The 116937-nt window shown below is 43.0% G+C and overlaps 3 protein-coding genes across 8 annotated transcripts; all 3 read right to left on the bottom strand.

Annotated features, from left to right (window-relative positions):
- Positions 1 to 277: 277 nt before the first annotated feature.
- On the bottom strand, positions 278 to 31121 carry rfwd3 (ring finger and WD repeat domain 3). Of its 3 annotated transcripts, none has more exons than XM_078544048.1 (13): positions 31046 to 31121; positions 30158 to 30509; positions 25368 to 25576; positions 22906 to 22991; positions 18967 to 19191; positions 17676 to 17767; positions 15483 to 15597; positions 11748 to 11976; positions 10978 to 11128; positions 9176 to 9352; positions 8348 to 8562; positions 7402 to 7619; positions 278 to 1596 (listed from the first exon to the last, which is right to left on the bottom strand). In XM_078544048.1, the coding sequence occupies exons 2-13, from the start codon at positions 30505 to 30507 to the stop codon at positions 1453 to 1455; spliced, it is 2211 nt and encodes a 736-aa protein (XP_078400174.1). In that variant the 5' UTR covers positions 30508 to 30509; positions 31046 to 31121; the 3' UTR covers positions 278 to 1452. The 3 variants fall into 3 exon arrangements, with proteins under 3 accessions (XP_078400174.1, XP_078400175.1, XP_078400176.1); XM_078544049.1 differs by having other exon boundaries at positions 31066 to 31116; XM_078544050.1 differs by lacking the exon at positions 31046 to 31121 and adding an exon at positions 30912 to 31008.
- A 5877-nt stretch (positions 31122 to 36998) lies between these two features.
- LOC144681422 (mixed lineage kinase domain-like protein) lies at positions 36999 to 55836 on the bottom strand. Its single transcript, XM_078543014.1, has 11 exons — positions 55386 to 55836; positions 54511 to 54612; positions 52171 to 52345; positions 49707 to 49818; positions 48291 to 48405; positions 48036 to 48171; positions 45702 to 45786; positions 40049 to 40197; positions 39462 to 39511; positions 37686 to 37826; positions 36999 to 37048 (listed from the first exon to the last, which is right to left on the bottom strand). The coding sequence occupies exons 1-11, from the start codon at positions 55780 to 55782 to the stop codon at positions 36999 to 37001; spliced, it is 1512 nt and encodes a 503-aa protein (XP_078399140.1). The 5' UTR covers positions 55783 to 55836.
- Positions 55837 to 68278: 12442 nt separating this feature from the next.
- On the bottom strand, positions 68279 to 114446 carry LOC144681919 (mixed lineage kinase domain-like protein). Of its 4 annotated transcripts, none has more exons than XM_078544080.1 (11): positions 114309 to 114446; positions 102563 to 103024; positions 98691 to 98798; positions 97553 to 97730; positions 94843 to 94940; positions 85618 to 85753; positions 80075 to 80159; positions 77993 to 78138; positions 77521 to 77570; positions 71101 to 71241; positions 68279 to 68549 (listed from the first exon to the last, which is right to left on the bottom strand). In XM_078544080.1, the coding sequence occupies exons 2-11, from the start codon at positions 103014 to 103016 to the stop codon at positions 68482 to 68484; spliced, it is 1464 nt and encodes a 487-aa protein (XP_078400206.1). In that variant the 5' UTR covers positions 103017 to 103024; positions 114309 to 114446; the 3' UTR covers positions 68279 to 68481. The 4 variants fall into 4 exon arrangements, with proteins under 4 accessions (XP_078400206.1, XP_078400207.1, XP_078400205.1 ...); XM_078544081.1 differs by having other exon boundaries at positions 114255 to 114437; XM_078544079.1 differs by lacking the exon at positions 114309 to 114446 and adding an exon at positions 112061 to 112181.
- Positions 114447 to 116937: the final 2491 nt, after the last annotated feature.

The raw sequence follows: 116937 nt of genomic DNA, 5'->3' as shown, positions 1-116937 counted from the left end.
GAGCTCTTCCCTCAATGAACACAAAAATTCACACAAAAAGTAGTCAAGCAAGTTTTGAATATTGGAAATACAGCAAGATATTTGGCTGCCATACATGATTGCAAAACTACAACCCCAGTACACTAAGGTTTAGTTGGCACTAAGTGGAAAGTGACAAAAGCCCAGAGACAACTCAGGCACATCATGGACCTTGCTCACATTAGTAGCACTTCTGTATCAGAGCCTGTATTGTTCAGTTATCACTTAATAAGCAGCTGGTGTGTAGAAGGAAAAAAAATAAGATTTCACTTTTTATTTCAAAGTAATAATAAAATGACAATTATGTACATTAAGAAAGTTTGAATTGCACACAGGTAGCAGATACACACTTTCCATTCAGATACACAATCAGTACAGCTCCAGGCAATGTCTTTCAAAGTCCTCACCAGCGACCTATTGGGCAATGCTTTCTGCACTGAATTAGACTAGCAGGTTTCAGCCTTCGAGTCACATAACCTTTTTGGATGTATACACTCAGTCATGGACCCTTTCCCTCAACCACAGAATTATTCAATGCCATATCTGAACCTTCATTGCAAAACTAAATAAGCATTTGTCTGTGAATCTCTATTCCCCAATCAAATCGACACAACAAAAAAAAATCAAGTCATCCAATATAAATAGAAAGAGTTTAAGGCATTACACAGTATACTCTGTGACCTCAATATTCCTCTGCAAATTTGCTATGGTTCCCTGACTGGAACCCTCTCTATTCCATTACCAAACAGGTGTATACAGGGGGATTTAAAACAAAAGGTGGCTTCAAATGGTAATGCAGTGGACCAGCCTGCAGCAGTAATAAGATAATGTCCCACTGAATCATCACTGGTGCTTTCAGTTCTTTTGTCAGCTTATTGCAAGATTCAGTAAAGGGGAGGTCAGAAGGTCCCTATCCCCAAACAGAAATAGGGGAAATATATACACTCGGGTGAAGGAGTCACTTCAAACCACTTAGAGGTTTCCTGGAATTGGTAACAGATAGGCATTACACGAAGCAAAGAACACTGGGAATGCTAGATGAGAATCCACAAAAGGAAAAATAGCGAACAAAATGACAGGAATAAGCTTTTATTCACAGACAAACTCCCTGGAAATGTCACAAATATGAAAACAACAAATAAGCATTCATCAGAAACTAGCAAACCTTTGGAAATGTGAGACTACTAATCATTACATTTAAGTAAAGGCCACGGTTTACAACAAAAGGGGAAGTTAGTGGATTACCAGGTAGGGCAGTTACATAAATCAAGCCCTACCTGTGAGGACAGGTGGGCTTGTTGAAAAATGCAAGGTGCTTTGTTTCCGAGGCAGGTGCAGTGCAGCAATTCATTTACGACATCAGCACCCAAGTTGGGCCATAGATTTCCTGTCCGAGTGAGTCTGTGATGGCAAGCACTTAAACACAGAGTCCCATCAGGCCCACTTGTAGATCTTGACCATTTTTTCTGTCAGAGTTCCCAAGAAATTGGTGTGATTCACCTCAAAGGGGCAGATATCCAGTACAGGCTGGTCAGCTTGAAGCTTCTGGATGAGGGAGCCACTCCCTGCATTCCACACCTGCCACAGCAAGAAAGTAAAAAGGGTTATATGGTCAGACATCTTCAGATGGAAGCTGAACAGAGGCAGCCTGTAGAATTCTACGGTGAAACAATCAGGATGTCTGCTACTTCATCCACAAATAATCCCCTACACCATCCCAACAGTCCAACCCTGATATTTCCTAAGTTATAGTTCATTGCAGGGAGAAAGGACAGAAAAATGACAAAAAACACAAATACCAAAAACTAAAGTAAAAACCAATGCTGGAAACACAACAGTGGGTTCACAGTTAGATGATCCAACAAGGTTGCGTAGTCCATACATAAATGCAGCTTTTCCTTTCACAGATGTCAAGAAACTTGCTGTGCATAGCCAGCATTTTAAGTCAGAAAGGTTGTCTACTTTTATAAGAGACACCGCTAGACTGTGCCCAGTTATACGACATTTACATAATCTCCTCCCACCCACACACTTACAAAGCAGCCTTGTCTAACCATCATTGCTCTCATTCTCACCATGCGAGCACACAGTGGTCCTCAGCATGACCCCCTTCACATTTGCCCAACACTCTTGTTTATAGATTGCTTTTCACAAAGGTCATCTTTAGCTCACCTCAGAAAAAAAGGTCAAACCAGCTGCTAAGTTACATAATGTGGCAAATGGAATGGAAAGAAAATTGAATCACTTTTCTTTGACACGAAATCTTCAACAAGTTCAAAAATCAAGTGAAACAATTAGCGTTCACGAATTTGTTTTAAATTGGGTTCAATTCTGGGAGTCTGAAATCTCACTTATAATTGGAGGATGAGGGTACCCCACACCCTGGATGCTCTCAACAGTGCTGCCCATGACCAAGGTGTTCATTCCATAGCGGCATTGTTAATTGAACACAACAAAAACTTCAATAAGTATGAGGATACCTGCTGCCACCATGTGGCTTAATTTAGCATCACACCCACAGGCATGAAACCCAAAACCACAAAAATGAGCAAAATCAAATACACGAATGAAACACAACTAGCCACCCAGAATCAAGTATGAGCACTGCACTTGCAGCTGTACTGCAGAATCTGTATTCTTATGTCATTATCTGTAGTACACCTGAAGACACTTCACTGAGTCTTACTACAGCTGTACCATGCCAGTGAAATCACAGCTGCTGACAATCAAGCACCACACACTGTCGCTGGGGAGGGTTCGATTGAAGGGAAATTTTAAAAATCAAAAAGAAACGGGAGAGCAGAGGTGCAGGGTAGTGAAGAGGCGAAAGATTATCAAAGTGTGACAGGAAAGGGCAGAAAATACAAGCAGAAAAGTGCAGAAATCAGAAGCAGAATGAGTAATAATGGTAAGACGTCAAAGCTTAAGGTTCTTTATCTGAATGCACACAGCATTTGTAACAAGATAGATGAGTTGACAGCACAAATAGAAATAAATGGATATGACTTGATAGCTATTACAGAGGCTTGGTTGCAGGGTGACCAAGACTGGGAACTCAATATTCAAGGGTATTCGACATTCTGGAAAAACAGGCAAAAAGGAAAAGGATAAAAACAAAGAACTACTGCGGATGCTGGAAATCCAAAACAAAAACAGAATTACCTGGAAAAACTCAGCAGGTCTGGCAGCATCGGTGGAGAAGAGTCAACGTTTCGGGTCCACACGACCCTTCAACAGAACTGAAGTATAGTTAGGAGAGGGGTGAAATATAAAGATATATTTCACCCCTCTCCTAACTATACTTCAGTTCTGTTGAAGGGTCGTGTGGACCCGAAATGTTGACTCTTTTCTTCTCCACCGATGCTGCCAGACCTGCTGAGTTTTTCCAGGTAATTCTGTTTTTAAAAAGGAAAAGGAGATGGGGTAACTTTGTTAATAAGGAGTGCAGTGGTGAGTAGTGATATGGTGCAATAGATCGTGACGTGGAATCAGTTTGGGTGAAAATAAGGAATAGCAAGGGGAAGAAATCTATATGCCCCTGAAGAGTTGCCTCACTCCAGGACAAAGTATAAATCAGGAAATATTGGAGGTGTGTAAGAAGGGCACTACAATAGTCATGGGTGATTTTAATCTGCATATTGACTGGACAAATCAGGTTGGCAGGGGTAACATGGAAAACAAATTTGTTGAGTGGATCAGGGATTGTTTCTTAGAGCAATATGTTGCAGAAGCTACCTGGGAACAGGCTATTTTAGACCTAGTAATTTGTAATGAGGTCGAATTAATAAGAGATCTTGTAGTTAAGGGTACTCTCATGGGTAGCGATCACAATATGGTAGGATTTCAAATTCAGTTTGAAAGCGAGCAACTCGGGTCTCAAACCAGTGTCCTCAACTTAAATAAGGGCAATTACAGAGGTATGAAGAAAGAGTTGTCTGAAGTGGGCTGGGAAAATAGATTAAGGAGAAGGTCAGTGGATGAGCAATGGTAGACATTTAAGCAGATATTTCATAACGTTCAGCAAAAATTTATCCTGGTCAAAAAGAAGGACTTGATGAGAAGGGTGAACCGCCCGTGGTTAAAGGTGGTCAAGGAGAGTATCCAATCAAAAATTAAGGCATACAAAGCAGTGAAAACTAGTGGTAGGGCAGAGGATTGGGAATCTTTTTTAGGAACCAGCAGAGGATGACTGAGAAGCTAATAAAGAGGGAGAAAATTGATTATGAAAGTAAATTGGCAAGAAATATAGAAACAAACAGCAAGAGCTTCTATGGGTATATAAAAAGAAACATGGGACCCTTGGAGGATGCGATTGGAGAATTGATAACATCTTCACAATGGAGGACACTATAAACATCCCAACAATATCAGATAAGCAAAAAGCTAATGGGTGGAAAGATCTTGTAACAGTCTCTATCAAAGGGACAAAGTTTTTGACAAACTAATGGGACTAAAGGCAGACAAGTCGCCAGGACCTGATGGCCTGCATCAAAGGGTTTTAAAGGAAGTGGCTGCAGAGATAGTGGAGGCATTGGTTGAAATATTCCAGAACTCACTGGATTCCGGGAGGGTCCCAGCGGATTGGAAAACCGCTAATGTGACGCCACTGTTCAAGAAGGGAGGGAGACAAAAAGCAGGAAACCATAGGCCAGTCAGCCTAACATCTGTCGTTGGGAAAATGCTAGAGTCCATTATTAAGGAAGAAATAGCAGGATATTTAGAAAAGCTTAATGCCATCAAACAAAGTCAACATGGTTTTGTGAAATCATGTTTGACAAATTTGCTAGAGTTCTTTGAGGATATAACAAGCAGAGTTGATAAAGGGGGACCAGTAGATGTAGCGTATTTCGATTTCCAGGTGGCATTTGATAAGATAAGGCCACATAAAAGGTTATTGCACAAGATAGGAGCCTACAGTATTGGGGGTAATGTATTAGCATGGATTGATGATTGGTTAACACACAGAAGACAGAGTCGGGGTTAATGGGTCTTTTTCAGGTTGGAAAAATGTAACTAGTAGAGTGCCACAAGGATCAGTCCAAGGGCCTCTACTATTCACCATCTATATTAATGACTTGGAAGGGGCAGAGTGTAATATATCCAAATTTGGTGACGGTACAAAAATAGGTGGAGGGCATGTTGTGATGAGGACATAAGGAACCTGCAAGAGGATATAGATAGATTGAGTGAGTGGGTGAAAACTTGGCAGATGGAGTTTAATTTGGAAAGTGAGAGGTCATGCACTTTGGCAGGAAGAATCAAAAGGCAGACTATTATTTAAATGGAAAGAGACTCCAAAAAAGTGCAGCACAGAGGGATCGGAGTGTTCTTGTGCATGAAACATTAAGTTAGTTTGCAGGTGCAGCAAGTAATTAAGGTGGCAAATTTTGGTCTGTATTGCTAGGGGGTTGGAGTTTAAAAATAGGGAAGGTTTATTACAACTATACAGGGTGTTGGTGAGACTGCACCTGAAGTACTGTGTACAATTTTGGTTCCTGATTTAAGAAAGGATATACTGGCATTGGAGGCTGTTCAAAAGAGATTCACTAGGCTGATTCCTGGGATGAAGGGGCTGACTTATCAAGAACGGCTAAACAGGTTAGGCCTTTATTCATTAGAGTTTAGAAGAACGAATTGAAGCGTATAAGATTCCGAGGGGGCTTGACAGGGTAGATGTTGAGAAGATGTTACCAATAGTGGGGAAATATTGAACTAGGGTACATAGTTACAGAATAAGGAGGTACTCATTTAAAACTGAGATGCGAAGATATTTTTCTCTGAGGGTAACGAACGTCTGGAATTCTCTAGCCGAGAATTGTGGAGGCTAGATCATTGAAAGTATTTAAAGAGGTGGATAGATTGTTGAAATATCGGGGAGTTGAGGGCTATGAGGAGCTGGCACAAAAGAGGAGTTGAGGCCTGGGGCAGATCATCCATGATCTTGTTGAATGATAGGGTGGGCTTGAGGGGCTGAATGGCTTACTGCTCCTATTTCTTATGAGAGTTAGCCTATAGTGCATCACAGCAGGACACGGGTTCATTGTCCTGAAACTTGTACAGCAGTGATTGTCAATTAGCTAGAGGTCCACTTTAGTGCATCCCATGGCTGGGTTACAGATTCTAACACAGGGATTCTCATTCTGTGGATTGCAACCCCCGACAGGGTTGCAGAAGTCACATTTGGGGTCACGAGCTGCCCCTCCTCCAAGCAACAACGATGACTGCGGAGAGGAGATGACCTAATCCAGAGGATCTAGTGGGACAGCCCTGGAACCCACTGGATCTTTTCTGCGAAACAGCACAAGGCAGACAAACAGTGAGCCCAAAGTGCTCATGGACTTCAGACTTTCAGTGGCAAGTGCCAAGCAAGCCCGGAATGTTCTTGTGCCGACTTGACACTGCTGGAGGCTGGCAAGTGTAACTCCGTACTGACCGAGTGCAGGAAAAACCAGAAAGTCCTGTGGCTAAGCCAGGAAGGTGAGTGTCGGGTTTGCTGTATTTTCTGGTCCTGTCTTCATGCTGTACAGGCTCCTTACACCAGGAGAGCGCCCTTTCACAGATACTGGCAACAAAGTAGGGCAGGGAAGAGGGGCTGCTGAGTGAGTGGAAAGTGCGGGGTTTTGGTAGAGGGGTTGTTGAGTGAGCGAGTGGGATGAGGGAGGCTCGGAAGCTGCTGAGTGAGTGGGGCAGATGAGGGTTGGGGAGAGGGGCTGATTATGTATGTGGGGGGATTGGGGCCTCACAGTCTTCTGTCATTAGGGAATATGGAGAGCTTGACTGAAGTCTACGAGTTCATTAAATCATAATATTTTCACAAAATGCTCTAAAAACAGATTTTTATATTTATGATGTATTATTCCATGTTGATCTACAACACAAACTGTAATAATTATATACTAAATGTTACTATGCTGCTTTATTGCCATTTTGTTTTTGCCGATGTCACATTTACTTTCAGGTGTTAAAATGGGATTACATTGGAAATTAGTTTGGGAAGCATTAACATAACAGATCACATCACCCTTGGATATTACACAAAATATTGCGGATGCTGGAAATCTGAAATAAAAACGAAGTTGGAAATACTCAGCAGATCTGGCAACATCTGTGGAGAGAGAAAGAGTTAACATTTCCGGTTAGTGACCTGTTAACAATACTGCACTGTGGAATATTCTCTCCTCAGCTTCGTTCCTCATAACCATTATATTTTTCAATCATTATTTGACCCTGATTTTATGCTGAATACAACAGAACATACTACTTTTGACCCATTAACCTAACCAGCTGCTATGCTACAGTCCCGAGCACAGAACATCAAGGAAGGTGGTTTGAAAGTCGATATCCAAGATGCAACTGATGACAAAAAGGACTGCCATCACTTACCATAGCACTGTTGGTTGCCTCATCCCCAGCACACACCAAGGCACTGCCATCATTCTCCGGACTTGTGAAAATGGCATTTTTGGTTAGCAGTTTACATGTAGGGCCCGCTTTGAATGTCTGCACTGGATAACATGTGCAGACCAGGTTCTCGAGCGACTCTGGGGAGGGACTGCTCGACATTTCCATCATCACACACCGTAAAGAACCATGGGTTTTACCTGTTTTTAAAAAAACACATTAATACTGCATTCAAGACTGGCAACAGTTTTCAATTTTGATTGTATAAAATTTTCCCTTTCTCAAGGTGAGGGCATTTGCCAAGATCTACTCTGACCACTGCCAGCAGCCCTGCAAGGCCAGGGAAGTGACTAATGTTCATGCCCACAGCAAGACACACGATCATGGGTCCTTCGCAGCTGGTCACTATTTAAAAATAAGGGGCTAATCATTTAAAACAGATGGGGAGAGACTTTTCCTCTCATAGGGTCGTGAGTCTTTGGCACTCCCTTCCTCAAATGGCAGTGGAAACAGAGTCTTTGACTATTTTTAAGGCAGATGTAGATAGATTCTTGATAAGCAAGGGGGTGAAAGGTTATTGGGGACAGGTGGGAATGTGGATTAGAGGTTACAATCAGATCAGCCATGATCTTATTGAATGGTGGAGCAGGCCCGAGGGGCCGAGTGGCCTACTCCTGCTCCTAATTCGTATTTTTATACAGAGCCTGATGCTGTCTTCACCCAGAAGGCTGGCTGGGCAGTTACCAGCAGTACACAATCCTTACTGGTTCGACCTTCCCTCACCTAAGGGCACTGAAGCCAATGTCACTCTGCTTTGTCAACCAAGCCAGATTTCCTAAAAGGTACAGTGCCCATACTGCTCCATTGGGCATGCCATAGCACCACTCACCCCCCACCCCCCTCACCTCCCAAATCTTGCTCCACATACTTGGCCTGTAAGTAACGAGACAGTGTCGCATCGTGGGTTCGATCTGTATATCTGTGCAGCTTCCAACTTCCAGGGGCAGCAAGTGCGCCTTGTATGTGTTTGTAGATTTCTGCTCCCAGAAGCACCCCCCCTCCAGAGTGCCAGCCACCAGACCACCACATGGAAACGCTGCAGAAGCCATACGTGGGAGGTAAGACAGTGAAGTCACAGGACACCTACACATTGAAATGTACAACAGGGAGAAAGTTATAATATGCAATCACACGATAGATCCCTCTCATCTTTTATATAAAACTGCATTAGGAGATGAAGAAAGCAAATTAGTGAATCACAACTATTAATGCAATCACTAGTAGTTATACATAATCAAAAAACTCAAACTTGGAATAACTGGAGCAGATCCTGAGAAAAATAGAACCGGTATGATAGACAATTTTTTTAATGATACAATGTGGGTCAGTCATGTGACTTCTGCCTGAAAAGTTACTCAAAGGAAAAGGTGCCCTGGTCTCTTTTCCACCTCCCAATCCCTGGTCCCATCAATCACTGTGCTTCTGGAATGCACCATATATATTTTTTTTAGTCAAGGCTTCTTATGCACTTAATTAAGCATGTAACTTTGATTTATAATCTGAATGTATTGCAAGTGAGACTTCCCATTGGTCCATTGCGACAAGCGCCACAACATCAGCTCCTCGGAGATCCAGACTGCTGTGCATCTGCCGTTACGCAGGCAGTACGGCAAGCATGCCAGGTCAGAAAGGACAAAGGCAGTATCCAAGTACACCAGCAAAAAGTAAAACTCCACAATGTACTGAGAAGACGCACCTGGAACCCTGTGATGGCAGCTCCTGGACATGTGTCGTGGTGTCCCTCATGTCATAAATCAAGATGGAACCATTTATCAACCCAGCATAGATGTAGTTTGTGTCATCTGAGCACCAGCAGCAGCTCCACACAGGGCGACCGGTGTTGTACGTCTGAACCACAGTGTTGGCAATCAGGCTACAGAGACAGTAATTAACAGGATTATTGCAGGCAATTAGACCAAGCACAGGGTGATGGAATGACACAGCCAACATCTTGGACACTTCGCCACAGGAAAGAAAACAATTCATACAAAACGTGGCTGTAATCTTAGATTGTTCCCATCAGTGAGTAGCAGGATTATGAAGACTGCAAAGGTCTTGGCATTGTGTCATGGCCAGTTTAAACTTGGGGCAGCATTAGGGTCAGCCTGAGCTGCCCTCAGCTGCTCTTTCTTTTTGGGATGCAAGAAATGCCAACAATCCCTTCACCAGATGAGAAGATGGTGGTGGACCTTCTTCCAATGATTTTTTTTCTACAATTTCTTGCTAGGCTACTTCAGAGGACACTATCAATCATTTAGAAGTCATTTTTGTGACGGCCACACATCACCAGATTTATTGAATACAGTTTCACATCTTGCCCATAGTGTGATTTGAGTTCTTAACTTCTGGAATGCAAGTCCAGCACCATTACCACTTTCCTGCATACTGTGGTGGAACATAGAGATGGAGCGCTCCTGGAAGATGTGCGGCAATTTTTTTTTGGTGAAAACCTGAAGTCCAAAGCAACTGATTTAGCCAAATTGCAAGTGTGCAAAGAATTCCATGTTTTCACCATCCCCAAGGCAGCCAGGAGACAGGCAGAAAAACAAGAAGATAAAAGCAAAATACTGCGGATGCTGGAAATCTGAAACAAGAACAAAAATTGCTGGAAAAACTCAGCAGGTCTGACAGCATCTGTGGGGAGAAAGACAGAGTTAACGCTTCAAGTCCGTATGACTCTTCTTCAGAATTAAAGAAGTAAAAATATGGTGAAATATATACTGTTTAAGGGAGGGTGGGACAGGTGAAGCTGGTGGTAGGTGGAGGCAAAGGAGAGATTGCAAAAGATGTCATAAACAAAAGGTTGAAGGGGTGTTGATAGTGGTGATACTGGCTAAAGGAGGTGCTAATGGTGACATTAAGAGTAGAAAGCAGAATGAGCAAGTGACAGGTGGCCCTAGTGGGAGTGGAGTGGGGGGGGGAGGGGACAGCGTGGGAAAAAAGATCGGAATGGGCTAATAGGTGGGGATAAAACAATGAATGGAAATAAATTTTTTAAATAATGATAATAGAGATAGGTGGGGAAAAAACAAATATAAACATTTAAAAATAAATATTGGAAAAGGGAGATCAAAAAGGGGTGAGTATGGAGGAGAGAGTTCATGATCTGAAGTTATTGAACTCAACGTTAAGTCCGGAAGGCTGCAAAGTGCCTAATCAGAAGATGAGGTGCTGTTCCAACAGTTTGCGTTGAGCTTCACTGGAGCTTTGCAGCAGGCCAAGGACGGACATGTGGGCATGAAAGCAGGATGGTGTGTTAAAATGACAAGTGACAGGAAGGTCTGGGTCATGCTTGCAGGAAAACAAGAACCTCAGGCCAGCATACCTGAAGAAGAAATGTGCACCTGTTTCTCAACCTCTAACAACAGGAGTTAACAGGCACTGCCCAAGATAGAATCTTATTCATTTCTCTGGATGGTGCCAATGAAAACTACCGTTCTATCATTGCTTTGATTTCTTCTCCTCCCAGAATGGCCTCTACAATTCGATGCCCATTACCTTGTTAATTTGATAGTGTTGTCCAGGGATGCAGAAAGTAGGACACTCTCAGGGCGGTCACTGAACGCCAGACCTCGGATCTGTTTGGAATGGATCGGGACATATTGGGTGCTGCGGAAGTTCATCCCACTTATCTTCTTCACGCCACATCCTGTGCAGCAAACAAACGAGGTAAGCCCAGGCAGCAAAAACTGAACTAATGGAGCTACCTTAATTGCAACGCAACAGCAAATATGATTACCCCTCCAACACACCCACTCCCCAAAAAAAGCAAAGCTGCTGGCTAAAATAGTTTGACTTCAGAAATCAGCTGTGTGCAGAAAGGACTCAAAAATTGTGAATGTTCTGAATAAATGTTATTAAATAACAAGTAGTTATTAAATGAGCAAAATAACTTAGCGGGACAATAGCTACATTGGTGCGGCAGCACACTAGGCTAGTTATGGTCTTTGTGTGCCACTCTTTTCTACGCCAAGTAGTCTGAGCGACCCTTGCCCCACCTAACCTGAGCCTAAGAGTCAGCCTTACTTATTATTTCATTTTTTTCCTCAAATGTTATTTCTTCGCTATGTATTCTTTTTTCAAACTTTAACAAAAGGAAACTTATTCCCTTGATTTCATGTGTCTATTAACTGAATTAAGGTTCAGATTTTTTTCTCCAAAAGCTGGCAAGATCCGAAATCTGGCACAGACCTGGCCCTGAGGTTACCGGTTTTGAGACACTAATTAGTAGAAAGAAGTAGCAGTTGTAGAAGCCCCTGTGAACTCACCAGGTAGGAGAGCTGTTTGAGGAGAAGGTTGGGACACAACAAGACAGCTCATCAAAGCGGAGTACGCCATGACTCGACAGTTCCCATTCTGCGAAACCATGATGCCTTTCTCAAACTGGTACTTGCACTGACTTTGACTGGAACTGGTGTGACCAGTTAGGGAATTACAGGAACTAGAGGGGCCTTGAGAAGCACTTGGACTGTGCTTGGCAACCAGACATCTGAGTTCCTATAGCAGAGATACAGAAAATTCAATGCCATGCTCACAAAAGAATCAAATATACAGTTACATAGGCACATACACAGCCCAATATAATCTCTCAGTCAGAGGGAACCCAGCCGAGAGCTATGTTCAAAAGATAGTCAGTATATGGTTATTAATGTATTCAGGGAATTCAGTACAGTAAAGATTTAATAGACAGCTACAAATATACCTACACAGAGGGAATCCAATATATAGCTTCATAAACAGGGAATTTCATATACAAAAAGTTCAACACAGCTACATGTGGAGGAACCTCATTACACACCCTGTTGCTACCTTCTACTCTGTGCTCAGTTTAGTCTGAAATGTTGTTGTGTCTCCGCCCTACAGCCCATTCATTGTTTAACTGATTCTCAATTGTTGCCTCAATATTACTTGCAAGTTTTGTCTCTACCCAGTTTAGCTGCTGTCCTTCAAATATGCCAAATGGAAAATACAACTACAAATGCCAGGCCTTAATAGAGATCTACACACACATGGAATTTAATGTAGAACTACACACATCAGGCATAATGCAAAGCTGACCACACACATGGCATTTAATCTCCTTATCCCTTCTTTGACCTCTTTTTTCTGCTCTCAGCTGCATGGTCATGAGTAGAACTCCAGAAAGCTCAGGGTTTGGGACCACACCTGTATTGAGTTTCAATAATGTTCGGTTGGAGGCATCAACAAAATCATTTATCAACTTGCCGATTACAGAAAATATTAGGGTTAAAAATTTGGACCAAATCAATAGAAGTCAGATCCCTAAATAAGCGAACTCAAATGTCCTTCAATGCACCTTTTGGGATTCGGAGAATGCAGACATATTTTCACCATGAAGAAATACCAGTTGAAACAAGAAATCAAACAAGTGGCAAGGAGTTATTGCTGACAATTTATTAAGGCAATGTGATGTGACCACAAGAAAATGGTTTTAGGTTGAATTCATAGAAACAAGCATACAAAGAACATTTACTGAGGCTATGTAAGGATTTGATAAGTGCCTAACTTTCATCCCCAAACATGGCAAAGGATATGAAGGATCTGGAGAAGGTGCTGAGTAGGGCAACTTGAATGATACCCAGCCTAGCTGTTTAGTTATTTGAAGAAGCTCCTAGTGTTAGGGCATTTACTTAACAGAATCACAGATTGAAGAGATGGAGGTTTGTTTTAAATAAAGGGATTGAATTGGTTTGGATACAGTCTGGTTGAATAAGTGAGGTGGACAGGGATGGCAAAACTAGAGAACAACATTAAAGTAGTTAGGTAGAGCTAGGCTGAAGTGTTGGAAAGTTTATCTGTCCATAAATAGACATCACACTGTTGAACAGACCAGCAAAACAAGTGGGTATGGATTAAGTGCATCGGAACAAAAGTACTCTGAACAGAACCCGGCGAAGAGGATAACATTTCTATTCTAGAGTGTAAACTGCCAGTTAGCTGTGATTAGAGCCCAGAATTTCTGGTAGTACTAACGGTGAGGCTGTCAGCAGAAACTGAGTGACTACTAGCGTCTGCACATACACAGTTAAATGCAGAAATCTGGATGCTGATATCAGTGAAATTCTGGTCCTCTATCAGGTACACCAATGCAACCTTTGCAGATGGAATCATAAGAAATCACTGATTTGTTGTGAACTTGAACTATTTACGCACTATTGCCACTTTTAAAATAGCAATGGAAATATTAAGCCTTATTCAAACAGGACTGAGTTTTTTAAAAATTGCAGATTTTTAAGAAAATAAAACTTCTAAAAAGTTTTGTTCTCATTTATGTTTCTCCCTTAACCCCAATGTTCCAATATTTATTTTGCTTTCTGTATAATGATTTAAATGGTGATTAATATTGCCCGTCTGAGGATTCTTCAATCTGATTGGCTGATCAGCCTACCACTGCATGTCCTGTTACTGGATTCCAGAGATCCTCTGTCAAACTTACATTGGAAAATGAGGAAATCTAGGCTCTTGAGCCTGCTAAATCTTTGTGGGAGCTGAGTTTTTGCAACTGACTGCAAACCTTGGCCCATTGACTAATAGGCCACCACAATCTACAGACTGCTCCATTCCCTTCATGGTATAGAGGAATTTCCCCAGAGTGTTTTATGAATTGACCACCGGTTCTCTTCTCATCTCCCAAAGAAAATTGCAGAGTCAAGGAAAAAGTAGTTACAGATGTCAGTACTGAATATGGACTGGGTGCCAATGAAGGCTTTTTCTTCTCTCTTGTTCACATGTGTACACATGTCCAGTTAATCCATTACCAGGGTTTACACCACAGAGTACCAGGGCCATGGGCCCAATCAATATAAAGTTAGATACATGCATGCAACACACACAGCTAAGAATCCAAAGCATAGTAGAATTCTTTTATGAAGAAATTTTGGTCAATTCAGCATTTAATCATTATTTCTGACTAATTGATATGTTTGAGTCTACAAATGTGAGTACTGACATACAATCGTTGATGAGGGGCAAGAATTAATGCAACACTATCTAGTTTTTCACATTCTATACATTTTCTAGAGAAAACTTAACCAGACAACAAAAATCCTGACCAAACTACTTGCATTGGTGGAAAGGGACAAAAATTGAGGTTCAAGCAGACAGAGAGGGAGTGGGGATTATGGCAGCAAATCCAAAAGGTACTTTCATATGACAAGAGTGAGTGAACCAGAGTTGTATTGTTTTTTTCCTCTAATTGCATTAAGTATGCAGTGCTGAGCTTGCAATGAACCATCACAGCACAGACTTTTGGTTCCCTGTGAATCTGTTGCTTGGTTAAAACAAATGCTTCTAAAGTGAACACAGGAGTCAATCTCACATTTGGACTTAACCTATATTAAACAGCAGGATTATCAGGCGATCACCACTCAGCAGAACCACACAAGATGATTAGAGAACACCTGGCAAACAGAATAGCCTTAAGCATCAGACAATGCCAGTTTCTGCTTTATACATACTAGCAGATTATAAGGAAATTGTCTCTAATCATAGCTTACTGTCCAACACAAGCTGTGAACTAAGTGTGAAGGTTTCTTACGCAATTAGAGTGAGATTAGAAATATTATATACTGAACCCTGCAGATTAGAAACACACATTTCCCAGATTACATATGTTTGTGTCATCAATTATGGACTTACCACTACAATCAAGTGAGCACTGTACAACTATAGAAGCACGAGCAGAGGAAAATCAAACATGTGAACATATGCACAGGTACAGACAATGTAGAATCACACTACTGGAGAAATAGAAAATGTTAGTCATTAGACATAAGATAGCTCCAACCTCAGAAATGAAAAGACGACAAACACCAACACCCACCCACACCTCACACCTACTGACAGAGTTCCAGGCCTGCATATTAGCTAGAACTGCAACAGCATGGTCAATTGCAGGAATTTGTCAAGACCTGGTAAAGCCAATTGTAAGGAGCCCATTTTCTGCACTTATTTATGAGGATTTACAGCAGACTAATCCTTACCTGCAACTGTTTACGTAACTTGCTGCATTCATCTGTCAAGAACTGCAATTGGAGACGACACTGCGCTGATTCCAGCTCTGCTTTTCGACGCATCATCTGCTCCTTCTCCAGATCACTGTCCAGGAGAAAGGCAAAAGGGACAAAACTCAAGGATTTCCCAAAGGAAAATGAAAACACGTCACAGGGACTGCAAGGGAATTTCAGACTTCACAATATAATAATGCACATACAATATTTAATTCTTGGTAAGAAAGAACAAACTCTAATTTCCATTGTCCTACTATGGTCTCAGTATCTCAAAGTGCTTTATAGTTATCAAAGTACTTTTTGAAATGCTATCATAAATGTAGGGAAAATGGCAACCAATCTGCACAAAGCAAGCTCCCACAAACAGGAATGTGATAATCACCAGATCATCGGTTTTCGTGATGGTAGTTGAGGGATAAATATTCACCAGGTCATGGGCAGCAAGAAGGAAGAGGGGAAGAATGCCCCAACTCCTCTTAGTGTCATGAGATCTTTTAAGCCCACCTATGAGGGCAGATGCGGCCTTGGTTTATGTCTGATCAAAAGAGTGTATCGTGCAGCACTCCCTCAGTACTTCACTGGACTGTCAGCCTGGATGACTTGCTCAAGGTCCTGGAGTGGGGCTCAAGTCTGAAATCTTATTATTCAGGTGAGATTTGGTACCTGATCTAGTCATGCTCTGAGAGGAAAGTGGCAAATGGAGGGCAGACTCTTTCTCCGGGCAAGGGAACAGAGAGAAAAGAGGGAATTTACATCTGTAATACCCACAGGAGTCAGATTCACAGCAACAGTGTTAAAGAATTAGGATCAGGTTATCTAGCTACATTCTCAGGCCAGTATTTTGCAGGATTTGGAGAGAAGAGTGCCGCAATATTTGACAGCAGCATTACTACCAATTAGAATTAATAAGCATTCATTGATGTTTCCTGTTTTGAGTATTTTACCTCCTTTTCTTTTCAAGATCTTGGGAGGGCATAAAACAAACAGTTTTAGAAACATTTGCAAGAAGGACACAGTACAAAACAAAAACAGAAAGTGATGAGAGCTTTCTGAATGTTGCCTTTTGTTTTTGTGGGACAGTAGCTAGAAGTGACTCTCTTCCGAGCTTTCTCATCATTCCTGTTAAAACACGCTTGGGTTTCTGTTGTGGCTTCTCGACAATACATCTGAGATATAAGCATAACTAAATTTGTTACAGCTGGTGTTTTAGGTTACTTCCTCTGTCAAGCAGCTCGTGGCTCTACTACTATTATGCTGGCAGCTAGGATGTACTTGCACAACCTGGAGGTGCCTGCCTCTCAATGGGTTTGCAGTTGACCTCTGCTTTAAGCAATCGAGGGAATCTGGCCTCAAGAAGCCAGGGAGGGTGGGTGTGGAGTGGAGGTGCAGGGCAGAGCTGTCTCATACATAAGGCAGCATTCACAGCTTCAGAGTACTGCCTAATACATTCAGGGATTTACTTTATTTGAGCCATTTCAAATTTTGCCTATTTTGAGGTGCCTCCTTAACCATTTCCCTAGTTTTTTTTTTAATTCATTCTCAGGATGTGAGCATCTCCGGCAAGATCAGTATTGATTGCCTTCATTCCTATAAAACTACAGTAACACAAACATAATATACCATGAATCTGACATACAGCAAGTGGCAGACAGATCCTGAAAAGGTAGTGCTAGCAGAGATTTGCTAAGTCACTTCAGAGAGCAGTTAATCTCAGAATCAAACCAATTTGGGGCAGGAGTGAAGTCACATGTAGGCAGAATGGCAGCCTTCCTTTGCTGACAGTTTAGGTTTTTTAAACAACTTTAAGGTCACTTAATCAATACCAGATTTTTTACTTCCTGATTTTTCAAACTGAAAAATATTCCAGTTACATAACCATTACATTACTGTATCCATATCTAGGCTGTAGATTCTGAACTTTAATAACCTTTCCCCACTGATCATGCACTATCTTGGAATCATTCGCATTCAGCTTCCCTGCACTCTCTCCAATGTCTGCACATTCCCTTTTCAGTTTTGTGACCTAACCAGTACAAAGGACTCCAAGTAAGACAGACGTCCTTTCTCATGGTTCTTCCGCTGAAGTTAGGCAGTCTTTTGCTATTTTAAAAGTGTGAAACATCAAAAAATGTTAGTCACAAGTATCTTCACGTCGTGAGTGTGTACCTCTTTAATCGTTCCTGCTCACTGGTGTCCACAACTTTCAATGATGGGGCATACACCAACACCACATCTGACCGTTTAGCTTTCTTATTACACTGTAAAAACCAAACAAACATGATTCTAGTTCAGTTATAAAGCAGTCTCAATTTTCTATTAGAGAAGAAAAAAAATTAATCGTACAACTTTACTAGGAAACATTCACAAACTCTTGCTCCCAAAGCCTTCTCCCCATTTCTTTCTCACTATTCGACATGTATCTAAAAGAGATAGAAACACTGGAGACAGCGAAAAAACCATTTACTAGGATGATGCCAGCAATGGTGGGGGTATACCTACCAGGAGAGGGTGAACAGGCAGTTCACCACCACCACCACCTTCTCAAGGGAAATTAGGGATAGGCAATAAATGCTGGCCTGGCCAGCAACACCCACATCCCATGAATGAATTTAAAAAAAGGCTGTGCCATCTTTTTCCGATTGGAGATCTTGAAAATTATGCAAGTTTTTAAACAGAGTAGACACAGAGATGATGTTTTCGCTTGTAAGGAACAGCAAAACTAGAGGCAATGGAAGGTAGCCACCAACAAATCAATTTGCGAATTCTGAAGAAACTTCTTTACCAAAAAGTGGGGTAAATCTGGAACTCAATACCACAGTCATTGAAGCGAGTCATGTAGATGTGTTTAAGGAGAGGTTAGACAAGTACACAAGGGAAAAAAAAAAGGATTATACTGACAGACTTAGATGAGTGAAGACAGGAAGAGGCTCAAGTACAGCACTAATACTGACATTGACTGATTGAACCGAAATGGCTGGTTTCTGTGCTGTAATTTCATGCAATGCCGAATATTGACATTGTGGCACTGGCATCTTCGCCATTGTTGTTTCTAGATTCAAGGGTGAACTTTGCTTCCTCGGTCAGGGAACAAAGGCCACCCACACCATAAAACAAAGCAAAACTCTTTGCATCTCTTTTTGAAAAAGAAAACTTAAATTCCAACATCCCAGAGTTTTGGTATGCTCTAAATTAAGTTGAGAGGCAGATCTATTTAGGCTTTAGATGAGCATGAGGTAGACTATAAGTGACCTTCAGACCTCATTTCAAATATTATTAACTGCTCCATACATTCACCCCTCCTGCTGAAATGTAGCAAAACCTATCAGAACAAAAGGTTCTAACCAACACCAACTTCACTCCGGTGGTTCAATTCACTCGGGCAGTTCTCGTTATAGCGAAACTCTAATCAAAATATTAATTGTTGTTTCTCCTCCCCAAAACCATGCAGCTAAATTACCTGTGGACATTTTCCTACTTGTCCCTTCAGCCACCGGTAGATGCAGGTAGAACCAAAGAGATGGCCACACTGCAGAGTAGCAAGATGGTGCTCTCCATTAGTGCACGGTTCAAAGCAGATTGGGCACGAATAAGCTTCATCATCAGAGGCTGTATCGATGGCTTTGGTGCTTCCTGCATCTTCTTTCACATTTAAAGTGTCTTCCGAGTGCGAGGTCAGGCTTTCCTAAAGGGAAAATATTCAGTTAGAGTTTAATCTTTAAAATCTCGAAAGGTGGTAGTCAACTCGTTACTTCTGACTTCAGTGCACAAACTTTCTCATAATAAATACAAATAACGAAATCATTGTGATAGTGTGGCCAAGTTTCCCTTTGGGATTTGGTCAGCCTGGCAAATACTACCTGCCATATCAGAACAATTGGATCAGCCTCTTAACTTTTGATATGTACTTAGTAAGGGAATTTAAGGAAATGTAAGGGAAGGCATTAAGCAGGAAATTAGAGACACATGCAATAAGGATACAACTGTAATCATGGGTGACTTTAATCTACATATAGATTGGACAAACCAAACTAGCAATAATACTGTGGTGGAGGATTTCCTGGAGTGTGTACGTGACGGTTTTTTAGACCAATACATTAAGGAACCAACTAGAGAGCAGGCTATCCTAGACTGGGTACTGTGCAATGAGAAAGAATTAATTAACAATCTTGTTGTGCGGGGTCCCTTGGGGAAGAGCGATCATAAAATGCTACACTTGTCAATTAGATGGAGAGTGAAGAAGTTGAATCCGAAACTAGGGTCCTGAATCTAAATAAAGGGAACTACAAGGGTATGATGGATTGGGGAACTTTACTAAAAAGGGTTGACAGTGGATAGGCAATGGCTAATATTTAAGGAACAATTGCATGAATTATAACAATTATTCATTCCTGTCTGGCGCAAAAATAAAACAAGAAAGGTGGCTCAACCATGGCTCACAAAAGAAATTAGGGATAGTATTAGATCCAAAGAGAAGACATATAAAATTGCCAGAAAAAGCTGCAAGCCTGAGGATTGGGAGCAGTTTAGAATTCAGCAAAAGTGGACAAAAAGATTAATAAAGAAGGGGAAAATGGAGTATGAGAGTAAACTTGCAAGGAACATAAAAACTGACTGCAAAAGCTTCTATAAACATGTAAAGAGAAAAAGATTAGCGAAGACAAACGTAGGTCCCTTACAGTCAGAAACAGGGGAAATTATAATGGGGAACAAAGAAATGGCAGGAAAATTGAACACGTATTTTGGTTCTGTCTTCACAAAAGAGGACACAAATAATTTCCCAGAAATGTTAGGGAATTGAGGGCCTAGTGAGAGGGAGGAATTGAAGAAAATCAGTATTAGTGAAAAAATGGTGCTAGAGATATTAATGGGGTTAAAGGCTGAAAAATCCCCAGGGCCTGATAATCTACATCTCAGAGTACTAAAGCAAATGGCCCTGGAAATATTGGATGCATGGCGGTCATCTTCCAAAATTCTATAGACTCTGGAGCAGTTACTACAAATTGGAGGGTGGAAAATGTAACCACACTATTTAAAAAAGGAGGGAGAGAAAAAAAGAGAATTACAGACCAGTTAGCCTAACATCAGTAGTGGGGAAAATGCTAGAGTCGATTATAAAAGATGTGGTAACAGAAAACTTGGAAAGCATTAACAGGATTAGACAAAGTCAGCATAAGTTTATGAAAGGGAAATCATGCTTAACTAATCTACTGGAGTTTTTTGAGGATGTAACTAGTAGAATAGATAAGGGAGAACCAATGGATGTGTATTTGGATTTCAAGATGGCTTTTGATAAGGTCCCACATAAGAGGCTAGTGGGCAAAATTATAGCACATGGGATTGAGAATTGGTTGACAGACCAGAAACAGAGTGGGAATAAATGGGTCTTTTTCCGGGTGGCAGGCAATGACTAGTGGTATACCACAGGGGTCAGAAAGTTGTGTGTGTGGGCAAACACATGGCAGATGCAGTACAACATGGATAAATGTAAATTTATACGCTTTGGTGTGAAGAACAGAAAGGCAGAGTATTATTTAAATGGTGATATATTGGGAAATGTGGATGTACAAAGGGATCTGGTGTCCTTGTATACCAGTCAATGAAAGTAAATAGACAGGCGCAGCAAGCAATTAGGAAGGAAAATGGTATGTTGGCCTTCATTGCAAGAGGATTTGAGTTCAGAAGTCAGGATGTCTTACTGCAGTTAGACAGGGCCTTGGTGAGACCACACCTAGAGTATTGCATGTAGTTTTGGTCTCCCTACTTAAGAAAGGATATACTTGCCATAGAGGGACTGCAGCAAAGGTTCACTAGGCCGATATCGGGGAGGGCAGGACTGTTATACGTGGAGAGGTTGGATTGACTCGGCCTGTATTCACTAGAGTTTAGAAGAATGAGAGGGGGTCTGATTGAAACGTATAAAATCCTAACATGGCTAGACAGACTGGATGCAGGGAGGATGATTCCCCTGGTTGGGGAGTCTAGAACCAGGGGCCAATGTCTCAGGATACAGGGCAGGCCATTTAGGACTGAGGTAAGGAAACATTTCTTCACTCAGAGGGTGGTCAACCTGTGGAATTCCCAACTACAGAAGGCTGTGGAGGCCAGGTCACTGAGTATATTCAAGAAAGAAATTGATAAATTTTTGGATATTAGGGGCATCAAGGGGTCTGGAGAGAAAGCGGGAATTTGGCATTGAGATAGAGGATCAGCCATGATCATATTGAATGGCGGAGCAGGCTCGAAGGGCCGAATGGCCTACTCCTATTCCTAGTTTCTTTAGGAAGCATAGGTAACCGATGCATTACAGCAGTAACCTTATCCTAATGTTTAATTCTCAGTAGTGTTCATTACAACCGTAAACCTATGACAACAGTTGATTAGCCAAAAGCTTAAAGTAATCCATGCATTTTCCACCACTGTTTCCTTTATTAATGTCTCCAATATTAAATACAAATAATTTTGAAGCATGGTGCCAAATGCAACAAAAACCAAACTGAACAGCAGTTAAGCACAAAAGCCCAGCAAGAGACATGTCCACCTACCCTTGAAACTAGATTTTGTACTCAAGTCTCTCAATTTGGACTTGAAACTATAACTTTGTGCATCAGAGGCAAGAATAAGCCACAGCTGACGCCTTAAGGCTCAAGTTCCAAGCTCCATGAGTTGTGTTTCACTGCAGTACGCCCCCACCCTAAAATTAACTTATCTCTATCTCCCCACTCCTCCTTTCAGCTCACTTGCGCACTCTCAAAGAATATGCAGACCTCACAAGCCACTCCTTAAAGAGCTGCCCATTCAACTTAACATTTATTTTTCTCAATCTGCTAAATATTGGTGGTAAAATTGAGAACACAAGTCCATGTCTTAGCATCTCATGACCAATGTTCCCTCTATTTTCTTTGCATGCGTGGGAAATTTCTTTAAGTGTGCAGCCACATTCGGGTTGCTGTACAACTACACAGCTTAGAAGGAACATTGACATTCTAGTAACCTATGTAACAATGTGCTATATTATTAAGCCACCATATATTTTACACATACTTGTAAATAACATATCATCATCAATATGTCAACAAGCGAGAGCACATAACATCAGAACCAAATCTCATACAACACAAGCAGCCCTATCGTGGTTGAATTAAATCTTAACTTAATTTGCCCACCTTGGTTCCATATTTCTTCATACCTTTACTGAACAGAAGTATCTGTCAATCTCTCCCTTTTTAGACCTCAAGAATGCTCATTTCCTATTAGTTATTCCCAGTTAATTGCCACGGAACCCTCACAATCTAGGATAAGGCAAACTTTCCAACCAGATCTAATTGAGTTAGCATGCTCAGTGGAGATTTGAAGTTGTTCATGAGATAAGACATTTATAATTTTTGAATTGCCCTACCTGCTCTTGCCGTGCAGACCGTGAATCTCCAGCCTCGATACCTTGAGCTGGCGAGGGGTTGACCAGAATGGGGGCACTAGCAGGAGCTGCAAAAGCATAGGGCAGACAGATACTTATGACAAACTTTTGTGTGTACAAGGAAGTGGTAGTGTCAACAGTTCAGGCCACGAATGGGCACAAAAATAAACACTTGCCAGCACTCATTAATCCCTCACCACTAAAACATACTGCAAAAGCACTTCAGCATCTTTGCTGTTAAACATCCAAATAAACTCCACTTGTTTTTGTGAAAACTGAACTGAGTGTGGCATAACTCAGAATTCACTTCAATAAAACAAAAAAAATTACCACCTGCCAAGGTTTTAACATAAAAATTTTATAAAAATTCATTGTCAGGATATATCACATCAAGGCCGGCATTTATTGCCTACCCTATTTGCTCCAATATAGCTAAGTGATTTGTTCAGCCACTTCAAAAGGATATTAAGAATCAACCAAGTTGATATGGGGCTGGAGTCACATATAAATCAGATTGGGTAAGGACTCCAGGTTGTCTTCCCCAAAGGGCATTTGTGAACCATTTGGGTCTTTACGACAGTCTGATGGCTGCATAGTCATTAAATGATTTAATGATGCAAGTTCAAATTCAAAAGCAATCCTCTAAATAGACTTAGGTTAAACAAAGTTTAAAAAAAACATCCAGTACAACTGAACTTACATTTTCAAACAATGATGTTTCAGAGTTTTGCTCACCTTTAAAAAGTATATGTCTCCTATCGGTTATACATGAAAATGGATCAAGTGAAAGCAATATAAGGCAAAATGACACCAGCACTCATGAAGGGTAAATACATTTGAAGCTGATGAGTCATCTTCTGAAGTGAAGGGAACATGTACAGAACAAGACACTGGAGGTGAGGACTTTCAGACTGATAGGTGGAGCTGAGTGAAGCCCTACATGGACAAGTGTTTCTTAGCTACATCAATGGCCAAGATACAGAAAGTTTGTTACATTTACCAACTCTACTTCTCTCCAGGTTTTAGAGGATGCAGTTTATTATTTCAAGAATTCAAATCAGTTACAAATGGATAAATAGCAAATAAAATTTAACAGCAAAAATGTAAAGCATCAGCTTGCAAAAGGCACTAAATTTTATGTATAACAGTACCTTTAACATCCTCAGGCTGTCCTAACGCAGTTCATAGACAAATTATTTTTTCTCTTAATGTAGGTAAATTGGAAGGAATAGAAGGAACACAGACATGAAGGGGACAGGATTAGCAAAGAGAGGTAGAATAACTGTTACTCCCAGCTCTTTGTCGATTCACCACTTTCAATGTAAAGGCCAAAAAAACAATGTGGAATACAAGTCTACAGAGGCTCCAATGGAGTTGTCAAATCTCACTCGTCTCAGTAATGGTGAACATGAAACCATTGTCAATTGTCATTAAAAAAAACCATCTGGCTCACTAATGTCCTTTAGGGAAAGAAATCTGACATCCTTAACTGGTCTGGCCCACATGCGATTCCAGACCCACAGCAATGTGGTTGACTGGTAACTGCCCTCTGAAATGGCCTTGGCAAGCCACTCAGTTCTAGGGCTATTAGGGATGGGAAACAAATGCTGACCTTGCCATCGGCACCCACCTCCCAGGAAATAAATAAAAAGAACACTTGGGAATACTGTATTATAATATTTCAAAAGATATATGCAGACATTGAAATGAGCTCAGAGACTAGCATCATCCCTAATAGAAGCCAGCTACGAGATAGATATGGCAAAAGATAGTCTAAAAAGGTGGCTAAAGGGCATAAATACTGAAAAACAAATTTGACAGATAACTTTAATAATCTTCATTTAAAAGATGCCAAAAGTATGAAACAATCCACTAAATTAGATGTTGAAAGCATGGCTCTGGAGCAATCAAACTGCGGTTGGTGCTAGGTTAGGTGCATTTGGTTTTGATCAATCAAATGGCCTTTTAGTGCGTTTGAACTTTTTTTCACATTCTTATATTGCGACAAGTCACCCACCAAGCACTTCCAGTAAAGCGAATGACACTTTAAAATGTAAATTTAATACCCATTCATTCTCAGTTGGGAAGCAATAATACCCAATGTAGCAGGCATGTCAGTAAGCCTGTTGCTACACTTGCAAGGTGGCATGTTACGGAAACACTCAGTCCAACCGCAGCACCTGATTCTCACCTCTTTGACCCAGATATCCTCAAGCTGTTGGGTATCAGAAGTAAAAGTTCTACACAGCCAACTCTGCCATTTCCTGATCTTGGACTCAAAGCAGGAACCAGCATATCAGAGAACAGAAACACGGAAGAAAGTTAGAGGGATTTGAAACCCCCACAAAGATAAGTAGAATTCATCCATTTGGCTTTATCCTGCTTCAATAAGGAAATGAAATTAACAAGTCTCAATGACATTTCAGTAAAGCTCTCTTACTCACCTGATGAAGCTGCTGCAGACTCATTGCCCTCATACTCATCTTCTATCTCTGTGGTGCTGCCACTCTCCTCAGACTCACTGATGTCAGTGCTCAGATCAGTGCTGGAATCTTCACTGCTCATCTCATCTTCTCCAAATTCAGCTGATAACCTGACTGATTCCGCGTGCTGCTGCCTATTAACCCGGAAGTAGTTGCCCAGAGATCCAGACCTGGAATTAGGAGGGCTGCATGTAAATTACATTCAATGTTCACCAGATGACAGCAGGGATAAAAGTGTTACCAGCCCTTTCAGTCAAAGCACATCTGTCTAACCTGCAGCTTCTGCTCCCAAAAGTGCTCCTCCTTCAGTTGGAGCATACAATATTGTTGATTCCCTAGTCAGAAGCTGACTAAAGCACAGCTGTGCTGCTGGAAGAGAACACCAAGTGTCAGTGAATTGCACTCCTGCTTAGAGAGTTGGTGGCACTGTCTATGCATGTGGGGGCCTAAATCTAACTCTTATTAAACCAGTGCAGCTTCATTTTTTGATCCTTCCCACAACGGAAAAGGCTTAGCTGCCAGTTGGGATCTTAAAAAGCCATTTGCTCTATACGCAGAATCACACAGCACTGACATGCAGCACACTCTCACGCATCATCAATGCTCTTCCACCATGCACCAGTTGTTTCTAACCTGCCCAAACAGCAGGGTCCCACTGCTGTTGCTTTTTTTTCAAAAATTCATTCATGGGAGAGGTAGCATAATGGTAACTTTACTAGACTAGTAATCTAGGTGCCTGGGTGAATGGTCTAGAGACATGAGTTCAATCCCAACAAAGCAGCTGGGAGAATTAAATGAATTAATAAATAATCAAAATTCACTTAATTAAAATCAGGAATAAAATGCTAGTCTCAATAAGAATCATGAAACTACTGAATTGTCATAAAAACCTCAACTTGTTCACTAATGTTCTTCAGGGGAGTAAATCTGCCATCCTTACCCAGTCTGGTCTACAGATGTCTCCAGATCCACAATGTGGCTCACTCTTAAATGCCCTCTGAAATGTCCTAGCAAGCCACCCAGATGTATCAAATTGTTATAAAAAAAGCACCGAGTCTACCTACACTACATGACCTGCAGCAGCTCATCACCACCTTCAAGGGCAATTGAGGATAGGCAATAAATACTGACCTTACCAGCAACATTCACGTCCCAAGAATTAATTTTTAAAAAGCGTGTCACAATAAACGTTGGCCTTTCCAGCAACACTTGTATTCTTTTTTCCCCCTTCTTGGGATGACAGCATTGTTGGCTAGGCCAGCATTTAGTGCCCATCCCTATTTGCCCTCGAGAAGTTGGTGGTGAACCAGCTTCTTGAACCACTGCAGTCCATGTGGTGTAGGTACATTCACAGTGCTGTAGAGAGGGAGTTCCAGAATTTTGATCAACAGTGAAGGAACGTCGAAAAAGCTCCAAATCAAGATGATCTGTCAATTGCAAGGGAACTTGCAGGTGGTGGTGTTCCCATGCAGCTGCTGCCCTTATTCTTCCAGCTAGTACAGATTGCAAACTTGGAAGGTACTGTCGAAGGAGCCTTTGCAAGTTCTGTATTGCATCTTGTAGATGGTACACACTGGTGTCACAGTGTTTCGGGAGTTGGAGGGGGTGAACGTTTAAGGTGGTGGATGAGGTGTCAAGTGGGCTTGGATGGTTCGAGCTTCTTGAATGATAAGAGTTACATTCATTCGAGTCAAGTGGAGAGTGTCACACTCCTGACTTGTGCCTTGTAGATAGTGGACAGGCTTTGCAGTTAGGTGGTGAATTACTCACCACAATTTGCCACCTCTGACCTGCTCTTGCCCCCACCCCACCCACCCGATGTTGATGATGGGAGATTCAGCAATGATAATAACATTGAATGTCAAGGGGGGGGAGATGGTTACATTCTCTCTTGTTGGAGATGGTCATTGCCTGACACTTATGTGGTACGAACGTTATTTAGCACCTAGCAGCCCAAGCCTCAATGTGCACGGACTGCCACAGAATCTGAGGAGTTGCAAATGGTACTGAACACTGTGCACTCATGATCGAACATCCCCACTTCTGACCTTATGTTGCGGGAAAGGTCATAAATGAAGTAGCTGAAGCTGAGTGGGCCTAGGAGACAACCGTGAGAAACTCCTGCAGTGATGTCCTGGGGTTGAGAATTTTGGCCTCCAACAACCACAACCATTATCCTTTGTGCTGAGTATGACTCTAACCAGTGAAAAGTTTCCCCCTACCCTGATTCCCACTGACTTCAATTTTTCTAGGTTTCGTTGGTGCCTCTGTCAGTCAAATAGTGCCTTGATGTAAAGGTACTCATTCTCACCTCACAAGTTCAGCTCTTTAGTCCACGTTCGGGCCAAGGCCATAATGAGGTCTGGAGCTAACTGGCCCTTATGGAACCCAAACTGATCATTGGTGAGCAGGTTGTTGCTGAGTAACTGCCGCTTGACAGCGCTGTCGACGGCACCTTCCACCATTAATAACTGAGAGTGAACTAATAGGGTGGTAATTGGCCAGATTGGATTGTCCTGCTTTTTGTGGACAGGATATATCAGGGTAACTTGTCACATTGTTAGGTAGATGCTAGTGTTGTAGCTGTGACAGGTAGATTGGCGAGGACAAAGTCAAGTAGGTATTTCCCTCTCTTGGCTCTCAACTAGAATGGCAGATATGTCCTGCAAGATTCTGCCAGCTCAGTTAGTAGCGGTGCTGCCGAGCCATCCTCGGTGATGGACATTGAAGTCACCCCACCCAAACTACATTTGGTGCTCTTGCTACCCTCAGTGCTTCTTCCAAGTGGCGTTCAAAATCAAGGGGATGAATCATCAGCTGAGGGAGAGCAGTTGATGGTAATAAGCAGGTGCCTTTTTGATGCCATGAGACTTCATGGGGTCCAGAGTCCACATTGAGGACTTCCAGGACCTCTCCCTCCAGATTGTAAACCACTGCCCCAGTGGTCGGTCCTGTTTTATTATTCTTCAACTTTTCAGAAGCAGTGTGATACACCTGAGGCTTGCGAGGCCATTTCAGTAGGCAGCAAAGAGTCAACGACATTGCTGTGGATCTTGAATCACATGTACACCAGACCAGGTCAGGAAAGCAGATTTCCTCCCCTGAAGGACATTAGTGAACCAGGCAGACTTCTACAACAATCCTGTCGTTTCATAATAATCATTAACAAGACTAGCTTTTAATTCCAGATTTATTTGTTGATTGAATTTAAATTCACCCAGTTGTCACAGCAGGATTTGAACATACATCTCTAAAACATGAGGCTACCTGAATCACTATTCCAGTAACATTCCCACTATGCTACCAACCCCTGCTGGAATGACCACAATTTCCCCCAAATTGACACTAGCAAATAGTACCAAAAGCAATTTCTAGCCACCACCCTAAACTCAGTTCTCATCATTTGTTCAGTCTAATCAGACCAAGGACAGCCCTGGTTCCCTGTTTCACTGCAAGGTGTATTTCAACTCCACAATCTATACACCTGCAAAGCACCCACACAGCAAAATCACCACTCTTAGTCCTACTACCCCAAAACTCTTTCTACAAACTGATATTACCTCAAGACTCAATTTCTCTTCAAAGTCTTCCTTGTCAGCCTCTCATTCTCCACAAACTTCAACTTGTTCAAACCTCAGAATGCCTGTCATCATATCTTCATTGTGCTACACTGATACCCTGTTCCCGCAATGCACAGGGCATTTTCATTTTCTAATCCCTTCACAGCCTTGGCCCAACACAAGCATTGAATAATAATTGTATTATAGTTGTATTGAAGCACCTCAGAGTGCAACATGATGTATGTTGATAGTGCAATGGTATTGGAGTTGTCTGACTGTAATGACCATATTGAAACGATTGTAATATTCATTGATTGTATTGAAGCACCTCGTGATCCATGTGTAAAAGTTGAAACTGATTGCACTTTTTGTGATGGGGATTTAGAAATGTTTTGTAATGCTCTTTCAGATATTTTATGAATAAAGTATATTTTTCAAAAAAAGATCTCTACAACTTTCCTCAGCCTTGCATTCCTGACTTGTGAAATTTCCCACCTTCATTCCACCACTGCTGACAGATCCTATACTGCTGCAATGGCCCAATACATTTGGAACTTCCGTGAGGATGGAAATAGGATTTTAGTTTGCAGGTTTCTAATGCTACAGCTGATATACACAGAGGGTGACAAGCAGCAGTTCAGAGATGCATTACTTGATTCCCTATTTAGCCTGCTGGCTGAACATAGATAGTTTCCAATCTAAACACAACCCATCCTGGGACAAAAGAATCACAGTGAACTCAAGCATTAAGAGTATGTTATTCAGAGTGACGAATTCCTCCTTTAGTATCCCTTGCCTCAAATGTTGGTACCAGATGTTGCTGGGTTTAAGCTGTGACAGGGCAGAGCGATGACGTTTCTGAGCAGCATAAAAAAAAATACAAGGTGGCCCCCAGATCTCGTCAAATGAAAATACATGAAACTTGAGGCAAATTTATTAGGATTCCAAAATCCAAGAACCAGAAGTATTTACAGTGCAGTTGGCCATTCACCTGGATTATGGATCAAGTCTGCATTGCTACCAAGTGGAAAGGCGGATCGAGAAAACCAGAGCATCAGCGTATTGACCAAGTTAAAGGGTCACTGAAGTAAAGGCAATTGACATGAACCTCGTGCTCCTTAGCACTAGGAAATCTAGATGCTATGACGTGAAACGTCAAATTGTCACTGCCAATACAATTTCAGAGGTTACCTGGATGGTGCAGATCTCTGGGAAGCACTTGCACCCGGCTGACGGCGGCCATTCCTCCTCATCTGCCTACGCTGGTGTCCAGGTCTCTGCCCAAGTGAAAAGTGCTGCGCCACAGTTCTCAGTGCTCCTTGCAGTCTTTGAAGTTCCTCAGTTAGCAATGCTGCTTCCAGTCCACCACTGTGAGCAGCTGGAGGGGCCTCGGTTACAGGCAGGCCCCCTGACTCTTCGCTAATGTGTGCAGTACCTGAACTAGCTCCTGTCGGCCTCGAAACTGGTTCATGGAGACTCAGCTGTGTCGAAATAGCTTCCTCCTCTGGCTGCATATCCACATCAATTACTTCTTGAGCCATTCCTAGGACAGAGAGCAGAGGTCAGCCAGTGGAAGGAACTGCTCTCTTTAAAACACATAACATCCCTTTTATCATCATAAATAAGAAAACCATAATTCAGGACTTCAGGAAGGTGAAAGAGGAGGGAATATGAAGCAAACCAATAAACAATGATCTATTAAGGTTCTGAGGAGAAGCAAAGGCAGCAGTGGGGGGAGTCAGAGAAAGAGGGATGAAAGAAGAGAGTGAAAGAGCAGAAGAAAGATGGGGGGGGGGGGGGGGAGAGATGTGATGAAATTTTTGGGTGGCGACTGTAGCCTCCGCACTGGGAAGCTGTTACTCTTCCCTCAGCCTGTTAAGGCTCCGGCTGGGCCGTCCCCTGCCACGAAATCCAAACCGGTGATCGCGCTGGGCCAGGGCCTCACCGGGAGGCTCGAGTCCGGCACCCAATCGGCTCTAACTCGAGCCTGGGATCCGCAGGGGCGCGCTCATTACACTTCATGTAATAGGGAGACTACCCTAAACGGGCCCGAACCTGGGCCTGAGGTCGCGCACTCACCCCATCTCCGTCACGCACACCTTCAAACGAAAATCCGCGCCACTTCGAGGGCCGCTGGCTGTCGCCCGCCTCCTCCACCAGGAACCAATGGGCGTCAGAGCTCACATGCCAATCAGTTCTCAGGACCCAATCAGATTTGAAATCATCCTGTCAATCAGCCCAATGATAATATTTGTCCCGGCTTCTCTGATCAGTCTTTAGCGGACCTTATCTTTTTTCCCCCACACCGTCCCATCTCCCCAACCCCAACCCACTAGGGCCATCTGTCACTGGCTCATTCTGCTTTCTACTCTTAATGTCACCATTAGCACTTCCTTTAGCCACCATCAACACCCCTTCAACCTTTTGTTTATGACATCTTTTGCAATCTCTCCTTTGCCTCCACCTACCACTGGCCTTCTATCCAGCTTCACCTGTCCCAGATCCCCCCTAAACAGTATATATTTCACCATATTTTACTTCTCTTTAGTTATTAAGAAGAGTCATGTGGACTCAAAACGTTAACTCTGTCTTTCCACAGATGCTGTCAGACCTGCTGAGTTGTTCCAGCACTTTTTGTTTCATTTACAATTTTTACTTTAACAAAACCAAAATCAACATAAATTAAATGTGAGTTAACAGGCAAATCATGATCATTATAAATTATGGATTAAATAGCATATGCAACAAAGATAGATCTCAGATTTACTCAGCAGTGAACTCAGCCCATATATCACCAATTCCAGCTACAAAGTCCTTCAAACTTGTGAACTTCCTCAGGTAGAATTCCAGCTCCTTTTCTTCAAGGATTTTGCCACCAATTCTCATCTGATAGCACTTCCTGTCAACTCAAGTTCCATAGGCATAGCTTTCACCAAAATGGTACGTTTCTCCAGAACTTCCTCAGCCTGACTCACAATGGTCTTGATGGCATGGATCCACCAGCATTATCTTCATCCGAATACTCAGTGCCAACCCTGTGTAATGTATGGCCAGTTATGGTGAGTCAGTTACTTTAAGTAACAGAAACAGCAGCAGCAACCTTCTATTTGTCCTTTGTCCGCTCCAAATCCAGCCTCTGTGTTCTTCTTTTTCAGCCTCGCCATACTTTCCTTCTTCTTCTCTGCCAAAACTTTGGTCACGTGGGGCCCATTTCTGGTGCAAGCCCAGGTCAAATGGACCTGTTTTGCACCCTCTCAGAGGCTGGGCCAACAGGCTGGGTTAATGCCCGCTCTCAACTGTACCCACATCTCAAAATATTTGAATCCCTGGCTCTCCATCCAGAGCTGCCCCCCCCGCAGACAAAACCGCCAATGCTGACAATGAATAAAATGCTCTCACTCCACCTCTGCATGTCGGCATCCATTGTGACACACTGCTACCCACTCTACCATCGCGGACTCCATCATAAAATATAGATCGACAGTAGGTTTGTAAAGCTCCTTCGTGGCTTATTTAATCTCAAAGAACTCATATGAAGCTACACTCAGTACCACAGTTTACCTGTCCTTATAAAAGCTTATCCAAAGTGTAGAGCTCAAATATCCATGAACTTCTCTCCTCATTAATATTTTTCCTGCTTCCAATCCAAATTAAAGCTCATTAAAATTTCCATAAGGCAGGAAATCAAGTTCCTTGCTTTTATGTTTGTCAGTTCCGCAATTTTGGTCATCAGAGAATGAATTCTGTGCATTGACTCCCTAAATTAACATTTTACTGATCCTCTTATCAAGTGAGCTGATTATTAGATTCAGATCTTCATGGACCCATGATTCTATTGCTGGGACACAACGCTAGATTTTACAATGTAACCACAGGAGACCAAGATAGAGATGTCACTCTCTCATTATGGAAACCACATGTGAAAGCATTAAATATAAAAGAACGTCTAGTTGTAAATGGAAACCTGATGACAGTGTCATGACTCGGACAAAGTCTCCAGTGCTTTTGAGATTCTAGGCTATCGACAAAATTTAATGCTGTCCCCCACCTTGTGGACGAGTTTGGAAACGAGGGGGCATATGATCGGGTTGGAGGGTGCAGGGTGGAAAAATATGAGGTTGTCCACTTTGTCAGGAGCAACAGAAAAGCAGAATGTTATTTAAATGGATATTGACTGCTGAATGCTGTATTGCAGAGGGATCTAAGTGTCCTTACACATGAATGACAAAAAGTTAGCATGCAGGGACAGCAAGTAATTAGGAAGGCAAATGGAATATTATCCTTTATTGCAAAGGGGATGGCGTATAAAAGCAGGGAAGTCTTGTTCCAACTATACAGTGTATTGGTGAGACTGCATCTAGAGTACTATGTACAGTTTTGGTCTCCTTATTTAAGATGGGATATACAGTAGTTGCATTGGAGGCAGTTCAGAGAGGGTTCACTAGGTTGATTCCTGGGCTGAAGGGGTTGTCTTATGGAGGGAAGTTAAGAAGGTTGGGCCTGTACTCATTGGAGTTTGAAAGAGTGAGTGCTGATTTTATTGGATGTCATGGTCAGGTATTTTTGTAAAGAATTTACTGGCCAATTCAGTGAGTGTTTAACTGTTTTAAGTGCTGTAACTATAAAAGAAACACACATAGGTTTTCTTGTAAGTTTTTAAAAAGAGAAGAGGATAGCATTTATTGTACTTAACACCTAATTTGAAAAAAACAAAAATGTTCCAATTCTAACACACACAACTAAGTTGCAAAGTGGGAGGGTAGGGTAAATTGGTTAGAGTCCAAAAAAAAGGCAAGCATATACGGACCCTGTAGATTGATGGTTGGATGGTTTCAGACTGATCTTGATGGTCTTTCCAGATTCTGTGTCAAAACAAATGTTGCTAGGTGATTTCTATCTTTTCTTCTGGAGTCAGTTGGCTTGATTTTTAAGATGTTGGCTGTGGCATGTGGCTGGTCAAACAATAGACAGGGCACAAGCTTGCAGGATAGCTGGACAGAGAGAATGCCCACTCAGTGTCTTTTTGGTCTTACTCCGATGTTGTGTGCCAGGCAGATCCACAAGGGAAACTTAGTTGTGCTATCACAATGGTTTTGCAATTTGCATTTATTATGAGATGTGTGCACTGAATTCAGAAGTAATGAGTCCACCAAGACCTTTAGCAATTTTAAAAATTAAATTATTTATTAACAAAATGAAAGATTTCAAGCACATGCAAAAGACTACAATTACTTACTACTATAACAAATCCTACAATTCCTAACTGACCTAACTCCCAGTTACACACCCTTTTAAGGCAATTGTCCAAAATAGATTTTAGATTTAAAACAAACCCAGTAAGTTAAAATAGTAGAATTCCAAATAGTTTTTCTGTAACTTAAGTTACTTTACATAGCAGACTTATGCACAAATTGCTGGAGGCTTCTTGAAGGTTGTTTCACACACTCCTGTTAGATCTTACATGGCCGTCTCCCCATAGCCTTTCATTCTCGTTTATATGTTTCTCTATTTTTAATATGTAAACTCTATTTTTCCATATGTCTTTGAAACCTTATCGTCCTCATAATATAAAAACTTTCATGTTGCCAATATTGTCAGTAACGTTCGGGAAACATAAACACACTCCTTAGCCTTGCTTATCTGCCTAGTTGTAAACAGACTAACATCCCTTTGAAATCCAACAATCGCTTCATTTATCTAAAAATGCAAATTCCCTTCACACCTTACATATTAAGCCAGCATCCATGTTTACTCTTTAGCATGTCAAGCACATTCCTATACCTAGCTTCTTTTGATGATTTCAAGCTTGCAGTCTACTTGACTCCAAATGTAATTAAATCACACAGACAGACCCAACTATAATCACACTCATAAACCTACTTCACATTAAACCAGAAAAATATTATGAAAATTATTATACTCTCATCACACTATTCTTCTTCTGACCATCATGGAGAAAAGTGGTTTCTTAAAACACAAAGAGAGTTAGTTTGCTCATCACATGGTCTCCTCTCACAAAGTGAACAGTTACCCAAACATGGTCATAGTGAGCTGATTCCAGCTCCATTGTACAGGAATGTTTATATTTCCAGTAAGCCATGTATTATGGTCAGGAGAGAGAGACAGGCAAATGGTACTTACTTCCTCTCACCACCTGTCCGTAAGCAGAAGGTAAGGTGTTTGAATTATTTTATAAGTATGTGGTGGTGTGCTTTGCCAAGCCCTCGGTTTGTGTGATCCAATTTACTAATAACCCACAGCAAACTCACATCATGATTAACTCAGAAGGTTAGTTTATTTCACATTCAAAACCCAGGGGAGAAGTGTTCGCAACTTCCCACTCTACTATACACACATACAAACACACACAGTAAAGGGGGGATATAAAAAGGAGTTTTATAACTATGGATAGTACAAGAACCACAGAAATGAATATTAGTTCATGTGATTTTGAGAGTCCAGAGTCAGAGTCCAATGAAGAATTCTTTCATGTAAGGGTTTGAGTTCAGCTGGCTGAAGACCAGAGTTGTAAAATTCACTTTACAGTTGGTGCTGATACCACAAGATGAAGTAGATACACAGAGACTGGGTCAGTTCTGCAGGCGATGGTAGGAAATCTTCCAGCAGAGACAGGCTCAAGGAGCAGGCTGTTGTTCTGCCTGGAGGGCTGCTTCTTGGTGGCTCACCAGTTGGATGTTAGACTGCAGACTACTTGTGAGGCTAAAGAAGAAATTTTAAGCCTGTCCAAAAAGGCCAGAGGCTTGGGTCATGTGGTATGTTGCATTAATGGTTAATTGCAGCTTAACAATCAATTCTTGTGCTTTTGGCCATAATTCCACTGTTCCTCCTTAGGAGAGCGACAAAGTGCTTATTAGCATCTCTTCCAGTATAATGAGTTTCAGCCTCTCTCTCTTTTGTGCTAATTCTGATTGGGGGAGCCAGTTCATCTACACTTCCTTGGCTTTCACTGATTACAAGGGATAGGCACAATGAGGTGTGAGATTCCACAGGCCGAGTGAAGAATGCTTTTGTTCTTGTAACTCCTGGTGGTAGCTCCCAGAACAAAGGCCAACCCTGTGGTCATGTGACTTGTAGCAGCCATCCTTTTTGGTTCATAGGAACCCAACACATACTTGATGCAGAGTGGTGCCTCTCAAGCTATGACCATTTGTTTTTCTCAATGAAATGAAAGTTCTAAGTGCAGTTACACTTTAAATGGTGGCAGGATTATCTCAGCGGTCTTGTGGCACATTGGTAGCATCCCTACCTCCAAGTCAAAAGCTCTGGGTTCAAATCCCACTACAGGGCTTGATGGCCATGGAAGGTGTATTCATAACATGGTCAAACAGGTTGATTATGAGCCTGTAAATCCATCCAATACGCCTGAGGGAAGGCAGTAAGAGCAAGACAGTTTCCTGGTTAGCCATATTGCAGATGGCAACAGCAAACCACTGCAGTACTTTGCCAAGCATAATCATGAGCCAATCCAATGGAAGTCCAATCCAATGGAAGTTCATGTTTGCCAAAGCCCTCTAAGGGCATGGTACCTGGAGGAGGAGGTTTATCTCACCAATTCAGATCAATCCTGACCTTTTAATACATCTCAACATCTGATTTACTTTACTCACTCCACCAAACACTATTACTGTTGCGACAATTTATTGTCAACCAGGCTCTTTTCTAGTTTCAATATAAGTAACAGCCCCTTTCTGAATTTTTTTTGTCCTCATGTGAAGCAATTGCATTCCAATTCCCAAGTTTATTCAGATTATCTTGTAGCTTATCCTGTTTGGTTCTTTCATTAGCTTTATAAAATCAGAAATTACCCACCGTGCTCATGACTCCAAGGTCAAAATTATTTATGAAAATAGTAAATAAATCAGACCCCTGTTTGTTTGACTAAGAAGCAGAACCTAGGAAATGAAATGGTTCAGCCTGTAGGAACTGTCATCATATTAGCAATTAAATAACAAAATAATGGCTTCTGATTGAAGAACCAGCTTCTGTCATGGTGAGTCCTGTTTGGTGTTTCCTATGCTGATTTGCACTCTTCTTGGATCTGCAGAAGTTGATCAACCACAGCTGGAACAGAACATAATGAATGACTAGAAGGTAATGAGAAGTCAAACCCAGACCACAGTCCAGAAATCACAAACCCTCCTCATCCAATTCATCAGTTAGTTAGAGGTGTCCTTCACTTGGAATCTTCTCTTGTGGTGAGTGGCTCTCATCTGAGTACTGAAGCAGCACTCTCCTGAGGCTCCTGGGCAATAACTGATTGAGAAAAAGACCCTTGTTCTTATGCACTTTCCAACAGAATGTACAAACATAGGATATACAAGAGCTTTATTCACCGTACCAGCAGATTGCAGGGGAACTCTGCCTCCATCAATATACCAGCAGGGCACAGGGGAGTTCTGTCTCCCTCACTGCACCAGCAGAGCGCAGGGGAGTTCTGCCTTACTGACTGTAGCAGAGTGCAAGAGGGATTCTGTCATACTCTCTTACTCACACCATCTTCCTTGGTCCCCATTCTCAACAAGTACCACCTTACAGCTGACTGGTGAGGGCTGGACTTCCCTTTGACTCCATTGTAAATTGTTCATGCTAGTAGTAAGCATAGCAAATACACTAGGCCAACGTGTACAGAGAATTGCTCCTCCATTTCCACTCAGTACAATCTGAAGATCCAGATTATCAAGAGTAATACATCACCTACCTCCAGCTGATGGGCGTTCAAACGGCTCAAAAGCACGGCACTCATTAATCAGCTCAACCAGGTCTTGAGGACAGTCATCGGGGAGTGGCTCACGGAACCTTTCCTCATAAACCAGTCTGTGAATGCCCTTGGGATCAACACCTGATTGAAAAAGAGTAGATTTGAGTTTCATTTTCATGCACATTATCAGTAACATTGGGCACACATCGGTGGTACATTGTCCTTTCAGCATCCAGCAGTATCATCACTTGCTCTGGCTGGCTGAGGCCGTGATGACCAATTCCACCCTGCCAACCCTTCCACATCCGATTACCTCCCCCTCCCCCACCTCTCCAATTCCCTGTACCCAGCCTTGGCCCCATCCCTAGCCCAGTATCAATCATCTGAAAAATAATTTTCTTTCTACACAGCAGTTTGTTGAAAATTTGATTGTACACAGGAGTTTCTTGAAAACTTGATAAACTGCTACCTGTAAAAAAAAATGTTAATCTCCATCATACCCTGTTGAAAATTACAAACATAGTGTGAGCCACATAGAATGGTCTGGATAGCAGATGGGGGGTTTTGTTCATGACCAGCTGGTTCACATATCCATTAATGACTTACGACAACTGTTTTCAGCACCGCATAAAACACTGTGGCCGCGCACAGAGCAGTGTTTTTGATCTATACCTTACTTGCATATTGGGTTCAACTGTAGAATCAGCTGTAATTTGAGCTATAGCACACTGGGAGGATCAGCTAGGCATGAGCTGTAGACAGATTTTCAGCTTCTACTGTGCTGTAGCTCACGCCATAGTTGATCCGTAGTTATCTCAATGGAATTGCAAACCTTAAACTAAAGCAATGGGACTTCTCTAGTTAAATCATTCGATTAAAATGGCATTGGCATCAGTTTGAAGAAGTTAGACTAATCTTTCATTTGAGATTACTGATTATGTCCAAACAAATAATTATACGCTTTGTGTACATTTGATTTGAGTGGAGCTGACTGCATGTGCACATCAGGTGGAGACAGAATCAGGTTCAATTGTGATGTTTTCTGTGGTCAATTAGCTTAGCCTGAGACAGTCAGAGTCGAGTCTCACACTCGAGACAGATATTGGGTAATGGCCAGTGTCCATGGACCCTGAGCCCAAAACGAGTCATGCCTTCAAAGAAGAGGGGAAAAGATGGACTCAGTGTATTACTGATGGACTGTATCACCTGTAGTCTCAGTGGTCGTACTCTTACTTCTGCCAGAAGGTTGTGGGTTCAAGTCACACTTCTGAGACTCAATCATATAATCTAGGCTGGCACTCCTGAGGGAATGTTGTACAGTTGGAGGTACCGATCTAAGATAAGATGTTAGTTCTGTCTACTCTTTCAGCTGCATATAAAAGATACCATGACACTATTTTGAAGAAGAGCAGAGAAGTTCTCTTTAGTATCCTGGTCCATATTTAACTCTCAACCAACATTATGGAAGTAAATGATCTGGTCGTTATCTCATTGCTGTTTGTGGAATCTTGCTGTGGCTAAATTGGCTGATGTGTTTCCTACATTAGAATAGTGACCTTTTTTCAAAAGTACTTGCTTGTCTGCAAAGAGACATCCTTGGGTCATGTAAAGAAATGCATGTTCCTTCTTTCTTTCGTTGGCTATCACATCACTAGTTAGTGAGCTATGAAAAGCAAAGGAAAATAACCAGAAACAATTGTGCTTAACATTGCAACCTACAAACAGCAGCAGGTCCCAGATGCACATTAGCCACAGTTAGTTGTATACACACAATACCTTCAAATGGTGTTTTACGGCCACTGATTTCCCACAGGACAATCCCAAGGCTGAAAGGAAAATCAAGGTTCCATTTTAATCATATGTTTTACTCGGAAGGTACAGCCGCACAGTCAAAGAGGGAAAGCGGTCTGCCAGAAATTGCAGTTCCATTAAAATTGAAGTATGGAAGGAGAAAAGACAATTTGGACCAATGTGCCTGACCCTCAGCAAGCTGAATTTGTCCAATCTCCAGAAAGAAGCAATCAGCCACAGACAAGCCTTCACCAACATAAAACTTGAGTAAATATCACCAATGATTATCCTTAATGATTATCAAGTGAAGTAGCAGGATATTAATCCAGCCTCATAACCTACATTTACAGCTCGGGGAAGTTGTATTCCACAGCTTTCACATTGAGAAGCCCCAACTAAAAGACCAAGGTGCAGGAGACCACCAAGAAAAGAGCATGAGAGAAGATGAAAGTAAATCAGGAAATAGTAACAAGAATTACAATTGCATTGAGGGTTCAGGTTAGTGGAATGCATGCACTAATATCTTTTGACAAATTCTCATGCTTCTAGTTATGAGACTTTGCAATGATTACCTGTACACTTCACATTCCTTATCGTACTGGTAATTCACCTCATTTAGCTGCTGTGGTGAGAGATATTTGATTTCTGATGCTGAATCTGTCTTTGTCAACTTGTTACGTCTGATTGAAGTTTCGGTCTTTGTTAGTTCCAGCCCTGCTAACTAAACAATGAGAAAACAATTAGCACTGGCTTTTCCTGAAGGTTAAGTATGTTTCTGCTCGTGTTTTAAATGATGTTCTTCTGAAACAAGCTGATTGAGGAAATTATAAAGGGAAAGAACTTGTATTTATTTAGCACCTTTCACAATCTCAGGATGTCTCAAAGCTTTTACAACCAACAAAGTACTTTGGAAATGTGGAGACTCAAGTAATAGAAACTAGGAGCAGGAGTAGGCCATTCGGCCATTCGAGCCTGCTCCGCCATTCATTATGATCATGGCTGATCATCCAACTCAATAGCCTGCTCCCGCTTTCTCCCCATACCCTTTGATCCCTTTCGCCCCAAGAGCTATATCTAACTCCTTCTTGAAAACATACAATGTTTTGGTCTCAACTACTTTCTGTGGTAACGAATTCCACAGGCTCACCTCTGGGTGAAGAAATTTCTCCTCATCCCAGTCCTAATAGGTCTACCCCACATCCTCAGACTGTGACTCCTGGTTCTGGACTCCTCCATAGTCGGGAACGTCCTTCCTGCATCTACCCTGTCTGGTCCTGTTAGAATTTTATAGGTTTCTATGAGATCCCCCCTCATTCTTCTGAACTCCAATGAATATAATCCTAATCGACTCAATCTCTCCTCATATGTCAGTCCCGCCATCCCAGGAATCAGTCGGGTAAACCTTCGCTGCACTCCCTCTATAGCAAGTACATCCTTCCTCAGATAAGGAGACCAAAACTGCACACAATATTCCAGGTGTGGTCTCACCAAGGCCCTGTACAATTGCAGCAAGACATCCCTGTTCCTGTACTCGAACCCTCTGGCTATGAAGGCCAACATACTATTTGCCTTCTTTACCGCCTGCTGTATCTGCATGCTTACCTTCAGCGACTGGTGTACAAGGACACTCGGGTCTCGTTGCACATTCCCCTCTCTCAATTTATAGCCAGATAATAATCTGCCTTCCTGTTTTTGCTACCAAAATGGATAACCTCACATTTATCCACATTATACTGCATCTGCCATGCATTTGCCCACTCACTCAGCTTGTCCAAATCACACTGAAGCATCACCGCATCCTTCTCACGGCTCACCCCTCCCACCCAGCTTTGCGTCATCTGCAAATTTGGAGATATTACATTTAATTCCCTCATCTAACTCATTAATATATATTGGGAATAACTGGGATCCCAGCACCGATCCCTGCGGTACCCCACCAGTCACTGCCTGCCATTTGGAAAAAGACACGTTTATTCCTACTCTTTGTTTCCTGTCTGCCAACCAGTTCTCTATCCATCTCAATACACTACCCCCAATCCCATGTGTTTTAATTTTACATGCCAATCTCTTATGTGGGACTTTGTCAAAAGCCTTCTGAAAGTCCAAATAAGCCACATCCACTGGCTCCCCCTCATCAACTCTACGAGTTACATCCTTGAAAAATTCCAGTAGATTTGTCAAGCATGATTTCCCTTTCATAAATCCATGCTGACTCTGTCCGATTCTGCCACTGTTTTCCACGTGCTCAGCTATTAAATCTTTTATAATGGACTCTAGAATTTTCCCCACTACTGACGTCAGGCTGACTGGTCTATAATTCCCTGTTTTCTCTCTAATTCCCTTTTTAAATAGTGGGGCTACATTAGCCACCCTCCAATCTGTAGGAACTGTTCCAGAGTCTATAGAATCTCGGAAGATGACCACCAATGCATCCACTATTTCTAGGGCCACTTCCTTAAGTACTCTGGGATGTAGATTATCAAACCCCGGGGATTTATCGGCCTTCAACCCCATCAATTTCCCCAACACCATTTCCCTACTAATATTGATTTCTTCAGTTCCTCCCTCTCACCAAACCCTGTGTTCCACAACATTTCTGGTATGTTATCAGTGTCGTCCTTTGTGAAGACAGAACCAAAGTATGTATTTAGTTGGTCAGCCATTTCTTTGTTCCCCATTATAAATTCCCCTGTTTCTGACTGTAAGGGACCTACATTTGTCTTCACCAATCTTTTTCTCTTCATATACCTATAGAAACTTTTACAGTCAGTTTTTATGTTCCCCACAAGCTTACTCTCGTACTCTATTTTCCCCTTCTTAATCAATCCCTTGGTCCTCCTTTGCTGAATTCTAAACTGCTCCCAATCCTCAGGTCTGTTGTTTTTTCTGGCCAATTTGTATGCCTCTTCCTTGCATCTAATATATATCTAATTTCCCTTGTACGCCATGGTTTGGCCACCTTTTCCTGTTTTACTTTTGCGCCAGACAGGAATAAACAATTGTTGCAGTTCACCCATACACTCTTTGAATGTTTGCCATTGCCTATCCATCTTTAAGTAACGTTTCCCAATCCATCATAGCCAACTCACCATCATAGTTTCCTTTATTAAGATTCAGGACCCAAGTCTCAGAATCAACTACGTCACTCTCCATCTTGATGAAGAATTCTATCATATTGTGGTCGCTCATCCCCAAGGGGCCTCACACAACTAGATTGCCAATTATTCCTTTCTCATTAGCACAATACCTAGTTGAGGATGGCCTGTTCTCTCATTGGTTTGTCAATGTATTGGTCCAGAAAAACATCCTGTATACACTCCAGGAATTCCTCCTCTACGGTATTGTTACAAATTTGATTTGCCCAATCTATATGCATATTAACATCACCCATAATGTAGGCAGGCAATTTGTGCACAATGCTTATCTAAAACATTGATTTGTAAACTGAGATCAATAGGCCCTAATGGTGTCCAAGCTTTTGGAGCAGGGCGGTCAGAACTACATGTCACAGTTTGTGAGTAGGCCACACGTGATTAAAATTCTGCAGGAGAAATGCAAAATTCCCAGAGGAAAAATGTGAGACTTCCATCCCCAAAAATGCAAAACTTAACTGCAAAAATAGGCTGGCTACTTGTACCTGCTATGGTGTCAGTGGTGCCTCAGTGGTAGCACTTCACCCTCAAGTTAGAATGTTGAGGATTCAAGTTCCACTCCAGAGACTTGAGTACAAAATCTAGCCTGATATACCCGAGGGAGTGCTGCACAGGCAAGGGCACCATCTTTCACATGAGACAGACCAAAACCCTGTTTGTTCTTTCAGGCGGGTTTCCTTATGATAGGAGGCAGAGTAAATTAGGCCTATACTCTCTGGAGTTTAAAGGAATGAGTGGTGATCTCATTAAGACATACAAGATTCTAAAGAGGCTTGCAGGGTAGACACAGAGGTTTTTTCTCCTAGCTGGGGAATCCAGAACACAGGGGCACAATCTCAAGATAAAGGGTTGATTATTTAGGACTGACATAAAGATCATTTCCCTGCCATCTGCTGTCCTCTCTCTCAGCCTGGACTGGGTCTGGTCCACTGTTGTCCAGGGTCCTCACTGCCAATCACATGACCTTCATTGCCTCAGTGTTCTCCACAGTCATCACCAGACCTGCTGCTGCTTTACCTTCATCTGCTGTCTTGCCCATCACTCTAATATCAGCTGCTCAGTTTGAAGGTTTGGAAGCTGCAGCTCAAGTGTTTTCACTTAACACCTGGGGAGTCAGTAACAGCTGTGCCCTGATAGTGCTCCTTCATTGGTCTAAACCCACCAGTCATAGGAACAACGAGCTGCCTTTTCTAAACCTCCAAGGCCTGGTAGTTTGAAGAAGGCGACACTGAGCAATGCTCATAAGGTCTTTGATGAAGTTTAGCACATGAGGCAGAGATATTTCAAATCCCCACTGAATCAATTTCATGGATATTTTAGGTTCCTGGCGAGTGCACGATTAGTGTCACAGTGGTATAGTGGTCTTCACCAGGAATCTCCTGCACTCTGTTCTCAAACTGTTTCTCATTTAAGTCAATGACATTCTAATGATAGAACATGTCATTGGGCATGCTCACAGCTTGCTGATGACATCATTATTTCGGTATCTTCCATGAGCTCAGAAATAGTTTCAATGAAGCTCAGGTCTCCCATCTTCTGTAAACTTCAGCTTATCCAAAACTCTGCTACCTGTCCCATAATTTTCACCAAGTCCTGTTCACCCATCACCCCATGTGCTCACTGACCTATATTGGCTCCCTATATGGGAACACCTCGATTTGAAAATTCTTATTTTCGGGCTCAAATCCCTCTCCAACCATGGCCTTCCTATTTTTGCAACCTCCTCCTGCCCCACACCTCTTCACGATCTCTGCGCTTCTCCGATTCTGGTCTTTTGTACAATCCCAATTTTCATTGCTCCACCAGTGGTGCCTTCAGCTGCCTGGGCCCTAAGCTCAGGAATTCTCTGTCTAAACCTCTCCAGTGTCCATCTCTCTCTCTCTCCTTTAAGATGCTCCTTAAACCCTACTGCTTGACCAAGCTTTTTGTCACCTGTCCAAAGATCTCTTTATGTAGCTCCAAATTACATTTGATAATGCTCTTGTACCTGTTACAACCTTTGTGTGCACTGGTCACCAAATCCTCTGCCCTACCTGTAATGTAACAATGCTCCCTTCCAAATCCAGGAATTCACCATAACACCTCAGGAAACACTCCACAGTACTTGCAGACACTTTTCAATAGCAGAAGTTTTTCAAATTCATCATACCTGAAAGTTGGGTGCCTGGCCCTTTAAGTAACACTAGTGTGGGCTCCTCTTGCAGCTGAACGCTTGATTTTTGGTGAGTGACGTACTGTGTGAATTTGTTGAATGCATCTGCATGCTCCTAATTAGGAAAATTGGCATCACATTAGCCAGTAGGGTTGTATGATGTCAGAATAGTGCTAGCTCAGCTGCTTCCAACACACGCGGGGCACCCAGGCAAACACTCTACTCAAACTGGAGGCAGTGTTATGGATATGAATATTGAATCCTTACTGTTCCTCTTTCCAAATCCTTCACTGTCTACTCTAGTTAATGCAACAGTTTCCAAAAAGTGACAATGTTGGGCTAGATATTAGGGGTGGGGTTCTGTCACAGACTAGTCGCCAATCAGAGTGAGAGTGGGGGGCTGATAGGGATGGTGAGGAAGTGACTCATCTAGTTGGGGAATCTGCAGAGGGGTTAGTGATGAGAGCTGCTTAATAAATCTTTACTGAGGCTGTGAATGTTCCTTTACTCAGATTGTGACTCTACTTATTAATGCAGAAGGATGTGAGTGAACAGGACCCTCTGATAAGCGAAGGTATTAAACACTAGAGTATTTGAAGTAGTGTTTGAGTGTAATTTTCACATTTATTGACATTCAAAAAATACAATAGTGAATCTGCCATTTAACTTATACACCTGGATCAATCTTCTTCCCCATTGAATAGAGACATTCCTACTATTATTGGCTTGACCAAGATACACTGCATAACCCATCAGACCATCATCAGACACATTCTATAACCATTCCCAGACATGCACCAATCTCGTTATAACTGGTAATCAGAGAGATTTCATTACTCCATTACCATCGACTAAACTCAGACAGACACGTAGCCATTGCCCAAACCAGATATTTGCTGTCATTTCCCAATTCAAATGTACCTTTACTCGATAATCTTCATTGACCAGGAAGCTGGTGCTGCTAACACGGCAATGAAGCCTGGCTTTTTCTTGAGACTGATGCAGCCTGAAAGTAAACATAAGTCACCTTTCCATGTGAGCCATAGAAGTTCCCCGCGGAAACATTTCCCCACATTCTAAGATGCAAAGCAATGCACCAGATAATGGTCATCAGCAAAGAGGAAGCATCTTCCCCCAGACAGACTGGGCAAAACAAAGGAGCTTCTCCTGAAATCAGTGATTTGCAGGAGTTTTAGCTGCTGAGAAATTCTCTGGTGAGTTTAGTGGGGTGGTCACAAGCCCAATCTCTCTCAGGGTGCAGACAGACCCGCTTTCCAATGTTAGCTCGGATACAAATGTAACACAACATCAACAACTTGCAATGGCTTCTCTTCCCACTCCTGCACTGTTATGCTGCTGTCCCCCAAGGATATATACTTGGCCCTTCCTGTTTCTCACCTACATGGTGTCTACATGTATGCTGATGACACCCAGCTCTATCTCACCACTACTTCTCTTGACTCCTCCAATGTTGCTTAATTATCACTACTTACCTGACATCCAATACTGAATGGGCAGAAATTACCTCTAATTAAATATTGGGAAGACTGAAGCCATTGTTTTTGCTCCATACTCTGTTCTCTCACTACTGACCCCATCCCTCTTCTTGGAAGAAGTATGAAATTGAGCCAGTCTGATTGCAACCTTGGTGCCATATTTGTTCCTGAAATGAGCTTCTAATGTCACATTCATGCCGACTCTAAGTTCCCCTTTTTCCACCTCTGCAACATCACTCGACTTTGTCCCTGCCTCAGCTCATCTGCTGCTAAAACCTTAATCAATGCCTTCATTAACTCTAGAATTCCAATGTACTCCTGGCTGGTCTCCCACAGTCTACTCTCTGTAAACTTGAAGTCGTCCAAAACTCTGCTGCCCATATCTTAACTCATAGCAAGTCCTATTGCCCTTGCACCCTGTGCTTGCTGACCTTCACTGGCTCCTGGTCAAACACTGTCTTGATTTTAAAACTCTCATCCTTGTTTTCAAATCCCTCCATGGGTTTGCACCTCCCTATCTCTGTAATCTCCATCAACCCCGCAACCCTTCGAGATTTCTGTGCTTCTCTAATTCTGGCCTCTTGTGCATTCCCAATCATAATTGCTCCAGCATTGGTGAGCATGCCTTTAGTTGCCTAGGCTCCAAGCTTTGGAAATCGCACCCCCCCACCACGCAACCCACCCCCCACCACACCCCTCTACCTCATTTTCCCCCTTTAAGGCAATTTTTAAAACCTATGTCTTTAACCAAGCTTTTGGCCATGTGCACTAATATCTCCTTATATGGCTCAGTGTCATACTTTGCCTTATAATGCTCCTATGAAGCGCTTTGGGACATTTCATTATGTTAAAAATGTTCTATAAATATGCTACTTTTGTTATTGCATTTGCATAGCATCGTAAAACACTCCTTGGCACTCCATAGGAATGTTATTGAACAAAATTTGACACCAAGTCACATATAGAAATATTAGGTCAGGGAGGGCAGAATTGGGGAACTGAGTAAGTTAATTTGTTGAACCACCTAACAAGTTGATGGAATGTTACTAATTGTTGCTGATGACTGAAGGAGCATAAGATCTAGTTAGCTTAAGGAAATACACAGTGCAAACCAAGATGGAGCAATGGTCCTTGGAAAGCAATGCCCACACCTCTACACTGTTTGCTCTATCTGGTGCCACGACTTGAGTCAAGCTCCTCTGGTACCGAGATACATACAATTCCCACTGCTAAAGCAGAGGGAGATACATCTCTGCGGTTTTACATTTATGTGGAGATCCAGTAGTAATTCGCAAGATGAAAGGGAGACCAAAACCAGGGGCCGTAAAAATAAGACAGTCAATAATAAATTCAATAATAGATTCAGGAGAAACTTCTCGATTCGGATAATGGTTAGAATGTGGAACTCACTACCACAAAACGTAGATGAGGCAAATAGCAGAGATGTGTTTAAGGGGAAGCTAGATAGCATGAGGGATAATGATATAGAAGGATGTGTTGATTGGGTGAGATTGAAGTAGGGTGGGAGAAGGCTCTTGCAGAGCGTAAACACCAGCATAGAACCAGTTGGGCCAAGTGGCTAGTTCATGTGCCGTAAATTCTATGTAATTCTAAAGTATAGTGATATGTCATTGTTAAGGTTTGAATCATCCTAAAGCTGTTCACAAGGACCACTGTGGTGCTTTCTGCAGAATTGTAAATTACTCTGTGTGGGATCTCAGAAGATACAGTCAATGTCCAAAATAGTTGTTTGGCTTACCAGTAAACACCTCTGGCAGTGTCCAGTGACATCCGAACCCGTGTTGACCAAGGGAGCGGTTTCTGGCTGTCCACTACATTTTTTAAGGTCCCGTGTTCACAGTACTCCATTATGATCAAAAACTTGGACTTGTGGACTAAGAGCACAGATACAGGAGGATCAGTTGTTAACTCGTCATGTGAGAGACTTCTGCCTGGTTTTCAGATGTGTTCCCCAATCAATGGAACTAGGGACAGGATTGCAGCTATCTCTCACTGAGGCCCACAGCTTTCAAAGTGAAATTAGGTTGCCACACATCCAGTTTTGAATCAAACTCTCCAGTTTTTGATTGGGGCCTGTAATGCACATGTGGCAACTGAGTTACAGGAGACTGTGAAGTGTACAAAGGTAGAAATTGGCCATCATAAATTCCTGAATTATTTAATACATAATTCCTAAAGCATCTAACTATTATTAAACACAAGTTAATTTTCTTCATTTCTTCTGGATCTGGTGAAATGGAGTAATTAGTTAGCATGGTTTTCAACTAAATTACATCCACATAAGAACTTTAGTTATAATGGCACCCCAGGCCCCTCCCAATCCTCTATCATTGTGTCCTTACTTGGGAAGGGAGGTTGTCACCTACAGACAACAGGGAGAAGGGAAGAGAACTATATCGGACTCTAGTTCAGCCTCAGTGGAATTCCTCATTCAGATTTCCCAGTTAAATATCTCTTTAGATTATTTTGCTAAATTAATGTTTAAACCAGATACAGTAGTTTATGGATAAAGACTATTCAATGAGGACCTTTATTTCAGGATCGCTTTTTTGTCACAAAGTAACACTACATTTGAAAAAGATTTGTACCCCAATCCCAATCGTATAAGGTTAGTGCAGGAGAAAATCAGTGTGAGGGAGTCACCTTGCCAACTCTCCTACACTTCCTAACATAGGAAGGCCATTCAGCCCTTCGAGCCAATTCCACCATTCGTTAGATCAAAGCTGATCTTTATCTTAATTTTGTTTACATGCTTTGGTTCTGTATCCCTTAATACCCTTGCTGACAAAATTTTAACAATGAGAGTTTGAAATTTTCAATTAACACCCCACCCCCTGCACCCTCCTAACTTCCAAACCCCCCCAACCACTTCCACCCCCCCACAACCTCCACACACATGCATGCACAACAAAGCCTCACCAGCTTTTTGAGGGAGATAGTTCCAGATTTCCACTATCCTTTGCGTGAAGAAGTGTTTTCTGACATTACACCTAATGGTCTAGCTCTGATGCCCTTTATTCTGGACTCCCCATCAGAGGAAATTGCTTCTCTCTATCTAACTTTGATCACCTTAACCACCTCAATTAAATCCCTCCTTAACTTCTATACTTGAGGAAATACAAGCCTTGTCTGAGTTGCCTGGCCTGATAATTTAACCCTTTCAGCCCCGGTATCATTCGGCAGTGGTAAATGGAACCTGATCAGCAATTTGACAGAGAATCCCAAGGCCAGGAAACTGAATAATGGAACTCAATTCATCCTGGAAATTCTGAACCTGAAATGCCATAGAGGGGAGGGACTGGTAGACAGATCCATCCAGTAATTTAACAGTAGATGGACCAGTAGCATATTATTACAAATGCACAAACATTCTCCAGTAATGGTGTAATTTCACATATTGCAATAGTACCTGGGTGCACTCACCTTCCCTACTCATACAGATTCCATAAATACGCACAATGTTGTCTGATCTGAACTGATTCATAGTTTCAGCTTCTCTCAGGAAAACTTTCTGAACCTCTCTGTGATGCAAAAAGAAGTGCAGTTACTCAATAGCGAAGAGATGCTGAGAAAGTTCGGAGATTAATTTGCTGGCAATGTGTGTCATAGAGTGGTCAGTCGCAGAAGTACATCAAAGATCATCGGATCTTAACAGGACATGAAAAAGGCCATTCAGCTCCTCCTGCTTTTGCTGGCTCTTTGAAAAAGCCATACAATTTAATCCCATACACCAGCAATTTTCCCAGGACTCTGCAAATGAAGCCACTTCAAGTACATCATTTTGCCTTTTTAGGTGGAATATGATTCCATAAATCTTTCATGTATGTTTCAAATTTTAACAACCCTCTATGTGAATAAGTCCTCAATTCCTGTCTAGTTCTTTTGCCAATTATTTTAAATCTATTACCTCTGGTTTCTGACCCACTTGCCAAAGGAAATAGTTTATACTGGGATCTCTTTTATGTCACAAAGTAACAGTAACGTATCTGTGCTCCAATTCAAATAGGATCAAACCCCTTTATAATTCTGAATAACACTATTAGGTCTCCACTTAACCTCTCTGCTCTAAGAACAATAATCACAGCTTCTCTAGTCTCTCCATATTGCTGAAATCCCTCATCCCTGATATCATCCTCGTAAACCTCCTCCGTACCCTCTCCAAGGCTTGAACATTTTTCCTAAAGCGTGATGCTAAGAATTGTACACAGTACTCCAATTAACCAGAAATTTGTAAAGGTTCAGGATCATTTCCTTGTTTTTATATTCAATGCCCGTTTCTAAAGCCAATTATCCCATGTGCTTTAACCAGCTTATTAACTGTGATACCTTCAAAGATTTGTGAATATGCACCCCCAGTTCCCTCTGCTCTTGTACCCTCCTCAAAATAGTTCAATTTACTTTATACTGTGTCTCCACGTTACCTGTTCCAAGGAGCACCACTTCACACTAACCCACACTAAACTGCATCTGCCATGTGTGTGCCCATTTCACCAGTCTGCCTTCATCCTCCTGAAGTCTATCACACTCACTATTTACCGCATTGCCAAGTTTTGTATGATCAGAAAACTTCAAAATTGTAGTGCCATATAACCAAATCCAGATCATTTATAAATAATAAGAAAAGCAATAGTCCTAACATTGACTCTTGGGGACCCCACTGCACTTCTCTTCATTTAAGAAAACATCCAAACACCACCTCTCTCTGCCTCCTCTTTGTTAGCCAATTTTGTACACTGCCCCTTTAATACCATATGCTTTTGCTTTTCAAATAAGCCCTTTATGCAATACTTTATCAAATAAATGCCTTTCAAAAATCCATGCATATAACATCAACTGCACTACCTTCATCACCCCTTTCTGAGTTAATCAAAAATCTCAAGCAGGTTAATCAAACATGATTTAACTTGAACAAATCCATGCTGGCTTTTCCTGATTAACCTATGCTTCTCCAATTTAGAATGAAATTTGTCCTTGACAATGGTCTCTCATAGTTTTTCCACCACGGACTTAAATCTATTGTCCTATAGTTACTAGACTTATCTCTTTCATCTTTTTTTTGTACAAGGGTATAACACTAAGAATCCTCCTGACCCCACTCCCATAACTAACATCCTCTGCACAGTAATCCCAACCATCCTGTCTGATGGAAATGCTGACTGGGATCTCTCTTTAGTGTCCTCTTAGAGGGGGCAGAGAAAGTGAGAGAGAAGTTTTTTTTTCAAAGGACGATCTAGCTCATCACACTCCCCAGGTTCAGGTTCTACTTATACCATTTTCTTAAATCATCTAACTTGAAAGCAATACTTTATATCCATGTGGTACAATCTTCCTGAATATTATAATGTAGTGTCCAATAGCACCCCATTCAGAAAGCTGTAGACCCAATAATACTCTATCCTGTAACCTAAAATTGTCTATTTGATTGTTTATCAGTATATTTTACAACAAACAGAAGTGAAGGATTTTTGTTAGCTCACATTTCTCAGGCTCTGAACTTCCAACCATTATCTTAAATCTTCAACCTCATAAAATTTCCTCAGATTAAATAGTCTGCAGCTGTACTTCTAACCAGTGGTTTACAGGGAAACAACATCCACTGCCTGTTGGCTGATGATCTCATTTAAACTCACGGTCAATTGGCTGATGGGACCACTTACACTCACTGCCATTGGATGACTGAACCACCCAGGCTTGCTAGTAACTGGCTACTTTCACTGCCAACAGTTGCTACCTGTTGGCTAACTGTACCACCCATGCTTATTGTAGATTGGCTTGACCGTATCACCAGCATTTGGTGCCCATTGGCTACTTTAGTCATTATGCTTGACACACAAGAGAAGGTACGACCTATACTCATTATAATCCATACTCACTTTATATTGGCAGACTCACTAATGAAGCGTTTAATGGCAACAGGCTGTTTCAAGAACACTCCCTTGTAATACATGGAGGTGTCAGTTGTCAGGAAAGGTTTATTGTCCTTCTGCAACTCGTTCATGTTAATCTCCCGGATCATATCCACTGGTGGAAAGGAGGCTGCTTTTTTATCTGCATCCAGAAAGAGAATGAAGAGAGCAGAAAGAATGAGAAGATTACAGAAAAAAACAAATCACTGTATCCATCACCACAATCCAAAACTTCTCTGCAAGATTTTAGCTTCCACAATGTGAAACAGATGAGACAAAGGCTCGTTGGTCTAGGGGAATGATTTTTTCGCTTTGGGTGTTTCTGTTGGGTAATATGTGAGAGATCCTGGGTTCAAATCCTGGATGAGCTCATTGACCTTGTTTCCTATTATTGGGGAGGTGTTATTGTCACTGGAATAGTAGTTTAGGGACCCAGGTTCAAATCCCACCACAGCAGATAGTAGAAAAAAAATCTGGTAATAAATATGGGTATACATATAAAGATTATGTATAGGTATTCAGTGGGTTTAAACACTCCTTGAAATTTCTATCCCCTTTATGGGGAGGTGGTGACATAGTGGTATTGTCACAGAGTTGATAATCCAGAGACCCATGGCAGACAGTGGAATTTGATTTCAGTAAAAATCTAGAATTAAAAGTCTTCCCTGGTGGTTAGGATTCTGCACTCTCACTGCCACAGCCTGGGTTCAATTCCCAGTCAGGGAATGAAAATTTCTTGATCTTGTGAAATTGTTAAAACAAGTGTTGATTACTTATTGTAAATAAAGAGAAATTTTATTTAGTTAATAAATATTTTTATTTACTTTTTTAAATCTCTAAAGGTCTGGGTGGACTCATTACTTCTGAATTGAGTGCACACATATTCTCATAATAAATACAAATTGCAAAACCGCTGTGATAGCGCGACCAAGTTTCCCTTGTGGATTTGGTCCACCTGGCACACATCATCTGCCATGTCATAACAGGGGTCTGTGTGTGCGCGCGCGCGTGTGTGTGTGTGTCTGTGTGTGTGTCAGTCAGAGTGGGAGTCAGTGTGATCCTCTGTGTGTGGTGTGTGTTAATGGGTGTCCTTGTGTTCCCGTGTATGTGTTGGAATGGGTGCCCCTGTGTGCGTATCAGAGTGGCTGTCTGTGTATTCCTCCGTGTGCATGTGTGTGGATATGTGCAGTATTAGTGTGCATGTGTGGAACATGAGTGCATACATAACTCGATTCAATTAATTACATTCAGCAATGCTGCATCCTCGATGCAGAACATCAATTAATGGGATTGTGAGTCGCAAAACAGGCTACAAAAGCACTCGAATTCGACTCATTAATTTATTCTCTAACCACTTATGCAACTAAAACAGAAACATGGGGATGCCAGTGCAAGAGTATTAGGCACCCTAGGCGAACCTTCAGCCTTGCACGCACCCCCATCCCCCACACAATTAACTTCTGAAAATGAATATTGTGCATTAGTATTAATAAGATAACTGATTGCACATTCCCATTGTTCTACACTTTTCACAGGATATGCACTAGAAGAGATGTACATGTGTAATATAGTTCACACGATGTAATACTATGTGTTCCTGCAACAGTTACTAGATGATTTTATGCGCAATTTACACAATCAATAATCATTATGATAGAGCGAGGTAGATTATATTACATTCTTTAATATTATTTACCGGTTCGCTGTTTTGGAATAGTCATGTAGATGTACTAATTTGTAAAATTGTCACATAAACAGAATGAGGAATATATGAAATTTTGGGAAAGACTCCAATGTAAATACATGGAAATCTATATGCCGGTCAGTATATGTGGATGTATATCAGTCGATCTAGGCCTTTTCCACTGCTGAAGCCTGTTTGTTTACTTATGTAGTTTCTTCAATAGTTCATTCAGTTTTTTGCTGCCCCCAAATTTTGCCACCCTAGGTGACCACCTGGTTTGCCTAATGGTTGCGCTAGCCCTGGAAACAAGCTGTGGGACAGCATTGATTGCTTTCAGTATAACAACTTGCATTTACAGAGCATTTTTAACATAGTAAAATGTTCCCAGGTGCTTCACAGGAGAGGTATCAAACAAAGATGTGGCTGCCTGATGCAATCGGACAAAAGAAGCGACACTAACAGTTTAAGAATGTGTGGAAATTGAAGAACAGGAAACAGCCAAGAGCTCTATTGAGTCTATCTTATACTGACATAGTGTAACGTCAGCATACCTTCCCTCCAACTTAAACCTCTTGTTAGAAACATATTGTGTGGCCTGTGCATACAGCCTTAATATTACTCACTGGATATCATCATGGTCTTGATCTCCTTTATTTCTGCTGTCAGCTCTTCCAGGCTCTTCTGGATTTGTGGATTTGCTGAGTTGTCACATTCATCAGGCAGATCTGTGGGGATATGGTTTACAGAAAATTTAGAATTTCTTCCAGAGTAACAGTTGCAATGCCTTCAATTGCCTGAGTAGCAAACAGGAGGCAGAAGTGGTGTACAAATGGAGAAAGTCCATGCGGGGCTCAGTGTTAAAATCTGTACTTTTCAACATTTCCATAAACGACCTGGGAGAAGGCTGTTGATAACCTTGGGGTAATGTACCCCTTGGGGGGAAGCTGACAGGATCAGACTGATCATCAACTGCACCCCCCCCCGCCCACCCACCCCTTTCACTCTCCAATTCAGGCAATGGAATTACACTGGATGTATTCTTATACACTGTACTCATCAAGCAGCTGGGTATAAACCATATGTTTATATGTGAATCTATAAATATATAAATATAATATGTGAATGACAACTAATGTGGTAAGTTTAACGAGGGGAAAGGGGAGGGAAAAACAGAGAGGTGACGGCGTAAGGCAGAATCTGGCAAGAAGTCCAATTTGCAAGGTACTAGCCTGGAGAAGAGCATAATCTTTGGTTGGATATAATATTTGGGACTATTACCATTACTGCTAAACTCCTGTCTAACAGCTCAACAGTGACGACAGGGTGGTTGTTATTGAGTTCTGAATTAGCCTGGACACTTCAAGCACCTCTACCCCTTTCTATGACAAGATTCTCTTGGTATTGTTTATCCAGTGCTTCCTCAATCTTACTTATCTTCATGTTGCACAGGCCTGGTCAGTGACATGGTCTGATTACTAACCCTCATAGCAGCTATTACCTTTCTTCTCTGCTTCAATGATTCTCTCCAGAGATTTTTCATCCTGTTGTTGATCCTCCCTGTCCTCCATTTTCCGGGACTCCTCTTTAAAAGTACTCTCTGTCTGAGCAAGTCTGACATTTAGGACCAGTATCAGCTGCTGGGCCGCGTCATTCAGACGGTCGTTGATGTGTTCAAATTTCTCAAGGATGTTTGAAGCTCTCACAACCTTCTTGATGCTCCCCCAGCTGGTGAAGCTCTTCACTAGACCCTCCGCATTTTGTAACGTAATTTCCAGCTCTCTCAGGACCTTGTTGATGTTGTGTTTCTCCAGAAACGTCACGTTCTGTATCATTTTCACTGATACCATCAGCATCTTGATCCGAGAGTGCAGGCGCTGACACTGGCTCTTGTTCATCTTCACTTTTCTGAGATGAGAGTAAATGGCTGTGGCCAGGCTAATGATTTTGGGAATGTGTTCCATCTGAGGAAAAGGGAGGAAGCAGAACAGTAATGGATATGAAAGTTGGGCCTCATTGTTCTTTCTGTCACTATTGAGACCTAGGTGAGATTGACACATGCACACACAGTTAAGTAGGGATATACACGATTACCTCTGCAGCATTGTGCCCGATCACCTGCTGTAATTGACAGAAGATCCACAGAAACATTGGAGAAATGGCGCAAATTACATTTTACTCTGACAAAGATGCTATATAAATGTAAAGTTGCTGTATTTGAAGTATTGATAATAGAAGGATGTGTATGTTTGTGATGTTGACAATGTACAGATGTGTATATTTGAGATTTTGACCATTTAGAGTGTTTATATTTGTTGTAACACCTTGGGATGTTGTAATATGTTAAAGGCGCTATAGAAATAAAAATAGTTGTTGTTGCTGTTTATGCATGTCTTATTATACAGTCACGCAATGGTTATGTTACTGAATCAGTAGTCGAGAGGCCTGAACAAATAATCAACCAGGAGTTCAAGTCCCACCGTTGACAGTTTGATCAGTTAAAATTAATAATTTTAAAAATACTTGGAAATTCTGTAACTCTGGTATTAATAAAAAAGACTATTGGATCATTGTAAAATCCTAATGGGTTCACTAATGTTCTTTAGGGATGGACACTTGCTCTGCATACCTGATCCTATATATAAGAAGACAGCTCACCACCACCTTCTCATGGCAACTAGGACAGGCAATAAACGCCAGCCTTGTCAGTGAGGCTCACATCCCAAGAATGAATGATTAAAAAAAATCTATATAGATAAAGAATTACTGCTTTTGTGCCAATATTTGAGAAAATTTGTCACACTACAAACATCACATTTTACATAAAACACTAATAAAACACAACAGCATAACATTAGCAGAATCTCAAAATGAGAAAGAAGGCTAGTGATTTCTTGGTGTATAGTATTCTTTCTGACACTGAGATAATCTGGAGGGTTTGTTGAGAAAGGGATTGAACACATGCCAGTCTGCAGGAATCTCTATTGGCCTCTTTTTGAGCTCTGTAGTTCAGTAGACGAATGGATTTGTTGACAGTTGATTTGATCCCAATTGTTTCTCCTGAATTTAAAATCCAAGGGGTTGTAAACATACCTTTTAAATGATCACGCTCCTTTTCTCTGCTTTCTGTTCAACAAGAGAAGCTCCTATTGCTAGCAACGAAGTTTCAAATTTCACTTCCTATAAATTCTGTCAAAGTTTACCCTCTAACTGCTAATATTTCCTGTTCCACCCTCCTTGAAACTCAGCAGCTATTGGATAGTCCTTGAAAATGCACCTAGCTGCCGTGCTATCATCCTATCACACGTCTCCCAGGGAGCCCTCTCCGCCTTTTCATCAAGCTCATCCATTCCATTCACTGCTGCCTGTCAATCCAAAACTATTGCCAGACACCACCTGTTGGGGCTTTGTGGTTACTGCAGGAAATTCTAAAACTTCTGCAGGTTAAATTGGACAGCACCTGAAAACAGATGCGGAGATTTTGTTTCATTGATAAGATGTGGGCGTCACTGGCTAGGCCAGCATTTATTGCCCATCCCTAATTGCCCTTGAGAAGATGGTGGTGAGCTGCCTTCTTGAACCACTGCAGTCCCTGTGATGTATAGTACAGCACCCATGGTGCTGTTAGGGAGTGAGTTCCAGGATTTTGACCAGCAACAGTGAAGGAACGGCAATATATTTCCAAGTCAGGGGAACTTCCACGTGGTGGTATTCCCATGTTTCTGCTGCCCTTGTCTTTCTAGATGGTAGCGGTCATGGGTTTTGAAGGTACTGCCGAAGGAGCTTTGGTGAGTTCCTGCAGTGCATCTTGTAGATGGCACTGCTGCCACTGTTCATCGGTGGTGGAAGGCGTGAATGTTTGTGGAAGAGGTGCCAATCAAGCGGGCTGCTTTGTCCTGGATGGTATCAAGCGTCTTGAGTGTTGTTGGAGCTGCACTCATCCAGGCAAGTGGAGAGTATTCCATCACACTCCTGACTTGTGCCTTGTAGATAGTGGACAGGCTTTGAGGTGTCAGGAGGTGAGTTACTCGCCACAGAATTGCGATGCATGAATGCCCCACGCCCATTCAGTATTGTTAGAAATTAGAAATAGGGCTAAAATACATATACATATAAATATTCAGCTTGAAAGGGATGAGTTAGAGATGTGTGTTTAGTTTTACTGAAAATTGCTTAGGGTCACATTGCTATAGAAACAAAGCTAATAGAATGATAATTCTTAGATGATGACAATGATATCTCACTTGTAAAGGGGGCCACAGACAGACAAGGCTAGTGGGATAACTATTCTTAGGTAATGTTAGTTAGCTTGAACAAAGGGCCATAGTTAGATAAATGCAGGAATAGATAACCATCGTGAAAGGCCGTGCGAGGCTTTTAATTTAACATTGCTTAATTAAGATGCGTCCTGAAGTACATGAGTTCATTAGTATGTGGAATTAGAATAGAAGTTACTTTCTTGAACAATACCAAGGTTCAACAGCTTGATAAGGAATAAGAACGGCTGGACTGAATGCCCATTTTGAACAACTTGTTAACAGGTCTCACAAACATTCCTAGACATAAATAACTGATAGTGGGAATAGGTACAAAGAATTGAAATTTTTGGGAGGTAGTTTGACCAGAGATGGAATGTTGCTAGGAAGGTGAAACCGGTCAGGGAGAGCAGCTTGAGATGCGACAAGGAAAAAATTATGTGAGAGTGATTGATCAGGTGAGAAGGCTCAAGGCACTAATGTCGGGTGAATGGTACTAAATGTGGTCATTTCAACACAAGTTTTAGACAAAGGACTCAATATTTTACAAGATATTTTGAAATAAAGTAAATCCTTATAGGATCACAAGGCCTTGTCAATAATCCATTCAAGTAACCACTCCTCAAAAAGGGTATTTTTGAGACTTTGGGAAAGTTTAGTGCAGTAGGCAGTGGAAAAAACTCTGAAGGAAGACTTTGGCCAAACACTCCTGAGTAGTTCGAGAAGTTGAGAAGACTTGGGCACTGAGAAATGAAGTGGAAGAAGAAGAAAGAGCTGGTTTGCACATGCCAGCTGTCCTACCGGATCTGGATCAGTACTCGATACCTGTCACGGTCGTTTTTTTTTTTGCTGTATAACTGGTGTGTTACATTCCATCTTAAACTCTGATTAAACTCAACATCTCATATTGGCTGTATTCAATCCTGATTGATTGATTAGGTAGTGATAACTCACAACTAGTTTTTAAAAAATAAAGGAAGCACAATGTAATGTAAGCAGCACACCAACTGTGGTAATTATAGTTTTGGGAAACGTTGGACTATAGCTTTAAGAATAATCCTGTGTTGTAAGATCACGTGATCTGTGTAAACCAATATGTTAACAGTGCGGGGAACCTCGAGTGGAGAGTTCTTCTTTAGTTATGGAGTTTGATGGACACGTATAGTTGCTGCTGCTGTCTTGTAAATAAAGTTAAATGTTTCCACTAAGAAAAGCTGTCTGAAGGTCAACTCTATAACAAACTGGCAATGAGGATAAATCAGATTTGGTGCTGTACCTCACCTAGCGATTGTGGGTTTCTAAGTTCATTAAAAATAAAAGAAGATACATTCATCCAAAATGACACAGTTTGGCCGAATTGATCCCTTTGAGCCAGTCACAGACGATTGGTCTCAATATATAGAACGTCTTGCATTCTTCTTTAAAGCAAACAAAATCACAGGGGAAGAGAATGATTCTCCAGAGTATTTGCGGGAGCAAGACCTACAGTTTAATTTGAAGCTTGATGGTCCCCAGGGCCCCAGATTCAAAGACCTTCAGTGAATTAGTAGATCTCATTAAAGGATATTCTCAACCCATGCCCTCAGTCACAATGCAGAGGTTCAGGTTCAACTCACGGAATAGAGTCCAAGGGGAGACAATTGTTACCTACATGGCGAAATTAAAACAACTAATGGAATATTGTGATTTCATGAAACCCTGAAATGACATGCTCAGGGATCGTTTAGTATGTGGCTTCTGGGAAGACACTATTCGGCGAAGATTGCTGGCTGAAGTGAATCTTGATTTTAAGAAAGCGTCAGAAATAGTGCTGGCGATAGAAAGGGCTGTAAGGGATTCACAAGCAATTCAAGGGGCACAAAATGGCACCGTTCTCCTCATCAGGCGGGAACAGTCAGCCAAAAGTGGCATGAAAATCTGGGACTCCACTGTGAAGCAGGAAACAGCCGCCACTAACCAAAAAATGAAAGGAAACAGCTTAGCAACTAAATCAAAAAATAATTTTCATCAACAATCAGTCTTCTAGTGATTGGCAATTTAAAAAAATAGAATGTTATTTTTGTCACAGATGTGGACATATAATGAGACATTGCAAAGCGAGATTTAAACAGGTCTCCAAACAACAAATGAAGTCCAATGAAGTCTATCATGTAGAAGAGCCAGAAACAACCAATTCTGACATTTATTCATTCTTCAACATGAAATTTGGGAAGACAGAGCCAATATTTGTTACAGTGCAAGTGAATGGTAAACCATTAAAAATGAAAGTAGACACGGGTGCTTCTACCACTGTAATAGGAGAACACACTTTCAGATATTTAAATAAACGTGATCAACAATTAAATTTGGAACAAACATCTGCCAAGTTGAAAATGTAAACAGGTGAAGAAATCCAAGTAAAAGTAATCACCAGAGCAACTGTTCATTATAGACACCAATCAGCACAGCTACCAGCGTTGGTGGTAGAAGGTGAAGGGCCAAGCCTTCTAGGGTGTAATTGGTTAAAGGAGAATAAATTAAACTGCTCAGAAAGATTCCAGTTGACTCCAGCAGGTGGACTGCCAGGGCTACTTAAAAAAAGGACACCGTCTTCAAGGATGAACTGGGAAAAATCCAAGGCCTACAGGCCAAGATTTATATGGACCCAGAAGCAACCCTTCGCTTCTTGAAAGCAAGATACACCTTGAGAGGGGAGTCTGACGCTGAATTGAACTGGCTACAGAGGCTGGGTGTCATAAAAGCAGTTCAGTTCTCAGAGTGGGCAGCACCCATAGTCTCTGTCCTTAATCCAGACCATACTGTCCAGATCTGTGGGGACTTTAAACTAACAGTCAACAGAGCAGCCAAACTGGACACAAACCCTTTTCCCAAGATTGAAGACCTATATGGCAAACTAGCAGGAGGGATAACTATACAAAGCTTGACATGAGTCGTCCATATCAACAACTGGAGCTGGATGACGCCTCCCAGGAATTCATCACCACAAATACCCACAAAGGGTTATACCAATATACACACCTGCCCATCGGTGTTTCCTTAGCCTGTGCCATTTTCAGAGGACAATGGAGAGCTTACTACAGGGATTACCTCAGGTTGTGGTCTATCTGGATGATGTACTGATAACTCGGTTCACAGAAAAGGAACACTTGGCTAACCTAGAGGGAGTCCTGGAACAATTTTTAGAAGCAGGAGTGCACCTGAAGAAGGAAAAATGAACTTTTCAAGAAAATGAAGTCATCTATTTGGGCCACTGGGTAGATGCCCAAGGGTTACACCCAGTTGAAGAGAAGGTCAAAGCAATAAGAGAGGTACCTGCTCCAAGGAACACCTCTGAATTTAAATCATTTTTAGGGATGATAAATTATTATGGGTGATTTCTACCAAATTTATCCACAGTTCTGTCCTCTCTATATTGACTGCTAAGAAAAAACCAGTGTTGGTTTTGGGAAGCGCCCCAAAAAGAAACCTTCATGAAAGTAAAACAGCTCTTACACTCTTCAAATTTGTTAATGCATTATGACCAGATGAAGGAATTGGTGCTAACCTGCCTAAATCATGGCAGGAGACCTCAAAGCCGTGGTGTGCCCCTCCTGCTCTATGTGGGAAGCCGGGAACATTTCCAGTGTCCAGGGCCAGCATGTGTATGGAAAGTGTCTCCAGCTGCAGCTCCTGGAAACCCGGGTTTCAGAGCTGGAGCGGCGGCTGGGGACACTGTGGAGCATCTGCAAGGTGGAGTGTATCGTGGATAGCACGTATAGAGAGGTGGTCATACTGCAGGCTAAGAGTCCACAGGCAGGAAGAGAATGGGTGACCACCAGGCAAAGCAAGAGGACTAGGCAGGCAGTGCAGGAATCTCCTATGGCTATTCCCCTGCAAAATAGATATACCACTTTGGATACTGTTGGGGGGAATGGCCGCTCATGGGAAAGCAGCAACAGCCAAATTCATTGCACCACGGTTGGCTCTGCTGCACAAGGGAGGAGTAAAAAGTGTGCGAATGCAATAGTTATAGGGGATTCTATTGTAAGGGGAATAGATAGACGTTTCTGTGGTCACAAACGAGACTCCAGGATGGTATGTCGCCTCATTGGTGCTAGGGTCAAGGATGTCTCAGAGGGGCTACAGGACATTCTGAAGGGGGAGGATGAACAGCCAGTGGTCGTGGTACAAATTGGTACAAATGACATAGGCAAGAAAGGGATGAGGTCCTAAAAGCAGAATATAGGGAGTTAGGAAGTAAGTTGAAAAGTAGGACCTCAAAGGTAGTGGATTACTTCCAGTGCCACTTTTTAGTCAAAGTAGAAATAGCAGTATATATTGGATGAATATGTGGCTGAGGAGACGGTGTGAGGGGGAGGGTTTCAGATTCCTGGGACATTGGGACCGGTTCTGGGGGAGGCGGGACCAGTACAAGCTGGACAGGTTACACCTGGGCAGGACTGGGACTGATGTCCTAGGGGGAATATTTGTTCGAGTGTTTGGGGAGGGTTTAAACTAAAATGGCAAGGGGATGGGAACCTATGCAAGGAGTCAGAGGAGGGGGAAATCAAGGACAAGAACAAAAGACAGAAAGGGGAATAAGAAAAGTGATAGGCAGAGAAATCAAGGGCAGGAATCAAACAGTGCCTCAGTGAAAAATAGTGGGACGGGACAAGTAATGTTAAAAAGACAAGCCTTAAGGCCTTGTGCCTTAACGCAAAGAGCATTTGCAATAAAGTGGATGAATTAACCGCGCAAATAGATGTAAACAGGTATGATATAGTCAGGATTACGGAGACATGGCTGCAGGGTGACCAGGGATGGGAACAGATCATCCAGGGGTATTCAGTATTTAGGAAGGACAGACAAAAAGGAAAAGGTGGTGGAGTTGCATTGCTGGTTAAAGAGGAAATTAACACAATAGTGAGGAAAGATATTAGCTCTGACAATGTGGAATCTATATGGGTAGAGCTGAGAAACATTAAGGGGCAAAAAACATTTGTGGGGGTGTATATAGAGCCCCAAACTGTAGTGCTGATGTTGGGAATGGCATTAAACAGGAAATTAGAGATGCATGCAATAAAGGAACATCTGTAGTTATGGGTGACTTTAATATGCATATAGATTGGGTAAATCAAATTAGTAACAATACCGTAGAGGAGGAATTCCTGGAGTGTATACGGGATGGTTTTCTGGACCAATATGTTGAGGAACCAACTAGAGAACAGGCCGTCCTAGACTGGGTATTGTGTAATGAGAAAGGAATGATTGGTAATCTAGTTGTGCGAGGCCCCTTGGGGATGAGCGACCGTAATATGATAGAATTCTTCATCAAGATGGAGAGTGACGTATTTGATTTTGAGACTAGGGTCCTGAATCTTAATAAAGTAAACTATGATGGTATGAGGCATGAGTTGGCTATGATGGATTGGGAAATGTTACTTAAAGGGATGACGGTGGATAGGCTATGGCAAACATTCAAAGAGCGCATGGGTGAACTGCAACAATTGTTTATTCCTGTCTGGCGCAAAAGTAAAACTGGGAAGGTGGCCAAACCATCGCTTAAAAGGGAAATTAGAGTTTTTTAAATCCAAGAAAGAGGCATACAAATTGGCTAAAAAAGACAATTGACCTGAGGAATGGGAGCAGTTTAGAATTCAGCAAAGGAGGACCAAGGGATTGATTAAGAAGGGAAAAATAGAGTACGAGAGTAACTTGCGGGGAACATAAAAACTGACTGTAAAAGTTTCTATAGGTATTTGGAGAGAAAAAGATTAGTGAAGACAAATGTAGGTCCCTTACAGTCAGAAACAGGGGAACTTATAATGGGGAACAAAGAAATGGCTGACCAACTAAATACATACTTTGGTTCTGTCTTCACAAAGAAGGACACAAATAACATGCCAGTAATGTTGGGGAACACAGGGTTTAGTGAGAGGGAGGAACTGAGTATTAGTAGGGAAATGGTGTTGGGGAAATTGATGGGATTGAAGGCCGATAAATCCCCAGGGCCTGATAATCTACATCCCAGAGTAATTAAGGAAGCGGCCCTAGAAGTAGTGGATGCATTGGTGGTCATCTTCCAAGATTATACAGACTCTGGAACAGTTCCTACAGATTGCAGGGTAGCTAAGGTAACCCCACTATTTAAAAAGGGAATTAGAGAGAAAACAGGGAATTATAGACCAGTCAGCCTGACATCAGTAGTGGGGAAAATTCTAGAGTCCATTATAAAAGGTTTAAAAGCTGAGCACTTGGAAAACAGTGGCAGAATCGGACAGAGTCAGCATGGATTTATGAAAGGGAAATCATGCTTGGCAAATCTACTGGAATTTTTTGAGGATGTAACCGGTAGAGTTGATGAGGGGGAGCCAGTGGATGTGGTTTATTTGGACTTTCAGAAGGCTTTTGACAAAGTCCCACATAAGAGATTAGCATGTAAAATTAAAGCGCATGGGATTGGAGGTAGTGTATTGAGATGGATAGAAAACTGGTTGGCAGACAGGAAGCAAAGAGTAGGAATAAACGGGTCTTTTTCCGAATGGCAGGCAGTGACTAGTGGGGTACTGCTGGGATCGGTGCTGGGACCCCAGCTATTCACAATATATATTAATGATTTAGATGAAGAAACTAAATGTAATTTCTCCAAATTTGCAGATGACACAAAGCTGGGTGGGAGGGTGAACTGTGAGGAGGATGCAGAGATGCTTCAGTGTGATTTGCACAAGCTGAGTGAGTGGGCAAATGCATGGCAGATGCGGTATAATGTGGATAAATGTGAGGGAGCAAAAACAGGAAGGCAGGTTATTATCTGAATGGCTATAAATTGAGAGAGGGGAATGTGCAATGAGACCTGGGTGCCTTGTACACCAGTCGCTGAAGGTAAGCATGCAGGTGCAGCAGGCGGTAAAGAAGGCAAATGTATGTTGGCCATTATAGTGAGAGGATTCGAGTACAGGAGCAGGGATGTCTGGTTGCAATTATACAGGGCCTTGGTGAGACCACACCTGGAATATTGTGTGCAGTTTTGGTCTCCTTATCTGAGGAAGGATGTTCTTGCTATAGAGGGAGTGCAGCGTAGGTTTACCCGACTGATTCCTGGGATGGCAGGACTGACATATGAGGAGAGATTGAGTTGGTTAGGATTATATTCGCTGGAGTTCAGAAGAATGAGGGGGGATCTCATAGAAACCTATAAAATTCTAACAGGACTAGACAGGGTAGATGCAGGAAGGATGTTCCCGATGGTGGGGGAGTCCAGAACCAGGGGGTCACATCTGAGGATACGGGGTAGACCATTAGGACCGAGATGAGGAGAAATTTCTTCTCCCAGAGAGTGGTGAGCCTGTGGAATTCACTATCACAGAAAGTAGTTGAGCCCAAAACATTGTATGTTTTCAAGAAGGAGTTAGATACAGCTCTTAGGGCGAAAGGGATCAAAGGATATGGGGAGAAAGTGGGAGCAGGCTATTGAGTTGGATGATCAGCCATGATCATGATGAATGCCGGAGCAGACTAGAAGGGCCTAATGGCCTACTCCTGCTCCTATTTTCTATGTTTCTATGTTTCAGTCCTGTCTTGAGTGAGAAACGAAGAGTTACATGGTTGGTCCCAGGAACCAGTCCCTGATGAATTGAAGCCGTTTTTCAACTGAAGACATGAGATAAGCAGTCAAGATGGTATTCTATAATGAGGTGCACGAGTAGTAGTTCCTTCACAGGGAAGGGAACTCCCGAATGAAGACCATGGGGTGAAGTCATCTTTGGTGGCTGGGGATGGACAGCAATATTGAAAATGTGGTAAAACATTGTGTGCAATGTTAGTAGCTACAAAAGTTGCCAGTGGTAGTCCTATTACACCCATGGGAGTAGATTGGCAGACCCTGGATGTGATTGCACATTGACTACTTCGGTCCTTCCTTTGGAACCATGTTTCTACTGATTACAGATGCTCATTCCAAGTGGTTAGATGTTTATGAGATAAAGTCACCAACATCAGGTGCTACTACAGAAAAACTACACTAGAGCTTTGCCATCCATGGATTTCCAAAGATAATGGCACTGCATTTCAGGGCGCTGAGTTCCAATAATTTATCAGCCTCAACGCTATCAACCATGTGAAGACTGCACTGTACCATCCGTCATCAAACAGACTGGTGGCAGTGCAAACTTCCTAATAGCACTGTGGATCTACCTACACCACATGGACTACAGCAGTTCAAGAAGGTGGCTCACCACCGCCTTCGCTAGGACAACTAGGGATGGGCAATAAATGCTAACATTGCCAGTAATGCCCACATCCCTTAACTGAATAAAAAATGTAGCACTTAAATACAGTCTAGTGTAGCACCCTGATACGTTTATTGCCTGATGTGGAACTGAACAACACGGACCAGGAAAGTTACAGGTTCAATCCCTGGTTTGTGATGATAGCCTGATTTCAACCCTTTTGATGGTAAGGCCTCTACAGTTAGTCCGAGTGCCCCTCATCCTGGTGAGAGATTCTTTGCATGTGGGCATCGGGTGAGGATAACATTGGGTTCAGCTATGATGCACACCTTAGTTGAGCAGTTGACTGACTTTCACTGACTACTTGGAAGCATAGTGATCTACATCTTAGCAAGCAATTAGCATCTTGAGCAAGGAGGAGGGAAATTCAAGTGAATCCGGGTTTGAGAGTTTGCACATTTACTGCATCTGGACAGATATTTCGCAGAATAAATTTATTTTCATTGTTTCAGTTTCACGCACTCTAACACTTCTTGGCCAAATTTCAGTTATGGATACTCATCCAATCCAAAGATTTCCAGCCAGGTTTATTTTGGAGTGGATCAGTAAATTGTCAGTGGGATAACCCAATGCCATCAGGACTAAAACATTGCTACTAGTCTCTCATAATTAGGTCACTACTAATGAAGAAATAATCCACTTAAACTAAAATAAAAACTAAATCATAACCTGGTTTGTTTCAGTAACAATAACATACACTTGCATCGTAAGTATTCCCTCAGAATGAGGGAGGCTCCAGAATTTTATGTCCCATGGGTGGTCGTGCACCCGACCCGAATTGACGTGAAATAGCACGAGTTGGTGTCGGGCGAGCATCCATTCCATGCTTGGACAACATTTGCTAAATAATCTTCAGTGTGCTGAGAAGTACACTGACAACCAGTTTAAGATTGTCAGTTGGGCTCGCAGTGTGGCGCATTTGCGTGTACTGGAAGCTACATATATTAATACACAGGACACTGTTCTTTGCAGACAGAAAGAACGTGTACACACATTGCACCTGTTTCAGCTAAAAAAAGCAAGTGACAGCCATTCGCTGACTCATTCCTCAGGGCATTGCCTTGACTAATCAGAGTCAAGCTGCCTGGTTTGAATTTCAAACAATGTCAGTTGCCATCAATTAGTGCGTTCTCCATGGCAACATCTCTACCAATTAGAGTCCACTTGCCAACCAATCAGCACTCTCTTTTCATACAGTATAAATTGTTGTTTTCTTGGTAATCTTGCTAAGTGTCCTGATAGGTACAAGATGAAAAGCTTCGACATGCCTCTTATTTAGCAATATGATGGCAATACCATTGAATGTCAAGGGGAGTTGTTTGGTCATCTCCAACAAGAGAAAGTCTATTGTCTGGCACACTCATGCATGAATGTTACTTGATGCCTTGATATCAAGGACAGTTACTCTTGCCTCACCTCTTGAGTTCAATTTGAACCAACACTGTAACGAAGTCAGGAGCCATGTGACCCTATTGCTATGTAACTACTGCTTGATTGCACTGTCGACAATTCCTTCCATCATTTTGCTGATGATCGAGAATCGATTGATGAGGTGGCAAATGGTTCGATTGGATTTGTCCTGCTTTTTGTGAGAGGACATGCCTGAGCAATTTTCCACATTTTTGGGTAGATGTCAGTGTTATAACTGTACTGCAACAGCTTGGTTAGGGACCTAGCTAGTTCTGGAGCAAAAGTCTTCAGTACTGCCGCTGGGATGTAGTCATGGCCCACAGTCTCTCCTGTATTCAGTTTCAAGGTGGAATCTAAATACAGATGATTTATAGAAAGAATATTAATCCAGACCCAATGGATAAGGCAGGTACTTGTGCAAACACTGTTCTGTGAACAGGAAAGAAATTAATCTTAGACAATTGGAAAGTAGGAAGTGTTTTATTGCAATTAGGTAACTTCTGCTTCACCTTTATGGGTATGAGTGGCAGAGGTTGCAGACAATCTATCAACACTCTGCAAAGCCAGGTTCAGAATGACTTTCGTGGGATTCCTGTACTCATGTCATGGCCTGGAACTGGTGCCATCGATTGTGGAGCATGATGACCAAGTGGGATAATAGGATTCAGTCCCATGATTCATTGGTTATTGTGGTAATTCTGTTCAGAATGTTCTTCAGCCTGTCGACAATAGCTGAAAGAAAGAGGAGAGACGATATCTTACTTGTGGTGCAATGATCCCTTCAAATTTTCTTTGTTGCATGCATATTTCAATGCGTGGTACCTTTATCTTTTTTCTGCTTGCACACGCATGCACATGTATCAATATCTTTAAGTGGACAGCTCATGAGCGGCCTCTGTGGGTATCTTCACAATTTTTGCATGGGCGTGAACACATGCAACTTAAAGGGAACATTGCTGCTGTGTACCAGCAACAAGACATGAGAAATACTCATGTTTCACCCACTCACTCTACAGTGTCCTCAGCCCAAACATCTTTACTACTCCATTAATTGACCTTCCCTCCATCATAAGGTTAGAAGTGGGAATGTTTGCTAATGATTGCACAATGTTCAGTAGCATTTGCGACTCCTCAGACACTGAAGAAATCCGTGCCCGCATGCAGCTAGACCTGGACAATATTCAGGCATGGGCTGATAAATATCAAGTAACATTCATGTCACACAGATGCCACAAATGCCACACGAGACAATAACTGGCTCCAACAAGAGAATCTAACCACCTCCCCAAGGGGAGGTGACATTCAATGGCATTACCATCGCTGAATCCCTAACTGTCAATATCTTGAGGGCTACCATTGACCAGGAACTGAAATGGACCAGCTATACAAATACTGTGGCTGTAAGAGAAGATCAGAGGCTAAGAATTCTGCAGTAACTAACTCATCTCCTGATTCTCCAGCTTCTTTCCATCAACTACAAAGCACAAGTCAGGAATGTGATGGAATACTGTCCACTTGCCTGGATAAGCACAGTTCCAACAACACTCAAGAAGCTTAACACCATCCAGGACAAAGCAGCCTGCTTGATTGGAACCTCATTAAACATTCACTCACTCCACCACTGACCCACAGTGGCAACAGTGTGTGCCATCTACAAGATGCAATCCCGCAACTTGCCAAGGCTCCTTCAACAGCACCTTCCAAACTCACAATCTTTACATGGGAACACCAACACCTGCAAATTCCCCTCCAAGTTAAACACCACCTTGACTTGGAACTATATTGCCATTCCTTCATCGTCACTGAGTAAAAACCCTGGAACTTCCTTTCCAACAACACGATTGATGTACCTACACCACACGGACTGCAGTGGTTCAAGAAGGCAACTCACCACCGCCTAGGTCAATTAGGGATGGGCAACAAATGCTGGCCTTGCCAGCAACACTCAAGTCCCATAAACAAATAAAAAAATTCACTGCTAGGAATCAGATAGAGCCCCTCACATCACATGCCATACTTTATGGAAACTAAGGAGTGATCTTAGCTTGAATACTGGACTGGGCATGCTCCTTCAGCTTTGCAGGGCACATACAAGGAATTTTTTCTGGACCACTTCTACTTCTGCCCACAATGGAAAGAGAATATTGCGAGGGTATTCCGGAATTGCAGTTTGGAAAGTTCTCACCTATCAGATTTCATCTGGTGACCCTTGGATTGGACATATCCCTAGAAATTTAATCACATGACCACCTGCCTCCAACCAACTGAGCCCCACATTCTGACCTAACACATCCATCCTTGAGGGACAGCATCTTCCTACAGCCATTGGAAAGCAAATAGACTCATAGAATAGAATCATAGAATGGCTACAGCACAGAAGGAGGCCATTCGACTTGTCATGCCTGTGCTGGTTCTCTGCATGAGCAATTCACCTATTGCTACTCCATTGCCTTTTCCCATAGCCCAGCAAATGTTTCCTTTTCAGATAGTGATCCAATTCCTTTTGAATGCCATGATTGAATCTGCCCCCACCACACTCTCAGGCAGTGCATTCCAGATCCCAACCATTCACTGCATAAAAAAGCTTTTCTTCATATCGCCATTGCTTCTTTTGCCAATTACCTTAAATCTGTGCCCTCTGGTTCTCGATCCTTTTACTAATGGGAACAGTTTCTCCCTATCTACCCTGTCCAGACCACCTCATGATTTTGAATACTTTTTTCAAATCTCCTCTCAACCTTCTCCAAGAAGAACAGTTGCGGTTTCTCCAATCTTTCTACATAACTGAAGTTCTTCATCACTGGAACCATCCTCATGAATCTTTTCCTCTATAAGGTCTTCACATTCTTACCAGATTGAATGATCCTTGACTGCCAGTAAAGCAGCCTTTGTCCTTGGCTCCTATATTTTTATAAATTATTAACAAAAATGTTCAAAGAAAATCAAATAAAAACTCTGATTTTTCTCCCAGATTGCTGACAGCAGTGTGGTGAACATGAATCATTAATTCTTGGGGACTCCAGGACAATCCTGGAGAGCTGGCAACCCATAGTTCTCCCCCCGCCCCATCCCATATATCTATCTGTATCTGTTAATATATCAGGGGTGCCATTCAGGGGATGGGCTGGAGACCCCTGCTGGAGACCTCTGCTGGAGACACTTGCAGTTTTTGCCTGCTGTGGGGAGTGGATCTATACACACATCCTTACAGTTCGTAAGCAGAACAAAATCAATATGCTGTCTTCAGTTTAGCTGAACTGCCTGTTGTAAAAGCACCACCTACCGCCAGCTTTCGGCCGTTCGAATGGGTCGTAGGCACGGCATTCATCAATCAGCTCACAAAGGTCCCTGGGACAGTCGCTGGGCAAATCCTCTTGCACACCTTTATCACAGACCTTTTGGCGTATGACTTCGTCGCTACAATCTGCTCAAGAATAATGATTGACTTTAAGCTGCTTCTGATGCATCAGTACAACTTAGAGGCTGTTGACTGCATTTCAATGTGACCAGTCTCCTTACCTGTACAATGTATCTATACTTACAGCATGAACCCACCCAGACATGAGTCCATCTTACGTTCTATGGAGACGCTATGGAGTGTGACTTTACAAAGTGAACTGCTGGGGGTTTGGTGAGTGAGGGAGTTTTATTCCAGTTTTATTTGCATTAGCATTTAACTAAAAATTACTGTTTAAGTTAAGTTTAAATTTCTAAATCCAGTCTTAAGCAGGGATAAACAAACTCTCTACTAGAGACCAGCTGTACTTAGTTAATCTAGCTTAATCTGGTTTCTAGCAGCGCTGAATCATCTAAATATTCGCTAATATAAATACAGAGCTCTCAATGCAGAGTACGACTTTACATAGTGAGCAGCTGTCAGTTTGGTGAGTGAGGGAGTTTGGTGAAGAGGGCAGGGAGGTGCTCTTTTCTTTTTCTATCTTTTTCTGCCTCCAGTATTTGGTTCTTCCTTCAGCACAGAGGAAGAAGCTGTTTGGTGAGTAACTGGTGAGTTATTCTACTTTTAATAAGTAGTTTGTAAAAGTTAAGGTATAGTAGGGCAGCTCGGCTGCATGGAATGTGCAACCTGTGGAATGTTGAGAAACACATCTGAGGGAAGTATCACCATCTGCAGAAGCTTGACCTCCGGGTTTTGGAACTCAAGTAACGGCTGGAGTCACTGTGGTGATCCGCAAGACAGAGAACTACATGGATAACACACTTAGGGTGGTGGTCACATTACAGATTAGGAGCATGCAGACAGAGAGGGAATGGGTAACTGCCAGGCAGTTTAAGGGAACCAGGCAGGTAATGCAGGAGTCTCCTAAGTCGATCTTGCTCACTAACCGGTTTTCCATTTTGGATACCGGTGATGGCGATAGTTCCTCAGAGGAGTGCAGCAAGAGCCAATTCCGTGGCATCACAGATGGCTCAGCTGCAGAGGGGGGGAGACAGAAGAGTGCAAGAGCAATAGTGATAGGGAATTTGTTAGTTAGGGGAACAGACAGGTGTTTCTGCGCCGTAGATGTGATTCTAGGATGGTATATTGCCTCCCTGGTGCCAGGGTCAAGAATGACACAGAGTGACGGCAGGACATTGCTCTGGAGAAGGGTGAGGTCACAACTAGAGGTTGTGGTCTACATTGGTACCAATGACACAGGTAGGAAGAGGAATGATGTCCTGCAAGCAGATTTTAGAGAGTTAGGAAAGAAATTAAAAATCAGTACCTCCAAAGGAATAATCTCAGGAATGCACCGAGTGCCACGTTCTAATGAGCATTGGTATAGGAGAATTGAGCGATTGAACACGTGGCTGAAGAATTGGTGCAGCAAGGAAGGCATCACATTTTCAGGCAGTGGGACCAGTTCTGTGACAGGTGGGACCTGTGCAAGATGGGCAGGTTTCACCTTAGCAAGACCGGAACTAACATCCTCACAGGGAGATTTGCTAGTGCTGTTGGGGAGGGTTTAAACCAGGTTGCCAGGAAAGTGGGAACCTAAGAGGGAGCTCAGATTGGAAGGAAGCAAAACTGGTAACAGGAAGTAGAAAAGTAGCAAGTGAAATTAAAAGGCAGACGAAGCGAAGGCAAGCATCAAAATAGGATCAGAATGCAGAATAATATTAAAAAGACAAAGTTAACGGCACTCTTTCTGAATGCAAGCAGCACTTGCAACAAGATAAATGATTTGAAGGCACAAATAGAGGTAAATGAGAATGGTTTAATTGCCATTATGGGGACGTGAGCCAGGATTTTCTGGCCCTGTTGTGGTGGGACCCACTGCAAGAGATTTGGCGGCCCAGCCTAAAGTCCATTGACTTTCAGCAGGACTGGACAATCTTGGCGGCGGTCGGGGCCGCAAAATCCCACCTGTGGTTACAGGGTGACTGAGACTGGGAACTGAATATTCAAGGATATTCATCATTTAGGGAGGATAGGCAAAAAAGGAAGGAGATGGTTAGCGCTGTTAATAAGGGATGAGATCAGTACATTAGTGACAGAGAATCTTAGATTGAATGATCATGATGTAGAATCAGTTTGAGTGGAACTAAGAAACAACAAGGGTCAGCAGACATTGGTTATAGTTATATTGTTATATTGTTTATAGGTCACCAAACTGTAGTGGGTACAGTATAAATCAGGAAATTAGCGCTGCATGTAACATGGTCAATACAATAATAATGAGCAACTTCAATTTACATATAGACTGGGTAAACCTAATTAGCACTGTGCCTGTGGAGGATGAATTCCTGGAGTGTGTATGAGATGGGTTTCTGGAGCAGTACGTTGAAGAACCAACTAGGGATTGGGCTATTTTGGATTAAGTATTATGTCTTGAGAAAGGGCTAAATAATAACTTTGCTGTAAAGGAGGCTTTAGGAAATAGTGACTATAATATAGCATTTGAAAGTGATATAGTTCATTCTGAAACTAGGGGCAGAATTTTCCCCCCGTTGGGGGGGTAAGTTTAGGAGCGGGCGCATGGAGGCATGCCTCCGATCAGCGCCCCTGATCAGGGGTGCGCCGCTATTTTACGTGGGCGGGCCAATTAAGGACCGTCCAGCGTGACGTCCGCAAGGAAGCACTATGTGCTCCCTGTGTGGGTGGGGGGGGGGGGGGTGGATTCCCTGAGCCAAGGCAGCGCTCTTTCGCGCATGCGCGTGAAAGAGTGCACTCATTTCCCTGAGAAGGACCAAGAAATTGGTAAAGGGAAAAGAGGATATGAATGCAAGCTAGCGAGAAACACAAAGGCGGACTGTAAAAGCTTCTTTGGGTATGTGAAAAGGAAAAGATTAGTAAGGACAAATGTGGGTCCATTACAGGCAAATACAGGAGAATTTATAATGGAGAACAGGGAAATGGCAGAGAAACTAAACAATTACTTTGTGTCTGTCTTCATGGAGGAAGATACAGAAAATCTCCCAGAAAACCTAGGGAACCAAGGAGTTTGTGAAAATAAAGAACTGAAAGAATTAATATCAATAAAGAAATGAGTATCACTAAAGAAATTAGTATTAATAATAATACTTGAAATATTAATTGAAGGTTGATAAATCCCCTGGACCTGATGAGCTACATCCCAGAGTGTTGATTGAGGTGGCTATAGAGATAGTGGATGTATTGGTGGTTATCTTTCAAAATTCTGTAGATTCTGGAAAGGTTCTTACAGACTGTAAAAAAGCAAACATAACCTCATTATTTAAGAAGGGAGGAAGGGGGAAAACGGAGAACTACAGACCTGTTAGTTTGACGTCAGTAGTAGGGAAAATGTAGAATCTATTATAGAGGATGTGACAATTGGACACTTGGAAAATAATGATATGATTTGGCAGAGTCAACATGGATTTATGAAAGGGAAATTATGTTTGACAAACCTGTTGAAGTTCTTTGTTAATGTTACCTGTAGCATAGATAAAGGAGAACCAGTGGATGGCGCGTATTTGGATTTTCAGAAGGCTTTTGATTACGTCTCACATCAGGGGATAGTAAACAAAATTAGAGCACATGGGATTGGGAGCAATATACTGATATGGATTAAGAATTGATTAACAGACAGAAAACAGAGAGTAGGAATAAACGGGTCATTCTCAGGATGGTAGTCTGTTATTTGTGGTGTACTGCAAGGATCAATGCTGCTGCCACAGCTGTTCACAAACTATATAAATGATTTTGAAATAGAGACCAAAAGTAATATTTTCAAATTTGCTGATGACTCAAAACTAGGTGGGAATGTAAGTTGTGAGGAGGATGCAAGGGGAGTTAGACAGGCCAAGTGAATGGGCAAGAACATGGCAGATGGAATATAAAGTAAGTGTGAAGTTATCCACTTTGGTAGAAAAAACAGAAAAGCAGAGTATTTCTTAAATGGTGAGATATTGGGAAGTCTTGATGTCCAAAGGAACCTGGGTGTCCTTATACATGTCACTAACATCCAGCATGCAGGTGCAGCAAGCAATTAGGAAGGCAAATGGTATGTTGGTTTTCATTGCAAGGAGATTTGAATACAGGAGTAAAGATGTCATGTCGCAATTGTATAGCGCCTTGGTGAGACCTCACTTGGAGTATTATGTACAGTTTTGGTCTCCTTATCTAAGGAAGTTTGTATTTGCCATAGGGGGAGTGCAAAGAAGGTTCACCAGACTAATCCCTGGCATGGCAGGATTATCTTATGATGAGAGATTGGGGAAACTGGGCCTGTATTCCCTGGGGTTTTGAAGAATGGGAGGTGATCTCATTGAAACTTACAAAATTATTACAGGGCAGGACAGGGTTGACGTAGATAGGATGTTTCCCCCAGTTGGTGAGTCTAGAACCAGAGGGCACAGTATCAAAATAAGGGGCAGGCCATTTAGGACTGAGATGAGGAGGAATTTCTTCACTCAGAGGATGGTGAATCTTTCGAATTCTCTACTCAAGAGAGCTGAGGAAGCTCAATCATTGAGCATGGTCATTTCAGAAATCGATACATTTCTGGATACTGGTGACATCAAGGGACATGGAGATAGTGCAGGAAAGTGGCATTGAAGTCGATGATCAGCCATGATTTAATTGAATGGCATAGCAGGCTCGATGGGCCAAATGCCCTACACCTGCACCTACGTTCCTATGGGCTCACTCCATAATTCATTTGAGCCTCAATTTTATACTCAGTCAGGCCAGACAGGATGTCAAGTCCCAGGTCACTCATCCTGACTTGGAAATATATCACCGTTCTTTCACTTTCGCTGGGTCAAAATCCTGGAACACCCTTCCTAACAGCACTGTGGGTGTACCTACACCACATGGACTGCAATGGTTCAAGAAGGCAGCTCATCACCACCTTCTCAAGGGCAACTAGCAATGGGCAATAAATGCTGGCCCAGCCAGTGAAGCCCACATCCCACGAATGAATAAAAAAAAGATTTACAGCACCCTGGCATGTAATGGAATTAAAACAAGACATGAAGCCTGATAGGAATCTGCTGGGGAAATAATGACCAGTTCAGAGAAGAGAAGTCTGAGTTACATGGAGGAAGCTGAATGCAGGGGGAGCTGGGCACAGAAGTGCATGGACAGATAAAAACAAAAAATGCTGGAAATATTCAGCAGGACAAGCAGCATTTGTGGGGAGAAACAGAGTTAATGTTTCGGGTCAAGGACCTTTCTTCAGAACTTGATTCAGGAAGCTAGACCTTCCAAGCTGAAAACAGGGAGAGTTAGGTGACATCACATTTTACAGTGGATGTGATTTCTGGGGCACAAAACTTGACATTCATCGTTACTTAATCAACCCTCTCCTGTACATCAAACTGAAACCTTCAATCAAGGCAGTTAGTAAACCTATTCTTGTAATTTTTCCTCGGGAATCCATTCCATAAACTAATTCATCATTTCATCTCTTCTTAACATTGCTCAGCAACCACCCGACTCATAAACCACCAGCTAACATCACAATTTAAGCCCATGCTTCCTGCACAGAGCACTGCCCAGCCACAATGCAATACTGTACAATCATTCAACAATGATTCAATACCAGCAAAAGTAAAGAGAGTCTTCACCAAAATAAAGCATAGGCATCCAGAGCCATACAAATGGAATTAGGTGGCACTTGAGGGTAGTAAACTTGCAGGGCTATGGGGATAGAGTGCGACATGAGACTGACTGGAGTGTTCTACAGAGAGCTGGCATAGGTCCGATGGGTCGAATGACCATCTTCCTCTACATTATGACTCTGACTATCACCCAGAGCCAGGCAGCATCCAGATCCAGGGAGGACCCAGGACCAGGAAGCACCCGGAGTCAGTCAGTGCCCAGAACCAGACAGCACCCAAAGCCAGAGAGCACCCACAGCCAGACAGCTACCATCTATTTTGAGGCAGGCATCACTCATCAAGCACCAGCCACCATTCAGCCAACGTGTTATAGCACCCAGCACCAGAGAGCACCCAGCCAGTTTGTGACAGAACCCAGCACCAGATAATACCATCCATTCCCAGGCAGCAGTCACCCAGTATCACACATAATTCAGCATCAGATCCATACAAGGCACAGTGTGAAATAGTACCCAATATTAGCAGCAGCAGACAATATTTGGCACCAGACTAGATTCCACTCCAGACAGCATCAATCCAGTATCAGACACATCCTCATGCCAACAGTGCTCACAACATCTATCCATTCAAACAGGAAAGGAAAGATTAATGGGATGCCGAGGATTTTACTCTTTACCTCGAAATGGTGGTTTACGGCTGGCTATCTCCCACAGGACAATTCCAAAACTGAAAGGGAAAAATCAGATGAAATCAGGAATCAAGCAATTAATCACCTATCACTCATCATCCATGAAGCTACAGTTCAATGAAAAAATATCATTAATGTCTCCATTACAAACTGATCCCCCATTACCCTGATGCACATTGACTCCACACGATCAGTTACATACTGAACCCCCTAACCTATTCCAGATTGAATCACTGTTATACACTGACATTTTTTCCCTGTTACAGGCTTAGCCCTTATTAGGTACCCATCCCGTTACACATTGACTCAAACCTGTTACAATCTGATTGCCATTACACATTGAATCCTCCTTACACATTGATACTGTCACCCTATTGCACATTCAGACAATAACTTCTACAATCTGTGGTGCAGTTTGACCATTACTTTCTCTATTCTCCAGCTGTACCTAAACTCTTACCTGTACACCTCACAGGGCTTGTCATATTGGTAGTTGATGTCGCCCAGCTGCTGTGGTGAGATGTACGGTATCATTTGGGATCTCTGAATGGTGTCACTGATCCGTCGGATTGAGGTCTCTGTCTTTGCCAGGTCCAAGCCTCCCAACTAAACACAGGAAGAGAGAAAGAATGAAGCAAATGCTGGGATGAACATCGCACTTTCAATACCACGGTCCCAATTCACACATAGGAGCATTGAAACAGGAGGGAGCCATTTTTCACCTCGAGGTTGTACCTCCATTCAATGAGATTGTGGGTGATCTGTGACCTAACTCCATCTGCCATTGCCCAATATCCCTTATCACCTTTGGATAACAAAAATCTTATCACTCTCAGATTCAAAATTTACAATTGATCTGTTTGCTAAGAGAGTTCCAACCCTCTACCACCCTTTGTGCGTAGTAATGTTTCCTAGTTTCCTGAAAGGTCTCTCTCTCATTTTTAGGCTATGTGCCCTAGCCCCAGACTCCACAAACGGTGGAAACAGTTTCTCTCTATAGACACTATCTGTTCCCCTTAATATCTTGGAAATTTTGATCAAGTCACACCCAGTCTGTGATGAGATTGGTCTGTACTTGATGAACCAGACATCTCTCTCAGTGACCATACATCCAGATTAGAAAGGCTCCACTCCTGTGGCTTTACATTCACCTAACCTGTCAAGGTCACCCAGACTATCAGCGCAGCCTTCCTGGTTCAAAGGAATATATGTATCTTTCTGGGCAGTCTCAGCTGGTTCAGGAACCATGTAGCTCCTTGGAGCAGAACTTAGGATTCTGATTTTATGGGAAATATTGGAAGGAAGCTGTAAGGATGACCCTCATGATTCCCACTTGCAGAGGAATGAGAGACTCCTCCAAGCTAGTTACCTCATCCAACACAAGGTAAAAAAATTCAACACAGATGGAGCAGATAAGTGTAAATGTTGCGGTGGACAGAAGGGCACAGCCCTGCATCGATTCTAGGCAGAGGGAAGAGGCGGTGGCGTAGTAGTGTTGTCACTGGACGAGTATTCCAGAGACCCAAGGGGACCAGGGTTCAAATCCCACCAGTTGAATTCAATAAAAAAAAATCTGAAATTAAAAGTCTGATGATGACCATGAAACCATTGCCAATTGTCACAAAAACCCATCTGGTTCTGTTCATACCTGGTCTGGCCTATGTGTGACTCCAGACCCACAGCAATGTGGTTGATTCTTAAATGCCCTCTGAACAAGGGCAATTAGGGATGGGCAATAAATGCTGGCCTATCCAGTGATGCCCACATCCCATGAATGAATTAAAAAAAAACAATTTCAAAGAAGAACAGGAGAGTTGTCCCCAATGTTTTGGCCAATGTCAATCACTCAATCAATATCACAAAACAGATTATCTCATTGCTGTTTGTGAGAGTTTGTTGTGCACTAATTGGCTGCAGTAACTGCATTACAAAAATACTTCATTGGCTGTAAAGTGTTTTGAGATGCCTGGTGATCATGAAAGATGCTAAAAAAATGCAAATCTTCCTTTCTTGTCTTTTTTCTTTCTCTGAATCAGTAAGGTGTGGACTTAAATTCCAGTCCAGAACTCAGGCATATAATCTAGGCTGACAATTCTATGCAGTATTGAGGGAGTGTTAGGCTTCTTTAAAAAAAAAGTCAAAAGCATTAAGCAGCCTTTTGCTCCTTTTTCTCTGTTTTTCTGGCTTTCTGATAGCTCTTGTTCAAGCATGACATCACTTAGGGAACTGCTTGGTGGAGGTGGACACAAACACAATGAGGAGGAGCTATTTCTTGTGCAAACAGACCCCAAACTCGGGGGGTGAGAAAATATTCTGTACAGTCAGGAAACAGCCGCTATGGAAACAGACTTGAGCAAGGACTTCAGACAGATCTGAAACCATCAGGAATAAACCTACAATAACTGGACCAGGGGAGCAGACCCAGTGTTCGAACAAGTAGAGGGAATTTAGTTCCAATGCTGCAGCCTACAGAGTGCTCTTGAATCGGCCAAAAAATTGTACTGGAGTTAGTATTAACGATGGAAGTTCATCACCAACCAACCTTTACTCTAAGACCGTTGCCTACTAGGAACCTAGCGCTGTCAATAGAACAATGAAGTTTGAACTTCTCATTTGATTGGTGCATCCTGCAACAAAGCAAAACACAAAGACATTATTGTAACACCACACACATCCTAATGATCTTCCACTCAACCCACTGGAAGGAGAAATAGGTAAGTCTTTATGAACTGGAGTGTCTCGGTAGGTTTTAATTAAACTGCAAGATCCCAAGAATAAGCCAGGAGCTGGCTAAGTGAACTAAATATCTGAAAGGGAGAGGTACATGTTGCAGGATTGCAGCAACAAGGCCGATGTCCTGAATCCAGGCTCCAGGAGAGAAGCAGTAGATGTTGGCTGGCCATGTATCTTGACAACATTGAAACCTATCATCATGTTTGAGAGTCTCTGAACCAAGACACTGAAGCCTACACCTGGAGAACTTTCTTTTGCCTATATGAAAACCTTGTCCCCGCAGGAGTGCTCCCCATTTACTCATGTCCAGAGAGATTAGCCACAGTTTTAGGGTTCCCCAAGTGTGTGCAGCAGTACTGCTGGAAGTAAACCAGCCACAACCATGCAAGGCACTGGCCTGAAGGGTTATCTGGAGCCTAGCGGGAAAAATCCCAGCCCCCCAGTGAAAATTCTCCCCTCCCCCCCAAGGTTCCATTAATGAACTGAATCCATCATCCAGATTTCATATTGCCGACCAACCAAGTGAAGTCTCATATGGAGGATGGACTTAACTTCAAATTTCCATTATTGCATTAGTCTTCTTGAAGCCATCACAATTCCATACAGATCCCATCTACTTTGCCTCAGGATAGTCACTTGTTAGGTGCTTGGCACCAACACTGGTTTCGATCTTTGCCCAGTACACAACAGTTACCATGAACTCCCAATGAATGGTATGGTGAGCAGCACAATTCATCACAGGATGTGTGATTGTAACAACACCATTTTCCTCACCAGAGCACTGCACCCAATTGAATAGAGGTTCCAACCTGTTGGTTGTGAGGAACTGCAGGATCTGCTGCTTGCCTCTCTACAGCCCAGTCATCACAGGGCAGATATTCTGAATTGCCTCTGCCGGATGCGCTCAGTGCAACATCTGGGGCCAGATGTGCCTTACAAAATTAAGGAATCAAACAACAAGGAAAAATTGTCTTTGCCCATCAAGCCCATACTCTCCAATTAAATATGCACAACCTATAATATCAGTGGAGACTGGCAGCAACCTGCAAATTTAATGTGGGGCTGGGAGTCACAGAGGGGGCCTCAAACAGGCATTAAATATACACCCATCCTCCACCATTTGCATTTCCAAAGGATTTATTGATTATTTCAGGCACAGGCCTCAGACACTGATACAGAAGCCTTTACCAAAATGAGGGGAAGCGCTCCTCAGGCACAGAACATGCATGCACATGGCACCTGCCAATGTTGAACGCTTAGATTTCTGCTTTTTTAAATTCTGTCATAGTGTATGGTGTCTCTGACAAGGCCAGCATTTATTGTCCATCCCTAATTGCCCTTGAGATGGTGATGGTAAGCCACTTTCTTGAACTGCTGCAGTCCATGTGGTGCAAGTACACCAACAGTGCTGTCAGAAAGGGATTTCCAGGATTTTGCTCCAGTACAGTGAAGGAGTGGTGATAAGCACCTGTAAAATGGGAAATATTAACAAATTCTAGGCCATTATCCACAGGCATGGGGTCTGCTTGCACACACTTGCTAATGACACCCAGTTCCTCAACTCGCCAGTTGCCATCATCCTATCAAAATGCTGGGCCAGGACTTTCTGCACTTGAAACATTGAGAACACATAAGCCACCCTATTCAGATCCTGAAAAAAACACCAATTCCCTCCTCCTTCAGTTTACTCAGGCTGAACCAAGGAGTTCATGATCTCAGTGTCCTAATTGACCTTAAAGTGTGTCCAAACCCCATATTTTAACTGCTTCTTTCCATCTCTGCAAAATCATTCACTGCTGCCCACACCAAGCCGCCACTGAGATCCTTATTCTAGCCTTCTTTATCCTCATACTTAATTTCTCTAATTCTTTCTTCTTGAGATGCATGAATTTCCTGAGCTTCACTCTGTGTGAATTTGTCCATCACTCCACCACCTGTGTCCTGCCCTATACAAAGTCCTGCACACCCATTACTCATATCCTTTGACCCTGCCTTCTGATTCACCAAAAACAAAATCCTTTTCCTGTTTCATAAATCCCTCTATGGGATCACCCCATCCCTCCACTGTAACCTTCTTCAGTCCCACACCCTGTTCCATACTCTTCACCCCTGTGACTCTGGATCCCTGTAAACCCACCCTCCTTTTGCTTCACCATCAATGACAGAGCTTTCAGTCGCTTGAGCCCTACTCTCTGTCACATCCTCCCTGAAAGCAATTGTGCCTTTAAAATAAAAACAGAAAATGCTGGAAATACTAAGCTTCTGTGGAAAGAGAAACAGAGTTAACAGGCTTTCAGGTTGATGACTTTTCATCAGAACTGGAAAAAGTTAGAGCTGTAACAGTTTTTAAGCAAGTGCAGAGACAGGGAATGTGGGAAGGAGGGAACAGAACAAAAGGGAAAGTCTTCATAGGACGGAAGGTGGAGGGGACTAAATGACAAAAGGGATCATGATGCAAGACAAAAGGTGAATCTAAAGAGAAAGTAAATAAATAAATAAAATGTGGGCCAAGAGAGGTGTGAATGGCAAGATGGTAAATGGAGAATCATTACCGACAGCTGCTGTCCAAAAAATGGGAATAATGATTTTGATCTGAAATTGTTGAACACAATGTTAAATTCAGAAGGCTGTGAAGCGCCTAATTGAAAGGTAAGATGCTGTTACTTGTTCTTTATTGGAACAGTGTAGGAAGCTGAGGGCACAGAGGTCAGACTGTAAGTAGGGTGGTGAATTGAAATGACAGGCAAACTAGAAGCTTGGGGTCACCCTTGCAGACTGAATGGAGGTATTCTGCAAAGCAATCACCTAATCTGCATTTGGCCCCCCCAATGTAGAGCAGACTATATTGGAAGCAGCAAATACAATATTCTAAATTGAAAGAAATACATTGGGCAGAATTTTACCCTTGGTGAGTGTGCGGGCCCCACCGACTCGGCGGCAGGTGGACAGCCGACCCTCGCCGCCGAAACGGGGCCCGCTGCCATTTTGAGTGGGCGGGCAGCGGGCTGCCCGACAGGAAGCACTGTGCCTCAATTGGCCATTGACAGGTCGGCAGGCGGACAGCTGATTTCGCTGTCCGCCCGCCTTCCTGAAAATTGAAAGGGACCGGGATGACATCGGGGTTTCCTCCCGACGTCATTCCATGTCATTTTCCCGTCGGCGAGTGGGCCTCGCCCCCAAATCGCAGATGGGAAAATTCTGGCCATTAAATCAGTGTTTCACCTAGAAGGAGAGTTTGTGGCCCTGGATTGTGGGAAGGGAAGAGGCAATTGCAAAGGAAGGTGCTGTAGGAAGGGGAAGAGGTATTGGGTGTGATTGAGGAGTGGACCAGGGTATTGTGGAGTGGACCAGGGTGTTGTGGAGTGGACTGTCCTTTCAGAATGCTGATAGGGGAGGAGGGGCAAAGATGTATTTGCTCGTGACATCACATTGAAGGTGGCAGAAATAGCAGAGAATGATCCATTGAATATGGAGGCTGTTGGTGTGGAAGGTGAGCGCAAGGGGAATCCTATCCTGGTTCTGTCTGGGAGGGAGGGGAAGGAGTGAGCAGAAGTGCAAGAAATGGAACAGAGAATATTGAGGGCCATTTGGGGGGAGCCTCGGCTGAGGTAAAAGGAGGACATATCAGAAGCACTGGTATGGATGGTTGCATCGTCAGAATAGATGCAACAAAGATGGAGAAACTGGGAGAATGGAATGGAATCCTTACAGGAAGCAGTTGTGTGTAACTGTAGTCGAGATAGCTGTGGGAGTTTGTGGACTTACAATGAATATTGATTCATAATCTAACCCAGAAATAGGGACAGAGAAGTTGGGGAAAGGAAGGGAAGAGTCTGAGATATACCATGTGAAGGTGAGAGAATCAGAAATTGAAGCAAGGTTGATGAAATTCTGAGTTTGGGGTGAGAGCAGGAAGCGGCACCGATAAAGTCATCAAGGGACTGGAAAAAGAGATGTGGGAGTGGACCTGAGTAGGACCAGAACAAAGAATCTTCCACATCCCCCACAATGTGGAAGGACTGGGGAGCATAGTTAGGGCTCATACAGGTTCACAAAGTAACACCTTTTATTTGGAGGGAGTGGTGTCAAAGGAGAAGTCGTTCAATGTAAGAATCAGTTTGACCAGTTGGAGGAGTGTGTTGATGGATGGGGATAGTTGGGCCTTTGTTCGAGGAGGAAGTGGAGACCATCTTGGTGGGGGATGGAGGTGCAGAGGGATTGGATGTCCATGATGAAAAGGAGATCATTTGGGCCAGGAAACTGGAACATATTAAAGTGGTGGAAGGCATCAGAAGAGTTGCAGATTTCCAGTATCCACTGTATTTTGATTCAGTCTTTAAACTACTTCTCAAAATCTATGACATGTGAACAGGAGGAGGATCTTCAGCCCTTCAAATCTGATCTGTACCTCAACTCCATTTATCTTCCTTTTCTCCAATTCTCTTCATAGGCAAGATTTTTCAGATGGTGGGGTTTCCTGCCCTCCCATCCGAAGAGTCAACGGGGGACATAAACACAGCTGATCAGAGCAGCCCCACAGCCATTTAATACTCCAAGGGGCATTAAATGGCTGGAAACGGAACTTCCGCCTGACTGAGGGGCAGGGGATCTCACAGAGGAAGGGAAGGTGAGGCCCAAATGGGGTTGGGTGCCTTGGTGGAGAGGCTGGGAAGGATAAGGGAGAACACATGGGGGAGGGGTCAGGCCTTGAGGTGTTGCCCAATGTGGAAAGGGGGCCTTTGAGGGAGGTGCCTCCAACCACTTCACACCTAAGGCCTCAGCAGGGTGAACTGCTGGGCTTCCTCCCCACCCCTGAAATCCTCCTGCCAGTCTTAAAATTGAGGGCGGACAGGAAGCGGTCCTTAAGTGGTCACTTAACTTGCTGCCTGATTTCCCTCTTAGCACACGTTCACAATAGCTCTAATTTGAAGACTGTACCTCCTTGTTTTGGATTCTTCCCGCCAAAAGAAACAGTCTATCCCTTTCTTTGCTTATCGATTCTCTTTATCACTTGAAACATCTCTTGTTCAATCATCCTTTAACCTTTTACTACAGTTTTAATCGCCTCTTCTATCTTTTGCTGCTTGTTTCTCCTCTGTGAACCCCCTTGACATGTTTTATTGTTTTTAAACACTCCATGGTTGCAAATTTCTGTTGCTAACTCAGAGTTAGGCAATAGGAAAATGTCAGAGCAGGGATTCAGTAGAACCTCTACCTCTCTAATCCCAATTCCATTATCTCTGTATAGGATTAGGGTAAACCAGATCACTGGAATAAACCAGTCAGCCAAGATACTGCTAGATCTAATTTCTCCATTCTCTTAATTTCCTAACTGTCACAAAACCAGCCTACCTGTACAGGCCACAGGCAGCATCCAGTGCCATGCGAATGCGTGTCTGCCAGCTGAGCTGCTGCTCTCCCTCCAGCACTCTGCGCAGGCTCCCCAGCTCACAGTACTCCATCACGATCAAGAACTCAGGGTTGGAACCTGTGAGAAACAGTGGCAGGTTGGCCAATTGTAAGACCATCAATCCAGGATTCGCTGAGGTCCTAGTACTGACCTGACTGTGAACACGTTCTCGTGAGCTGGCACTGCTGGCTCCTGGTGCACTTGCGTTAGGCAATAGGCGTTAGCATAAAGTAGCTTTGCCAGATCAGTATAATCTTGTGAAGAAACAGCAATACCAGCATGGCATTTAACCCAATGTAGAACTTTAAAGGGACATAGACAAATTGGTGGAATGGGTGCACAGGTGGCAGATGAAGTTCAATTCAGAGAAGTGTGAGGTGATTCATTTTGACAGGAAGAACATGAAAAGACAACACAAAATAAAGGATACAACTCTAAAGGGCGGGCAGGAGCAGAGGGACCTAGGTGTATGTGTACATAAATCGTTGAAGCTGGCAGGATAGGTTGAGAGAGCAGTTAATGAAGCCAACAGTATCCTGGGCTTTATTAATAGGAGTATAGGGTACAAGAGCAAGGAGGTTATATTGAATTTGTATAAGTCACTAGTTCAGCCTCAGCTGGAGTATTGCATCCAGTTCTGGGCGCCAAACATTAGGAAGGATGTGAAGACATTAGAGATGGAGCAGAAAAAATTCACAAGAATGGTTCCTGAGATGAGGAACTTCAGTTATGAAGACAGATTGGAGAAGTTGGGATTGTTTTCCTTAGACCAAAGGAGGCTGAGAGGAGAACTGCTAGGGGTATTCAAAATCATGAAGGGTCTGGACAGAGCAGATAGAAATTCATAGACTATGCTGTCCAGACCAGATGAGGAGAAGCTGTTCCACTCGTGAAAGGATCAAGAACAAGAGGGCACAGATTTAAAGTAATTCGTAAAAGAAGCAAAAATGAGGGGAAATTTTTTTATGCAGCAAGTGGTTAGGGTTTGGAATGCACTGCCTGATAGTGTGGAGGCAGGTTCAATTGAAGCATTCAAAAGGGAATTAGATTGTTACCTGAAAAAGAAGAATGTGCAGTGTTACAGAGAGAAGATGGGGGAATGGTTCTAAATGAGTTGCTCATTAGGAGAGCTGGTGTAGACATGATGGGCCAAATGGCCTCCGTTCATGTTATAATAATTCTATGATTCTGTGATTTTTATCCTATCAAATTTCTCCACGACCTCTTCATTTAGTGTGATATTTGCAGCAACCTCTTCTCTCGTGAAGATGGATGCAAATTACTCATTTGGTACTTCTACCACTGTAAAAGGTCTCCTTTTTAGTTCTTAATTGGCTCCACCCTTCCTTTGACCACACATTTACTATTCATGTATTTTATGAAAGAATTTTTAGGTTCTCTTTTATGTCCCCATTTTATGGGGAATAGTGGGGAAGTGTTGAAAGGATTAGCAGGTTGATTACCAACTTAAATCATGTCATGAACATTCCTTCCATGATCAACAAGTCTTGGAGCGGGAACTATAATTGGAGCTTCTGGCTCAGCGGGAGGGGCACTACTAACTAAGCCACAAAACCTCTCTTAGTTGGTAGCTATACAGCTTCTGAACTGTATTTCTTCAATTAAAGAAAAAGATGCTCCAAACACTAACAAAAGCTACTGCAAATAGAAAATTCAATCTATGAATTATCAATCATGATCAAAATGGTTTCTCTGGTTCAGTGCCAATAGCATCTGCCAAAGGCGCGATCAATGGAGCTGTCAGGAAGTACTGGGAGAGTTGCTCAGGGCATCTTCCTCTATCATACAAACATACGAATTAAAAGCAGGAGTAAGCTATTTGGCCCATTGAGCCTGCTCCTCCATTTGATAAAATGGTGGCTGATTAGATTATGGCCTCCACTTTCCTGTCTACCCCCTATACCCCCTTTGACTCCCTTGCTGGTCAAAAATCTATCTAACTCTGCTTTAAAAATATTCAATGACCTTGTCCCCACTGCTCTCCAGAGAAGAGAATTCCATAGACTAATAACTCCCTAAGAGAAAAAAAAATTCTCATCTCCATCTTAAATGGAAGACCTCTTATTTTTAAACTGTGTCCCCTAGTTCTAGTCTCTCCCACAAAGGGAAACATCCTTTCAGTATCCACCCTGTCAAGTCCCCTCAGGATCTTATATGTTTCAATAAGATCGCCTCTCATTCTTCCAAACTCCAATGGATATAGGCTCAACTTGTCCAACTTTTCCTCATAAGACATCCCCTTCATCCCAGGAATCAGTCAAGTGAACCTTCTCTGCACTGAATCACAGAATCACACAGTGCAGAAGAGGCCCTTCAGCCCATCGAGTCTGCACCGACACGTGAGAAACACCTGACCTACCTACCTAATCCCATTTACCAACACTTGGCCCATAGCCTTGAATGTTATGACGTGCCAAGTGCTCATCCAGGTACCTTTTATAGGATGAGGCAACCCGCCTCCAGGCAGTGCATTCCAGACCGTCACAACCCTCTGGGTAAAAAAGTTTTTCCTCACATTCCCCCTAAACCTCCTGCCCCTCACCTTGAACTCATGACTGACCTTTCAACTAAGGGGAACAGCTGCTCCCTATCCACCCTGTCCATGCCCCTCATAATCTTGTACACCTCGATCAGGTCACCCCTCAGTCTTCTCTGCTTCAACGAAAACAACCCAAGTTTACCCAAGTTTCATCCCAGGCAACATCCTGGTGAATCATCTCTGCACCCCCTCCAGTGCAATCACATCCTTCCTATAATGTGGCGACCAGAACTGTACTCCAGCTGTGGCCTCGCCAACAACTCCAACATGACCTCCCTACTTTTGTAATCTACGCCTCGATTGATAAAGGCAAGTGTCCCGTATGCCTTTTTCACCACCCCACGAACATGCCCCTCTGCCTTCAGAGATCTATGGACACACACGCCAAGGTCCCTTTGTTCCCCAGAACTTCCTAGTGTCATGCTGTTCATTGAATACTTCCTTGTCAAATTACTCCTTCCAAAGCGTATCACCTCACACTTTTCAGGGTTAAATTCCATCTGCCACTTATCTGCCCATTTGACCATCCCGTCTCTATCTTCCTGTAGCCCAAGACATTCAACTGCTTCCAATATAATTGTTTTAAATTCCTCCCTTTCATCTCTTGATTTACAATTATTTTTGGGATGTTATTTGTATCTTCCACATTGAAGACACGCATAAGTGCATCTGCCATTTCCTTATTTCCCATTATTAATTCCACAGACTATCTTTGTGTATCCACTGTTGTTGGATCCTGATCACTAGTTTAGTTGGACTAATGGATCCAGGTTGCACACTTGTTTCAGGATGGCCGAGTTGGTACCATGGACAGAGTAGATCAGCAGACAGTTCTTATGGAGAACACATTCTATTTTTTTACAAAGGAACTCAGCAACTACACTTGAGTGCTTACAACTCAAACCCTGTCTCTACATTACAGACTCTAAGTCTAGACTACTGACTATGAAGACAGCCCTATTGGATACTAAGATCTTCCATTATAACATTCTTCTTAAAGGCATATTACACATCAGATTACCACAACTGTGCACCTCCTGCTCACACTAAAATCACAGCTTACCACAAATGTGATTTCAAGCATGATATAAAATGCCAGCTGGGAGAAGGCACTATGCTGGCTTGTGCTGTTTGTTGGGATCAAGTGGGAAGGATAATCTATTTTCCTGTTCTTTCAGCAGGAGAAACTTTAGAAGTGGGGCAGTGGGAGTTTGGTACTCGAAGTTGCCACATCTTCTTCTAATTATGTTGTCAGCCAGTACTTCCCACTGACGAGTCCTTCCAGTGTAAAGAAAGAAAAAAAAATTGCATTTATATAGCACCTTTTGCAACAAATCAGGCATCCAAAAGTGCTTTACAGACAATGAAGTACTTTTGCAGTGTCGTCACTGTTGTAATGTGGGACACATAGCAGCCAATCTCTGCACTGCAAGGTCCCAGAAGCAGCATTGCGATAAATAACCAAATAATCTGTTTTTAGTGATGTTGGTCATTAAATACTGGCCAGTGCTCTGGGGAAAAGAGTCCAGCTTTTCTTTGAATAGTGCTATGCGGTCCTGAGAGGACAGGCAGGCCCTGGTTTAAGGCCTCATCTGAAAGACAGCAACTTTGCCACTGCAGCACACCCTCTGTACTGGCCTAGAATCTCAGCCAAGATTTTGTGCTCATCTCTCTGGTGTGGGATGTGAACCCATGATCTTCGGACCCAGAAGCAAACATACTCTGAACACTGAAATGTTGCAATGCTTTCCTTTCCTGGTCTCCTAACACTACTGATCCTGTTGTGCGACAGCACCTGCTATTATCCAGAGCCTTGTTCTAATGGCCATTTATCATGCTTGGCCTCAATGTTGTTTGTCTGCAGGCTATATAACCATGGGCAATATTGCAGATCTGCCCAATCCTATTCTCACCGAGCACATAGGCCAGAATTTTACGTCCCGTGGGCAGGTAGGCATGCGCCTGACCCGATCGGGCATAAAATAGTGCGCGATGACATCGGGTGAGCGTCCCGATGTCTTTACGCAGTCACGCAATATTTCACTCGGCGGGCATGAGCGGGTTCCAGAGCTGTGCCCGCCATTAATTAAGAGGCCACTTAAGGCCATTAGCAATCCAATTGACGGCGATTTTTTGTTGCCCGTGCGATTTTGCGCTCGTCACACGGGCAAAATGGGCAGGCAGCCAGCTAACATTTTCAAAAACCTCATCCAAAGGCGGGATAAAAGAGGTCAGCAGCATTGCTAGTGTGAGTAGTGAGGAGTTTGGTACGTAGTTTGATGCTGGTGACGTATTGGTACTTGGCAGCTTCATCTCTGTTCGGGGCTTCATTCTTAGCATTTTCAGGCTTCATTTCAGGACTCCTTGGTGTCTCCAAGGCTCCCAGAGGATTCAGACCGCGTGGACCCGTCCAGGTATCAGACAGCCTTCCGTCACCCTGGTAAAGGGGATTGTGGTCTCTGCTGGTGGCACCTCCTCCTCCGAGGAAGAGAGGGGCAGAAGGGAGAGGAGGCTAGGTGTTCCAATTCAGCTTCCAGGGGAGTGGCCAGTGGGAGGAGAGGCGCAGGCACAAGGGGCACAGGGCTAGCAGAAGACGCCACTATCCTGCTGCCAGATTTTACAGGCGATGATGCAGCTACCTCAATATGTCTGAGGTGCAATGCTGAAGGAGGCTCCGCCTCTCAAGGGAGACCGTGACCTCCATTTGTCAGATGACTGGGCCTGAGGTCAGCTCTGACTGTGTGAATGGACACCCCATGTCAGTGGCTCTGAAGGTCACAGGGGTTCTCAACTTCTATGCCTCTGGCTCTTTCTAGGGGTCAGAGGGGGATCTGTGTGGAGTCTCCCAATCAGCTGTCCACAGTTGTGTGAAGCTGGTGACAGAAGCTCTGTTCAGGCGGGTACTGACCTTTATTCTTTACCATACGGACAGGGCCAACCAGACCGAGTGAGCCAGAGGCTTTGCAGCAATTGCTGGATTTCCCCTCATTCAGGGTGCAATCGACTGCACACATGTGGCCATCAAGGCACCAATGGGTCAGCCGGGTGTCTTCGTTAACAGGAAGAGATTCCACTCCGTGAACGTGCAGATAGTGTGTGACCACAGGATGCAGATTCTGCAATTCTGTGCATGGTTACCCTGGCAGCTCCCATGACGCTTACATCCTGAGACACTCCCAGATGCCGAGTCACTTCAGTGCTCCAGCCCAACTCGATGGATGGCTGCAGGGTGACCAGGGCTATCCGCTGAAGAGGTGGCTCATGACGCCTCTCCGCCACCCAAGAACAGAGGCAGGGAAGTGTTACAATATGAGTCATGCCTCCACAAGGGCGGTGGTAGAGAGGACCATAGGTCTTCTCAAGATGCGCTGCCAATGCCTGGACTGTTCAGGAGGAGCACTACAATACCCCCCAGAACAGGTGTCACTGATAGTGGTTGCATACTGTGCTCTCCACAATCTGGCACTGGCAAGTGGGGGTGCACTGGAGGAAGAGGATCTTGACGCAGCTCCACAGGCCACAGAGGATGAGTCCAGTAGTGAGTCAGAAGAGGAGCATGGTGAGGAGAATGCTGAGGGCGTGGAGGCAGACTTTGGTAACCTCAGGAGGCAGGGACACCAGGGATGCCTTGACCCAATGTTCCTTCAGCTAATCTACCAAAGATTAGCTTCAACCGCATGCCAGGGCTGCTGCCTCCATCCCTTCATTTGAACCCAAAGAACACTCGGGGCCTGTGCAATAAAGTTCAGAGCCACTTACGTCCAACATTACATACTAGCTCGGCCATGAGGGTCAACGCAGTGCTCACGCTCTGCATGGACTCCCCCACCATGGAAACCATGGCACGCACATCCTCATGAATAAAATAAAAAGGTAAAGCATACTCAGGCCATGACAAAAGAAACAAAATTTATCTCATTTTGACAATTCCAAACTATTTACATAACCTCCTCTGGTCTTCATTCCCAGACCAGTATGGATAAAGCAAACATAAATTAACACAAAATCACCTGTGAACTGTCCCTCTTGTGCTCATGGTGCCTTTAACATGGGCTTGCGAGTGCTATGCCTTGGTGCCCCTCCTTGCTGGCACCGACATTGGAGACATCCTGCTGACTCTGCTGTCTTGTTGGCCTTGATGACCTTGGTGGCCGTCCTCTGGCCAGTGGAGCCTGTGCTGGCCCCACCTGGGAGGGAGCGGCCAATGACATGGCTGGCATCTTCCCAGTCATCACAGCCTCATCAGATGTTACAGTCACTGGCGGAGGAGCAGAGGAGCTGCTGCTGCAGAGACAACAAGCAGCTCGTGCACCAACGTGAGGTCGCTCTAGACCTCCCTGCTCACCACTGATGGATGGGCACCTAGCTGAGATACTGGATGCCTCATCCAGCTCCCACACTGGCACTGACCACTTGAGGTCAGTGCCTGTGTGAGGGCTTGCATGTCCGAGCACAACCCTAAGAACCCCTGATTCTGTTCCCGGTGTTGCCTCTCCATGAGAGTCACCACTCTCTCAATGGAGGAGGCAGTGTGCTCGGCCATGAGGGTCAACGCAGTGCTCACGCTCTGCATGGACTCCTCCATCACGGAAACCATGGCACGCACACCCTCATGAATCTCCGTCAGATTCTCCCTCACATCACACTGGACATCCAGCATCTGCCACCTAATGAACAACTCCAGAGGCCCATCATCTGCCTTTGACTGAGCATCGTCCTGGTCCCCAGCAGTTCTCCGACTGCCGGTGCCCTGGGCACTCTCTGCCTCCGCCTGCACCTCAAGCAATAGTGAAGTGTCCTCAGCAATGTGTACCGAGATACTAGCCGTCGATCTAATGCCCACTGAGGTGCTGGTACCTGCGCTGTTGCCTGCTTCAGAGAGCGAGTGTGACGCAGGTGCAACTGAAGCTCGGCGGTTCTCTGGCGTCAGGGGTGGCTCTTCGGGATCCACAGAGCGAACGCCTGCTGGCGAACCTAAGGGAGAACAAGGACACACCATTAGTTAAAGTCATCACACTGTCACTATGCATGCCAGGCACCCTGGTGAGACAATGGAGATCTGCATCATGGTGCCATTGTCTTTTGATGATCAATGGGGATTCCAGGTTCAAGGCTCAAATCACTGAAGAGATTACACAAGAATGGTTTCACAGTTCGAAAGTCTAACCTCTGTGTTCTGCATTCTTAACTTAATCTGGCACCCCTGCCTCTCCATGTCCAGTTGCACATGGAGCGTGCCGACTCTCGAGCTCCAGGGCATCTTGCTCGAACCTGCTGAGCAGCAGGAGATTGTGCAGCCCTCCACTTGTACGTGCCCTCTCTGCTTGGTTATGGCTTGTCTTCTCCTGAAAGAACAGAGAAGCATTGATTAGTCCACTCTGTATCTGCAGCGCCATTGCAGCCTGGCCAACCCCAGCTGAAGAGCACCTCTCAGGGCACATCCGAGTTGTGGTCCTCGAGCCGCAAGGCACTCAGTCCAAGCAGCCAGGGCTCACCCCCTTGGCCAGCTCTGGCGCGATTGACAGTTGGCACTCGGACTCTAACACCCCTGAGGTCCACAGGGGGACAGCCAGACCTTAACACTTCTGCACACTGACCCATGCCAACACAGCACTCACCCTTACTGAGCACAGCAGGTCATTGAACCTCTTCCGGCACTGCACCTATGTGGTGCCGCACCACATCATGGCTGCTCACCAGCGCTGCCACCTCCTCCCATGCCTTTTTTGTGAGGTGCGGTGGCCTCCTCCTCCCATCTCTGGGGACAATAGTGTCCCTCCTGGCAGCCTCCTCCTCCAGGAGGACGGCAAGACACTCGTCGGAAAAACGGGGGGCCAAGTGCCCACTCGACCTGCCCTTCCGCCTGCTGTGTCCACCCGCACTCGACTCCATAGCTTTGGTTTGGGAATGCAGAGGAGACTTCCTTCCGTGGCAGCCTTCCAGGGGCTGCCTGGGCCACTTGGCCCTCCCCGACCAGTCCGGACCCACATTTCACGCTGGGTGGGCCTTAATTGGGCCGTCAAAATCAGGGGCTGATTATGGGCAGCGTACCGTTTCCTGGCCACTCCCGGGCCCGCCCACCGTGCCTGCCTGACAACCTCAAAATCCTGCCCATAGAAATAACCACACCTTCCAGCTGGAGTCATTGGAACAGGAATGGGAACCCTGGCTGGTTTTCAATCTCCTTCCCAGCCCAGGACACTGAGGCCAGTGTTGAGGCCACTGTGTGGGACCAGTTAACTCAGCATAGTCTTACCATATCTATGTCGGGCAGCACTTTTACCAACCAAGCCACTGGGTCAACACAAAACTTCTCTTTCAAAGCAATACCCCACTGCTCATCCATTGTCAAACTGGGCAGACAAACAGGAGAATGCGTAATTAAATGGAAACATAGTGATCAGTTGGAAACAGATAGCAAGTAATAGGAATAAAATAGGAAGTTGCTTTTATTTAAATTTCCTATATTACAACAGTATCCATACTTCAAAAATACTTCATTGACAGTAAAGTGCTTTGGTATGTCCTGAGGTCGGGCAGGACTCTATATAAATGCACAACTCTCTTTTCTGTTCTTCCATTAAATTCATGCCGAGCACTAACTTACCCTTCTGATCAATGCAGATTCCGTAAATTCGTACAATGTTTGGTGATTCAAAATGCTTCATGGTTGCAGCCTCTTTGCGAAAAATTTTCCGAATTTCCCTACAGTGGAAGGAACAAAGGTAAAATGTGAATCCCTGTTTTAGAGTCATAGAGTCATAGAGGTCTACAGCACAGAAAAAGGCCCTTTGGCCCATCAAGTCTGTGCCGGTGAAACAAATACCTAACTATTCTAATCCCATTTTTCAGCACTAGGCCCATAGTCTTCTATGCCATGGCATCGCAAGTGCACATCCAAATACTTCTTAACTATTATGAGGGTTTCTGCCTCTACCACCCTTTCAGGCCGTGAGTTCCAGATTCCCACCACCCACTGAAGGAAAAATTCTTCCTCTCATCCCCTCTAAACCTCCTGCCCCTTATCTTAAATCTATGCCCCCTGGTTATTGATCCCTCAACCAAGGGGAAAAGTTCCTTCCCGTCTACCCGATCTATGCCCCTCATAATTTTATACACCTCAATCATGTCCCCCCTCAATCTCCTCTGCTCCAGGGAAAATAATCCCAGTCCATCCAATCTCTCCTCATAACTAAAACTCTCCAGCCTAGGCAACATCCTGGTAAATCTCCTCTGCACTCTCTCTAACGCAATCACTTCCTTCCTATAATGCGGTTTCCGGAACTGCATGCAATACTCTAGCTGTGGCCTAACCAGCGTTTTATACAGTTCCAGCATAACCTCCCTGCTCTTATATTCTATGCCTTGGCTAATAAAGGCTAGTATCCCATATGTCTTCTTAACCACCTTATCTACCTGTCCCGCTACCTTAAGAGACCAGTGGACATGCACACCAAGATCCCTCTGATCCTCGGTACTTCTCAGGGTCCTACCATTCATCGTGTATTCCCGTGCCTTGGTTGTCCTGCCCAAATGCATCACCTCACACTTATCCGGATTAAATTCCATTTGCCACTGATCAGCCCATCTGACCAGCTCGTCTATATCCTCCTTTAATCTAAGGCTATCCTCCTCACTATTTACCACTCCACCAATTTTTGTGTCACCCGTGAAGTTACTGATCAACCCTCCTACATTCAAGCCTAAATCATTTATATATACCACAAACGGCAAGGGACCTAACACTGATCCCTGTGGAACCCCACTGGACACAGGCATCCAGTCACAAAAACACCCCTCCACCCATCACTCTCTGCTTCCTGCCATTCAGCCAATTCTGGATCCAATTTGCCAAATTGCCTTGGATCCCATGGGCTCTTACCTTCGTTATCAGTCTCCCATGTGGGACCTTATCAAAAGTCTTGCTGAAGTCCAAGTAGACTACATCAAATGCATTGCCCTCATCTACACACCTGGTCACCTCTTTGAAAAATTCAATCAAATTGGTCATACATGACCTCCCCTTAACAAAACCATGCTGACTGTCCTTGATTAATCCCTGCCTCTCCAAGTGGCCCATTCTGGCCCTCAGAATTGTTTCCAATAGTTTCCCCGCCACTGAGGTTAGACTGACTGGCCTGTAGTTCCCTGGTTTATCCCTTCCTCCCTTCTTGTATAATGGTACCACATTGGCTGTCCTCCAGTCCTCTGGCACCTCTCCTGTGGCCAGGGAGTTATTGAAAATTATTGCCAACACCCCTGCTATTTCCTCCCTTGCCTCACTCAACAGCCTGGGATACATTTCATCCAGGCCTGGAGATTTATCTACTTTTAAGCCTGCCACTTAGAACCTCCTCACTTTCTATGCTAATTTCTTTAATTATATCGCAGTCCTTCTGCCTGATTTCCATACCCACATAGCCCCTCTCACTTGTGAACAGTCCCTCTCACTTGTGAACACCGACACAAAGTATTCATTTAGAACCCTATCTACGTCTTCTGGCTCCACACACAAATTACCACTATGGTCCTAATGGGCCCTACTCTTTCCCTAGTTATCCTCTTACTCTTAACGTACTTGTAAAATAACTTTGGATTTTCCTTTATTTTACTTGCCAATGTTTTCTCATGCCCCCTTTTTGCTCTCCTAATTTCCTTTTTAAGTTCCCCTTTACACATTCTATACTCCTCTAGGGCTTCCGCTGGTTTGAACCCTCGGTATCTGCCATAAGCCTCCCTTTTTCTCTTTATCCAATCCTGTATATCCTTCGACATCCAGGGTTCCCTGGATTTGTTGGTCCCACCTTTTATCTTTACTGGAATATGTTGGCCCTGTACTCTCCCTATTTCCTTCTTGAATGAGTCCCACTGCTCTGACACAGATTTACCTAAAAGTAGCTGCTCCCAGTCCACTTTGGCCAAATCATATCTCATCTTATTAAAATCGGCCTTCCCTCAATTTAGAACTCTGATTTCTGGCCCATCCTTGTCCTTTTCCATAACAACCTTGAATCTAACGGAGTTATGATCACTATCTGCAAAATGCTCCCCCACTGATACCTCTACCACTTGCCCTGCTTCATTCCCTAAAATTAAGTCCAGGACCACCCCCTCTCTTGTAAGACCTTCTATGTACTGGCTTAAAAAGCTCTCCTGGATGCATTTTAATAATTCTGCTCCCTCTAAGCATATCACACTATTATGACTAGCCCAGTTAATTTTGGGGAAGTTGAAATCCCCCACTATTACCACCCTATTATTTTAATGCGGCAGAGAGGGAATGTGCTGAATTCAGAGAATGTGTTTTCCAAACTCACTCCAGATTGGAAAACCCAATGTTAAGGAAACGTTTAATGGCCACTGGGAATTTATGCAACATTCCCCTGTAATATCTGGAATTGACAGTTTCCATGAAAGGTTTGTTTTGCACTTCGATTTCCTCTCGCTTTAATTCCAAAATGTCCTGCACTGGGTGAACGGAAGGTTTCTCATTGTCTGAAAGGGAAGGAGAGAAACATTTCTGGGTAAATGCAAGAAAATACAGTTTTGTTGTGTTTTTGCAAATTTCAGTAAAGCACTCCCAGGTCAGGATCATAGATACAGAGTACTGCTCCCTCTACTCTGCCCCAATTAATCTACCACAACCCCAGCCTTAGACCACTCCTTATTTCCCAAATCAGTCATCCTTTGGCCTCTCTGAGTGAATTGCCAATTTGGTGACCACTGGATTGTGGCTGTCCAAATTCATTAATTATAGCCGCCAGCAATGAGAAAAAGTTTCCCCCATCAGTCTGGGCTGGATATGAACCCAGATCATACAGATGAAAAATCAGTGTCCAGCCCAAAACACCATCCTGCTTGCTCAGGGGCAGTTACAGAGGTATGGAAGGAAATGATGGGAACTCTGTGAGGAGCAGTGTCCAAGGATGGAGTTCAGAGATAAACACCATCAATTATCATTTTCCTGCTATTGACCTGTTGGAGGGGTTATAGCTTTCTGGTGGACACCTCAGCTGTGCTCTCCACTGCCGAAGCCAAGTCATATTGTGAGGATTCCAGTTTGAGTAAATCAGGTTACTTTATTGAACAAAGAACTAGCAACATCATATTTAACATTTCCTAGTCACGCTGATGCACAGAAAGGAGACCACCATGTCTTACAAGGTCAGAAAAGTGCTTCTCACCCACAGCTGCTCTATTCCTGAACTTGGTGGTTTGTGCTATGAATTGGGGTTTTGGTCAATTCTTTTGGGTTTGGGGGTGTTAGTCAATTCTCTGTCTAGGTTTGGGAATAGGTTGATAGTCGATTCTGTGACTGGGTCTGGTTTGGTGTGCTGGACAGTTATTTGATTGGGTGTGGTTTGGGGTGTTGGTACTGATTACCTGGCTCAGCTCAATAAAAAGCCAATTTACTTGCTGAATCTGTTGCAGAACCTTTCTTTCTGGTGCACTCACAAGATTCAATTATACGTTTAATGTCCTTCAAGTCCATTTTCATTTCCTCCATGCCATCATTCACAGTCTCCACTGCCTGTTGGATTCTCTCTTCCATTGAATACAATGCTGTCAAATAAGAGGAAGTCAAGAGCCCTTAAGAAATGCAAATTTTTTGCATTTTATTCTCACGCCAGAACACTGAGAACACACAAAGCTGTTTGAGAAATAATCACACACACAAGCATCTCATTTCACTCTGCTTTCAAATGACACATCTTCCTGGAAGGAAGTTTGGCATGCTTTTATATTTGAGGTAGGGAGAAGTGTCAGAAGCCTGCACCATATTTGTGAACAGATGAGAAAGGATTTTCCCAGCACCTTTTACCCCATGAAAATGGTGCCCTGGTAAAACAACAACTTATATTTATTGTGAGAGAATCTGTATTTAAATTCAGGGCTTCTGCTCAAGCACAGAGAGAGGCTGCACACATTCAGTTTGCAGCATTCTTCTGACAGCTGCAGGGATTGGGCAGTGCGTCTGCATGGTGGTGCGACATGAAACAATGACCAAAGGACCTGTGGGTCATAGTGAATGGAAAGGCCCTGGTTAAGTAATAGGTTGTGATGGTAAGACAGTACTTATCAAACATGGCAGTCAAACTGTTAAGGTTCATTTCTCATGATTAATCAAAATTGATTACAAAATCTCAGCTCCAGAAGTAAATGAGGCACCTTGTAACTCATGTGCTCATGCATTTTGTGATGAAAGTCCTGAGGAACAGAATACAACAGATAAAGCATTAGATCATTGTAATGTGATTGATCATAACACACAGGACAAAGCTGTCATGTCCAAAGGCCAATTACACATAGTGGGTACTCAGGTGACATATATTCCAAAGGGGTCTACTGAATGATAATCGTGGGACGTGCAGGAAAACCTATTAACAAGTTTAAATATTGTTGAATGTTCATGGGCATGGCTGAGAAGTGAATCCATCGACCAGCAGAATGGGGTGAAGTAGTGGATAGTAAGAAAGTGCAGTGTATTTATATAAAGTCTGTCTTGAAGTGGCCCTTATGTTAGTAAATAAATGATCACATACCAGAGAAAGCCTCTCGGATAGTGCAAGAGGGCAATCTCACAGTAGCAGTCCTGACAGACAGAAAAGTGCAAGTAGAGGCTTGTAGCTTGAATAGATTCCTTCATTCGTTTATGAGTGCAGGTGCTTGGTTCACTGTTTGTTGATGCTTCATCCTGAGCACTTTTTTTAGCAGATTTTGTCAGTGGTGGTTTGCCATTGCCTTCCACTCTCACAGGCAGGGCGGGGAGGCAAGACACAAGTGTAACTCAGCCAGAACGGGAATCAAACCCACAATGAATCGCACACTGGCACTCGAAGCAGAAATCCTCATCATTGTGAAACTTCGGCAGTTGGCAATAAACTTGAGGATAAACTACTAAAAGAGGCAAAAGAAAGGGAATTAGATAGTTGGAAGGACTTAGGGGTTTTTCTGAACTACCAGATAAGCAGTAACCAGCTTTGTCACATAGGTGAATTTGTATTGACAAAGTCCTTGCGGATGGGACTTACAAGGCTCAAGTGAAGCTAGCTGTTAGGGGTTTTGAAGAGTGACTGGACGATGCAAGTGTTAGAGCGGTCTCTTCCACAGCTGGAAAAGTAGCTCTTTTAGCCATATATCCCTGGGAGAAGAGGTTAATTTACATAAAAGCCATGGACGGGATTTTCTGGCTCCACCTGCCGCCAGGATTGTCTGATCCTGCCGCAAGTCAATGGACTTTTGGCTGGGCTGCCCCATTGCTCGTGGTCGGTCCCACCATGGCAGGGCTGGAAAATCCTGGCCCATGTTTCTGCAGGATGACACTGTTCTGAAAACATCAAAAGAGGCAGCAGATGCAGAAGGGGAAGCTGTGGAAACTAAAAAAAATGCATCTATGATCTGAATGATGCTTCCAGGGCATTGCATTTTTTTGATGAGATCTGTTTTGCTGAAAATTGGATGCGCTCAACCAATAGCAGATCCCAGAATGTTTTAATAGTACCATTGAGAAAAACGTTCAGGTACCTTCATGATGCATGATGATGATTTCTTATGGATTGGCACTGCAGTATTTGAGAAATGTGTCATTAGTAAGATTAGAGTTTAAAATTGGGTGTCAGACTTTTGGGCTTTAAAATATTTTAATTTAGATATTAAGCAGAGTAGGTCTGAAATAACTTTAAATCAACAATTCTGACAATGAGAGAGTGTACTCCCCTCCCAGTTAGCCATACTACACCCTCACAAAATTTTGGTGTTATATCTAAAGAAGAGATAGCAATTGGGAAGCTTGATTGGTCAGCTAAACTGGTTAGCACTCAGGCTAGACCAGATGCTAATTTTGAAGTGTTGGATCTGAGTATTAAGATGAAATACCCTAAAACTGCGAATGTTCTGAGGATAAATAAAGCTCTTTAAAAAAGACAATCTGGAGAAAAGCATACTTAAGTTCCTATCCTTATGTGACCTAATGAACATGAAACAAATCATTTTCAGTGATGTTTCACATTCTAATCTACTTGATGGGTATTCTACTGAAGCTGGTTTCATAATATTTCTGATGGGTGAAAATGGGAAATGTTGTCCTTTAGCTTGGAAGGCTAAGAAAATAAAATAGGGTTGTTGAAAGTACTTAGGCTGCTAAAACACTTTTTTGTAGATGCAGTGGATAAGGGATTCTATTTATCAAATATTTTGAATGAGATTCTGTACAAGTGATGTACTGAAGATAGTACACCCATTGAATGTTATGTAAATAATTGTTCCTTTGGGATAATGTACACTTTACAAAAAATGTGAGTGGGAAAAGGTTATGGATTGACTTTGCTGGCTTGAAACAAATGCTGGGGAGAAACAAAATCTCAAAAATTACATTGGTGTATGCAAGTCATCAACTTCTGATCGTTATGTGAAAATAAATGCACGTGCAAAGAAATTGTTCGGGGTCCTGGAGGAGGGCTGTCTCACAATTTAAATCTTTGTACAGAATATGAAGTTCTTTGATTTAATTTATTTTTAAATTTTAGTTTAACATATAAACTCTATTTTTTATTAAAAAGAGAATGGAATCAATTAATTGTATATTAATTGCACGTAGGTGGTGGACATTAACTGGTGATTCATTTGAATCACTATAAATACACACAGACTGAAACTGTGGTTGTTGGGTTTGGAGGTGTATACTTGCAATGTGTGACTCTGTAAATAAATATAAAAGTGTGTTAAGATTGGCTCCAGTTCTATCCTTCACCAACTGGCTTTCTGGAATATAGCAGAGTTCATTTGTTTGAGCTTCAGGAGTACCTGAAATATCGGCTTTAAATTGCCCTTTAATAGTAAATTTGAAACTCATCCCTTAAGAGAGCAACATGTGGAATTAGCCATTCCATGCTGCCAGAACTATTCAAGTCAAACAACTGAACTTAGCTGTGAAAGAAATATAAAGGTGATTCAGAATGAAGTGGACAGTCAGAGCGGTAGTGCGAATCACCAAGACTTCAGGGTGCCAAATTGCAAAGGCTTGTCATTTTAAATTGAAGGATATGATAAGGTATGACTGTGGGATTGAAATCAACCAGAAAAAGGTAGGCTGAATGCATCAGGGTAGGGGTTTCCCTCCATGTTAGTAGATACAGAGGCAGTACGCCACTGCTCCTCACACCAATAAACACAAACTCCTTCCCTTTACCATGTTAGACAGCTGTAAATGCATTTTGGTGCAATCATTCTGAATGTTTCTTACAATGCATATTTTTTCTCAAATACCTCCTAATAATCTTGGTGTCAAATCAAAACCAAAATGAGCAAATTAAAAACCATACACATACCTTCTTCCAACTTCTTTGCCACCTTATCCAGATGTCTCTGATCTTCCTCTGTGTCTTGCTCATCATCTTTCTTCCTCTGCTTGCCCTCAAACATACTCAACAGTGTTTTGGTTTGTTCAGTCTGCAAGGCCAGGTCCAGGGCTATAGCAGCATCACTTAGTCGCTCATTGAGATGACTGAAGTCTTCCTTGATCTTATAAGCCTTGAAGACCTTGGAGAATCTGTGCTTATTGGTGAAAGACTCAACAAAATCCTTTGCGCTCTCCAGAATCCCCACCATCTCCTTCAGAACCTTTGCCACAGTCAGGTCTTCACCCTCGATGGCCTTCACAGGTTCCAAGAGGTATTCAATCCGAACCTTCAGGCGCTGGCATCGCTTGTGATTCATTTTTACCTCACTGCAGAGCGAGTAAATAACCTTAGCCACACTAAGAACCTTATCAACGCATTCCATACTGATATCTGTAATGACAGAAAATCATCAGCTGTACCTTATCACTCGGAATGGACTGAATGTTAAATGTATGCCGCACTGAATAACAAGGGATGGGCTGGACCTGATGGTGCACCCCCCCAACCCACCACCACCACCACCCCCCCCTCCCCCCCACCCACTGCCACCACCCCACCCCAGTCAATCATGAACTAGCTGTTGCAATCTGGGCAGGAACATGGTTTAATTTAGTCTCACTTATTGGAGTTGGCTCGTTCCTCAGGTTACACACCCCTACAAAGACAGGGGTGGGGAGTTGTTGGTGAGGGAGAGGTGGAAACGTATTTGTTTTTCCAAAGGCTACTAATTTCCATATTAGTATTAATAGACACACGAATGGAGCAAAGCACACTGCTTGCAACTTTGTTCTTCAACTCCAGCTTCCATTATTGCAGAATTATAGAATCTCACAGCACAGGAGGAGGCCATTATGCTTCATGCCAGCAGAGAATCAACCTAAAATAGTAAGCCTCTGCTCTTCAAAATGATAATACCCATGACAGTTTCCTAGGTGATTTATTGGTTAATTACACCATGTGGTGTGGTACTAAACCAGGCATCGAGGAGAATAATCAGCCAGGGCTCCTGTTCTTGATGGATGCCAACTGTCGACCGCTGGAAGGTTGTCTTTGGACACTTGATGAAGCCAATTCACACAACTAACTGACACTGACTGCCTATACTTATTAATGACAGAGGGTGGATTGGGTGAGATGCCCCTCACATAGAATCATACCCCAGTGCCTAAAGCACTGTAGGAAAGTCGATAAAATTCAAACAATTTCAACAATTAGAATATTACCAAGTATTTACAACACAGAAATAGGCTATTCCCCCCAACAGGTCCATACCATTGTTTATGTTCCACACGAGCCTCCTTTCACCCATTTTCATCTAACCCACCGACAAAACCTTGAATTCCTTTCTGCCTCATGTGCTGATTGAACTTTCCTTTAAATGCATTTATGTTCCCTGTTAATTTTCTGACAAATATTGAAGCAAAGTAATTATTTAATATTTCTGACATTTGTCTCTGAACTCGTTGTTAGCAATTGCACTAAAGCATTGTTGGCTGATATGGAACAGCACCAATTGTCCTGGCCCTATCGTGAAGCATGTTGGATTCCCAACACCAGTTGTTACCATGGAAACTCTTTAAACCTGAGGTCACTGGAAATCCTGTTAAGCTCTTGTTTAACCATATGGGGTTAGCAATGGAGTGTCTCTCTTTCCCCTTCTATCAGCTCCCCTGCCTGATTGGTCTCGCCTGCATCTCCACAATAAAACAACTAAAGCATTCAGCCCAGAGGCCTAGTTATTGGCTGAGAACTATGCAGAAACTATAGCCATTACCTACACTGAGCTTATTGATCAAGTTTCGTTCATCTACAGTATCAAAAACAAAAGATAACATGATGTTCCACTAATAGTTCAGACAGTTAATAACTGGGGGCAGGGTGGAGTGCATAGGACTCGCCCAACTGCCTTCTCTTCCGCCAAATTGTGCATGTCAGGTAACCTTGAAGAGAGATCAGTAGTGTCCATCAGCACATTTGACTGGTGGGTACGACTGGATATGGATTGCCTATAGATGGGCAAAGTAATCTCATGATTTCAATATATTTTGCCTTGTTTGGGCCAACTTGCGTATTAGTGATATTCTCTTCTAATCAGGAAGGGCAATTGTGGAATGTATGCCTTTGTTGGAGGCACTAGGTTAACCCGAGGACCACTTTACTTGAAGTTCAAAAGATTTTTGGTGAGCTGATCCAGTGATTTGATAATGTATATGGCACACATAAAGAGGGTCCTGAGTTCAATTCCCCCATCTGTGCTGAGTTAAACAATCTCAAGCAGAGTGCAATAACTAGCCAGAGTTGCTTGCTCCTAATCACTATGTCGAGTGACCCTGTTTGACAGTGCCTGTGTGAGGACCCTGGCTGAGGGCAAGATCAAACTCTTGTCACAGTCAAACAATCTGTCAAGATTTATTAAGTACTCATGTTTAACAGATAATTGCCACTCAGACAAGGTACTGGAGAAAAGTGGTTAAAAACAACATATAATGTTAACCCTGCCCATCAAGGGCTCAAAGGTACAGAGGGCGAACAGGAAAATAGGAACAGGCCAGGTAGCTCCTGTGGGAAAAACAAATCTTTGACACAGAGGTGTTGGGTCATGACTTGTTTTTATATTGTACCATACTATGGGGCAGGAGCTGGAAACCGAAGCCTGTCCATACACTCAGCCCAGTTTCTATCAGCCTTGGCTCATTGCTGCACTCTTGATTTTGAGTGAGAAGGTCATGGATTCAGGTTCCACTCCACAGACTTGAACACAAAGCTTAGAATGACATTTCAGTGCTGTGGTAGACAGGGCTGCACCATCAGAGATGCTATCTTTCAAGTAATACATTAAACTGAGGCCTCCCTTTGCCCTCTTGGTTACAATCCCTTGGCAATATTCAAAGAAGAGCAAAATGTTCTCCCTGTATCCTAGTCAACATTTATTCCTGAACCAACGCCTAAACAGAGATGGTCAGGTCATTTATTTCATTTCTGTTTGTGGGACCTTGCTGTGCACAAATGGGCTACTGTGTTTCTTAGATCATAACATGAAACCAATGTTTAGAATGTTAAATTATGAGCTAAACTTTATACTGGATTGTATTTCCTTGAGCATAGAAGATCGAGGTGGTGATCTAATTGAGGTTAAAATGTTAGAAGGATTTGACAGGGTAGATACAGGGAAACTATTTCTTTGGTGAGGGGAACAAAAATAAGGGATCATAATCTTAAAATTAGAGCTAGGCCATTCAAGAGTGAAATCAAGAAACATTTTTTCACATAAGAGGTGGTGGAAATCTGTATTCTCTCCCTCAAAATGCTGTAGACACTGGGGCAATTGGAGCTTTTGAGACTGAGATCAAAAGACCTTTGTTAGGTAAGGGTACAAGGGATATGGATCTAACGTACGGAAGTGAAGTTGAGGTGCGGATCAGCAATGATCTGGTCAAATGGTGGTGCCGGCCTGAGGGCTGAATAGCCTACTTCTATATGATTCCAGCTGATGTTACTGCTGGACAAATCAGATCCCAGGGTGGAACCAGGCTTGACAGATCCTAACTTTTATTTTTTGTTTAGAAACATAGAGAGTGGCTAGTGAACAGAGCCACAGGAGTCAGCTGATGAACTTCTAACAAAAGAATAAAACATTTATATAACAAGAAAAGATGAACTATTTTACAATACTCCTTCACCCACACCTATATCTTTATAGATATATTCAGATTTGTAAGGATAACACATATTACAAAAACTATCTTATACTCTGATGTTCACAGTAAGTACACAGTCCATGTAAACCAATAGATGACCTGTGGGCAGGCACATCACACTCTGAAACCAAGTGACAGATGCCACCCCAAATGGATGCTATGGATCTCCCATCAACTCCCCCCAGACACTTGTCATACCGTGAGACAACCAGCCTCACTGAACTCCGTGTTTAACACGAGAGTTTCCAATCTCCACTCACGAAGAACCCATTTTGGGATCTTCTCTTAAACAATGCTTTCTCTCCGATGCCTTCCTCAAGGGTCCACCTCCAGGATTTCGAACTCTCCTTTCACGGTTCCACTCCCCTGGATCGTCACATACACTCAAGCTTTGCCTTCCACACACTCTCTCTCAGATACTCAGCCATGCCAACAAGACACCACTGCTTCACATGTCCATAGTAAGGAGTCACCAACTTTTGGATGTCTCCTTGGATTTTCTGGCTTCTAACTCTGCATGCTTCAGCTTTCTCTCTTTAATTCAGAGCCTTTTCCTCTGCTCCTTACTTTCACTTTCACTAAACAGGATCTTGTTCCGATTCCTGTCCTTGTGCTTTGACTTAACTTAAAGGTCTTCTTGGGGCCTTTCCCTTTTCCTTTAGGACCTGCTTCCTGCAGTTCCATCTCCCAGTAGACTACTGACAACTTGGTATGTCCCTTGAGATCCAGAACTCAATCGGTATTCACTGTTACTTTAACTTTAGCAATTCATTTAAGATTCTTAGACTTATTTCTCTCAGCAATCTGCTAGTATGCCCAGCTAGAGAGAAATTTAAAATGTTTCCTTCACCTTAGAGCACAATCACAAACTGAACTCAAACTGCTTTCTGTTTCTCTGTGTCTGTGGGCCCCCCATTGCTAGGCAACAGCCAGTTTTTCTACTTAAAGAGTCATAAAACCTCAATAGAATGCAGGTATACAAACAAACCCATAGATTTGCAGGCAACATTCTTTAATGTGAAACTAGACCCAGGTTTCACCCCTTTAACCCACAAATAAAACATGTAACTTACTTAAATTTAAAGCTAAAACTTAAACATTTATGCTATAACTTAATTCCTAACACCTACAACTACAAATACAGCTTTCTTAAACTATACTTAGTTCATAACATATGCTTAAACCCATGTAATAGTAACTAGACTTCAAAAATACTTAATTAGCCAGAGACATCCTGACATTGTGAAAGGTACTATATATATACATAGGCTCTTTCTTTGTTTCTTCTCTTTAAGTAAGGACATTTTGGATTTGATTGCCATTTCAGTAGTTCCAGCTCATTGTCTATGCTGGTACTTCAGTGGTGTGTGCAGTAACTGTGCATTGTACAAAGTGTTAAGATGAGGTCCTGTCTGTCTGTGTCATTGGTTCATGTGAGTATTAACGATCCCATGGCACTATTCCAAGAAAGGCAAGGAGTTCTTCCAGTGCCCCGGCTGCCATTCCTCTGTCAATCAACAACCTCAAAAATCAGATTAACTGATTATTCATCTCTTTGCTGTTTGTGGGGTCTTGCTGTGTGCAAAGTAGCTGACATACTCACCTATGTAACATTCAAGACATTTTAAATAATTCAGTGTGTGAAGTGATTTTGTGAGATATGGTATTGTTTAAATATAAGTCTTTTTACTTCTATACAGGGTAAAATAATCACATTCTCCCTGCACTGGAAAGACGATGGGAGTGTACTGACTTGGGCTTTATTCAGTAACAAATTCTAAGCATAAAATGGACTTCATGACATTGGTTGATAATTAGGTTCATAATAGAGCAGGTAACACAATCCCTAATTTTAGAGCAGCAGGAATTAATCCCAAGTGCATGCTTCGCAGACAGTGAAACAACTGGGATACAAGCTCTCAGCTGTAACTAAGTTATCAAGATTCCTGACTATCTGACCACTTCAAAGGGCTCTATTATGGTCACGCCCTGGAGAGTTAGCAATTGTCATAGTGGTAGACATCAGAAGGTCATTTTGAATCTTCTTTCTGAAGCTCATAGTTGGTGATAGACAATGAGTGACTCTAACATAAACAGGTTGGAATTCATGGGGCAGCTGCAAGATCTTCCCTTCATTTGTGAAGCTCATCATTCATTTGCCTCTTGCTAACAATGTCGTTTGTATGCCTGACACCAGGCTCCAACAGCATTTGCTCTACTCTGAACTTGGTCGCAGCAGGAGACTCCCTAGAATACAGTGGAAACACTTTAGGAATTTCCTCAATGCATCTCTGAAGAGGTCAAACATACCCGCTGATTCATGGGAGATCCTGGCTTGTGACCGACCAACTTAAAGAAGGCTCATTCGGGAGAGCACCAAACATATTGAGACAGTTTGTCAGGAACGTGCAGAGGTGAAATCAAGGCGCTGGAGAGAGTGCACAATCCTCCAAACAACCTATCTACCCATTCTGTCAAGCACCACCTGCCCCAAATGTGGCAGAGTCTGCAGATCATGCATTGAGCTTTTCAGCCATCTCAGAACCCATTGAACTGGAGTGGAAGCAAGTCATCCTCGATCCCAAGGGACTGCCTAAGAAGGAGATCTCAATACATAGCTAAAAAGTCAATGTTACATAAAATTACAAAGAATTTACAGAAACAGACCATTCAGCCCAATTGGTCTGTGCCAGTGTTTATGTTCCACACAAGCCTCCTTCCACCCTACTTCATCTCAGCATTGCTTTCTATTTTTTTTTCTGCTCAAATAATTAATCTGCTTTCCCTTAATTGCATCTCTACTGTTCGCTTCCATGTGATAGTGAGTTCCACATTCTAACCACTCTCTGGACAAAGAAGTTTCTCTTAATTCCTTATTTGATTTTTTTTTAGTGACTGCCTTATATTTTTGGCCCCTACTTTTGGATTCCCCGAGAAGTGGACACAACTTCTCCACGTTTATCTTATCAAACCTTGACATAATTTTAAAGACACCAACAACAACAACTTATATTTATATTGCACCTTTAATGTAATAAAAAAACCTATGACGTTTCACAGAAGTGTTACAAAGCAAAAGTTAACTCCGAGCCATATAAGGAGATACTAGGACAGATGGTTAAATGTTTGTTCAAAGTGGTAAGTTTAAGGAACATCTTAAAAGAAAGGCAGAGAGGTTTAGGGACAGAATTTTGGAACTTGGGGCCCCAGGCAGCTGAAAACATGGCGGATGTGGGGAGGGGCAAAACATGCTTCAAATAGATGAACTAGAAAACACGTATCAGAATTTTAAAATTGAGGTGTTGCTTAAACTCTATCAGGTCAGTCTTCTCTTTTCTTGTTCCAAAATTTCATCCTTAAAGCTCTCCGATTTTCTGCTTATTTTCCTCTTTTAAGATGCTCCTTAAAACCTAACATTTTGACCAAGATTTTAGCCATCTGTCCTAATATCTACTTATGTGGCACGGAATTAAATTTTGCTTTATAATGCTCCTCTGAAGCATCATGTAATGTTTTATTATGTTAAAGCTGCTATATAAATACAAGTTGTTGTTGTCATTGTCTTTAAAATTATGAAAAGGTTTGATAAGGTAGACGTGGAGAAGATGTGCCCACTTATGGAGAAATCCAAAACTATGGGCAATAAATATAAGAAATTCGCTAAAAAATAAAACAAGGAATGCAGGAGAAACTTGTTTGCCCAGAGAGTGGTTAAAATGTGCTGCATCACTTTTGCATTATGTCATTGCATGGAAAGTGGCCCAATCGGTTTGCGAACACTTTTCTCCCTCAAAACAAGTCCCCAAAAATGGTTTGATGATTTTTCCATTTCCATGGTGTTCTCTTTTTTTTTTGTATAATGTCCTTTTTTATAATGACCTGGCCAATCCCTTAACAAACATCATTATCTGGCCATTTAACTCATTGTTGTTTCAGGCAACTAGTTGGGTGCAAATTCGATGCTGCATTTATCTACATCAGTGATTCTCAAACTTGGGATCTCAAACTCCCATGGGGGCCATGAAGACTTTCCAGGGAATCTGTGAAATAAGTGGAAGCAATGGTTGGCGACATCATGTGGTGATTGGATGAAGATCGCGTCAGTCATGAGCAGCACATTTGCGAGCCTCTTAGTTATTGCTAACAATTGTGAGCAAACCAGTGACTGCCCATCACTCCCACAAGTGTCTCCTCACTTCCAAGCCTCATCATAGAGGCAGGAACCCTCACAACATTTAAGGAGTGTTTAGATGAGCACTTGAAATGCCATAGCATACAGGGCAATGGGCCAAGTGCTGGAAATGGGTTTAGAATAGATATGTGCTTGATGGTCGGCACAGACATGATGGGCCAAAGGGCCTGCTTCTGTGCTGTATAACTCTATGACTCCTTGACACTCATGCAAGAATTTTTCAAAAGCTCACAAACATGCTGCTAATGACTGACATGATCCTCATCCAATCGTCCTGTTAGTGAACCAAAGAAAAGTTAGGGACTTTTTTCTTTAAAGTTTTTTTTCCCATGAAATCTTGCCATTTGACATGAGTGATGGAAAAACAAAATAAGCAAAAAAAGATTTGGCCATGGCAGCTGAGACAGCAGGAAAATATCTCTTCCAAAATACAGAACATCTAAAGCAGCCGGTCAAGGACTTCAAACTAGTCTGGAGTTAGACCGCATGCTGTAAGTTTAAACTGATGTCTTACATTAAGTATTACAATTTAGATAGGGAATCTGATTCCCAATCCATTTGAAAAAAGGTCCTCAAAACATTTGGGAACTACTGGTGCACATTGCAACAGTGACTGTACTTAAAAAGTACTTAATTGACTGCAAAGCACTTTGGGATGACCTGAGGTTGCGAATGGAGCTATATAATTGCAATTCTTCCTACTTCTCTACTCCCAACCCTGATTTTCCTTGTGGGAATCAGGCACTCTTCAGTACCTTCGCCAAGAGGGCATTCTTCATGTGTGAAAGAAAGAGCCTGTATTTGAGTAGTATCCTTCACGGCTTCAGGCTGTCACAAAGTGCTTTACAGTTAATTAAGTACATTTGAGGTGTTTTCACTGTTGTAATGTGGGAAAACATGGCAGCTAATGTGTAATCAGCATGGTCCCATCAGAAGGTAGTGACCAGATGATCTGTTTTAGGTGTTGGTTGAGGGATAAATGTTGACAGAGACACCAGAAGAACTCCTCTGTCAATACCCTGACTCCAGACCTCAAATGGGAAATCCCACTTGGCCTTGTGAGGGGTGGAACCTCCACTCATCCTTTACAAACCCAGCCAAGTCTGAGAGGGAGACCCAACGCTCGCTGTCCCCATTTTACCTCATAAGGGACCTAGCAAAAGTTTGGAGGCTGGTGGGCCAAGTCAGATCAGATATATCAGCCTCCATAAGTGTGACCACTGGGTGATCTAAGCAAAGAACGTAGTCTGGATCCTTGAAGATGTAGAAATTTATATTTATATTGGCCTCCTTACATTGGGGCTGCGGGGATGATAGAATGAATGGTCTTTGGGAAAGAGGCCAACATCATTCCTGATAGTTGACAGATGTACCCATAGTGCAGGTGCCTGTACATCCCCTAAAAATAAAATGCCCTCCCCACCTCCAAAACATCCTGGGGGTTTCCCTGAAGGGCATCAGTGGGCGCAGTGTCAATGTAACTGGTAGGATTGTGACTAGTTGATCAGTTGATCAGGGGATCAGTTGTATAGTTACCCAAGAGTTGGGAGGTGGGGAATCGAAACACAAGAAGATCAGCCATGGTCTTGTTGAATGGCAAGGCGGGCTCGAGGGACCGAATGGTCTACTCCTGTTTCTATTTCTTATGTTCTTATTCTGGTTAGTAGAGAATTACACTTGGTAAAGTGCCAGATAACAAAATTTACTGTAATTCTTTAAAACGGATTTCAATTTAATGAGGCATCAGGCACAGTATTGAAGTGGAAAGAACTTGGGAGGAGGAGTAGGCCATTCAGCCCCTTGAGCCTGTTTTGCCATTCTAGTACATCATGGCTGTTCAGTACTTCAACACAACTGATACATTCATCTAATAAAAAACTGTTGACCTCAGTTTTGAAAATTTCAATTGACCCAGCACTCAGAGCCTTTGGGGGAGAAAGTTTCAGATTTCCACTCACCTTTGTGTGAGAAAAGTGCACCTGAACTTTACTGCTAAATGGCACAGCTCTAATTTTAAATCATGCCTCCTTGTTTCAAATTCCCTCACCAGAGGAAATAGTTTCTCTGTATCTATATTACCAAATCCCTTTATCATTTTAAATACCTCAGTTAGATCAACCTTCTAAACTCACGGGAATACAATCTAACTTTAAACTGCTCTCATAATTTAACACTTTAAGATTATTTTTTATATCACTCTGCTAGCTTTTCGCAATTTGTGTACGTGGATATGAAAATCCCTTTGCTTTTACATAGCTCCAAGTTTCTCCCCATTTAAGGAATTATTCTGCTTTATCTCAGTCAGATACAAAGTGGATTACCTCACACATCCCCACACTGAATCACATCTACCATAGTTTATGTCCCCTCATTTGCTTTGTCAATGCCCCTTTGTAACATGCTGTGCTTAACTACACAACTGACTGTGTTTTCTAACTTAGTGTCATCGACAAGCTTCTTTGAAAAGCTATGGAGAACGTTAAGTGTGTAAGGGGGTAGGGTGCATAAGATAAGTGGGTAAGGGGGTAGGGTGGGTAAATGGGTATGGGGTAGGGTGGGTAAAGTAAGTGGGTAAGGGGGTATGGTGGGTAAGTCAGTGAGGGGGTAATGTGGGTGAAGGCATAGGGTGACAGTTGGGTAGGATGGTGAGGTCGGGTTAGGTCAGGACAAGGGATGGTCAAGGTGTCCAGGGGCCACTTGGGGGAGTCGGTGGAGCACAGTTTGGGGTCTGGGAGAGAGGTGGCTGGTAAGGTCAGCTCAGACTGGGTCAGGGGCAGGGGGAGTCGGGGATTTGGAGGCTAGTCGTGGGGTTGAGGTGAGAACTGGGGTGGTCAGTTGTATCTTTACCCAAGAGTTAGATTTGGATTTTTCTGTCTAACATTTCCTGGGTAATTATCCAGGTAAGTAAGTCCGATCCGTCCTCAGTCTCCGACTCTAACTCGGACCTGGCACTTAAAACTCTAAACAACGGATGCTGAGCACATGCTTCAGAACAAAATAGCGTCAACATTGGACCATCAATATGCTCAGGTGTTTTAGTGAAGGACTGAAGGAGTAGCAGCTCTTTATGATGTTGAAACTTTGACCTTTTTTTCATCTCAGGCACCTTCTTTCAAAGCTGGCAGGCACAAGACTCTCCTGAAAACTCAACCGTCTGCTCGTCCGTGCATAGGTAGCACATAATCTTTCATCATTTGACCTCCTACCTCCAGCTGCCTCACCCAGTCTTCCCCCTTCCCATCTGTAAATTAACCACGCAAACTCTTTAAGCATTCGAGCCTTTCCACCTCACCCCCACCATCTCCAATGTTTTTATATCGAATGAAGTAAAGTTGAAAGAAAATGAATCAATAACAGGCATTATTCTGATGCCCGTGTTTTTCTCTCTCTCTTTCCTGTGTTGCGCCCAGCAATGTCCAGGTGATTGATCTTCCAATTCCTGGAGACTCCCAGGGTAATTCCAGTGTGTGGAGGGGATGAAGGTTCACAATTTGGATCCAAGTCACTGACCTGATTTGAGAGAATGAAGGGGAGTCCCAGCCCCCTCCGAGTCACTTCGTGCACCCCCCGCCTCCCCCCGCTATCCCACAAACCCCGAGTTTGGAAATGTTTTGAGCTGTTTCCAGACTCGACACAAAAAAGGAGCGAGGGGCGAGTCCAGCCTGGGCTAATCTAAGTAAAATTAGAGAAAGATACCCAGGCACCAGGATGCCGATAAAGGACCAGTTACCTGCTGGAAGGCTGATTCGACTTCTGTCTGGGCAATTTATTGCGACAAACTTACCAATTCACTCCGTTCCCCTTGCAACAGTTAGTGAACTTGCTGAAAATTTCTATTCCAAATTCCCAAGCGGACTGCACTGCTTTCGTTTCTTCTTTTCTAGGTCACAGTCACTTTCCAGAACTTTATTTTTCTCTCTCTGACACTGGGTTGGTTGCAGAACACTTCCTTCCGAATCGTCTAGCCACTCCCCCATCTCCCCCGAGAATCTGATCTGTCAACCTGCCAGCGGGTAGGAGCTGGCAGTGTAGGGGCTGGGGATGTTAAAACGCGGCTGCCAACCATGGTGACTGGTGGCACAAACTTAAGGAACACAACACTTAGTTACGCAAACAATTAAGTAAAGTAAGCACACACACACAAAGCCAAACAACACAAAAATTGACGAACAGGCAAACAATATACTTAAAAGATATACGGTACAAATATACATGCCCAGATTCACACACGGTACAAAAATGGAAAGACAACACAAACACTCAAAAGGCGCAAAAACAGAAAATGTTGGAACTACTCATCGGATCAAGCAGGGGAGTAAAACAGAGTTAACCTTTCAGGTCCATGACCTTTCATCAAACTTGAAACGTTAACTCTGACTCAGGACTTCCGCTCTCCAGGGAGTCGTACCCCGGAGGTACTGGGGGACCCCTTGGAAGTCCCCATGCAAGGTCTGCACGGGAATTGCCTGCGACGCTTAAACTTCCGATGGACAATTACCCTGAGCTGGGAAGTACCCAATATTCCAATTTAAATCAGAGATTTCGGATGGTTAGGACTCTCTTAGCAGAATAGTTACCAGGAAAATTTAGAAGGATTAAAACCACTTCTAACTCCTGGTTAACTATAGTACTGACCACTGCCCCACCCCAAACCGCTCCCCCCACCCCCCCCCTGCCCCCCCCCCCCCCCCCCCCACAACGAATACCCTTCCATCCCCCTCCTCCCCCCACCCCTGCCAACCGGAACCCTCAACTACCCTCCAATTCGCCTTCCATCCTCCCACCCCCATGACTAATCCCCACAGGGTACCCCCACCCCCATCTCCACCACCCCCCCCCCCCCCCCCAACCCCGACTACCCCCACCTATCCCCTGACTAGCCACCCACCACTCACCCCCGACTAGCACTGCAGGAACTCAGGAGCCAGGCATGCTGCATATTTCTCACCAGGACCAGGTTGGAAGGTTGTGCAAGAAATGTGCAGCTCCCAACTGAGGAAAGTGAAAAGGTGAGGAGTGACAATCCAACAGTGATTGCCACTCCTCAGGAGTTCTGGCCCTCAATTTTCTCTACACAGGCGCTGACTGACCTGCCGAGTAGTTCCAGGATTTTCTGCTTTTATTTCTGATTTTGCTTTTGCATCAACATTCAATATTTACAATCTACATTAATGACTTGGATGAAGGGACTGAGTGCATTGTAGCCAAAATTGCTGACGATACAAAAATAGGTTGGAAAGTAAGTTGTGAGGATACAAAGAGTCTGCAAAGGGATATAGATAGGCTACCTGAGTGGTCAAAATTTTTGCAGATGGAATATATTGTGGGAAAATGTAAGTTTGTCCACTTTGGTAGGAAGAATAGAAAATCAGGATAATATTTAAATGGAGACAGACTACAAAATGTGGGCATGGAGAGGGATTTGGGTGTCTTGCATGAACCACAAAAAATTAGCATGCAGGTACAGCAAGTAATAAGGAAGGCAAATGGATGTTGGCCTTTATTGCAAGGGGATGGAGTATAAAAGCAGGGAAGTCTTGTTACAATTGTACAGGTCATTATGGAGACTGCATTTAGTGTACTCGTGAACTAGTGCACCAAGTGAAGGGGTTGTTTTAGGATGAAAGGTTGAGCACTTAGGCCTATACTCATTGGAGTTCAGAAGAATAAGAGGTGATCATATTGAAACATATAAGATTCTGAGGGGGCTTGACAGGGTTGATGCTGAGAGGATGTTTCCCCTCGTGGGGGACCCGAGTACTTGGAGGCACAGTTTCAAAATAAGGGGACTCCGACTTAAGATGGAGATGAGGAGGAATTTCTTCACTCAGAGGGACATTAATCTTGGAATTTTCTTCCCCAGAGGCTGGGTCATTGGATATATTCAAAGCTGAGTTAGACAAATTTTTGATCTACAAAGGAGTCAAGGGTTATAGGGGGCAAACAGGAAAGTGGAGTTGAGGCCACAATCAGATCAGCCATGATCTTTTGAATGGTAGAGCAGGCCCGAAGGACCAAATAACCTAACCTTGCTACCATTTTTTGTGTTCACTCAAAATACATACTGTAAAATGACACCCACAAACTCACACAGTTTACATTCAAATAGGCTCAGACATCAGTATCAACAGATTCAAAGACATACACTGTAAGCACAAAGGCCAGGGTTTTCCGGCCCCGTTGTGGATGACTTGAGAGGCAATGGGGGGGTGAGGGGTGGTGGGTGGGTAGAATTGTGTGAGGTGGCATCAGAGCAACCCCAGATACAAATTTCATGAGGAGCAGATGGCATCTCTTGTGGGAATGGCACACAATTCTGAAAAAAGGGTACAAGAGACACTTGAAGTGCCAGCTGACCAGGTTTTTACAGAGCAGTTGCAATTTTTCAAGAAGTGCTCAGGGGCCACAGGGTG

The sequence above is a fragment of the Cetorhinus maximus genome, chromosome 6 (assembly GCF_964194155.1).
Source record: "Cetorhinus maximus chromosome 6, sCetMax3.hap1.1, whole genome shotgun sequence".
In the NCBI taxonomy this organism is placed as follows: Eukaryota; Metazoa; Chordata; class Chondrichthyes; order Lamniformes; family Cetorhinidae; genus Cetorhinus; species Cetorhinus maximus.
This window is presented reverse-complemented; position numbering and strand designations above follow the sequence as displayed.

What these genes read in the sequence shown, in the direction of transcription:
- rfwd3 (XM_078544048.1), bottom strand. Translation starts at nt 30,507, where the DNA reads ATGGCTCAAGAAGTAATTGATGTGGATATGCAGCCAGAGGAGGAAGCT. An exon ending in AGTTACGTAAACAGTTGCAG is followed by an intron (nt 11,977 to 15,482) that starts GTAAGGATTAGT and finishes TCTCTGCTATAG; the next exon opens with GAACTCAGATGTCTGGTTGC. An exon ending in TCTCGTTACTTACAGGCCAA is followed by an intron (nt 7,620 to 8,347) that starts GTATGTGGAGCA and finishes TTTTAAAAACAG; the next exon opens with GTAAAACCCATGGTTCTTTA.
- LOC144681422 (XM_078543014.1), bottom strand. Translation starts at nt 55,782, where the DNA reads ATGAACAAGAGCCAGTGTCAGCGCCTGCACTCTCGGATCAAGATGCTG. An exon ending in CATTGAAGCAGAGAAGAAAG is followed by an intron (nt 54,613 to 55,385) that starts GTAATAGCTGCT and finishes ATATCCCCACAG; the next exon opens with ATCTGCCTGATGAATGTGAC. An exon ending in ATGAAGATTATCGAGTAAAG is followed by an intron (nt 40,198 to 45,701) that starts GTACATTTGAAT and finishes CTCATTGTTTAG; the next exon opens with TTAGCAGGGCTGGAACTAAC.
- LOC144681919 (XM_078544079.1), bottom strand. Translation starts at nt 112,106, where the DNA reads ATGGCTGATCTTCTTGTGTTTCGATTCCCCACCTCCCAACTCTTGG. An exon ending in TAAACGTATAATTGAATCTT is followed by an intron (nt 97,731 to 98,690) that starts GTGAGTGCACCA and finishes CTTCCCTTTCAG; the next exon opens with ACAATGAGAAACCTTCCGTT. An exon ending in AATCTGCATTGATCAGAAGG is followed by an intron (nt 85,754 to 94,842) that starts GTAAGTTAGTGC and finishes TGTTTCTCACAG; the next exon opens with GTTCCAACCCTGAGTTCTTG.